The sequence below is a fragment of the Erinaceus europaeus genome, chromosome 14 (genome assembly GCF_950295315.1).
Source record: "Erinaceus europaeus chromosome 14, mEriEur2.1, whole genome shotgun sequence".
Lineage (NCBI taxonomy): Eukaryota > Metazoa > Chordata > Mammalia > Eulipotyphla > Erinaceidae > Erinaceus > Erinaceus europaeus.
In genome coordinates, this window is record NC_080175.1 from 96446994 (window position 1) to 96591172 (window position 144179).

Below are 144179 nucleotides of genomic sequence, written 5' to 3' on the forward strand. Positions count from 1 at the left end.
CGTGACAAGTAGTGCACAGGGAGAGGAGAGCTTAGGGAAAGTTTCAGCAAAAACTAAGGAGGCTGATTCAGCCTTTTCTGTTCTCTTTTTAAATAGTCTAGCTGCCTCCATGGTCCCTTTAATTACATAACTATCCACTTGGACATGTCCCCTTTAGCAAAAGAAAAATCCTAAAATTAGAGATTTCCATCTGTTTCTTCCCTGTGGACTTTTATTGGGCAGAAGTCATATCTATCCGTTCTACTTGGCCTAAGGAAAGGGGCTATTCCCCTCACTGCAAACCAATTCATTTGAAAGATACTGCATATTTGTTTCTTTCATTGCAATTTGGACATAAAATAAAAAGGATTTCAACCAGGATTTTATTTCCTGCCTTGAAGTTAGAGACAGGAAGTGGAGCTTTTCTGGGCAAACGGGAGTAGTCAAAAAAACGTTTATGTGTTCATTATATTAGAGACAGAGAGAAACAGGGAGAATGGGGAGGAGTGAGAAAGAGAGACACCTGGATTCTGCCCCAGCACTCTGAGGAGGTGGGAACTCGGGGCTCACGCCCAGGTTCTGGCCCATGAAAAGTTGTGTGCTTTGCTTGGCTACTGTTTGTTACACTGACTTCATAGTATCAGAATAAAAAACAAAATTACAGTTGAGCCCAATTGCATGCATAGAAAAGAAATGAACTTCCTCTTTATATCTTAATGCTTTTTCTGACTCCAAGTCACAGATGCTACCAGGACACCAACCCGACTCCCTGGGGCAGACGACCTCACCAATACGTCCTGGAACCCCACGTCCCCAGAGCCCTGCCCCACTAGGGAAAGACAGAGACAGGCTGGGGGTGTGGATCCACCTGCCAGCACCCATGTCCAGTGGAAAAACAATGACAGAAGCCAGACCTCCCACCTTCTGCTCTCCATAATGATCTTCGGTCCCTACTCCCAGAGGGATAAAGACTAGGAAAGGGGATGGGATATGGAACTCTGGTGGTGGGAAATGTGTGGAGTTTTACCCCTCTTATCCTATGGTTTTGTTGATATTTTCTATTTTTTATTTTGTAAGTAAAAAATTTTAAAAAAAAAGGACTTTCAGTTTCACACCAATTTAACATCTTTATTAAGCACTGGTTGATCAAGATAGTATTACTTTTCGAATACTCTTAACACCTGATGATTTGTTCCTATGGTGTCACTCTCCAAGCTCTTTAATGGGTGGATTTTCTTGTTAGGAGGCTAATTATCTTGTTTCTCTGGTTTCTTGAATTTCCACCACCATAAGAACCCAAAGTGCCTTGAGGATCTAAAATAGCCAGATGCTAATTCTAGATGCTGTCCTGGTGAGGATTTTTTAAAAAATTATATTTATTTATTTTACCTTTTGTTGTCCCTGTTGTTTTTATTGTTGTTGTTGATATCATCATTGGATAGGACAGAGAGAAATGGAGAGAGGAGGGGAAAACAGAGGGGGGAGAGAAAGATGGACACCTGCAGACCTGCTTCACCGCCTGTGAAGTGACGCCCCTGCAGGGTGGCTCGAACCGGGATCCTTACTCTGGTCCTTGCACTTTGTGCCATGTGCACTTAACCCATTGCACCCTGGTGAGGATCTTATCAAGAAGGCAGTTATAGCACATTTTCCAAAAGAGCATGCTATACCTGGGTTTAATTTTTGGATGGTTCAGGAGAAGGCTGCCCTCTGAAACATTAACATAGTCACATTTTGAGTAAAATTGTCAAAACAAAACAAAACAAAACAAAAACAAAACAAAACACCAAACTATAAATCCTTGTCTCAGGTTAGGCTTATCTCTGCAGTGGTTGTTGATATCTTTCCTGCTAAAGACAAAACTCGTACAATGTGCAGTGCTGGGCCTAGAAAGACCAAGTAATCAGGCGGTCATTGCTGGCAGTGAATTCAAGTTCCCATCCTCCTGTCAAAATGAGTTTCTGTCATCAGGAACTTCCCGGCAGAGATGGCACTTCTGCAAATTAGAAAAACCCAAGAGGAAAAATGTCTAGCTGGTTCCACTTAGATTCTGAACCTTGTATGTCCAGGTAGCCAAGCCGACCAGCACTGTTTCAGAGAAACGGAGGTGTTCCTACTTCACCCAATTTATCGGGGAAAGAGAGACCACCTTTCATTCATTCTCTGACTGAGTTTAGTAATTGCTATCTGTGTATCAGGATTTGGACTACAATCTAAAGAGATTACGAAGACACACTTCTAGAATTTAGAAGACATACGAGAGGAGATATGTTGTTAATTGTAATGAATGCAGTAAGGATTATCCAAGGTATTATGGGATTAAGAGGGCTGAACAACACACAGGGAGATCCAGAGCGAGATCCCCTTTGAGCAAGTTAGACTTGTTAACTTTTAAAAATAAATGGAAGTTTATCAGGCTGACATTGAGAGTGGAGGACAAAAGAAGGGAGCATTTTAGTTAGGACGGAAGGCAGTGGATTCTTATTGGGAAGACTTGAACACAAAGTGGTAAACAAAAAAGAAAAAGAAAAAAAAGAAAGAAACTGTACAATATTCAAGATGCATGACTTTTTCTCATTAAAAAAAAAATAAGCAAAAGAAAAATAGACCCATAATGAAATCCTTCACAGCAAGGTCCGCTAAGACTTAGCGGTGTGCTTCACAGTGAAATCTTAACCGCTCCAGATAGACTACCTTCCCTGAGGAAAGTGGTCCTGCTCTAACCTTTTTTCTTTCCTTTTCTTTTTTCTCTCTTCTTTTCCTTTCTTTTTTTGCTTTTGCTAACCACTTTCCCCCAACCCCCTACTGACTAAAGACATTCCATTCCGTGCAAGTCTACTCAGAAGTCCTCACTGCCTTGAGCCATCGATGGCCACTCCCCTCCCCCACTAAGTGTACAAATCCCTTTAGGGACCTCACTTCTACTGAGCAGAGGTCGCTCTTTTCTTGTCATGTGAAGGCATCACTCTCTTTTTAAAGGCACCTCAGGTCACCCCACTAGAGAGTGATGCTCCATCCCTTTTTGCACCTTTTGTAGAAGCCGGAACATGAATAATTACTGTCGTCCATCCTTGTATGTTATAAACTGATTTTTTTCTTTGCTAGCCTGTCTAGTGGTGTTCTCAGAGCCCGTACAGCCCCCAGAAGAATCAACAGGGGTGTGTGTGTGTGTGGGGGGGGGGCTCCCTCCTGTGCCTTAACAGTACCAACTACTTAGAGAAATTGGTACACAAATGTCAAATGATGCTAGTCAATTTCTCTATTAAGCTTTGCAAAGTACTAATGATAGACATATCTCTAAATTTTGTAGCATGGTTAATCACCAGCACTATAAACACTAGTATGGTTAATCACCAGCACTTATAAACACTAGTATGGTTAATCACCAGCACTTAAAAAAAATGTATTTCCTTCAGCCACCAGGCTCTAGATGCTACCATGACACCAGCTGACATCCCTGGGCAGACCTCACCAATGTGTCCTGGGGCCCCACCTCCCCAGAGCCTCACCCCACTAGGGAAAGATAGAAACAGGCTGGGGTATGGATCCAGCTGCCAACGCCCATGTCCAATGGAGAAGCAGTTACAGAACCTGGACCATCCACCCTCTACACCTCATAATGACGCTGGCTGGGTCCATATTCCCAGAGGAATAAACAGGAAAGCTATCAGGGGAGGGGATGGGATACAGAGCTCTGGTAGTGGGAATTGTACCCCTCTTATCAATATTTCCATTTTATAAATAACACATTTAAAAAATCTTATTTCCTAAAGAACCCCTCCAAATGGTTTTCTGTAACTGTACAAAAATGATTTTTTAAAACATTTTTATATTTTTATTTTCCCTTTTGCTGCCCTTGTTTATTGTTGTTGTATTTATTGTTGTTATTGATGTTGTTGTTGAATAGGGCAGAGAGAAATGGAGAGAGGAAGGGGAGAGAAAAAGAGACGCCTGCAGACCTGCTTCACTGCCTGTGAGGCGACTCCCCTGCAGGTGGGAGCCGGGGGCTGGAACCAGGATCCTTCTGCCGGTCCTTGAGTTTTGTGCTACCGGCGCTTAGCCCGCTGCACTGCCGCCCGACTCCCACAATTGTTTTGTGTAATATCCAAGTGGAAATTAAAAGCATTTCATTGTTATTTTCATCTTAAAAATATTTTAGTTATTTTAATAAGGGACACAAAGAGAACGATACAGAAAGACCAGAACTTAGCTCAGCTCTGGCTGTGATGCTGGGGACTGAACCTGGCACCTTGGAGCCTCAGGCATGAATGTCCTTTGCAGAGCCATTATTGCTTTCTTCCCAGCTCAAGACCTTCATTTTTAGCAAGCATAAGATAGAACTTTGCATAGTATGGGTAACCATATTCTGAGTTTATTTTTTTTATCACCACTAGAACTTAACCTGTTGGGCTTTTTTTCAGATAGGCAAGACAGTGTCACACACCCCAGAACCAAAGCATCCTTTGGTGCTGAAGCAGGGGGTTCAAACCTGGCAGCACTGCATGGCCAAACAGGGCTCCGCTAGATGGTTTTGCTGGCCTGATTTGACCTCCTTACTATCACTACTTAATGAGAGAGAGAGAAAAGCAATTTTCTCTTAATTTATTACTTCATGCAACTGTCCTGCTTTCTGACCATACCTATTAGCAAACAAAATGTAGTTGTCTACATGACTCTAGTGATGGGGGTCTGTGACTTTTAATGGAAGAACAATTGGATTTCTACTGGTTGGAATTTTTTCTAATATTCAGAAACCTGCCCTCTTAGTACACAGTTCCTTAACGATTCATTGCCTATACACATAGCATGTATGTGTATATATACATACATCCATGTATGTGTACACATATTCATTTTAGAAAGGGAAGGCCTGCTTGCATTGGAAATAAAAATGCCCATTGAAAACTGAATAGGAATGAAATTTAGAATATACTCAACTTAATTTCTGAATCCTGCATAAAGTCTTTCCCACTTAAAAACAGACACCCTGCAACCTTTCAGATACAGATCAAATATCACAAATGAAGTTATGTGCTACATACAGGTTGCTTGTCTTTTTTTTTTTTTTTCAGTAGCTATGTTTCATCTGTCCTGTCCACAGATGCACTACCCTGACTGACTCGTTGCCGTTGCCTGTACACTCAGCACGTATATACACACACACACACACCAATGTATGTGCACACATATTCATTTTGGAGAGGCCTGCTTGCATTTGAAATAAAAATGCCCATTGAAAACTGAATACTACTAAAAAAAAAAAAGCAAAGAAAGTCCACAAAATAAGTCATTTCAAACCAGAGACAATGTATTTTTTTTTCATTTATTCAAATTCACTGCAGGAAATAAACACTAAAAGATTAAAAAAACAAAAATCCACACTGCAGTATGTACAGTTTCATGACATCACATGAAGAAATTAAATTTCTAATAAAAAGGACAAATTATATTACTGATAAGATTGCATCAAAATTGGTTGTGTCAAGCCCAGAATCCACACCGTGAGTGGTGAAAAGCCTGTATCCCATAGCTGGAACACTCCTGGCATAGCGCTATGTTTCCGGTGGGATGAAAAGTTCATGGAAGTAACTGTGTGAACTCTTTATGTCGAAAAGTGGTTGACTTGGTTTTAAAAAGTTTTAAGACCCTTGGATTCAAAGCACATTCTCTCACGAAGCTTAAATCACGTAAGGTCATGTCCAGAAATGGAATGCTGTCGTGTTGGGATGGATATCTGATCTGATCTAAGACATTTTGCCAAATGCAGATAGATGCACAGGGTCCCCCATGCACTCCTCATGCAGCAGATAATCACAACTTAAATAAAAAGGTTTATTCTACACATTTGTCCAGACTTGCCGCTGTATACACACATGCACAGTTTTTAGACCTGTCTGATTATATTTACACTTATACAAGAAATATACAGAAACCAAAAGAATTCAAAGGCTTTTCTGTTGCATTAGAACAATACAAAATATGTAATTTTTTTCATTAAGGAAATCACTATTTACATCACCTTTAAAAACTGATTTTAACATCTCCATGTAACAAGTCAATATATATATATATATACACACACATTATATATATATATGTAAAATATATACTCTCACCAGCTCATTCTCTTGTAAGATGCAGTGGAGAATAAACAGCCAATACTACCTGGCTGATGTCAGTGAGTGCTGCAGTACCCTTTCAAATGACTTCATAAGGAAGAAATTGTCTAGATATCTAAGACAGTCCTTGAGGATGTGTATTCTTGCTAGCTCCATACGCATGAACAAAACTGTGTGTGTGTGTGTGTGTGTGTGTGTGTGCGCACACACTCTCTCTCTCTCTCTCTCACCACCTTTCTTTAAAAATCCTCCTAAACCCATACTCAGGGCATTCTTTAGTAAATCAGATCAGCATTCTTGGCAGCCATACTCATTTATGTAGGACATATCATTACTCCTTTAATTGCTGACAATAAAAACAACCAACAAACAACAGAAATAAAAATAACAACACTGGACTCCATGGCACTTTTTTTTTTTTTTTTAAATATGAAAACTCTTATTTTCCCTTCACCATGGGTCAATACCAACATTTGTTCTAGCACAGCTCTAGGGTTCCAAACTTTCTCAGTGACAAGAAAACAAAGTCTTTTAAAAGCTTTGTCATATATAGAATAGACGGTAAGAATGTCATAGAGTAGAAATGGGATGGAATACTCATTGGTCAGTAAAATTTTAACTTCAGAGTAAGTACATACTTTCACTCCTCCGTGACGTAACACTATATTCACTCTTGATGATTACACCTATAATCTATCTAGTATAGAAATAACTGAGGGAAAAAAATAACCATTTAGAGGTTTTAAGAAGTAACATCCAATTTCCATATAAAAATCTTAGAAACAACTTCAAATAGATTTTTTTCCCCCCTAATAGTTGTTTATATAACTTTTTGATAGGTTGGTTGCTAACCTGGCTCACAATTAAAAGTTAACTAGCTGTGGATTATAAAAAGTAAACTCAAAACCATGGGGTTGTTCTAAGATTAAAACTTGCTCAATAAAATATCAAATTCTTCCAAGATAATATCAATATTTATTTTTAATCACTATTTTTTAAATAATAGATTCCAATGGAGTGACTGTGTACAGTTCTGCTTTGGCTATGTGCCCTTAGTTGATCTGAGTGTAGTGCCTCTCTTGGGTTTGAAGTAAGTGTTTTCATCTTTGTCAGCGCTGCTCTTACTAGGACAATGGTTTTAGTAGAAGTTGAGGATGTATTCAGGAGAAGTTGCCAAACCATCCTGGAATCACCTGAGTTTGTTGGTTATGTGGCCCTGTTATTCCATCCCTAAGGCTAATAAGTGATGTTACTCCTTAGAACACATGATCAGATTTTCCTGAGATGTTCAGCCAGATAGGAAAGTTGTCCCCACCACCCAATGTTTGTGTCATAAAAAGTATTCTGAACCCGAATTCGAAAGACATAACGGTAATTATATGAACGACGATACTGCAAATTCTTGAGTTTGTATGTATGACTATATTGGGGAAGTACAGGCATCACGTAAGGTTTTATTTATTTATTTTTCTTTCTTTTCAGTTTTGTGTTATGAGAAAAGTCATGTGCAATGAGTCTGAAGCCCTAATGTGCAGAAGAAACACCTAGGGAGTGTGTTAAGACGCAGATGTCACCTGCTTAACAAAAATTCTTGTTGGGTAGGTCTGAGGTATTGCCTAGGAATCTGCATTTTCAACAAGTGCTCGCAGTGACTCTAACACAGGAGGTCTTAGTCCGGTTTTAAGAAACCCTGGTTCTATGACTGACAGGTACTACAGAAGTGGTGAGAAGCTTTTATACGAAATGGTGAAAACCATCCAAAGAGAAGCAGTTTTGCTTCTTTTAAAAACAACTTCTTAAATATTCAGCTTTTCAGGAAACCACCTAAAGATAAACATTAACTCTCTTAATTCTGTAAAAGGAGGAATATTAGTAAAGTCGATAAAATATAAAAATGGAAATTTGCCTTTTTTTTTTTTTAAAGGATTTATCAAACTTCCATTAGGTATAATCAATTTTTACCAAGTAGTACAAGGTTTGAAGAAACATTTATTGAAAAGGTCTGGGGAGGAGCAGATATATTGGAAACCACAAAACCCCTTCCAAGAATTAAAAATAAACTTAATAAACTTTTTTTTTTTTTAGCAAAAGTGAAAATTTTAGCATATTTCCCCTTAATTTATTGTTTAGTTGGATGATTAGTGAATCAGCACAAGTTTTTTTTTTTTTTTTTTTTTAAATTCAATAACTGAATCCTTGAAAGGCATTTATTGATTTGGATTTCTGAAAAATGTGTTGTGTGTGTGGTTTTCTGTGAAGCAAAATAAAGAACCCTAGTAGAGGCAGCAAAACACATTAAGCCACTTATGGATGGAGAGTGGCATTTTCATTTCTGCCTACTTGTGATCATAAAGAATTTCATTCATACGCTAACTCACAGTTGTCCAAAGCATACAGAAGTGTCAAACAACCAATAGTTAGTTCAGTAGCTTCCTCATGACATCTAACAGAAAGCGAAGAGTAGTATGCATATTTAAACATCACCAGTAACCAAGACTTTTCAAAATGAAAAAAAAAAAAAAGAAGAAAGTTTCAATTATACCATGCTCTACTCAAATCATGCTCTTATTTATACAGATCTCAAGTTCGTACTAATTAGTTTTTTCATAAAAAGAAAAAAAAAAAATCCAGAGCTGGATGGCAGGTCCACTTCATTCTGCTTCCTTTTTTATTGTGAGCATGTTGCCCAAAAGTCCATAGACCTCTCCATTCGCACCATGGGGGCGAGAGGCATTGTTTCCCAGATGGTTACTGTAAGGGGTTCTGGCGTTAAAGAAAGAAGCCTTAGTTTCTCCAGCAGGAAGTAATTCTTCTTTGACGCCCATCTGTGCTATGCTTTCAGCAGCTGAGGGTTCCCTCCAAACGTCCCTGTCCTGTGCTTCCCTGGCGGTAACAGAACTACCTCCTTTCTGGAGCATGTAATACAGTATTGGGTTTGTTTTGGTGAGTCTTGGAGAGTCTTTCTCATACTCGTTCTTATCACCATCGGTGATAACCCACTTGATGGGCCCCTTCTCGCTGGACATGGAGCACCCCTTCAAAAGCCCAGACTCGGCTCTAGAGCCCAGGCAGCCCAGGTGTTCAGAGAACTGGGGGGTCACAGGAGTTTTCACCACTCCCGGGTAGGGAAATGTCCGGTTATCCGTGCAGCCGTGGGGCTGTGTGGAACCGTACACCAGACCATTCAAAGAAGAAAGGCTGAACTCAGGTTTGCTATTGGTCACAGGATTTTTGTGCCCTTTCTTTTTATTCTCGACAGCGGAGTTACTCCTGGGCTGCGACAAATCTCTCACACAGTTTTCTGAGAGAAGCAACTGCTTTAGAACATTGAAGCTTTTGCTCTCTTTGGCCCAGCTCCTATGTTCACTCTCGTTGGCCGCGACGTGACTGGCGGGCTGTTTAAATTCAAGGTCGTTTCTGCTAACTTTCAGCTCTGGCTGGTTAAGGACAGATCCATACAGAGTCTCTGGAACACTGTGACTGCTGGCAGCATCCACTGCGTTATTTTTCATTTTTTTAAATGGATTTTCCAGTGGCTCAGTATAAAGCTTCCTTTTCTTAGGGGCCATGCAAAGGTTCTTTGATTCTAGAAGTGTCAGTTCACTATTTCTGGGGCCGGGATCCAGATCGTCGCTTAGATAACTCTCTTGATTCTGTCTCAGCAGTCGGCTCAGGAGACCATTCTTGGAGAAAGAGAAGTCCTGAGGCAAAACAGGCTCTGATTTAAAGTCCTCAGATGCCGGTAAGGCGGCTGCATTTCTCTGCACGGTGGAGGTCACACCCAGGAAGGGGGGACCCTTAGCTTCATGGCTCAAGGGCACACTCGCATTATGGGCGTGTAAGTCATCGCAAGGCTCGGCTTTTATTTTGACCATGAGGATTTGTTCACTTAGGGCTCTGTCTGCCTGTTCCTGAGGACTTTCATCTCGCAGAGGGATCTTCTCTTTCTTCTCCCCCTTCCCTTTGTTAGGGCTTCCCAGCAGTAACTGGAGAACAGTGCGTCTCTCCAGCAGATTTTCTATTTCAGAACCACCAAGTCCGGGCTCAGGGTCTGCTGCTTGAGTACTAAAGGCTTTCTTTTCTTCCACCGCATTTGTCTTGTGTGCGACCAGAGGACCATGCAATCTATCCATCCCGGCCAGGGGTTTCTCTGCGTTGACACTCAGCAGCTGTTTCCCGAGTCTCTGCTCTTCCCCTGAAGCGGCAGACTGCATCACACCGCACTGCGCTAGATTCTGTAACAGTTTGCTGGCGCTGAAAGTCGCGGAGTTTTGCGCCCCCCCTTCGTGCTGGACCGCTTTCTCTCCCGGGGGCTCTCTGCTCTTCGTCAGGTCCATCATCGGGTGACTGGGTGTGGTGTTGGCGGGTCTTTCGGCCTGAGTGCCACAGGCGTACGCAGGGGGGTTCCACCTGATGACCAGAGAGTGCTGGGAGAGGTTGATGGGAGACTCGGCACCGGCGGGCGCCGTGAGCGGTGGAGTGCTCCCCGCAGGAGTCCTGTTGGCGCTGGGGCTTTCGATCACAGAAGTCCGTGCGTGATTCTGCGGGGCACACCGCGCCGCGGGGCCGTCTCCGTGTGCTTCCTGAGGGCTGCCGTTCCTTTCGGCGTTCTCTTCGTTCTTGTGGCCGAGTAGCAGCTGGAGAAGGGTGACTTTCTGGTGTGAGTTCAGCTTAGGATTCTTCGAGGGCTCGTGATCTTCCTTGACATCCACATCAGGGATTTTCGGATCCCAGGTGTTGAGCAAGGACTGAGTGAAGTTATCCAGAGACACGGGCCGGGCAGGCTCAGGCTTTTCAACACGATGCTTGCAGGACAGGTCGATGGGGACACAGTTGGAGTAAGAGCTTTCGTCGCCGCTGCTCTCATCTGTAAAGCTCGGGTTGTTGTCTGAATACTCGTCGACGGTGGTGGGCGTACTGCTATCCTCAAAAATGCTTCCTTTCTCACTCTGATGATGTCCGTTCATCGGCTTGGGAATGGTCTGGCTTTTCAGAAGATGTAAGAGCAAACTATTACTAGCAGCTTGTTTGAGATTGTTCCTCTCCAGAGAGTTCTTATAACCTGCAGTTTTGGGGGAAGAAGGGCCCAGACCCATTGGGTTTTGAAAGGCTGCACTTTTGCCAGCCGTGGCTTTGCCTGGCGTTCTTGCCTGGCCATTGAGATGGCCGGACGGGCCTCCTTTGGAGAGCTGCGCACCGCCGGCCTCCTTCTGGCCGTTCTCCTGCAGCCTGGCCATGGCCGCCAGCCTTTCACTTGCCGCCTGGTTCGCGTTTTGGGTTTTGAAAGCGTGTTCCCGCGAATACTGCTGCAAATGGGCCTCGCTGGAAAGGAGCAGCGCTAACTGGCTGCAGGCGACACTCGGCTTGGGGGAGGTGGCGGGGCTGGCCCTCTTCTCCACCAGGCTGGCCACCGCCTGCAGCCGCGCGGCGCAAGACAGGGGTTCGCTCACCGCCTTGGCGCCGCCCTGGCCCACGTGGTGGGGCGACTCCACGAACCTGTCTCGGCCCAGGTTCTGAGCCACGTCGGGAAGATCAGGGGCAGGCTGCTGATCTTTCGTCTTACTCTTCTTCAGCAACGTCTTCAGATGGCTCGATGCCACACCGTAGCACCTTAAATCCTTCTCCACTTTTAAAGAATCGTGCCCGAGGGCATATCCCTGCTCCTTGAGGCTCTGCCTGATCTGCTGCGACAGAGCAACGGTCTGAAGCCTGGAGCTGAAGGACTGGAGCAGAGAGGCCAGTAATGTGCTGTCCTGTTTGCCTTTGGGCATACTGTCAACCATGCCAGCCAGCAAAGCCTCCTTCTTCACGTTTAAATTCACGATGGAGTCAGAGAGCCTCTTGCTGTCTGACTTTGCTGCGTTCCAGTCCTCGGAAGACTGCAGCAGCCGGGCTTTCTTGAGGTGCAGCACGCCAGAGCCCTGATACGTGCCGAGCACCGGACCATGACTCGGACAGGTGGGAAAAGCACCGTCAGAGACGTTAAAGTTCTGGGCCTCTTCATCCCTCCCAGCAGACTTGTGGTCGACGGCAGTCCCTGAGCCCTCAGCTGCCTGATGCATCAGTAATCCTTCGAGGTACGTTAGAACGACAGAACCCGGGTGCACACCAGAGCCCAGCTCTTCCCCATGAGTCATGTTCAACACAAGTGATCGCAAGGGCCTGGTGTCTAGTCACTGGGAAGAGTAGCCGCCTTCTGGGAGTGAGAGACGATTTTAATGACTGAGTGTCCGTGTGTCACCTCCCATCGTGATCAGACACAAGGGATGTGGCATTCCGATGAGGGGTTCTTGTGGCGATGACGAAGTGGAAGGCAGATGGACTGCAAATGCAGTCGGACCACAGCTGATCAACTCCCAAGCAAAAAGCAGCAGAATCCCATAGCACACGGCAACCAGAACAAGTCCTTAGTGAATGTGTTGTTTCTCCAGCTTTTGCTCTCGAATAAAAGCCAAGTATCAGTATCCTAAAAAACAGAAAAGTAAAAGACTTAAGGAGGTACAGAACTAGAATGATGTATGATGCTAAAAGTAAATATATATATATATATATATATATATATTACTTGATATACTTCTACATAACACCTATATGCATTTTAGTTCTATCTTTTATCATTTCTACTAGATTTGAAATCCCTACCTATGAAAACCTATGAATTAAACCACACTGGAAAAAGAATCAAATTTATCAGAGAAGAAAAAAAAAAAAACAAACAAAAAAAACACCTTAATGTTACATAACTGTCTTTGGACAACAGACTTACATTTGATAGCCACTTCTAAACACCTGGTATTCTGAATGCCAGTACTTTGTAGAGATCTAAGTTAGTTATTATTATTATTTTTTAGTTATTTATTTTTCTGAGAGAATGTGAGAGACAGAACGAGGCACCGCCTAGTCCCAGCATATGGAAGCTCTAGGCTTGAGTCTGTGGACTGTGGGGTTTCAGGCATCCAAGTCCTGTACTCTGACACTCTCAGGCCTGGGGAGCTCTATTTTCAAAGAACTGAAGACACTAACAAGTATGAGATTATTTCTGTATTCCTGTGTAAAGTGCAAGAGACAAAATCTTACCCATAAACATTTAAATGCAATCAGAAGCTTATTCACCCCTTTGTTTTTATCACGATTGGAGGTGGGGGGAGGAGGAGAATAAGAAGAATGGCTTAATCCTTTAGTGCTTATTTAGGTCTGTCAAAGGTTTAATATTTCTATTTCTGTTTAGTGTATATATATATATATATATATATATATTTTTTGCCTCTCACGAATCCACTGCTCCTGGAGGCTATTTTCTCCCTCTTATTGCCCTTGTTGGTATTGTTGTTTGCTGGGGAATTATGCAGATACAGTCTTTGTCCTCAGGCTTTGCCACTTCCCGAGATATTCTCGCAGTGCCCTTTTCAAGCAATCCTGTCCTGACACGTCACTCCTGGGTGTTGACCTATAAAGCCCTCCCACTTCCTCCCTCTCTTGCAGCTTTCCACTTCGGAGGTTAGAGGCAAAAAGGGTGCTGCAGGGGGCGGCCATTTTTGGCTAGCTCCACGTGGCCCGAACCTCTGTGCTCTGAGGTGCCCTCGTGAATAAATAATTGTGTTCCCTCTCCGCTTTCCTTTCTCTCTCCTCCTCGTCCCGCCGCAGCAAAGCGACACCTGGCGCCTTTCACCTGACAGGCCTTTGCCCTTTGAGGCAGGAAACTCCCCCCTCAGGCCTCCCCTTGGCATCACACTGGCTCTTGCTGCTCTCCTACTTGTTCCTCCATGTCTTGTGCCAGTTCTTTTGAAAATCCCTGTACGATACAGGTTTCTGTTCACTCCACACTCCTGATACTATGGCCATTAGTTAAAAAGAAAGGGGGAAATGTTGGCCTGCTTCTAAATTCTCCTTCTAAGACCCCTTCTGATTCATTGGTTTAACTCCCCCCCTGCTTAACACTGTATTCTATTTACATAACCACTGTTAACTAAGCACCACCCTGCCTCCAGGGCACTGGTTTAATCCTCCCTGCTTAACCCTGTATTCTACTTACATAACCACTGTTAAGTAAGCACCGCCCTGCCTCCAGGGCATTGGTTAATCCTCACTGTTTTGCATGCTTTTTCCTTCTCCCCACCCCCTATCCTAGTACATCCTCTTTCGGACCTGACACTTCTGCCTCAGGATATATAAGGACAGGACTGTGATTAGAGATAGCTTAGATTGTGCTGCGTTCCTCATGAATAAAGACTGAACTGCGTACCACTCAGCCATGAGTCCCTGGTGGTCTCTCTCTCTCTCTCTCCTGCCCGCAAAGCTAGCCCGACAGTTGTTGTTGTTATTGTTGTCACTGTTTCTGGATAGGACAAAGAGAAATGGAGAGAGGAGGAGAAGACAGGGAGGGGAAAGAAAGACAGACACCTGCAGACCTGCTTCACTGCTTGTGAAGCGACCCCCCCCCCCCCCGCAGATGGGGAGCCGGGGGCTCGAACCGCGATCCTTGTCTATCCTTACACTTCCATAAGTGTTTAGTATATTCTTAGCATGTGCAGAAGAAAGCTTACAGGTGAGCACGTAAGCCAAAGTTGTGAAGATATCCCTAATAAACTCTTTCTACTCATATTATTTCTTTTTACATGATCTTTTTAATCTGTAAGTAAAATATAACCTGAGCTGAGAAAAAGCTTTTGAAATGAAAATTACAATTATCAACAGGTATAGAGGGAGGTACTTGCACCCATTTTCAGTTGAGAACATTGGATTATAATACAAATACATATAAGCATATATCAGACTAAGCTATCACATCAGCTTACTCAAGAGTGGCAAGAAATAAATCTAGAATAGGTCTGAAAGGAAGACGAGTAAGTCCTTCCAGAAAATTCCAAGTCAAGTAGGTGATTTTAAACTGAGTTATTTTAAAAGAAATTCTAGAAACAGCACCAGTGATTACTTGAAGCATTAAAAAGAAAAGCCTTCTTATAGCAATCTGTTTTTTTGGAGGATGAATCTGTAAATCAAAGACTGAGATCCGCCAAGGAACTGGATCACGTGACAATCAGTGATGGTATTTGCCACCAGAACTCTCACAGAAAATGCCTAAGAAAGTAAAGATTCCCGAGACTTTAGGCTCTGGTTCACTCAGAACCCTTTAAAACAGCTTCATTCGGGAGTTGGGCAGTAGCAGCGGGTTAAGAGCATGTAGCGCGAAGTGCAAGGACCGGCGTAAGGATCCCCACATGGAATGAAGCAGGTCTGCAGGTGTCTATCTTTCTCTCCCCCTCTTGTCTTCCCCTCCTCTCTCCATTTCTCTCTGTCCTATCCAACAACAAGGACATCAATAACAACAATAACTACAGCTATAAAAAACAAGGGCAACAAAAGGGAATGAATAAATAAATATTTACAAAATTATAAAAAAAAAGATTGCACTGTACACTCTTTTACTCAATAAAGCTCTATTTATTTATTTATTTACATTCAGTTAACATTCTTTCCAAAAATGGAAAGGTGGGGGGGAGGGACAGAGGGATAGATGGAGGACAGGGAGTAGAGAGACTGTGTTTGATTTTTGATGTTAAATTTACATCTCCGTTCCATCCGATCTGGTAATCTTTGGGCTTCCTGAATCCCTGTACGTATTCTGCCCACCCCCGGCCCCAGACTAACGAGATAAAAAGATCTTGAGTCACTATGTCTTTGCATAAAGTTTAGGAACCTTTCTCTTCTTCCTCACCCTCCTGGAACTCCTCTGATGAATGCATTGGCCTGTTTGATAGTGTGCAATGGGCTATCTGTTTTTTACTTTTCATGATTTTTATTAGTAATTTCATATTGATTAACAAGACTGTCAGCTAACAGCGGTACAATTTCATACACTTCCCACTGACGGCCAGAGTTCTGTGTCCCATCCCCTCCACTGGAAGCTTCCCTATTCTTTACTCCTCTCTCTCTTTTTTTTGTTTTTCAAAGATGATTTAAATTATCACTTTTTTGAAGGATAAAAAAAAATCCCTTTATAAAAAGCTCTGCAGGGAACTGAATGAGTCAAGTTTCCTCAGACAGTTTTCTTTCCCAGCCTTTATTTTGTGTTTTTTTTTAAATTTCTTTATTAGGGAATCAATGTTTTACATTCAACAGTAAACACAATAGTTTGTACATGCAGAACATTTCTCAGTTTTCCACCTAACAATACAACCCCCACTCGGTCCTCTGTCATCCTTCTTGGACCTGTATTCTCCCCACCCCACCCACCCCACCCCAGAGTCTTTTACTTTGGTGCAATACGCCCAATTCCAGTTCAGGCTTTCCTAGCCTTTAAACAACTATGGTGGGAAGAATCACTAGGCATCCGTCCTTTCTTTTTCAAAGTTCTGTCTGTTCACTCCAGTAGTATGATATTTAGTTAAGAAGTGGAGAGGGAGGAGAGGAAGGCTACTAAAATTTTTTTTCATTATCTTTGCTTATTTACTGAATAGAGATACCCAGAAGTCAAGGGGGAAAGGGGAGACAGAGAGGAACAGAGACAGAGAGACACCTGCAGCCCTGCTTCACCATTCGCAAAGCTTCCCCCCCTGCAGGTGGGGGCCAGGGGATCAAACTCAGGTCCTTGCACACTGTAACTAACATGTGTGCTTAGCCAGGTGCACTTAAACAGCCTTCTTCAAGTTGAAACTTCTTTTTTGTTTAAAGTTGTTAAGTATTCGCCATCAACATTACTACAGATTTGCCAACATAATGCAGCTTCCTTATGTGCGTTTTACTCAGGAATGTAGTCAAGTCTTCAGCAAAACATGCTGTTCTATAAATCGTAAAATTAATCTCAATTTTTTTTCAAGTAACTTAATTTTAAATTCAGAATTATCATCTATAGCTCGGAAAGTGGTTTAGCAGATAGGGCACACCGTTTGCAAACCAGAGGCCCTGGATTTGATCCCCAACAACATAAAGACTGTGCTCTGGCCTTTCTCTCTATTTATCTATACTTTAAAGAAAAAAAAAAAAATAATAAAAAAACAGCCTTAAAGGGCCAAGAATAAAATCGTTCTCCTAAATAAACACCAAGCTCTTCATAATTTTAATGATTTCATTTAATTCTCAGTACGCTGAAAGTTATCACCACTTGTCATCTGTGTCCAACAACTGTATTATTAATCTGAAGACAATCCATGATTTATGAAGACGTGAAAAAAACAATTCAAAATTTTAATAACAACTTAAACACAGAAAACCCAATTCTAGAATCTATTTATTTAGCCAGAGATCAAACTCAGAGGTGTCACCTCCTCTGAGACTGAAAGAAAAAGAGAAAGAGATCTGGAAATAGCTGACCCATGAGTCAGGAAGCCCCTCTAGCCCCAAAGCAAGCAAACAAATAAAACAAAAACCAATGGAAAAATCAGGCAGTTGAGGTTGTTGTATTAAGACAATAAATAATAAGCTCAATATTAACTAGTCTACTGGGTGAAAATACTTTATTTCTTTTTTTTTTTTAGAACAATATCATTATGGTAATTATCTGGGACGATGAATGTGTTAGCCTTACAGAAACATTATTTTTGCAATGAGTATGTGTATACTAAATCAGATTGTGTCAAGGTCTCACCCAATTTTTTTTTTTTAAAGAGAATAGAACAAAAGCTACACATTTTTAAAAAAATTTTATTTATTTTATTTATTTATTCCCTTTTGTTGCCCTTGTTTGTTTTTTTTTTGTTGTTGTTGTAGTTATTATTGTTGTTGTCGTTGTTGGATAGGACAGAGAGAAATGCAGAGAGGAGGAGAGAAAGATAGACACCTGCAGACCTGCTTCACTGCCTGTGAAGCGACTCCCCTGCAGGTGGGGAGCCAGGGCTCGAACCAGGATCCTTATGCCGGTCCCTGTGCTTTGCGCCACCTGCGCTTAACCCGCTGTGCTACAGCCCGACTCCCAAGCTACACATTTTTATCTGGGAACAGAAAATACCCAGAATCACCAAAGCAATACTGAGAAAAAAGTACAGGACTGGAGGCATCATACTCTCAGATTTCAAACTATATTCTGGGGGCACTGTAATAAAAACTGCCTGGTATTGGGACAAAAATAAATATATTGACCAGTACAATAGAAATGAAGCCCAGAAATAAGCCCCCAGACTTATGGTCATTTAATTTTTGACAAAGGAGGCCAAACTATTAAATAGAGAAAGGAGTCTTTCTAACTAATGATGTTGGGAAACTTGGGTTGAGACATGCAAAAGAATCAAACTGAACCAGTGCATTTGCCAGAAACAAAAGTAAATTCCAAATGCATCAAGGATTTGGATGTTAGACCAGAAGCTATCAAATACTTAGAACTCTTGTCCATCTAAATTTTATAGGCATCTTCAATGACACAAGTCCAACTGCAAAGGGAATACAAAGACCAATGGCACTTTATCAAATTCAGAAGCTTCTGCAGAGCAAAAGAAACCACCACCCAAACAAAATGACTCCTTAAGTAATAGAAGATCTCCACCTGTCACACATCAGACAAAAGGCTAATAATAACTAAAATATACAGAGTCCACTAAATTCAGCAACAAAAAAAGAGATGGCCCCATCCTAAAATGGGGAGAGGATATGAACAGAATATTTACCAACGAAGAGATCCAAAAAGCTAACATATGAAAAAATGCTCCAAATCATTATCAGAGAAATGCAAATAAAGCCAAGAATGAGATACCACTTCACTCCTGTGAGAATGTCACACATTAGAAAAGGTAACAGCAGCAAATGCTGGAGGGGTTATGAAGGTTATGAAGGTTATGGAGGGGTTATGATCATGGAGGGGTTATGAAGGGGTTATGAACCCTCCTGCACTGCTGGTGGGAATGTCAATGGGTCCAACCTCTGTGGAGAGCAGTCTGGAGAACTCTCAGAAGGCTAGAAATGGACCTACCCTATGACCCTGCAATTCCTCTCCTGGGGATAGATCCTAAGGATCTCAACACACTCATTCAAAATGATTTGTGTGCACCTATGTACACAGCAGCACAATTTGTAATAGTCAAAACCTGGAAGCCACCCAGATGAGAGGCTGAGAAAGCTGTGGTCTCTGTATACACAATGGAATACTACTCAGCTATTAAGAATGATGAATTCACCTTTTTCATCTCATCTTGTAGTTTGAAGCAACTATGCCAAGTGAGATAAGCAAAAAAAAAAAAAAAAAAAAAGGAGGAATATGTCAGTGATCTTGCTCATTGACAGAAGTTGAGAAGTAAGAACAGAATGGGAAACACAAAGCAGAACTTAATTCAGAGGTGGGGGCCAGAAGGTGGTGACCCCAACAGAGCACACTCGGCAAAGTTCAGATCCCCAAATTCAAGCCCATAATCTCCACTTGCAGGAGAGAAGCTTCACTGAGCAGTGAAGCAGGGCTGCAAGTGTCTGTCTGTCTCTGTCTCTATCTTTTCTCCCTCTTCCCTTTTGATTTCTCTCTATGCAAGGAAAAAAAAAAGTCACAGAATGAATGTAGAAATTTTATCCTAGACCTAAAACATGATGTGGATATTGACTGTATAACATCACATTTGATGTTCTCCTCAAATGACAATATCCTACTTGAGTTGTCTCAAATTCAGAATATAGAAAGCAGTATAGATTTTCCCCCCAGCTATAGAACTTTAAAGTATCAATATGATTTATTTTATTCATCTCTTAATTAGGGGGGGACTAGCGGCTTATAGTAAATACAGTTGGTAAACATGGGTAAATTTTCTCAATTTCTGGCAAAATATTCTCACCCCCAACATGCCCCCTCCACCATCAGTCCTTTACTTGGGTGCAGTACTCCAAACCCAGTCTAAGTTCTGCTCTGTGTTCCCCCTGTAAGTGGAGATCATGGGCTTGAATTTGGGGATCGGAACTTTGCCGAGTGTGCTCCGTTGGGGTCACCACCTTCTGGCCCCCACCCTTTGAATTTTAAGTCTTTTTCCTCTGCCCTTTTCCTTAAGATATCATAAATAAAAAAGCAAACAAACAGAAAAGCAGACATACACATTGGATTTTTTCCTGTTTAGAAAACCCTAAAAACTCTTAATTAAAGATTGTAAGGACCCAGTCTTCTTTTTAAAAACCACATTTTGAGATATGAAATAGCCTGGACGGGTTATGTGATAAAACGTGGTAGAGTGATGATGAATTCCACACCCATTATTTCCCACTTTCAGTATTTCATTATTGCAGATTTTTACTTGGCACAGCTGGGAATCTATAAATTAATTCCTAGCACCACCATAAGCCAGAGTGGAGTATGGATTTGGTGAAAATAAACAAACAAAAAAACACATACAAATAAACAAAAAATGTTAAGAATTTCAAAAATAATAAAAATCCAACTAAACTATGAAATATCTCCATGAATTACTGTGCATACACACATTTTGGAAAGATCTAAGTATTAACAAACACACTCAATAAGATATTTAGCAAAATATTTGAATAGAGCATGCTTTTAAAATGACTTACATATTTAAAAATGTTACATTCTGCTATAGTGAAATTTTCTGTATAGCCTTAATTAAGGCTGTCTTAACTTAAGGTAGTTTTTAAAAAAAAACTTCTTTATTGGGGAATTAATGTTTTTACATTCAACAGTAAATACAATAGCTTATACATGCATTACATTCCCCCGTTTCCCATATAACAATACAACCTTCACTAGGTCCTCTGTCATCCTTCTTGGACCTGTATTCTCACCACCCCCCCCCCCCCCAGAGTCTTTTACTTTGGTGCAATACACCAAACTGATACTCTCTACGGCGAGACATTAAAGAAAAAATTAAAAGCTGGAAAGGAGAATCCAGGATTGTTTTATCCAGAGGATATAACACAGGTAGTTCATCCTAATGTGTGAGATTAGCTTTCTAAACCAAGGGCCAATAAAAAGCTAGACTACAAGAAGCTTAAGGACCAGCGTAAGGATCCCAGTTCGAGCTCCCAGCTCCCCACCTGCAGGGGAGTCGCTTCACAGGTGGTGAAGCAGGTCTGCAGGTGTCTGTCTTTCTCTCCGCCTGTCTGTCTTCCCCTCCTCTCTCCATTTCTCTCTGTCCCATCCAACAACAATGACATATGCAAAACTTAAGGTAGTTTTAAAGAATTCACATACTGAGTTTCCAAGTGAGTAACACACTGATTCTTTGACGTAGTTAAACTATTTGAAATAAGCTATTTGCTCCCTTTTTAAAAATACTTTTCTTCCTTTTTTTTTTCAATTCTACACCAGGACCCCATACAACTAGGTAGTGGAGTAGCTGGCTGAGCACACATATTAAAGTATATTTTTAAAGGAAATGGAAAGTTCCCAGAATTTTTAAACAACTTAAAAAATGATAAAGACCAAGTAATAAAATTTCAATTGGTTATAAAAGGATTAAGCTAGGCGGCCTACGTGCATATACTTTTTGGTTGAGAAAAAATAATAAACAAAGCCTTTCTCTACATGTTTTTTTAAGAGAATTTCATTTTTCACATGCAATCAAATTATCCATTAAAACACATTTCAATGATCAAACATCTCTGCAGTCGCGCTGTGGGCTGTTTATGGTGTGTCTAATGAACATTTGGGCTTTCAATTGCTTTTATGATTTTTTTTTTATAATTTTTTTTTCTCTTCTGATTTTTTTTCCTGCATCATCAAGGATCATCTGAGACTCAAACATAAAGGCGATCCTGCAATGAACATTTGGATTCTTGGCTCGGGGTCCTCAAAGTGCACGCTTGAAAAAAACGTTGAATGATGACATTCTACAATACTTCCTGCTGTGTAAGAGGATCTAAATCCCAGTATGAATTATTTGGGGGACGCTTTTTCTAGAAAAGGATAAGAAAATAATTAAAATGTTTCCACACAGATCAGGTGAAAAGTATGCAAGTACTAATTGGACCCCAAAGTCTGTACACCTGTATCTTTTATTTAGGTAACACAGACACCGGGAAACTGATATTCTCTACGGTGAGACATTAAAGAAAAAAATTACAAAGCTAGATTATGAGAAGCGTAAGGGCCGGCGTAAGGATCCCAGCTCGTGTCCCCGGCTCCCCACCTGCAGGGGTGTCACTTCACAGGCGGTGAAGCAGGTCTGCAGGTGTCTGTCTTTCTCTCCTCCTCTCTGTCTTCCCCTCCTCTCTCCATTTCTCTCTGTCCTATCCAACAACAACATAAATAACAACAACAATAGTAACTACAACAATAATAATAATAAAAAAAGGGCAAAAAAAGGGAAAATAAATTTAAAAAGAAAAGCTAGACTATATAAAACCCAATACTTAATTTCACAGAGCAAGAAAAGAAAACTACAATTTCAGGTGAAGTTTAATACTTTGTTTAAAAGTAATCTTCTGTTACAAATTGAAATTAGCTTTCCAGAAAAGAAAAAGAATGGAATCAAATATTTATTCATTGTTATTCACTATAAGAAATAGCAAAGACGTAGTGAAAAAGCAGGTCAGAAATTTCAATAGAAAATCTCTCTGTCTCTCTGTCTCTCTCTCTGTTTCTCTCTTTCTCCCAGAGCATCAGAGCATTGTTCGTCTCTGCTTATGGTGGTATGTTAAGTGTCCTCTAACACAACTTAAACTCTAAGATGTAACTTTCTTTGACACAGCATCTTTATCAAAGGTTGTACAATTTGATGAGTGAGAAGAAAACCAACTCGAAAGCCATTTATTGCTTAACTGTGAAGATCAACGCTTGCAATAAAAACAAAAGCTTTGTTTCCTTTCTCAGGGATCCTGCCTTCCTTTTCCTAGGGTAGGGTTTTGATAAACAAAACAAAACAAAAAACAACAACACTGTTCTTTGTGTTTTATTAGTTTGCTTTTTATCAAGTCTAACACACAATACCAGAATGTCCCAGGTACCAATTCACAGTTTAAGTCATCTCACAGAGGAGGGGGGGGTATAAGTAAACCACCACTCCCCCCCCCCCCCCCCCCCCCCGTCCTCTTCAGATCATGATAGTGTTAAGCCACCCCACAAGCAGTCCCTAAAAACTATTCTTCGGAGAAAACGTGGTAGAAATCAAGCTTTCTCGTTTCAATGGCAATATGCTTGAGAGACTGGTCCTGGAGTCAAAGACACTGTGGTGGTGCTAGGTACACGGAAGCTGTCTGGACCTCTCTCGCCTGCAGCCACAGGGACTCACAGAGTTTTGCCTGAGGCCAAATCTGCTCCTTGCTCCCAGGCCATCAGCTTTACCTCGCTGTCAGTTGCTCGCAGAGAAGCAAAAAAAAGTGTCACTCACATTCCTTATTGAAAACACTCAGGAGGAGAGCCTTGTTCTTGACACGTTCAAGTGTTCCATAGAAGGGTATATGTATCTGAGGGCCTCTTCAACTCTAAAATTCCATTTCTATGATTCCAAATGACTTATTATTGTTAACAAAAAAAAAAAAAAAAAAGACAAGCATTTTCACCAGGAAGATGATATGCTGCCAAAAAGTTGTGGAAATAGCACAGATCAATACATTTTATAGCCTTTTTCATGAATTCTAAGGGAAAGAAAATGATTCTGAAATAGCAATTCGCCCTGCCCATCAACCCCCCCAAAGCTATGTGCCTTCATCTTGCTCTTCCCGGGAGTCAGAGAACTTGAAACAGATGCTTATTTAAAAGCAAAATATGAGTTACTATTCAGCCTAGAACTTCTGCTGATCTCATTATGACTCTATATGTTGATAAATGCAAGGCCAAAGATTTAAGATACTTGAGGACTTAGATAAATGCAAGAGAAAGGTGAACTAGTCGTCCTGGAAATAAAAACAAAGAACTGTGCTGCGTTACTTTGAAAACATAGAAACTAGGAAATTATTCAATAAAATTAGTCTAACTACTTAAAAAAAAATTTATTGGGGGTCGGGAGGTGGTGCAGAGGGTTAAGCACATGTGGCGCAAAGCGCAAGGACCAGCTCAAGGATCCCGGTTCGAGCCCCCGGCTCCCCACCTGCAGGGGAGTCGTTTCACAGGCGGTGAAGCAGGTCTGCAGGCGTCTTGTCTTTCTCTCCCCCTCTCTGTCTTCCCCTCCTCTCTCCATTTCTCTCTGTCCTATCCAACAACGAACAACATCAACAATGGCAATAATAATAACCATAACAAGGGCAACAAAAGGGGGAAAAATGGCCTCCAGGAGCGGTGGATTCATGGTGCAGGCACCGAGCCCAGCAATAACCCTGGAGGAAAAAAAAAATTCATTTATTTATGTATTCCTTTTTGTTGCCCTTGTTGTTTTCTTGTTGTTGTTATTGATGTCGTCGTTGGACAGGACAGAGAGAAATGGAGAGAGATGGGGAAGGCAGAGAGGGGGAGAGAAAGACAGACACCTGCAGACCTGCTTCAGCATTTGTGAAGTGACTCCCCTGCAGGTGGGGAGCTGGGGACTCGAACTGGGATCCTTACACCTGTCCTTGTGCTTTGTGCCACCTGCACTTAACCCGCTGCGTTATCGCCCGGCTCCCTAGTCTAACTACTTTTTAAAAATAAAGAAGGGGTTACTATATGACAAAGAAGACGTGATATTTGACATCAATATTCATGTTCTCTGACAACTGCTTCTCTGAAGAAACATAATACTAAGTTAATATTAAGGTAGTATTAACAAATCTTAGTAGTACCCACAGTCTGAAAAAAATAAAAAAAGTAAGAGAAGGTATAGCTTTCTCATCTTTAGCTAAAACTCTTCTAAGTAGTTGGTAAGAGGTAGGGGTGTGTGTGTGTTACACACACACATTCTCTTTGAGACTGGAGCATACATCCTATTAAACACAACTATGGTCGTTCCATCCCCAAAATAGATTTGACACACAGAGAAAAACACAAGGTCAAGGTCACAGATCAGTAAGGAAGATCACCACCGAGCTGATGTAACAGCTGGCATTTGATCAGAGCTGCTGGGGTTTTCAGCACACTTACCAGCAGTCTACATTTACTCACAGGGTACATACTGTTTTTCAAATGTTCCCCTAACTTTAAAGACAAGAGCTTTTTATTAGAAATCACATTCTGCCAAAAAATGTTGGACTAATCGTAGAATAAGAGAAAAAAACAAGTGTGTTTCAGAACCACTGATTATCTGAGTCCATATATGTGTACTTGTCTGCTACAACTGGCTTTTCACGTATGAGAATTCTGAAACTGATTTAACTGGGAGCTTCCCAAGTCAACCAGGCTCCCTTCACATCGTCACACCTTTTTCCTAGATGAAATAAAAATTGTAAATTACTCAAAACACTGGTCTACTTTATCCCAAACACAATGGTCTTTTTTTTTTTTTCTATTATTTATTCATTTATTACTGGAGAGACACAGAGAAATTGAGAGGGGACGTCGAGAGGGAAAGAGATGAGAGAAAGAAAAAGAAAGAGAGAGAGACCTGCAGCTCAGATTCACCATTTGTGAAGCTTTTCCCCTGAAGCTGGGGACTAGGGGCTTGAACCCAAGTCCTTGTGCACTGTAGTGTGTGCACTCAACCAGATGTGCCACTGCCGCCCCCCCACCAAAGATCTTACTGCCATTATGAACTGCTTCAACCAGTAAAGTTGTAACAACATCCCCTTCCACGATAACTTCCAAGTAGCACATACAGGAAGTTTTGGCTATCATAAACAGCACCAAAAGTGATTCTTGACACAACAGTGCTTACAATCCAAATAAACATTTCACTTTAGCTGTTCAAAATAAATACTAAATTCACCTTAAATCAAATCAAGAGTCATGTGATGACTATTTTTGTTGAAGAATTCTGGTCCAGAAATAATTTTTAAGGAAGCACACTACCATTGTAATATATCTGTAATAAGAACACACTTCTGGTTAAATCAGAATTCCCTGCCACAGCTCTCTGTATCTGAAAATCATGCTACATGTATACATACATTGTCTCCACTATTAGTGCTCTGTTTTGCAAAATTATTTTTGATCACTTTAATAGGTCTGAATGAAATATTTTGATATACTGAAGACTAAGCATCACAGAAAACAAAACTTCAAGGGGCCAGGTGATGCGCACCTGGTGGAGCGCACACGTTAGCATGCACAAGGACCCAGGTCTGAGCCCCGAGTCCAGTCCAAACCTGCAGGGGGGAACTGTCGTATGCTTTACATTGGTTTGTCCTAGCCCTCCCCCTGCCAAGAGAATTGGATCAGTCCCGTTAATTTCGCGGGCCTGCTTGGCCCCGCCCCAAAGGAACCCCGGGAGAGGGTTCCTGACTTGAGAGTAAGAGAGTTCCAGAGTTTCAGAGTGCGAGAGTTCGAGAGTTCCTGAGTTCGAGAGTTTCAGGGTTTCAGAGTAAGAGAGAGTGCCAGAGAGACAGAGTTCCTGGGTTCCTGAGTTCCAGAGTAAGAGACGGCTCCTGAGTTCGAGAGTAAGGGAGAGTGCTTGTGCCGCCGCAAAGAGACAGCCGAGTTCTGTTTGGTGATTAGTTTGTCTTAGTTTGTGAATCGTTGTTCCTGAATAAAGAAATACAGCTGCCCTGCCCAGCCGTTGTCTCCGCGTCTCTGTTACCCGCCGTGAAGCAAGCCGGCCCCGCAAGAGCCTTACGAATTTTTAACAACAGGGAACGCTTTGCGAGCAGTGAAGCAGGGCTGCAGGTATCCCTGTCTACCTCTCCCCTCCTCTCCATTTCTGGCTGTCTCTATTCAATAAATCAATAAAGACAATAAAGAGGAAAAAAAAAAAAGAGAGAAAACAAGACTTTTACAAGGCAGAGTATGCCGAAATATTAGTAGACTCAAGTTCTCCATGATCGATGTCAGTACACCTCACTCTCTATCACAGTTTGCACATCAGACTTTTGATCACAAAAATCAATTAGCATTTGTAATTATTTCTAGTTTATACTACATCATTTCTACTTTGCCTTTTTCTTTAATTGAAGTATCCTTGCCCTGTAACATTGTAGAGGGTTCAGGTGCTTTTATTCATTTATTATTATTTTTTTTTTTACCAGAACACTGTTTAGTTCTGGCTTATGGTGGTGCGGGGAATTGAACCTGGGATATTGGAGCCTCAGGCATGAGAGCCTCTTTGCATAACCATTATGCTGTCTACCCTCCGTCCTAAGGTGCTTTTAATCACAACACCTTTGTCCTGATTTATAACCCCTCAGGCAGCCTCCACACAGAAACAGAATCCTTCACGTACTGTACTGTTGAATTCTAGGGAGAAGATTCCCTTATCAATGAACAGATAAGCTTTTTTGTCCATGTGCCGCCTGTGTAAAATTCTGCCTCACTGTGAATGGACCTTGAACTCTGACTTCATTTTCAGAAATGGTACCATATTGGCCTAGCACACAAAGATTTTTTTTTTTAGACTGAAAATTTCAGTCAATCGATCAGGGTCCCACCCATCCAAGTGACTAACAAACAAAAGTAAATAGATTAAAAAAAAAAAAGAACAAAAAATCCAAGACCACACTCAAAGTTATCCAAGAATTTCGATGCCTATAAGTGTTAACAACTAACATTAAACAAAGAGTTTTGCATTAGAAGATGAAGCTTCTGGGGTTGGCTACTGAGTCTACATGGCTCCATTTTTAGTGAAAAACTGTCACCCAGACTATTGTCTGACTTGTCTTTAGCCCATCTGCACATCTAATGAAATGGGGAAGGGAAGGGAAGGGGAGGGGAGGGGAGGGGAGGGGAGGGGAGGGGAGGGGAGGGGAGGGGAGGGAAGGGAAGGGGAGGGAAGGGAAGGGAAGGGAAGGGAAGGGAAGGGAAGGGAAGGTGGTAACTGCCTGGGCAGAGAAGGCTCACTTTTGCTGCTCTGGCACACTGAGATGACTGAAACAACTTCTCTCGTTCGCTATTAGTGATCCATCAGATAGGTGACACGCAAAACGGCACACAGATGATGATTCTTGTGTTTTGACAGTGACTTGTGCTCTCTGTCTACCTGAAACTAAAAAAACCAAAATATAAATAAATAAAAGCCTCTCCAGGGCAGTGAGACTGCACGTGTCTGACCATGGGCTGTCTTCCAAGGTATTTTTTATACGTTGGTAGTTTTTTGGACACAAGAGTTTTCATCATGGTTCGATTTCTGGCCCGCTCTCCAACAAACTGTTTGATCTCAGGCAAGTAAGCCAATTTTCATTGGTATTATTTGTTTATTTTAAAAGGCAATGTTTTAACACAGGAAATTACAAAAAAAGTTAAAAGATAATCATCATATGTACTTAGGGAGTCGGGGGGTAGCGCAGCGGGTTAAGCTCAGGTGGCAAAGCACAAGGACGGGCTTGTTGTGCAGATGTCCCCTCAGGCTAGTGCCAGTTCCCGCGAGAGTTAATCCGATATTCTCAGAGTGCCCTTCCCAACCAATCCTGTCCCGGCTCGTCACTCCTGGTTTTTGCCCTATAAAGCCCTTCTTCTTCCGCCCCTCTCTCTCTTGCCCGCTTTTCACTTCGGTGATTAGACGCAGGGAAGGTTGCTGTGCGAGGAGGCCATTTTGGCTACCTCCACGTGGCCCGAACTGCTGTGCTCTCACCCGACTCTGAGGTGTCCGCGCGAATAAAGAATTGTGTTCCCTCTCCACTCCGGATCTCCTCTCTCTCTCCTCCGCGTCGCAGCCGACACGGGCTAAGGATCCCGGTTCGAGCCCCGGATCCCCACCTGCAGGGGTGGGTCGCTTCACAAGTGGTGAAGCATGTTTGCAGGTGTCTATCTTTCTCTCTCCCTCTCCATCTTCCCCTCCACCCTCCATTTGTCTCTGTCCTATTCAACAACGATGACGACATCATTAACAACAACAACCAAAAAAAAAAAAAAAAAAAAACCAACAAGGGCAACAAAAGGGAAAACAAATAAATAAAAATTTAAAAAATAATAATAATCACATACTTAAACAACTTAAACGCTTTAAACTGTATGATAAAGATTAAGCTAGTCAAAGCTATTCTTAGGATGCTGTTTTTCATTTGAAACTGTACTTACTGAAGAGAATCAAGTTTGAGCTTTTGCTGTTTCATTCAATAAAAAAAATGTCCTACCAAAAAATGAGCTAACTCGAGTATGTAAAAATAATCAAAGGACTTCTTAAAGATCTCAAGATTAAAAAGCCATTCAACAAAAGAAATCTATCCAAGCACATGCTGAATGTAAGAATTCATAAGCCATGACCCTCCCTTTCCTTTATCTCATGCCATCTAGAAGCTGTAAGCTAGTATGAACATGAAAAATTAAAGAAGGGAGTCGGGCGGTGGCCTGAAGCACAAGGACCAGCAGAAGGATCCTGGTTCGAGCCCCAGGCTCCCCACCTGCAGGGGAGTCGCTTCACAGGTGGTGAAGCAGGTCTGCAGGTGTCTGTCTTTCTCTCCTCCCTCTGTCTTCCTCTCTTCTCTCCATTTCTCTCTGTCCTATCCAACGACAGCAACAATAACAACAACAATAATAACTACAGCAACAAGGGCAACAAAAGGGAAAATAATTCAGTAAATATAAAAAAATAAAAATAAAAAATAAAGAAATCCACTACTTTGACCAGAACCGAAGAGGGAGTTTCCAGTTCTTCCCTGGCTTAGTAGAATAGTATTAAAACTAAAGAATGTTTATCAGGTTTGAGTATATGCTAAGAACTCCCGTGCTGCCAGAAACTAACAACTTCAATGCAGGATAATAATTAGAAAATGCAGTTTTTAAATATGCGCATTAAATGTTCTCTACTACGTATCAAAAATAAGACAAATCTTACTGTATTTCAAAAGCTACCGAGGCATTTGTTTTAAAGATATCATACTAGCAAATCAAATTTCCTTTATGTCTATCATTATACATCTTTTTGTTTGTCTTGCAGATTTGTACTAAAAACTTACCAGAAATGTGATTTTATAGGGCTTGCATAAAATAGGCAGAGTAGTCAACTTTTATGAAGAGAAGCCCAGTCCCGACCATCTCTCTGAAGTATGCTTCAAAAGCTAAACACCCGGGAGTCGGGCGGTGGCGCAGTGGGTTAAGTGCACGTGGCGCAAAGCGCAAGGACCGGCTCAAGGATCCCGGTTCGAGCCCCCGGCTCCCCACCTGCAGGGGAGTCGCTTCACGGGTGGTGAAGCAGGTCTGCAGGTGTCTATCTTTCTCTCCCCTCTCTCTCTGTCTTCCCCTCCTCTCTCCATTTCTCTCTGTCCTAGCCAACAACAAAGCAACGTCAACAATGGCAATAATAATAATAACCGCAACAAGGCTGCAACAACTAGGGCAACAAAAAGGGGGAAAAAAAACCAAACAAAACAAAAGCTACACACCCAATAGGGTCACCACACGCGAAGGTGCTAGGGAACAGTTACAACGTCTTACCCAACCAGTCACCCCTTTCAGTGTTCATAACCTCGTATGCTGACTTCAGCTCTTTATTTCTGAAAAATCTCTCTAGTGACCACGGGTTGTCTTGCAGTGCGATATCTTTTGGAAACCAAGAGTTTCAGTCATGGTTTAATTTCTGGCCTCTCCTCATTCCAACTGTTGGATCTTGGGTTCGTAAGCTACTTTGAATAGTTTTTTTTTTTTTTAAATGCAGTATTTTAAAACCACAGGAATTGACTTTTAGTAGTTTTCTTGGGAGCCGGGAGATAGCTCACCTGGTACAGTGTACACTTTACCACGTGTCAGGACCTGGGTTCGAGTCTCAGCACACCACAGGAGCACTAGGCATAAAGAAAACTTCACAAATAGTGGAGTAAGGATGCAGCGTCTCGACTCCTCTTTCTTTGTGCTGCTGAAACGAAAGAAAAACGTGTTCAGACTGGTGGGATCACTCGGGCATATAAATCGCCCCCCTCCCACCACAGCAAAATAAAATAAAATAAGGCAAGTTTCATTTTCACTGCATACACCCCCTATACCTGTTTCAAAGAGACATTGGTGAGGTAAGTGTAACTGGCGCTGTTCAAATGTGCGAGCACACTGCCTGGGCAGAGAACACCCATCTGCTTGGCAGCGGTGAGCACGTTGAGAACCGCTCACATAGCTGCACCACTGCAGAGTCTAAGATTCTCCCCTGTACCGTCTCCCACTCAGTAGGATCACTAAAACAACCGCGGAAAACAAGGATAAGCCTTCCATTACCCGTCAGACAATAGAAATAGATGTCAGGGCTGGGTGGTCGTGCAGCACCTAGTTCAACCCACACATCACGGTGTGCAAGGACCTGGGTGTGGACCCCCTGCTCCCCACCTGCAGGAGGAAAGCGTCACAAGTGGTGAAGCAGGTTTGCAGGTATCTCGCTTTCTCTCTCCCTTCCCAATTTCTTTCTGTCCCATCGAGTACAATGGAAAGGAAAAGAAAAAGGAAAGGAAGGCGGGAAGAAAGAACAAGGCCAGTGGGAGTGGTGGATTTGTAGTGCTGGCACTGAGCCCCAGTGGAAAACCTGGTGGCGATAAATATTCAATAAAGAAAAAGAAATAAGGGGGGGGGGGATGTGGTGGCGTACCTGGTTGAGTGCAAGAACCCAGGTTCGAGCCCTCGGTTCCCACCTGCAGGGGGAAAGAAAGCTTCACAAGTGGTGAAGCAGGGCTGCAGGTGTCTCTCTCTCTCTCTCTCTCTCTCTCTCTATCCCCCCATCCTTCTCAATTTCTGACTGTCTCTATCCAACAAATAAAAATTAAAAAAAAAATTAAATTAAAAAAAAAGAAATAGGTGACATATTCCACTAAAGTTTCTTTACTTGCAACCAAAAAAATAATACAGTCTCATATCTCTGAAGAACATAGATGCTAAGATCCGAAACAAATTCCTAGTAACCAGACTATAGCAGTACATCAAAAAAGTTAAGGCACCACAACCAAGTGCGATTTCCCCTAGGGATGCAAGGCTGACTCAGTATACACATGGCAACAAATGGTGATTCACCACATCAACTCAAAGCCACATGGTCATCTCAACCGATGCAGAGAAAGCCTTTCACAGGACCTGGTATCCTTTCCTGATGGGGCCTGACAGGACATTCCTACAAATAGCAGAATCTCTACACAGCCATCTAATCGCACTTAGTGGAGAAAAACTCTTAGATCACGTGCAAGACAGGTCTGCCCTATTCAACATAGTCTTGGAAATGCTTACCCACAGCAATCAGACAAGAGAATGAGATCAAAGGGATACAGATGGGAAGAGAAGAAGTCAAACTGTCACTATTCACAGAAGATATAATGGCATAACACAGAAAATCCAAAAGAATCCAATAGGAAAGTCCTGGAAATTATCAAGCCAGATAGTAATATATCAGGTTATAAAACTCAACGTACAAAATTCAGTGGCATTCCTCCATGCAAACACCAAACCAGAAGAAAAAAAATCCACTCCATTCACTATACCAGCAAAAACAATCAAATATCTAGAGATAAACCTAACAAAGGAAGTGAAAGACCTTTTTACTAAAAACGATGAGACACTTCCCAAGGAAAGAGAGAAAGATACAAAGAAATGGAAAGTCATCCCATGCTCCTGGATTGGAAGAGTTAACATGGTCAAAATGACTATTTGGCTCTCAGTCATATAGATGTAATCAAGTCCTTCCTTATCAAGGTTCCCCCCTTCCTTATCAAGGTCCCCCCCTTCCTTATCAAGGTCCCCCCCCCCAAGTTTCTTCAAGGGAGCACAAGGAAAGATTCTGGTCTGTGTGTCCGTTTTGGGTCCAGTATCCAGCCATTTTGGTTACAGTGGCTCCGTAGCATGTTTCGAGGTCAGGAAGCATTATGCCTCTATTCTTTTTTTTTTTTTTAATTAAAAAAAAATTTTTTTTTTATGTATTCCCTTTTGTTGCCCTTGTTGTTTTATTGTTGTAGTTATTATTATTGTTGTTGTCGTCGTTGTTGGATAGGACAGAGAGAAATGGAGAGAGGAGGGGAAGACAGAGAGGGGGAGTGAAAGACAGACACCTGCAGACCTGCTTCACCGCCTGGGAAGCGACTCCCCTGCAGGTGGGGAGCCGGGGTTCGAACCGGGATCCTTACGCCGGTCCTTGTGCTTTGCGCCACCTGCGCGTAACCCGCTGCGCTACAGCCCGACTCCCTCTGCCTCTTCTTGCTCTTTTCCTTTAGGACTCCTGTGGCTATCTGCGTGTTTTCTGCGTGCAGATAATAAGTATAATGCTTAATAAAGCATAATCAAAATGGCTGGGTACTGGACCCCAAACAGTCAGACAGACCAGTAGAACAGAATCAAGAGTCTAGAGATCAGTCCCACACACCTACAGTCAACTAATTTATTTATTTATTTATTTTTGGTCAGGAGAGCCCAAAACATCAAATGGAAAAAGGAGAGCCTATTCACACCAGATGGTGTTGGGAAAATTGGGCTGTAATACGCAGAAGAATGAAACTGGACCGCCAAATTTCTATACAGAAGTTGACACTGCACGGATCAAAGATTCCGGAGACAGACTAGACACTTTCAAATATTTAGAGAAAAACACAGGCAGAACTCTCTTCCATGTACATTTCTGCAACATCACCGAGTCACATCCAATTGCAAAGGAAACAAAAGGACCACATCCAACTCAAAAGCTTCTGCACAGCAAAGGGAATCACCCCCACAACAAAGAGGGCCCCTGCGGACCCCCCACCCATGCAGTGGGAGAGAGAAGTCTTCATGTGGCAAACATCAGACAGAGGACTGATAACTAAAATAACACAATCGGCTCACCCAACTCAACAATAAACAGACAACCCCAGTGAAAAATGAGGGAAGATATGGGTAGCATCTTCAAAGGAGATGTAAAGGGCCGACAAACATACAAAAAAAAAAAAAAAAAAAAAACGCTTAAAGTCACTGATGATCAGGGAAATACAAATAAAAACAACAATGAGAATTACACCTGTGAGAATGTCATGTATCAGAAAAGACAGAACTGCCAACTGTTGAAGTGGTGGTGGGGGGAGACTCTCCTACATTGCTGGAAGAGATGTGTTAGGCCAACCCCTATGGAAACCAGTCTAGAGTCATCAGAACTCTAGAAATGGGCCTGCCATAGGGCCCAGAAATCTCTCTCCTAGGGACTTACCCAGGGAAAACAAAAACTTGTATCCAAAAAGACCCATGTCCACCAACGTTCACGGCAACCCAGTTTGTAATAGCCCAAACTTGGAAGCAACACAGTTGGCCGACCACAGATGAATGGCTAAGAAAGTTGTACATAAACACAACGGAGCACTATTTAGCCATTAAAAACGATGAGGTCAAGGCTAGGCGGTGGCACGCCTGGTTGAGCGCACATGTTATAATATGCAAGGACCCGGGTTTGAGCCCCCGGTCCCCACCTGCAGGGGGAAAGCTTTACGAGTGGTAAAGCCACACTACGGGCATCTCTCTGTCTCTCTCTTTCTTTATCTCTCCCTTCCCTCTCGATTTCTGGCTGTCACTATCAAATTAAAAAAAAAAAAAAGATAATTTAAAAAATTAAAATAACAACAGAAAATGATGAGGTAATCTCTGCAGTAGAGTGGTCAGAACCTGAAAGGCATGATGGTGAACGAGACAAGCAGAAAGAGAAAGACCAATACCAGATGATCTCGTTTACAGGTGGAAGTTAAGAACAAAGAGCAGTAAGAGTCAACATAAGCTGAGACTCGGAGAGGGTATGGGATGCATTGGATCGACCTTCTCGTGGTGCATCCCGTGAGTCCCCATTCATTGGGGAAACTGACGATCCTTCCTAGCCGACTGAATCCACATGGATCCCAGTCACTTTCAAAGCCAGCAACAAGCAGCTTTACATCAGGCTCAACCTGACGCTGTTGACTGGCTACGGAAGAAGGGCAAACGCTAGAAGAAGAAGAAGGAAAAGGAGAGGGTGTGGCATGTAGCAGATGGCACCAAAGCAAAGGACTGGGTTGGGAAGGGAAAGGACAGGATGAACAGACACTGGGGTCCTGTTGGGAAAAGAGATTGTGCTATAGTGCTATAGGTTAAAGACTACACTGTAAACCACTAACCCCCCAATTAGAAAGAAAGCAAAGGAAGGCCTTGTCTATCACTTTCAGTATAATATAATGTTTTCTAAATACTTGATTAGCATTCACATTCTCCAAGGCATATTGAATCGAGACTGATTTTGATGTCCAAATTATGGTAGTCATTTCCTCTTTCTCTAGATCTTTTTCCAAGATCCTGTTCGCTGACTCAATTAGACCAATTAACCTCTCTCGGGGTTTCCAACGCAGAGAGTGAAATTTTTCACTCTGGCAGCAGGGTGGGGTTTGCTTTAATGAGGTCACATTTCAAAGATCAGTAGAAAAAGGAGTTAGCTTGCTGAGGTAAGAGACTGAAACAGGCACAAGAGAGAAGCAGAGCTCTTGCTCAGACAGGGAGCTGCTGAATGGCTTTCCAGTTTCAAGGAGGTGTGATGCATGAACCAGTGGGTTCCTCCATGAACTGACCACACACTTCCTTGGAGCTGAGCTTTGCAGAGTGGGATTCTCTGCTATAAAATCCTAACACGTTAAGCTACCGTAGTGGCAATATATAGAACAGACCTTAATCCGTAGTTCTAAAGACTCTTGTGACTATAAACTCTGTTTCCTCCTTTTCCCTGAAAATTATGCCTCATGAATGGGTCCAAGTGTGATACAGATCACCTGTTTCTAAACAAGGAGAAGTTAGGAACAAATATGATGTCCAAGGTCATACCTAAAGAGTCTGGAGGGGCAGAGTCAGTAACTATTTCTCATGTCTTATTCCCAGGAGCCCAAACTAACCAATAAACCAGCTGCCTCCCCTGATGAAACTAAAGCATGGCAATTACCCAAACTGTGTGGGAAACATTGACCAAAACAGGGGTTAATTGGACATTGGTTGTTTTAATTCCATAATCAGCTCTTTCCCTGAGCTACCCTGGGAATGAATAACATATCTTTTGCAGGAATGGGAAGAAGGCCAGCACAGGCCATCTGGCCGAACGTGTCCCTTAGTCAAGTTATCCCTGCAGCTGTGTGAAACTGACTGCAGTTGAAGAACTTCACAGCTGACTCCATCACTGTCCGTCTACTTGAATACATTTAGGAAGTAGCCCCATCTTTAGTTTCGTATTAGCCAAGCAGTTTAATTGACACTGAAGAGATTGAACCTACATGAGCATACAGATGGGGGGAGGGGGAAGGTAAAGAAAAAGAAGCCTGATGTTTTCTGACATAAAAAAAAAAAAAAAAAATCTTGGGAGTCGGGCTGTAGCGCAGCAGGTTAAGCACATGTGGCGCCAAGCGCAAGGACCGGCTCAAGGATCCCGGTTCGAGCCCCCGGTTCCCCATCTGCAGGGGAGTCGCTTCACAGGTGGTGAAGCAGGTCTGCAGGTGTCTATCTTTCTCTCCCCCTCTGTCTTCCCCCTCCTCTCTCCATTTCTCTCTGTCCTATCCAACAATGACGACATAAAGAACTACAACAATAAAATAAGGGCAACAAAAGGGAATAAATAAATAAAATAAATATTTAAAAAAATATATTATTAAAGAGTGACTATTCCAAGACCAAGACTATTCCAAGACCAAGACTAAACCAAGACCAATAGAAAAGAAAGCTTTTTTTTTAAAAAAGTTATGCTGTAGAGTGAAACAAAATTTCGGTCTTTCAATCAAGGAAAGAAAAGAACAGTCAGTCAGTCAATTTCCTCGTCCATTCACCTTCTTCCACTTTAAAACTTTGCTAAGGTGACAAGCAGCCTGGCGATGATATTCAGGAGCACGTCCTCAGATCTGAGCTCATCCGTGATGTGGATGCGGGCTCCAGTCAAGAGTGAGCTCACAGCCGCAGGAGACAGTTAAGAGGCGCTGGAGTGCCACAGCCTGCCTTTCCTTCTCCTCCCTACTCCAGTCCTGCCTCTGTTCTCACGCTCCTCTCATACGGCTCACCCTTTTCCCATATTTTTAAATTCCTTTTTTAAATGCTATATTTATTGTTATTATGTACACAGAGGGGTGGCAGGGGGTACTGGGGGGGGGAAGAGACTAGGAGATCAAGAGAGAAAGGCCAGAGTACTTACTCAGTCCTGGCTTATGGTGGTACCAGGGATTGGACCTGGGACCTCTGGGCTTCCTGGTAGGTACTCTGTGCTGAAAGCTGACACTCTGCCTTATCTCCCCCGACTCTTTCATCCTACATCTTAAACTCCTGCTAACTTCTGTCTGTCTTATTCATGACTTCTGCTGGAATTCGGAACCATCAACTCTCCTGGCAGGAAGGGCATTCTCCATATGATGGGATCTGCGGGTCTGATTAGGGGAGATTCAGCCCTAGATGATGAATCTGGATCGAGATCTACTGCCGGACTAGCTTTGCGGGCGGGAGACAGACGACCAGGGATTCATGGCTGAGTTGGGCAGCAGTATCTCTTTATTCATGTGGAACGCAGCACAATCTAAGCCATCTCTAATCACAATCCTGTCCTTGTATATACTCGCCAAGTAGGGTGGAAACAGGATGTGACATAGTGAGGGTGGAGTGAAAAAAGACTGGTGGAAATCAGGGTGTGACTAGGAGAGGGGGCGGAGCAAAAAGACATGGGGAACCAGGGGGGATTAAACCAGTGCCCTGCAGGCAGGGCGGTGCTTAGTTAACAGTGGTTCTGTCAATAGAATACAGGGTTAAGCAGGGGGGATTAAACCAATGAAACAGAAGGGGTTTTAGAAGCAGAATTAGAAGCAGACCAACAGTCAACAGTCTACGGCCATGGTAACAACAGGATGAACAGAAAGTAAGCTTAGAGGGAATATTTTAATCTAATACTCAGTCTAGGTATTCCACTGGACTGTCAGAAAAGTCATGACACATTCCTGCATAGAAAAGCATAGAAACAAAAATACAGTATGACTTTTCCAACAACCCTGCATTAGTAAGAAGGAGGTAGGGCCCAGGGCAGTGAGCTATAATTGGAACCAGACAAGAGGTGATGAAATCCTAAAGGAGATGCTGGTATCAAGCCCATGTGTGGACCTGAAAGAGGAGATGCTAAGTGAAAGCTTGCACAAAGGGGTGAGGAGATGGGTTACGCTGACCTTGAAAGCAGACAAGATGGTTCTAGGTCAAAAACACCAGATTAGGGGGTCTTGATTCAGTTAACTTGTACCGTCTCTAGTAAAACAGGCCACCATTTCTAATGGGAAAATGGGTATGACTTCTACCAGTGAGCAGTGTGACAACTGGATAAAGTTGGGTGCGAAAGAGTTACTTATCCAGGGACAGGCAAGGCTGGCTTGAGCGAAAGGATCCGGGTGCTTCTCTTTCTTTCTTTGCTGTGGTAAACACCTGTTTCCAACTCTTTTTAAATATTGGCAGTTCCTGCTCCTGGGTTACAGTCTTAGCTCAAAATGTTTTAACAAAAATTGCCCAAAGGAGTTAAAAAAACAAAAAACAACTGTTTTATGGAGGAATAAGGAAATGAAATGAAGCAGAGGCAGAAAGCCCCACTGTCACAGTTGTGTAACAATTCCTTCCTGCCGACCATACAGAATACCTTTTCCACAGGCTGGGGGTATGGCTGAACCAGCCAACGTCCATGTCAAACACAGGAGAATTAAAGAACTCCTTCCTTCTCAACCTCCAAAATAAATAATCCTGACCCATACTTGAGGGGAAAAAGAGGAAGATGACCAGAGGGTTTTGAACACCAGGACCCAGATATTTTTGTGACCAGGTACTTTTTTTTTTTTTTTTGCACCATCACTAAGAGGAAAGAGAATCTGGAGAACACCTGAGTCAAGTAAGGCTCTGTTTCCCTTATAGGAGAGGGAAAAAGGAAAGACATGGGGTGACAGGTGTCCTTGCAACTAACAAAAGAAATGAAAGCAGGGCCTTAGAAGTGGGCGTAAAGCATCTTTGTCCTAATGGCCCACGTGCTTCTCTGCTATATGCCTCTTGTTTTCCTGATTAAAAGTTTAAAATATCAGGGCAAAAATAAGACCTCATATAGGATACTCAGGGAGAGGTGGGGTGGTGGAGGTGTAGGGGGAAGCCTTTAACAATGGCTAAAATTCACTAATTTGAGTGTTATAGAAAAAGGTCATGGGGGGGCCGGGTGGTGACGCACATGTTACAATGCACAGGGACCCAGGTTCGAGCCTCCAGTCCCCACCTGCAGGGGGAAAAGCTTCATGAGTGGCGAAGCAGTGCTGCAGGTGTCTCTCTGTCTCTCTTCCTCTCTATCCCCCCTTGACTTCTGGCTGTCTCTATCCAATAAATAAGTAAAGATAATTAAAAAAATTATAAAAAAGAAAAAAAAGTCATGGGACATATACTCAATGGAGTACTGTAACTCACCAGTTTTGTTTTGTTTTTTAAAGACAATAATGTATCCTCAGAGCGAACTGGCAGTGACTATGATTAGTGAAGTAAGTAAGGAAGCGAAGGACAACTAGGGGATGATGATACTCATAACTAGACCAGAGAATTAAAGCACAGGAACTGGAAAAAAGAATAATACACACACACGCACATTCAACCAGTATCTCTGGCCTTGGGAGAACTATGGTGATTCCTGTTGGAGGCATGGAGCTTTGGTGTTGGGAGTGGGACAGAATTATACCCCTACTACCTTATAATTTTGTAAATCAGTAATAAACATATGACTTAAAAAGGAAGAATGATTCAAAGTGGAAACCACTCTACTATATTAAAAACACCTATAGAGTTCACACACAAAAAGTCCACAAATGGGCGATACGTTTGTGCTCCATTTTTTTAATTTAAGAAGTCGAGACATTACGAAGTGGAACTGTTGGAGATCTTCTGAATAAAATGACTAGGTGGAGTTATGCATAACCAGTAATGTGGAAGAACCACATTAGACGTGAAGACAAGTGGATCGGAAAAAAAGAGCTAAGAATGTACCTTACAGCTCCTCTCTCAATGTGATCAAGACAATAGTTATAAGGTAGATGACAGAGGGAGTCAGGCTGTGGCACACCTGCTTAAGTGCTGCCATTCCAGTGTGCAAAGACGCAGGTTCAAGCCCCTGGTGTCCACCTGCAGGGGGAAGGCATCAAGAGTAGCAAAGCAGGGCTGCAGGTGTCTCTCTGTCTCTCCTCCAATTTCTCTGTCTCTGCCAATAAATACATAAATATTTTTATGATAATTAAACAATTTTTAAAAATCTATTTATTTTAAATAGAGACAGAAATTGTGAGAAGAGGGGAAGTAGCACGGGAAAGAGACAGAGAGACACCTGCAGCCCTGCTTCACCAGTCGTGAAGCTTCCCCCTGCAGGTGGGGACCAGAGGCTTGAACCCGGATCCTTGCGCACTGTTCATGTATGCGTTTAACCAGGTGCGCCACCGCATGGTCCCAATAAATAAATATTTTTAAATAATAGTTGACAGGAGTCAAAAGGCATTAACTAGATTATGGATGAGAAGAGATAAAAATCGCTAGAAGGCCCATTGCAGCTGCCTTGCCCCCACCATCATCAACCAAAGTTCATTCCAAAGAGAAGCTGCTTTTGCTGAGAGCCTATAAAATCAAGAAAGCACCCACCCCCATATAGACCACCGAGAAACAAGTCACAATAGGGAGACAGAAGATTCCCACAAATCAGCAAATACACAGGAGTGAGGCGAGGCCTCCAGAGCAGACTTTCAGTTTTCAATAAGCTCAAAACATTAAAAACATTAAATGGAACATTTAAAAAAAAACCAAAACACCATAAATAAAACAACATATGAATCAACCTCCAAAAATAAAAGGGGAAAACATATACCAGGTGAGTGAATAGCTGAAAACTTCCCCTAATTTAATGAAGGGGAAGTTTCCAACCAAAGATACTCCATCCTGTTGAACTCTTCTTTAGACTGATGGAGTTTTACAGACTAGCAAAAACTAAAAGGAATCATCACACTAAGCCTATCCTCTAAGAAGTTCGAAATGCACTCATAAAAGCAAACCAAAATGATAACAAAAACGACATAACACCTAGTACCTATATAACTATAATCATTTGTGTCTGGGTATGAGTTTACTACTACTACTACACTGGGTTTTGTTTCTAATCAGTGCACTGCTCAGCTCTGGCTTAAGGAGGTGCCAGGGATCAGACCTGGGACCTGCAAGGCTAAGGCAGGAGAGTCTGTTTGCATAACCATTATGCGATCTCCCCTGACTCTAGACTAGAAATCAAGCTGGTCTGCCTCTCTTACATTCTCTACATTACAGTCAATATGCTTGGTAAAGGATACACTCCCTAGGCTAAAACCCCATAATGCTTTCTTGTTACATTTCAAATGAAGTCTGAATTCCTCTCTTTGGCCTACATGATCTTGTATAAGCTGGTCGCAGTGAATCTCTCCAGTCTTAACTTAATTTAGCTCCTCACTCACTACCTGCTACTCAGGTGCTAGCCACCACCCCCCCAAAAGTAGTAAGAACCACAAATGTATTTTACATTTTCTGGCAATCTTATGTTTATATTATAAAAGGGTAAAATCAATATATAATCTAAGTAACATTCAAAATATATCAAGATGGATAAACATATTACGCAATGAATATAAAATCAACATAGAATTTTGAAAATATTTTACATCCTTTGAATCATACTAAGTGTTGTCAATTGTTATGTTTCTCAGTTAGCACACATCTCAGGCAGGTTTATCTCATGGTCACTTTACTGAACAGCATAACCATGATTACAGAGGCTTCCTTGATTCCCTGAATAGGATGTCTGCCTCCCTCTTCCTGAAGGCTATTACAGGTCCTTCTCAAAGTTGTTGCATGACATTCCTTAGCATGAAAGTCACCTCTTCAGATAAGATGTTCCCACTAATCTTATTCCCCCACTATTCCACAGAAGAGAATCTAGAAGATTGTAATTGTCACAGGAATTCAGATTGTAGTTTTTTGTTTTGCTTATCCTACTTAGAGCATGCCCACTGCCTGTTTTACAGCACTACACTGGAATTAACGCTCCGTGTGAACCAAGATTAATTGTATTCTATTTGCCACAGGTACACTGGTGATATTGACTGTCTCCTCTTCTCCATAATGGATACCTATATGTATTCTTAATTATTCTGACAACTGACAGCAAAGAAAATACATAATTGAAACTTTTTTTTTTCTTTTATCAGCTCTGGCATATGGTGGTACTGTGGACTGAATCTGGGACTCAAGAATCTCAGGCATGGATGTCTGTTTGCGTAACTATTATGCTCTTTCCCCAGCCCAATTCAATTATTTAAACTTATCACACAGGCCAAGTAAAGATGTTTACAAAGTATAACTTTGAGAAAATCTTCTGATTTTCAAGCAATACATTTTTATAAATATCAAAATAAATAATTTAAATTTAAATTCAATACACTATCTTGGCCTGGGAGGTGGTATACTGGATTCTTTTTAAAAATATATATCTTTATTTATCTGATAGAAACAGCCAGAAATTGAGCACAGGGGGGAGACACACACACACACACACACAGAGAGAGAGAGAGAGAGAGAGAGAGAGAGAGAAAGGGGTGCCTGCAGACCTGCTTCAGCGCTCGTAAAGTTTCTCCCCGGAAGGTTGGGGTCAGGGGCTTGAACCTGGGTCTTTGTACGTTATCACATGTGTGCTCAACCAGGTGCACCACCACCCGGCCCTGGACATTGGATTTTCAAACATGAGATTCCCAGTTGGACCCCTAGCACCTCACAAATCTGTTTTTACAAAGTCGTAAGCGTAACGGCATACCTGGCTGAACGCAGACTCCTAGGCGCAAGCATCTAGGTTCAAGTGTGTTTCCACCTGCAGGGCAGGATTACACAAAGGGTGAAATAGTGAGGCAGGTCTATCTCTTTCTCTGTCCTTCAATATTTCCTCTTCCCCTCTCAATTTCTCTCTTCCTATCAAATCAAAAAAAGAAAAAAAAAGGGGAGGGGGCGGAGACTGGCTACTGGGAATAGTGAGCTTGTTGTGTAGGCACTGAGCCCAGGTGGAAACAGAATTAAATCAAAGAAGAAAACGTTCACATACACTACTTAATAACAAAAGAACTTTATTCCGAGTCCGATCTAATCACATGACTTTTTGGTTGGCCCCCAGGACTATCACTGGGGCTCAGTGCCGGCACTACAAATCCAGGGCTCCTGGTGGCCATCTTTTCCGTTTGATTGGATAGGACAGAGAGAAACTGAGAGAGGAGGGGAAGATAGAGAGGGAGAGAGACTATGAGACATCTGCAGACCTGCTTTGCCACTAGTGAAGCGTTCCCCCTGCAGGTAGGAAGCCAGGGGCTTGAACCCTGGATGGACCCTTGTGCGGGTCCTTATGCTTCGATCATGTGCGCTGCTTAACCCAGTGGGTCACTGCCCAGTCCCCAACAAGGCATTATCAATACTCTTTTTCTTCCAGAAAAAAAAATATATATATATATGGTAATAGCTGCTCTTTATTTGGAATTCATATTGTAAACTCAGATCATCCCTGAATCCTTAAGACATTTAAAAGTCTGTAATTGCTAAGTAAATTACTATAATAGAAATGTCTAGAAACAACAAGTGACATCTGAAGAAAAGCACATTTTAGCTAAGATGTATGTAAGTTAAATATGATGCTGTCTGTGTTGGCTTCTCATTTTCCAAATTCTGCGCTGCAGTCCTAGAGTGTGATGCACGACACTCATGTACTTTACACTGTTAATAAAATGACAGGCTTGAAAATGGCGCACAGTTTGGATGGATATTTTAACAAGGTAAATCCAAATAAAAAACACACAATTGATTAAGAAAAAAGTACACTCCTGGAAGAGAACAAAATTAAAGTTATGGGGCGGAGGGTAGATAGCATAATGGTTATGCAAACAGACTCTCATGCCTGAGGCTCCAAAGTCCCAGGTTCAAACCCCCCCCACCATAAGCCAGAGGTGAACAGTGCACTGGTTAAAAAAATAATAATAATAAAGTTAATAGATATACTGCTAGACTAAAAATTCAGACTAAATTAATGGAAATAGTAATAAGAGTTGGTAGGTGCAGTCTCACCATGCTGCTTACATAAAAAAAGGAGAGGATCTATCTCTCTCCCTTTGAAACGCACACTTTCCTCTAGCATGCTGCAGTTAGCCGCCCAGCCCAGTCAGGTCCTCTTAGTGACAGCCTTGGTATAAGGAATGCATTCACGAAAGGTACGGGTGTTAGATTTAAGTAATGGCTTAGATTGAATACGTGGGTCTTACCATTTAATCATCCAGATAATCTTAGAAGGTAATAACCATTCCCATTTTGAAGATCAGCCAACTGAAGTTTAGGGAAGTTAAGTAGTTTGCTTGCAAATACTGCTCTGCTCAACAGTTGAGTCAAAAAGTTATGGGGGAGGGACACAGACCTTGGTGGTGGAGATGGGGTTCACATACACTCCTATTAAGTTACAGTCTCATAAGTCACTATTTAATTAATATGAGAGGGGGAGAAATGGATCGAGTATCTCAAACTTTTTGATGGGTAGACCACAGCTCTAAGTATATATTCCTTCAATTAAAGCACTTAACACTTCAAATTGGTAATCAGATTGAATTTTAACAGTGGGCTCAAACTGTTGATACATTCGTCATAACAATATGTTCTTTAAAATATTAAATCTCGGGAGTCGGGCTGTAGTGCAGCGGGTTAAGCGCAGGTGGCGCTAAACACAAGGACCAGCATAAGGATCCCGGTTCGAACCCCGGCTCCCCACCTGCAGGGGAGTCGCTTCATAGGCGGTGAAGCAGGTCTGCAGGTGTCTGTCTTTCTCTCCTCCTCTCTGTCTTCCCCTCCCTCTCTCCATTTCTCTCTGTCCTATCCAACAACAACAACAACAATAATAATAACTACAATAAAAAAACAAGGGCAACAAAAGGGAATAAATAAATAAAATAAATATTAAAAAAATATTAAATCTCCTAAAAGCTTAGACCAGGGAGAACAGAAGCATCTGGTGGTGTTACTTTGTAAGATACAGCTATATGTGAATAGCATAAAGGGACATAAATTATGGTGAGGTCTTGGATGTCTTGTATGATACAGCAAATGCTAACAAAGGGATTTTCAAAGTTAACCCAAGTGCCAAATAATTTGGTTATAGCAATCACTATCCATTGCCTTCTTAAACCCTAAGACAACAGGACCCTTCCCCTTCCTCTATAAAGCCCATACATCTCCCAGGCCTGAAACCTCTAGGGTGGGGCTCACTTTCCTGCATGCTTCTCTCAAGTCAGACCAACTGATCCTGCATCTAATGATCCCAACATAATCAACACAACCGGTACCACCTCAGCATGCTTCACTTCGGACTGAGTCCAGAGACGTCAGGCATGGAAGGTCAACTCTTTTTATTTTATTTTATTTTATTTAAAAATCTTCTATTTATTACTGGGTAGAGACAGAGAGAAATTGAGGGGGAGGTAGAGAGGGAGAGAAACAGAGAGACACCTACAGCCCTGCTTCACCACTTTTGAAGCTTGCCCCCTACAGGTGGGGGCCAGGGGCTTGAACCTGGGTCCTTGCGCACTGTAATGTGTGCGCTTAACCAGGTGCGCCACCACCTGGCCCCATGGAAGGTCAACTCTTTAGCTTCATTACTCAGGTGAGACCTTTCCTAGCTCATAGGACTCCTTAACTCCATTCAGGTGGAACACTTCTCAACAAAACCTGAAAACCTAGATATAGACCAGGGCCCATGAGATAGGGCATATGTACATGCATCCAGAAGTTAGGGGGCAATATATACCAGAAAAAGGGCACAGTAATCTGCAGTGAGTCAATAAATGCAGCAAGGAAGTACAAAGAGCTAAAAAGGCTACCAGAAAGTCCCTAAGGAGACGTTTCTACTTAGACCTAGATACTCCCCCTCACCTACTTCCTGTTACACTTCCCTCAATCACTCCAAAGCTAAACTTGTCAGAAAAAGTAAGGACTACAAAAGCTGAATAAGGGCAAGAGACTGGCAATTGACTCTTCAGTCTCTACACTAGTCAGGGAGTCCTGAGATTCCCACACAGACATGACAGGCCTAAACCTCTAACAGATCCCTCTCACCACTGTCACTGGTCATCTCCACCAGGAACAACACAATGCACTCCTCCGTGGGCCCCATAGGACCTTGTCCTCAATATGGCTCAACAATGGTAGGGAATGGTCCATTCTCTGAAAGGAGGTTGGACAACATACTCTAACTACTACTCGAGGAAGATGGGTCCTGAAATGAGTGCAGCCTGGAATGTTACCAGCCGTGACCACAGAATGTGAGCTCAGACCTACAGGGATGCAGAGGTTACACAGGCTCCTGTGCTGAATGTGGGCCCCAGATCAAACCGATGGGGCTTACAGTTAACAGTATTTATACACTTTCTCCATAGTTGGGAGCTACTCTCTTCCCTAATCCAGCTTTCTAGTCCTTTTTCCAACTGTGACACCATCGCCCCAGACAATAACTTAGGTCACCTGCATATTAGCTGTCAGGCTCAGGCAAAAACTAGTAAAGTCATGGGCCCCTTGGAATAGACCTAAAATAGACCTACTAGCTTTTTCCAAAACACAGACCCCAAATCTTCACCTGCAATATTCTTTGTCATAAGATTCATGATTAGTCAATAACTTGTTCTGCTTTATATCTTAACTCTTTTATCAGCCACCAGGTTCCAGATGCCACCACAAATGCCAATCTGACTCTCCTGGGCAGAGGACCCCACCAATGTGTCCTAGAACCCTGCCTCCCCGGAGCCCTGCCCCACTAGGGAAAGAGAGAGACAGGCTGGGAGTGTGGATCCACCTGTCAATGCCCATGTTCAGCGGGGAAGCAATGACAGAAGCCAGACCTTCCACCTTCTGCATCCCACAATGACCCTGGGGGTCCATAATCCCAGAGGGATAGAGAATGGGAAAGCTATCAGGGGAGGGGGTGGGATACAGAGTTCTGTGGGTGGGACTTGTGTAGAAATGTACCCCACTTATCCTATAGTCTTGTCAATATTTCCCATTTTATAAATAAAATTTTAAAAAAGTTATGGGGCCGGGTGGTAGCACAGCGGGTTAAGCACACATGGTATGAAGCACAAGGACCGACCGGTGCAAATATCCTGGTTCAAAGCCCAGGTTCCCCACCTGCTGGGGGAGGGGGGAGCTTGGGCATCGCTTCACAAGTGGTGAAGCAGGTCTGAAGGTGCCTATCTTTCTCTCCCTCCCTCGCTCCTTTCTGGATTTCTCTCTGTCCAATCCAACAACAACAGCAATAACAATAAAAACAAAGGGCAACAAAAGGGAAAAAATGGCCTCCAGGAGCAGTGGATTCACAGTGCAGGCGCCGAGCCCCAGCGATAACATTGGAGGCAAAAAGAAAAAAAAAAAAAAAAAAAAACATACATATATACACAAACACACACACATATATAGATTTTTTTCCCCCCGCCATTTAAAGAGAAAGGCTTACAGGTTCAGAGACAGCTTACTGCTCTATGCATGATTCGCGTCATATAAACTTAAATCTTGGACACTAGACATCCAACTCCCCCAATTAAACTTCACTGCCTACTTACTAGTTTCCTCACTGCCTCAGTGATTATTCAGTTCGCTTTTCTGACAGTGTCTCTATGTATGGTTTCCTTCTCCATGGGGGTGGGGGTGGGCAGTCAGTCCAGTAGAATTAGGACTGGTTTAGCCCTGACAGGCACTGACTTTTGGATGCACTTTTATTGTCTTTAACGTGGAATATCCAATCTGATATATATATATATATATATATATATATATATATATATATATATATATATATATATATTACTCAGTATCACACTCCCACACTTAATCCTTCTATCCACAATCTGCATTAGAATACTTCTTGAATTTAGTATGGTTAAATGCCTAACTTGTACCCTCCCTTGGAGATCCCTACCCAGCAGTATCAGTATTAAGTATACTATATATATATATATATTTCATATATATACATATATATGTATTATATATAGCAAATAAAGCATTCCCATAAAATAATAAGCATTTAACTGACTACAGAAGATTTTACATTATTTATAGATTTATGCTAACAGATTCACTGTAGCCTTATAAAAAGATTTTTCTTAGTTTAAATTTTACTGGCACTACCTAATTAATACACTGGTCCACACTGACCATGAATAGCAGCATGAGAAAGTTATACAACTCTATCTACGTCCCGTACGGATGCATCCAGTTTGGCTTGCCTTATATTCTATTTGACTAGGAATTAAGATTTTACTGTAGCTACATGTGGAACCCTGAGCTAGTATCAACATAATTATTATTTATTTTAGAACAGGAAAATCGGGCAGAGGGATGATACCATGTAATAAAAAGCCACTGATTATTATTTTTTTAAAGAGATATTTATTTTTATTTTAGCGAGGGGGAGGAGCCAGGACAAAAGAGAGAGAGGGCACCACCAGAGTACCTCTCCGCTCTAGCTGACAGTGGTGCTGGGAACTGAACTTGGGACCTCAGAGCCTTAGGCATGAGTCTTTTATAAAACTACTATGTGGTCTCCCCAGCCCCAAATGATCAGTTTTTCATAAGTTAGGTCATTCTGCGGTTTAGTCTAGCTCAGCTACTAAACAGTTTTATAACTGCGATAAAATGATAACCTCTCTAAAACTCAGTCTTTTCAATCTGTTGAATATATTCTTTACATCAAGTGATTTCCTAGAGCCCTAGTGCTTGAAATCGTGGCTCACTATCCGATTTGGAGAAGTGTCGCCCACTTATGTAAAGTACTCAGGAGTAACTTTCACTTTATGGCACCAACTAGTAGTCAGAATACATGCCCAGTGTTGGTTTTCTCCAGATTTTAATGCACCCAAGATTTCTTTGGCTAAAGTTAATGTGCAGCTTTTTTCAGTGTTCACAAAAATAATAACCCACCTAGAATCACAAAATGAATTTCATAAGAACTCTCACAGGTTAAAAAAAAAAAAATTCAGTTATCATGCTAGATTAGCCAGAAGAAATAGGATGGAGAGGCGAGTGAAAAGGAGGTCTCCCCAGGCTTTTCTCTGTGTGAATAAAGATATGCAGACGCTGTCACAGAGCTGAACTACTCGAACTGGAAAAAATAAATTCATAAGCAGAGTTCCTAGGCTGGTTCAAAAACACCACAGTTTTGTTCTTTCACAAAGACAAATAATCACTACCATAAGCACAGCATAAACAGACACCTTCACCAGGCCTGAGAGTACAGTTGGGATGGCTGAGTAGATTTGACTTATGGGACCTACAGAAATGTCTTGGGTGCCGGGGACAGTGCTGAGCAATATGGGTCTGCCAGGATACAAGACAATGCCCACAACAAACAAGGCACTGCCAATATACGGTGACGCTGGTCATCGATGTCATCTACTTTGGTCTAACGACTAGGTCTTCTCATGTATTCTCAACTTTTTCTTTTTTTTCTTCTTAATTTTTTAAATGTATTTTCCCTTTTGTTGCCCTTGTTGTTGTAGTTATTGTTGTTGTTATTGATGTTGTTGTTGGATAGGACAGAGAGAAATGGAGAGAGGAGGGGAAGACAGAGAGAGGGAGAGAAAGACAGACACCTGCAGACCTGCTTCACCGCCTGTGAAGCGACTCCCCTGCAGGTGGGGAGCCGGGGGCTCGAACCGGGATCCTCACGCCGGTCCTTGCGCTTTGTGCTACGTGCGCTTAACCCGCTGCGCTACCACCCGACTCCCAACTTTTTCTCTTTTTAACATCAAATACGCGTACGGCATGCATTGCTTTAGAAAGGTTCTTTAGACAGCAAAGTCTGTAAGATAATTACCAAACTGAAAACTAGAATATGTCTGGAACACATGTTACTCTGGAAAAGGACACACTCTGATTCTTTGTCCTATGCCTAATTTTTCTACTACATTTTCTCAATCTTACTTTTTCCCATAAGATAAAAGCTCTCACAAAGTGAAATGTACAGGAAGACAGCGCTGATGACTTCGATGGCTTGTGTCCAACTGGAAACAATCAAGAAGAAGGAATTATTATTTCTGCAGCCCTGTTCATTTTCATGATGCTGAAACCAGGGCTGCGTTCTCCTCTGGGACTGGAGGCAGGGGTCTTTGCTGCCTTTTCTGACTTCTGGAATCTAACTCTTTCCTGGTTTCAGACTCCTCTCTCTCCACATTTAAGGCCAACAGGCTGCAAATCTATGTGTCTCAATTAGCTGCATTAAAAAACAAACAAACAAACAAACAAAAGATTGGGAAACATTCCTTCCTTTTTTTTAATAGGTGACATGATGTCAAGTAGCTAAATTTTAATCAATACTTTTGCTATTTAACAAATGCTTTCAGAATATCTATTCACCCATTTACTATGAACGTCATCTGGGAGCACAGCTAAGCTAACCAACGTCTATGACCTCTACACCTCCAGGGACCATCCACTGCAGGATGTCTGTAGTACTTTCAGGAAAGGAAGTCCCACGTGTAAATGGATGTGTAAGACCTAAGAAATGTAAAGCTCTATACTGATCTCCTTAGTACAAACGCAGGTAACAGAAAACAACTTGAATGTCATTAGTGAACTAGTCTGTCTGTCCTCTCTCCTAAAGGAAGTACTCAGACGATCACAAAAGAACCAGGAAGGGTGGAGAGAAGGCAAAGGGACCTGTGGTTCACATGTGGCAAGAGGCTGGAACAAGAGGCAATTCTTCTCTTCCCTTGGAGGACAGAGTCACACATAACTGCCAAGTGCGGCGGAGACCACATTGCAGGAATGCAGCACAGGTCAGCAGGGGCTTAAGAACACATACTTCCAGCATATAGTAAAATATCAAAGCATCTACTTAATTTACACAAACAGCCACACTGAATTTTATAAGTCTGTCCAAGAAATACTCACAGAATTAAAAGAAAAAAAAAAAGAGGTTACAATTTCCTTTCTCACAACACAATCAAATCGTACCTAAAACTAGTAAAAGAATAAAAACATTTCTTCGAATTCTTTAATAGAATCTAAGGGGGTAAAGAGAAGACCGACCTTTCCTTTGAGCGAACAGCTCTCTTTTAAGTTCTCTGTCTTCCGTTACACAGGACTTATAGTAATGTAATGTATGGCTGAAAAATAATTAAAAATGATTTCTTAAACTAGTTAGGTCCATAAGCACCTCCGTGCCTTCATCCATTCATCTTGTGGGTGACAAATCTCACATCAGCTTGAATTTCATTTCTGTCTGACATGCTTCAAGCAGTGAAGCAGATTAGTGCCTCACAATACTTCACAGGGTCTCCTGACCAAGCAGGTATGTTCCTTTCAGCAAAAATTCCTTATTCAAATGAACTCTCCTGGACAGAAGTAAACAAAGCTGTACCCTACTGCTCTCGCACACTTCCCATTCATTTATTCCTTTTTCCCCCACTCTCTTTCTTTACTTAGACTTACAGCACGTGCCACAGAAAGCGTGCATGCTGAATATTCCTGGGGTGTCACAATAGGTAATATACAATAAAACCGATTACAACCTACCTTTCTTTCACAGCAGTGGTGCCAAGCACAGGTACACCGGAGCAATCAATTTGGTCTGCAGACAGTAAGGCTTTCATAGAATACTAATGTCAAATCTCTTCTCTCTCTCCTTTGCCTTGACTCCCCAATGCCCAGGTCCCGACCAATACAAGGAGGAGGGCGGTATGTCTTCTGCTGAGATAACCACAACTACTAATCAAGTCTACGTGTACAAGGGCACAGAAGTAAGCCTCCCGGCTTGAGTCAGGGCTTGAAAGCAGCTAAGCAAATGCAAGATACATGGTCAGAAGAAAACACACACAGGCACACAGACACACACAGGCACACTCAGGAGCACACACACACACACACACTCACAGGCACACACAGGCACAGGCACACACGGAGGCACAGGCACACACGGAGGCACAGGCACACACAGAGGCACAGGCACACACACGTACAGGCACACACACACACAGGCACACGCAACACACAGGCACACACAGGCGCACACACACACAGTCGCACACACACACACACAGGCACACACACAGGCACATGCACACAGGCACACACACACACACACACACACACAGTCGCACAATACACACAGGCACACACACAGTCGCACACACACACACAGGCACACACACAGGCACATGCACACAGGTACACACACACACACACACACACACACCAAGCACATGCCATGAAAATACAGATGTGTCAGCTTCAGTGAGTCGATTCATCACTTTTTCCTGATAGTTATATACATATTTAATATCAGGAACACAGAAAGTCTCCTGTTGAACTGAGGGTTTCGATCCAACACCACACAACAACTACGCTTTTCCAGAAATGAGAACTGCAATCAGTATTCTTTGCGCTACACTGACCATTAGTTTTTGAAACATAACATTAATCTAAATTGGATTGCCAGCACAGATTTAGATGAACTTACACTTTCAATTACTAGCATAGGGTTAATACACTCAGCAGAGGTTCTTGAGGGGTTTTTTTTTGCACTGGAAAAGGTACTCTAACAGCTGGAGTCTACCTCTTCCAGAAAAACATGCGTTATTACCAATAATGAAAGTAGCTCCAGAAACTTTTCATTTATCCTAAGTTTTTACATTAAGTGGAATCCCAAGCTTTAAAAAAAAAAAATCTTCAGAAATTTTTCAGACCTAAAAAAAAATCATTTAGAAAGCATCTTTAACACTTGATCTCATTATGGTAGTACTGTAGCTCAGAAATTCAGAAATGTGCGGTTCTTCCAATTAAAGATTTCTCAGTTGGCTCAGGTTTTTTAAAATTCAAAATAACACACACACACACACACACACAACCACACACCAAAACAATGGGTCAAGTAGGGTAATAACAGAAGTTGTTAAATGCTGTCTAGCAGTCCACATCACTAATTCTTCTTTGCCTGTCTTTTGAAATAACTCTTGAAAGGTGCTGCTGGCCAAGGGACTGCGAAGTAAACAATAGTTTAGAACAAAATATTCCAGATAACTAACTGGGTAGCCAGAGAAACTTATGTGGAAGTTTCCTAAACACATTCTATTTTCCTGTTTGAAACAAACAAACAAAAGCAACCTGCCTTACAGTTGCAAAATCCCATGTACCTTATTCCTGCACTTCTCAAAAAAAAAAAAAAAAATCAGCAGGAATTATTAAGAAACAGGGTTTTAAATAAAGTATTGCAATAATGCTTGATCGATAGTGATGCATTTGTCCTTGACACTCTGACCGCGTCCTCAAGCTACTGTCATGGGATATCATGTCATTTCCCCACCTGGCTCATGACCTTGTCCTCTAAATGACCTAGAGCTTCTCTCAAGTAGCAGGAGGCCCCTCCCTGCCGGCTCAGCAAGGTCGAATGGGTCAGCGTGTCCTCATCTGTAATCCACCACCATTTGTCAGCAGGGAGGCTGGAGGAGGCAGGCTTGCTACAAGGAGAGAATGCCCAATTAGGCAGCTGTCACACAAAGCAGAGGCTGCAAAATTATCCCCTGTCAAAAGAAAGAGCAGCTGCGGGTGCCAATTACAGCAACCTTCCAACCCTTTAGGTACTGGAAACTACACAGAAGTAAATGAAGAACAATTAGTGATAACAAATCGATGAATTAGGACAGTAAATTAGAAATTACTAGCAGGTGAGCTTGGGTCAGACATGACAGAAGGGCGAACTAGACTCCCGGCAAGGGCAGGGGTGCTCACAACCACTTCCTTGCACAGAAATTTCACCTCCAGCATTTACTTTTTTGCAAACCTAAAAATCTTTGAGGATACCCATACCTCAAATTAGGAGGCCTGTGTTAGTTTCACGGGCTAATCAAGTGATTTCTTGAGAGGAGGAAGAGTTTTTGAAATATTAGTAAGTTTAGTTAATTCTAACTTGCTCTTCCTATAAAATTCATAGGAATTATCCAACTTAAAAAGTGTGGATCACAAAATCTAAAGTATCAATCGAAATAACCCCAGTTAAAATATACCCAGCTCCTTCCCTGATTCTCCTTAACTCACGACTACAAGAAAACACGGCAAGAAAGCAACCGTGTTTGAGTTCAGTTCCTCTAGAGTGACTGCAATGTGCAGGTCTTCAATGTGTGTTTCAACTACAGTCATTTTCACCTTGAGGGTTCTGCTCTAATCTCATCAAGGTGATAGGCATTGAAGTCTCAAGGATAGAAAGTCAAATGGCTTGCACCCTTATCCAGCCAACAAAAAAGGACAAAATGGGGAACTAAACCCCACACAAGAAAGGTAACTAAATATATGCCCAATATTTACAGATACATTTTTCTGTGACTTACAAAAACTATATACACCCACACACAACTTTCCGTAGTTCCCTGTAAACTTTTTTTTTGTTTTTTTTAAAGAAAAAGTACTTGTCTTTCTACATCAATTCTTGGAAAGGTAAGAAACCTGAATGGGACTCTTACTTTGAAGAAAAAAAATTAAGTGTGAATTATTCAATCAGGATTCCAAACCACAAATAGGTAAAAACAAGGATGAAAATAAGGCAATCAACGCTAATAAATAAAGAAGTGTTTGCCAGAAAGTTTCTAGGTCTTACTTCATAAGTCATTTGACAAAATTTCCAAGGAGATAAAATGTCACAGTGAGAAAATATCTCCATTAAAAGCTCATCCTAGGCTGAAGGGAGGTAGCTCACAGTTTCAGAGAACAGAATTTGCATGCCTGAGGCCCTGGATGTTCTAAATTTAATCCTTGAACCACAAACTGGAGTTGAGTGGGGCTCTCATTTCTTCTCTCTTAAAAAAAAAAAAAAAGGCAAATAACCTTTAAAAGTTCATTTAAGAAACTGACTTAGAAGTTACATTCCACCTTTTTACAAAAGAGGTTAGTTAGAACTTTTCTCCAGCTTAGAATGAAACCCTCTAAAGTCTGATATCAGGAACTTGAAGAAAGGGCAAGTGGACAGGAATGAAGGAGTTAATGCCTTTAGAATTCAGCTTCCATCATACATGGGTGACTATCTCTTTAAATAATTCAAATCCTCTCCATCAACTACAAAGCTGTTTTGAAGCCATTTAGCTTTGTTCTTTACATGTGTTCTAATTAAGAAATGACCTTGTCATCACACACACCAGAAATCCGGGATTATTTCCTACAGCACAAATTCACAGAGCCCCCAAAAAGAAGAAAAAGGGGGTGGGGGGGTCCTTCCTTAGTTCCTCACTAACGGAAGTTGTTGGTTGGCTGAATGCTGAAGCAGTTTTACCGCATCATTTTTTTTGTTGTTGTTGTGAATGTCACGGGGCGGGTTAGTGTGACCTTGAGCTGCACCAGAAGCACAGCAAGGGTCGGGATGCCTGCAGGCACCCTTGTACTGGATTTGCAAGACAAAAACCTTCAAACTGGCTGAAGGACATCTTAAATCTCTTCAAAGGTTTTCCGAACTAATCTGGGCTGCTCTTAGCAGGATCTGTGCCAATGTGAGAAGCAAAATTAAAAACAAGGTCTTTGACAGGATGTTGTCTCTTCTTAACCCTTCCCAAGCAGAACAGAACAAATCGCAAGCATTCTGGAGAGATAGATGGTTTACCCAGAAGCATTCTTTCATAACAAATTATATAAGCTAGCATTCCCACTGCACTTATGGGGAAAAAAAAAAATACAGCACCATCCTTTTTTCTTGACCATATTTTAAGTGTGGTGAATGAAAAAAGCTCTATTTGTATGTTTAAGGCTTGCAGCACAATGATAGGTTAAGAACAGGGATATGTCATATTTACATCCATCAGTATAATCTCCAAAATTTTCTTATAAAAAATAAGCTTCTAGTTGGTTAAGTCAAACTTCATGCTATATACAATCACTGATGAAAATCAAAACAGGTAAAGAAAACTAGATCATTTATTTATTAAATTCCTTATTCTTTGCATGACAGATACACTGTTCAGAAGGGAAAATCAAATTAGTGAATGTGGGCATAGGTAAAACAATATCTCAGCTTTGTTAAAAACAAACAAACAAACAAAAACACCACTACTAACACTTTGTTGTGGTGGTATAGTATTTCCAAGGCATGAGCTGAAAGAAATGTATTAATGGCAGCACAGGGTATGAGTCTTCCCTGGAAATGCCCTGAAAGTTGAATTTAGTAGTTAAAGCTCTCAAGAAATAGTCGAGGGGGGTGGGTGGCGGCACACCGGGTTAAATGCACATGGCACACAGCGCAAGGACAGGAGCAAAGATCCCAGTTCGAGCCCCTGGCTCCCCACCTGCAGGGGGGTCGCCTCACAGATGGTGAAGCAGGTCCGCAGGTGTCTGTCTTTCTCTCCCCCTCTCTGTCTTCCCCTCCTCTCGCCATTTCTCTCTGTCCTATCCAACAACAGCAATAACAAATGAACAACAGCAAATGGAAAAAAGATGGTATTCGGAACAGAGGATTCCTAGTGCAGGCACAGAGCCCCAGCGATAACCCTGGAGGCAAAAACAAACACACAAAAAAGCCAACTTTAAAATGCAGTATTTAAAGATGTCTGTTATCACACATACTTATTAGCATCTGCTAGACTGATTTAGTGTAAAATAGTGTAAGGTCACACTACATTCGATACAGTGTATTTATTAAGGTTCAATGAGTTGTCGATTCAGGATTTTGCTGAATCTACTCACTTGAATCCAAATATGTTTTTCCAAATGGGACAGGAAAGGACAAAGCACTAACTTCATAAGTAGGTAAGAGTAGACTGAACTATACGTGTCAATTGCTTCTTTGGTCTCTGAGCAAAAAGAGCCACAGCATACACGACTAAATGCTAAAGGATAAAGTTTTCCAAGATGTCTAGAACTAACCTTGACATGTAGAGCTAAGGTCAACGGAGGCCCCGGAGGCTTTCTGAGAAGTGGAGAGCTGTTCCTATTGCCTTAAAGAGTGAGATTTAGGGCATCTCCAGAGGAGGATAAAAGGATCTTTTCATCAAAGAAACCTGGGTGTCAGGGTGAGTGTCTACAGCATCTGGCTTTCTCCTGAGTCATCCTCTCCTGGTCATGTGCTTGCTGCCCTCACCTCTCTCCTTGATGCCTCAGGCTCTTAAAACCATTTCTCAGGTCAAGATAGAAAAAACCCTCTCATTCTAGAATTGACAGTCATGTAAATTCTCTAAACTCATGTAATATGCCTTGTGCCTTAGAAGAATACAAAGGACTAGGAGAAAACCCCTCCCCACTCTGTCAATACTTAGGCTGAAATCTGTTTCAAGAAAGAGGTGGTCTGGGCGGTGGTGCAGTGGATAAAGCACTGGACTCTCAGGCACGAGGTCCTGAGTTCCAATCCCAGAAGCACATGTACCAGAGCGATGTCTGGTTCTTTCTCTTCTCCTGTATTTCTCACTCATAAGTAAAGTCTTTTTTAAAAAAGGGGAAAAACTGGGGAGTGAGGGAACTCTAGGATAAAACATAGCCTGGGCAGCAACTCAGTTTTCAGTTCACATGTGGATGGGCAGTGATGATCTAAAAAAAATTAACGAGTAAAGACTGACCAGGCAGAAGAGACTGGTAACCACCAGAGGTTACAATAACAGCAAAGGGAGGTACGGGCTGAGTAGGCAGATATGAGAAGGGATGACCTAATGGGACTGAACATCGGACTACAAATTCAATTAGTACCATGGGATGTTGAAGAGCGGAGTGCACTAGTGTGGAGAGGCATTGGAAGACTCAACGGGCCTGAGTCAGTAAGACAGCTCACCAGAGAGCAGGCCTGCTTTGCCAGCCCAGGTTGGAGCCTGGCCCCTTCTGAAATGAGTGAAGTTTCAGTGCTATGTCTCTGTCTCTCTCTCCCTCCCCCCCCTTGTATGTATGTGTGTGTGTGTATGAAAAAAATTAGATCAGAGTGCTGAAGCCCCAGAAGAAAAATTTAAATAATATAGCCAATTAATTAAGTTTAAAAAAACAACAAACTACTGCCATCTCAAGTGAAGTGTGCAACACTCTGCTACGTGATTTGTAATAACTTTCAAGAATCCAACAGAGGCATTTAACAAAGCTGGCATCAAAACTCGCTGCAGATTTAAGTTCTGTACACTTCACATAACAATTTTTGTAAGTATCTGATAAGGTACTATTAAAATAGCAGTGTGGGGAGTCAGGCAGTTAGCGCAAAAGGGTAAGCGCAAGGACAGGCCTAAGGATCCTGGGTTCGAGCCCCTGCAGGGGAGTCGCTTCACAGGTGGTGACAGGTGTCTGTCTTTCCCTCCCCCTCTCTGTCTTCCCCTCCTCTCTCCATTTCTCTCTGTCCTATATAACAATGAGCACATCAACAACAACAACAACAATCAAACAACAAGGGCAACAAAAGGGAAAATAAATAATAATTTTAAAAAGACAGTGTGGCCCTTTTCTGAACAGAGTTCAGGACACATGCCCATTGGCTGTTCAGAGAGAGATCTGGGGCTGGCAAAGCCGCTTACCTGGACAGTGTGCCTACCTGGGCAGGCGCACCAGCCAGGTTCCAGCCCAGTCCACATCACACTGTGCTTGGCTGTCTTTTCCTCCATCTGTCTGTCTTTCTATCTGAAAAGTTGGCCAGGAGTGGTGAAGGCCAGGGATGGAGGTGGGGAGAAACAAGATGAAAATGAAAAAAAAAAAAAAAAAAAAAAAAAGAATGAAAAGATGACTGGCTTAAATTTCACGCAGCTGCTGGAATGAATACTAAGAAGGGAGTAAACCAAGCGGCGTTCACCAGGGGCCTACGAGTTTCGGGGGACACTGGCAGAAAAGAAAACGTCTTGGGACATTTTAAGAACTTTCCGCGTTCAGTTTATCACTTATCGAGGAAGTTCCTCAAGCATAGCTTACACTAGGGCACCACGACACAGTGAAAAGCCAGTGAGTGAAGCAAGAACAGTGAGCTCTCAGTCAATAAACAGCCTGAACGAACGAGTAGCATCTTGGTACTCCCATGCAGCTGACTGGTACACGATGCAATCCCAGAACTCTCTGGAAAGGCCCAAGTACCCACATAATCTAAAGAGTCGTCAAATACTCTAGAGACTGACTGTCCTGCTAAGACCTCGGGAAGAATTTAACAGAGTATCAGCCAAGGTAAGAGTGTAGACAGGGAAAAAGAACGGGAGTCAGTAGGGCCAAGTGCCTATTTGCCAGAGAGCAGACTGTACTCTCAGGAAAGGAGAGCCAGTGTCAGGGATCATGTTGAGGCAAGTAGAGGGGAAGGTCAGACAAAGGAGAGGAGGAAAGATTTAAAGCAAGAGTTCTTAAATCACCCAAAGGATAAGTAACTTGCGTGAAATCATCACAAAATAGCCAGACATCCAAATCCGCTCAAGGAACAATCATCACAGGAGAAGTAGCTGGAGGTTCACAAATCAAAAATAAATAAATAAATAAATTAATTAATTAATTTTAAAAAAAAAAGGTCTAGCTCTTGAAAGCCAAGGTACTGACAGGACACAGCTAGGAATGACCTTACAGAGTAACCACAAATAAAATGACTTCTCCTTGAGTAAGCATCTCTGTCCTACAACTGCCAAGCCAACCCTGGGAATTAGTTCCAGCACATTCTATGTCTAGACGTTAATAGAAGGGGTAGGTAATATGATAAGCCCTGCAGATACTAAACACGCACACACACACATTTACCAATTCACAAACACAAGAGATAAGCCGCAACCTTATTGAAACACAACTATGAGATGTTCTGGTGGTCATCAGACAAGGAAATAGTTGCCAAGTATCAGTCTTCAGAGTAGGATCATCAAGGGTCCTCACAGTCCACTGAGGACACACATAGAGACTACTGGCCCAACTCTCAACTATAACCTGCTTTTCTGCCTTCTTCCAAGAGTCTGCAGTGGCCTTGTTACTGCATGCTGAATGGCTAGTGGAATGTCTCCTTGTATATTGTTCTGTTTTTTAATTTTTTTTATTATCTATACATTTATTGGATAGAGACCGTCAGAAATGGTGAGAGGAGGGGGTGATGGGGGAGACAGAGAGACAGACCTGCAGTCCTGCTTCACCACTGGCAAAATTTTCTCCCTACAGGTGGGGACTGGTGGCTCTAACCCAGGTCCTTGAGCATTGTGACATGTGTGCTCAACCAGGCGCGCCTCCACAGGGCCCCAATATCTTTATGTTTCAATCTTTCCTCAATTTAAAATTCTAGTCTGGTAAATACTGATCTTTATAAACAAAGTTTCTTTTGGGCCCTCTCTCTATAAAAAGCTCTAAGAGGATCTGAGACCTTTTAAAAAGCTAAAGAATGACGGATTATCTGATGAATTAAAGTCTAAGTACAATCTCAACTTTCATCTTCAAATAAAAAAAAAACTGTTTTAACTAGAGCACTGCTCAGCCACAAATAAAGTTCTACTTTCAAAATTTCAAGAATTTATACTAAGCCAATGCCAGCTATATACTATTTTAGAATAGGAAGAAACACCTTAATGACCTGAGTGGAGAAAGAAAAGAAAGGGAGGGCTGGGGAGACAGCATAATGGTTAAGCAAAAGCCTTTCAAGTCTGAGGCTCTGAGGTCCCAGGTTCAATCCCCAGCACCACTATAAACTATGTTTGGGTCCCTATCTATCTATCTATCTATCTATCTATCTATCTATCTATCTATCTATCTTTCCTTATGTATCTACTCTTTCTCATTAAAATAAAATAAATATTTAAAAAAACAAAGACATCTTAGAGGATAGTCCTACTAGACTGAAGAAGACTAAACGCCATTCCTTCTAGCCGCTATTATTTTGGATTTCCTAGACAACTAACAAATATTTATAAAGAAGTTATACAACATATTAAATACTAAAGACAGAAGGATGGCCAAAGAATACATCAGTCCTCAGTGGGTTCTCAATCCAGTCAGGAGAGAAACACAGTAGCAGCGACACTATGAGATAGCACTGTGTGAGGGAAAGGCGTGAACAAAACGGAAAGAGCACAAGAGGGCAAGTTATTGGGAAGAAGATGAGCTTTTTAAAACACAGCCTGAGTCTTCTTAATATACAGGCTGTGTATTTGATATGCGGACTCTCTCAAAAGCCTAGACCAAGTAGATCAGAGGCAACCAGTCGCACAGCTATTTACAAGATACTGGGTATTATACAGCAAACCCTAACAAAAGGACTTTTCAAAGTTAACCCAATTACCAAATAATGTGATAACATTAACTATCGATTGTCTTTCTGAACCCTAAGACAGCAGGAACCTCACATCTCCACTATAGAGCCTATATTTCTCCCAGTCCTGGAACCTTAGGATAAGGCCCACTTTCCCGCATGCCTCTCCCAATCCATATCAAATAATATTGCATCTGTGGATCGCAACCTCATCAACGCAACGATTGCCACCTCAACATGCTTCAGCTCAGATTGTGTCCAGAGACTTCAGGTGTGGAATGACAACCCTTCAGCTTCATTACTCAGGTGAGACCTTTCCTTTCATAGCATTCTCTAATTCCATCCCAGGTGGGTCACTTTCTAACAAAGTCCCAAAACCTAGATATACACCAGGTTCTGAGAGAGAGCTTATGTTCACGTGTATCCATAAACAAGTGCAAAATATAGAACTGAAAGCAGAAGTACACTAGAGGTTGCAGTGAGTACCCCCCCAACACTTCCTCTCCACTATTCCAAGCTTTGGGTCCATGATTGCTCAACAACTTGTTTGGCTTCGTATGTTAACTCTCTTTTCAGCCAACAGGCTCCAGATGCCATCAGGATGCCGGCCAGGCTTCCCTGGACTGAAGACCCCACCAATGTGTCCTGGAGCTCAGCTTCCCCAGAGACCCACCCTACTAGGGAAAGAGAGAGGCAGACTGGGAGTATGGATCAACCAGTCGATGACCATGTTCAGCAGTGGGGAAGCAATTACAGAAGCCAGACCTTCCACCTTCTGCAACCCACAAGAACCCTGGGTACACGCTCCTAGAGAATGGGAAAGCTATTGGGGAGGGGATGGGATATGGAGATTGGGTGGTGGGAATTGTATGGAGTTGTACCCCTTCTACCCTATGGTTTTGTTAATGTATCCTTTCTTAAATAAAAAAATAAATTTATAAAAAAAAAAAAGATGAGTTGGAGAAGTGAGAAGACAACACTGGTCATGCACAGAGGTGGCACCAGCCAGGACTCTGCCAGTGGACAAAGAAGATACACACACCCTTAGGGCAGTGGAAGGACTATCAATCCCAGCAGGAACGTACGGAACTACAGAGCTCCTTCCAGAAACTTTAATTAACTACAACAAGCAAACAAACAGAAATTATGTGTATATCATACGATCTGACAAGGTAGTGTGACACCTGTTGAATCTGAATTTGGACTAATGAGTTTGAATGTCTGTGTCTTAATTTCCAATGTGTCACAGACAGAACCATTTAAAGATTCAATTTACTAAAGTAAAGGAAAACAAACAAACAACAACTGAGCATTCAATACAGACAGCTGAATCTGTAATCCTCTTAAGAGGATAGATAGTAGGGAAGATGGCTATGTCAAGAGGTAATAAAAGTGGGCGGTGTTAGATAGCATAATGCTCCAAAGTCCCAGGCTCAGTCCCCTTCACCACCATAAGCTAGAGCTGAGCAATGCTCTGCTTAAAAAAAATAAGCAAACAAACAAATAAATATCAAGAGATGAAAGCTTAAAACCAGAAGACTGAGGCTCTACATGTCTGGTCTATGAAAAGCCTAAGAAGTGTGAAGTTCAATCCCAGATACCACTTCATGTGTGAACTGAACAGTGCTCTGGTTCTCTTTTGCTTGCCTCTCTGATAAAGAAACAAATCAATTAGTTAATAAACACAGACATAAATTAGGGCTAGGTAGTTGTATACCTGATTGAGGGCACATAGCCAGGCTTTAAGCCCCTCGTCCTCACCAGCAGGGGGAAAACTGGACAAGTGAAGCAGGGCTTCAGTGTCACTACCACCCCCACTCTCTCCTCCTCCAAAATAAATACATTTTGAGAAATAATTTTTAAAAATCAGTAAAGCTTTTTAAAAGCCAGACTTTACATTTAGGATAGTTCTAAGTCCTATTTCTATAAATGAATGTAAACAAAATGAAACAGATGGAGCTGTGAAAACTACTAGTATATCCTTGAATCCAGAAGAGGGGAATTCTAGTCACCTAAATAAAGCGCATAATGGGCTCTACTATCAGCATCACACCAACTGCAGAGATGCAAAACACGGGCCACAGGGTTGAAGGGAAAAGTCCGCCATACCAGACCATAGTGAACAAAACAAAGCAGGGTCTGTGAAGGAAGAGGAAGTTAATTGATTCCTCGACCAATATTTTTTAAAATAATTTTAATTATTTCATTTGAAACTTTTCTTGGCATTTTTGGTAGGTCGGGCAGTGGTGCCACTGTACTAAGCTCAAGGACCCTCACAAGGATCCCCGTTGAGCCCCCGGCTCCCCACCTGCAGGGGAGTCACTTCACAAGCAGCGAAGCAGGTCTGCAGGTGTCTGTCTTTCTCTCCCCCTCTCTGTCTTCCCCTCCTCTCTCCATTTCTCTCTGTCTAGAAAAAAATATGGCTGCCAGGAGCAGTGGATTCGTACTGCCTGCACCAAGCCCCCAGAGATAACTCTGGAGGCAAAAAAAAAAAAAAAAGAAAATCATTTTTAAAAAAGAGACCAAATTCAAAGTTTACTGTTACTCATCAAAGGCAAGTTTGGCTTGATTAAGGAAGGCTTGTTATGTTTCTTTTCTTTTTTTTTAAATAGTTATTTATTTTCTTTCTGATGCCCTTGTTGTAGTAGTTATTATTGTTGTTGTAGTCGTTGTTGGATAGGACAGAGAGAAATGGAGAGAGGAGGGGAAGACAGAGAGGGGGAGAGAAAGACAGACACCTGCAGACCTGCTTCACCGCCTGTGAAGCGACTCCCCTGCAGGTGGGGAGACGGGGGCTCGAACCGGGATCCTCACGCGGGTCCTTGCGCTTTGCGCCACGTGCGCTTAACCCACTGCGCTACCGCCCGAACTCCCTGCTTGTTATTTTTCTATGGGTATGAGGCTTATGGACTTACTGAATTATTTTGATCAGAGAAGTAAACACAAGCAAACTGGTGTGATAGAAATATCTGGTAGCGCCTTTCAGTCACCAAGTAGCAAACATTACCATGATGCCAACCTGACTCCCTGGACAGATGACCTCACCAATGTGCCCTGGAACCTCACCTCTCCAGAGCCCAGCCCCACTAAGGAAAGAGAAAAACAGGTTGGGGGTGTGGATCCACCTGCCAATCTCTGCCACTAGCAGAGAAGCAATTACAGAAGCCAGACCTCCCACCTTCTGCACCCGATAATGATCCTGGGTCCTTAATCCCAGAGGGTTAAAGAATAGGAAAACTTCCAATGGAGGGGATGGGATGCAGATCTCTGGTGGTGGGGACTGTGTGGAATTGTACCCATGTGGTCTTACAATCTTGTTAATCATTATAAAGTCACATAATAATAATAATGATAATGATAATGATAATAGACAGGTCTGGTTAGAGGATTTTTCAGCACAGGAGTTTGAGACGAGAAATAAAAGTTCTAAAGCAAGATACTGGTCATGGAAATTTTAAAAAAAGATTTAAGAGAGGGTGAAAACAATGTTGGAAAATAAGAATGTTTCACTGTAGCTGAGCAAACTGCCTGTGATTTCGAACATCTGTGAAATAGTCGAGTGAGTTCAGGGCTATCAGCCCCAGCTAACAGGTCTCACCAACCGTCTGGACTCATCTTGGTCTCACCCAGTGCCATGTTCTCACTGGAAAACTGTAGGCGCAGAAGCAACTTCCCAGCGTGTTATTTCTTTCATATAGAAGCATTAGTCTGTATTTACCAGGTCTGAAGGAACCTGCTAGAACCATGGACATCACCAGATATCTTCATCTCTGTATACAGAAACCTCTGTTATCTAAGTTTTTGATGGTTTCAGACAGAAGAGAGGCACAGAGTATGAACTCACGAGATACCATGGCCCCAAAGTTCCCGTCTGCCAATGCAGTGTGGGCCTGGCTGCCTGGCTTGTACCTTGTCCTGTGCACGGAAAAGCAGGCAAGCTGTCAAAATGACCTACTTCACCGATGCTTCATTGCAAAGTTGTAGCATTGGGGCCGGACGGTGACACACGTGTCACAAATGCCCAAGGACCCAGGTTCCAGCCCCCGGTCCCCATCTGCAGGGGCAAAGCTTCACTAGTGGTGAAGCAGGGCTGCAGGTCTCTCTGTCTCTCTCCCACCCTATCTCCCCTTTCCTCCTCAATTTTTGGCTGCCTCTATCCAATAAATAAATTGGGATAAAAAAAAAAAAGTCTTAAAATCAAAGATAACTGCTGAAATAGTCAACAACTTGATTGAACTAGAAAAAAAAAGTGCAAAACCTTCTGAGGGAGAACTCCTATTACATAAAGAAAACTCCAGTGAGTGAGAAAACTAGACTATTTATTTTATTTTATTTTTACCAGAGCACTGCTCAGCTCTGGCTTCTGGTGCTGGGGGAGGGAGGGAGACTGACCTGGGACTTGGGAGCCTCAGGCCTACGAGTCTCTTTGCATAAGTAATATGCTATCTACCCCTTACCCCAAAACAAGAATGTTCAAATGTTTAAGCTAAACTGTTTATAGTCAGTCGACTGTGTGGTCCTACCCTAAATATTTTCTTTTCTGTATTACTGGTTGATAAAATGAGCTAATACATGTAACTTTTCTTTTTTCCAAGACAGAAACAAGAGAAGGATAAAGAGAGGGAGAGAGGAAAAGACACCACAGCACTGAAGCTTCTTTCAATGCAGGTGGGGCCGTGAACCTGGCAAAGAAGCCAACACCTAAGTGAGCTATTTCACTCTCACAAGTGTCCCATTTTCCAATGGCAACTTACTGACCACATACCGCAACCACCTGGCCACCTAATATTCTTTTTCCAGCTTACAGCCGTTGTTCATTAACTGAGAAGACACGTACATTCACAAAATAAGGACAAGTTAATTAAACCCTGAGTGACATAAGAGCATTCAGTATGGGGAGTCGGTGGTAGTGCAGCAGCTTAAGCATACGTGGTGCAAAATGCAAGGACCGGCGTGGGGGTCCCGGTTCGAGTCCCCCGGCTCCCCACCTGCAGGGGAGCCGCTTCACAGGCGGTGAAGCAGGTCTGCAGGTGTCTGTCTGTCTTTTTTCCCCTCTCTGTCTTCCCCTCCTCTCTCCATTGCTTTCTGTCCTATCTAACAATGACAACATCAATAATAATTACAACAATAAAAACAAGGGCAACAAAAAGGAAATAAATATTGAAAAAAAAAAAAGAATATTCAGTAAGGGGAGTCAGGTGGTAGCATAACGGGTTAATCAGAAGGACCGGCGTAAATGGATCCTGGTTCAGTGCCCGGCTCCCCACCTGCAGGGGAGTCGCTTCACAGGCGGTGAAGCAGGTCTGCAGGGGTCTGTCTTTCTCTCCCCCTCTCTGTCTTTCCTTCCTCTCTCCATTTCTCTCTGTCCTATCCAACAACAACAATATCAATAATAACAATAATAATAACTACAGCAATGGGACAACAAGGACAACAAAAGGGAATAAATAAGTAAATATTTAAAAAAAAGAATATTCAGTATTGGTGGGAGTAGATACCATAATGGTTATGCAAAGAGACACTCATGCCTGAGGCTCCAAAGTCCCAGGTTCAACCCCCTCTGCACACACCACCACCATAAGCCAGAGCTGAGTAGTCCTCTGGTAAAAAAAAAAAAAAAAAGAAAAAAGAAAAAAGAAAAAGAGAATATTCAGTATGTAATTTCATTTTAATAAAATTCTAAGCTGTAAATGAGTTCAATATCAACTATACCCCATTGAATGCAAAAGTATATTTCAGACTATCAAAGAGTCATTAACATATAATTAAAATTAAATGAAAGTATAAAGAATAAGCCTGGCTGAAAATTGCCACCTCCCATTTTGAAACATCTGTGCCCATTAAAACACTATGTATGGCTTCTTAGGATCTTCACCTGTCACCTCTCTTCTGACCAGAGTTTTGGTATAGCACACCAAAAAGCACAATTTTCACAACTAACCAAGAATACAATAATCATAATCAACCACTATGTCTTTTCGCAGTTTGCATGGAGTACAACCAACAGAAAGTCCGAGAGTTTAAGCCACGACCAATTCATTTAGATTGTAGATTTACTGGAAAACGGTAATGCTGATCCAAGTAGAATTAACCTCGCACTCATCTCTTTCTGTCGTACTTTCCACTTACTTGTGTTAATTTAATAAGATTATCTTCACATTTTCTCAGATATATTTGCATACTCTGCCTTGTAAGAAAAAGCAATTATTTTATATACTTCCAAAAATAACCACTGACAGATCATGATAAACCCACAAAGCCAAGCATATTTCTCCTTCTCCTCAAAATAATACACTTTGTATCTAAATCAGATCGCTATTTTTAGGTTTTTCTTCTTTCTTTCTTTCTTACTTTCTTCCTTTTGATACTATTTTTAGTTCCAACGTCTTAATCAGATTTTTCCCTCTAGAAGAAATTCACATCTTTGAATTCTCAAGACTTTTTTCTTGGTGTGTTTTTCTCATGACAGTTAATCTCTTTTTACTATCTGATGTGTTTCCTTGTTAATATTTCTTCTTTTTTCTGTAAATGCCTTAAGTAAACGGTTGTATTTTAATTCTTTATAACACCATACAACCTACTGAAATAATTTTCACAGATAAAAGAACGAAATTCAAATCTGGTAATTACAAACTAATTTATACCTAGGAAAATGTTGTTCAAGGTACACAGAAGTCGTAACGATCAAACCTTAGCTCTCAGAGAAATTATTCTCACCGTTGGCTCCAAGGTTTGAGCCTCTGCTTTCTGAGAAAGACTGAGGAGCTGGTGAAAAGCAGCTCTTATGTCACCAGACTCTCCACAGTCCCCACTTCTTCAGCGCAGTGCGCATCTTGAAAGGGAAAAGATAGTTTGGCATTTTTACAGATCAGATCCTGGAATACTGTCTGTCAAGTTCTGACAACTTTCTCATTACCTTTTTGTGTCACAATTCAATACTAAAACACTTATGTGATTGGGGGGAAAATATGTTGTGAATTATGAACTAACTGGTCATTAACCTATAGCAACAACCAGGTTCTTGCTTTCTAGACGATGCATTTACTTAACTTAAAAAAAAAGTAAAGGGCTTGCTAAATAATTCACTTGGATAGTGCAGGGATGAGACTCAGGTGAAAGAAGAAAGGGAAGGAAGGAAGGAAGGAAGGAAGGAAGGAAGGAAGGAAGGAAGGAAGGAAGGAAGGAAGGGAGGGAGGGAGGGAGGGAGGGAGGGGAGGGAGGGAGGGAGGGAGGGAGGGAAGGGAGGGAGGGAGGGAGGGAGGGAGGGAAAGGGAGGGAGAGAGAGGAAGGGAGGGAGGGAGGGAGGGAGAGAGAGGAAGGGAGGGAGGGAGGGAGAGAGAGGAAGGGAGGGAGGGAGGGAGGAATAGAGGGGTCAGAAAGACTGGAAAGTAGCTCAGTTGGTGGAGTATAAGGCTTGAATGTGTGAGATCCCCAAGTTCAATTCCTAGCACTACATGCCAGAGATGCTTTTTTTTTCCTCTCATAAAAAAATAATAAACCTTTAAAAAATAAAAATGTAAATGCTTCATGAAAATAAGCTGGGAAAAATAACACCACTGCTAGAGTATGCTTAAAATACCTTACTAATTTCAAATTTCTTAATTCTGTCCAATCAATTCCACTGACATCTAAACATCTAGATTACCCCGAAGATATATGACCAGGAGATAAAAAAGAAAGGAAGGGGAAAAGGAAGGAAAACATAGCTTTCACTGAAAGAATCTTTTCATGACAGAATCTTCCTCTGTTTCAAGCACATAATCGAGTAATAAAAACTAAATGTTTTATCTTCATAGAATAAAATGCAGGGTAAAAAAATTTCCTAAGTGGTTTTTTTAAATTGTATTAAATTAAAACAACTATTTTATTTTTCATGGTTTCAGCATTGTTTTTGAAACATTACAATAATTTAGGATTAGTTATACACACATAGAAACAACATACTGGGGAGTCGGGCGGTAGGGCAGTGGGTTAAGCGTGCATGGCGCAAAGCGCAAGGACCGGCATAAGGATCCCGGTTCGAGCCCCCGGCTCCCCACCTGCAGGGGAGTCGCTTCACAGGCGGCGAAGCAGGTCTGCAGGTGTCTTTCTCTCCTCCTCTCTATCTTCCCCTTCCTCTCTCCATTTCTCTCTGTCCTATCCCACAACAACGACATCAATAACAACAACAATAAAAACAAAAAACAAGGACAACAAAAGGGAAAATAAATAAATTCCTTATTTAAAAAAAAAGAAACAACATACTGGCCACTGAAGTTCCAAAACACTCATTTTTTTTTCTTCATTCTTGCTATCAATAAGAAATTTATATTTTTTAAATGATCCAAATGCTGGCATACCCAGAAAATTTTAACAGATTTATTGATAATTATTATAAAATTGAACTGCTGAAACTTGTTGACCAAAATATGTTGATGTGTAGTAATGGACTGTTTTATTTTTATTAGTCAAAACTTAAGAATCAACTCAAATGCTTACCTATAGGTAAATAAACTATGGGCTATTAAGTGTAGAGGAACAGAAAGTAGCCAGCTAAAACCGTGTGTCTTTGGCATGATGATTACAGACAGGCTCTGGAGACGGCCCTTTTGTGAGACATGTACTGATACAGAACAAGGGCATCACTTCATAAGGGTGTTTCCTTTCCTATGAGAATACCTAATCTCTTAGGTATTGTAGAGAAAGCAGCTAGTCAGTCAACAGTCATGCCCTTGCTGGCTCTCTCTAGCTTCCAGATGACCTCCACTGACTGGCCTGCTCACTCCCCAAGATCTGTCTCTAGCTGAAGACATTTAAGGTGGTGACTTGAGCCAGTTCACCTCACTTCTCCACTGGTAAGTAGATACTTGCTATCATCCAAAGTCACTGTTTTCCTTATCAATCTAGCAAACTTTTCTTCTCTCTTCCTTCCTTCCTCCCTCCCTCTCTTCTTTCTTTCTTTGTCTTGTCTGCCTGGTGAATATTTGATTATTTACTAGCTTAGAAAAAAACTAGAGACAGGAGTGGGGAAAAGTTCCCCTTCACCCTGACATTACACAATAAAATATTTGCCAGTCATCAACAATAAAGGTTACCCCACTAATATAAACAGTAGTTGAAGGATTTCAAAATAATCCTACTGAGTGCAAGAAGCTAGAAAGAAAGGGATACAGAGTAAGTGACCTCCATCTGCATAAAACTGTAGAAATGCAAATTAATATATATACAGGGAAAACAGATTAGCGGTTGTGGGCAGGTTGAAGAGTTGTTAAACTAAAAAAGGCCATTATTTTAATTGTAATGATGGTTTTACAAGTGTATACCTATGTCAAAATTTATCAAACTTTACAACTTGAAAAAATGCAGTTAATTATATCAGACCTCAAGAAAGCTATAAAAATCAGCTATGTTAAAATGCTATATGACTCTTGGTTGGTAAGAGTAATTCCAGTCCAAGATTTATCACTAGGGAATAAAGACTGAGGATATATACACATTTGTCCGTGATGAAGTGATTATACGCATCTTTTATGACAGAAGAAAATGGCTGCTGCATTTCAAAATAATATCTGGGGCTAATTAAATTAGTTATGGTATAATACATGATGAGACTCATACAGCCTTTAAGTAGTGTATAAGAAAACTATAATATAGTAGTCTATGTAACTCAGTGTTTATGAAATTAAGAAAACAGATGTGCTGGGAGTCAGGCGGTAGTGCAGCAGGATAAGCACAGGTGGCGCAAAGCACAAGGACCGGTGTAAGGACCCCGGTTCGAGCCCCCGGCTCCCCACCTGCAGGAGAGTCGCTTTACAGGCGGTGAAGCAGGTCCGCAGGTGTCTGTCTTTCTCTCCCCCTCTCTGTCTTCCCCTCAACTCTCCATTTCTCTCTGTCCTATCCAACAACAAGGACATCAATCACAACAACAACAATAATAAAAAAAAACAAGGGCAACAAAAAGGGAAAATACATAAATAAGCATAAAAAAAGAAAACAGAAGTGCTCAGTATTATGAATTTTTATTTTAAAAGTATATAAGAATAAATATAATTGCCTCTTCATTTAGAATCTTTATTTTTCCGTTTGGGTTGATCTAGATTTTTCGAATTTCTTTACAATATACATGTGTCACTTTTATGACGAATGAAACAAACTGAAGAATTCAAATTAACAACAGCCTACAACTGTCCACTCCTCAGTATAGGTATAAAGTAAACACCCCTAAGAGATGGTGGCGAATGAGCGTTCTGGCCTGCGTGTGTCATTCCCACCAAATGGAAGTGAAAAAATGGCAGGTCTGATAGGACGAGCTGGAGAAATACTCAGTCAGCTACACACTTTGCCAGTGGCAGAAGGACTTTCATGACCTAATATGATCTCTGTATCTCAGTGAAACAAGCGGGGAAGTCATCATCCCAGTAACCAAAGGGAAAATACACTAAGTACTAGGCCTCAAACTCTAACTGGGGCTTGTCTACAAATTCTAACAGGAACCCAGGGCCTGGTGGTGGACCACTCGGCTGAGCGCAAATGTTATACCGTGTGCAAAGATGCAGGTTCAAGCCCCCAGTCTCCACCTGCAGGGGAAAAGCTTCACGAGTGGTGAAGCAGGGCTGCAGGTGACTCTCTCTCTCTCCCTCTCTACCTCTCCCTCCCTATTGGCTTCTATTCTCGCTGTCTCTCCCCAGTAGAGATAATAAAAAAATAACTCTTTAAAAAATTCTAACAGGAACTCAAATAGTAGGAGGTAACAATTTTTCTGATTATTAATTACTGAAAGGCAGCAATTCACAGGTGAAGTTAAAAATAAGTCCATGTACAAGCATGCTAATACCACTGTTCGATTATAGATAATAAACATAAAAGTCAAGGAGATTAAAAAGTTCTAGGCAGAGAAGGTGATTTTTCAATATTTTTAAGGTAAGGTGTTATCTTCAAGAACTAGACTAAATCTTCCTAAGACACAGAAAGGATTAAATATAAAAATTAATGATTAATAAGTCCAACTGCATTATAATGAAAAAAATCCCACTTATCAACAAAGGAAAAATGGGAATCCTAACTACACCATCACGAAGAACACTGCCAAAAACATTTCCGTGTCCGGAAAGTGTGTGTGTCTACATACACACCAGAACCTTTTATTAAGAAATGAGCAAAATACAAAGGCGGTATCCCTAAAAGAGGCGTCAGTCTTAGCAGATGAGGCAGGTGCCCACAACAGAGGAGAGGTAAGAGCGTGTGAATCAAGAGGCTGGCACTTGTGAAACGGCAGTTTGGAGTAAGCCCCCTGCACTGCAGTGGTCCAATGATAATGTCCTAGCAGTGGTAAAGAGAGGCTCACAAAAAAGAAAAAAGAAAAAAGTTCCACTGTCAGGCAGTGTCGGAAATCAAGCAGGTTCTGTAAGACTTACATTTGAAAACTCTTTAAAAAGGTCTCAGCTGAACTGACAGAAGAGAGGGGGCAACTGAAATGAGACTGATTACTAAATGGGACACTGATGAAATCATTAAATGAACTTTGGTTAATGGTAGGTTAAGTATCTCAACGTTAAGAAAGGAAATGTGTGTATATATATATGGTTCCAGTAAATGTATTCTAACAGTATAACACCTGGATGAAGTTGGAGGTGGTAAAAGAATTGATGAAAAAGACTCTTCGTGAAGCCAAGTTGAGGGAAATCTTACTAGCTAAATCCAGGAAAGATGAGAATCAAGAATAAATAAGGATGGCGATAGACTGACAATAGCTGGCTGAATGAAATGCAGAACCATGAACTATTATCGATGCAAATTGACTAATTAAATAAAAAGTTTTATTAGCAAGGAGATATTTACATAGTTTTACAGCACCTCCACACAGATTGATGATTAATTACAGAAGGAAAATGAGCAATTTCACAGTGGAGGAGCCCAGCAGACACCATTTCGATCAAGCAATCCAGGTGAATGTCCACAGTAATGAATGGGTCAAAATGCAAACTGAACTCCACAGCAAGATACAAAGAGGCGACAGACACAACGTGATGTCTACAATGTCTCTACCGAATAATCATCAGTCTGCACGACTTGCGAGGAAGCAACAGACAAACCTAAAGAGATGTTCTCCAAAACCACTAGTCTATGCAGTCTTCAACAGTGCCCAGGTTTTGAAAGTGCAATAAAAATGGGAGAAGTCTTCCAGACAGAAGGAAACTGCAGAGGCCTAAAAAAACCAAGTGCAAACGGTGTGATTATAAGCTGGATTCTTTGGTTAAACAGAGCTTAACTGGGAAGACTTGTGAAACTGAAAAAGATCACGAGGACAGAGCAGAAATACATCAGTGCTGATTCTGATGGTTTTACAAGACAACGACCTTGTTTGTCGAAACATTCCTTCAGTCAGGAGTGATGGGGTATCATCAATTCTTCAAGGGAACAAGGTTTGTTTGTTGTAGCTGTAACCTTTCCATGTGTTGTCTTACAATGTAAAATCATAAAAATGCATCTAACACAATTGTTTTAAGTACACCATGAATAAAAGACATTTTTATTTTGTAAAATTAAAAATACTAATAAGTAACCCCATGAAAAGTGGTCCAACCTGTCTAGCAATCAGAAAAGCAAACTGAGATTACACTAAGATAATGTAACAGCCATTTGAAAAGTTAAAAGGTCAGACATTTCCAGTTTTGAGATACATCACGGTTCAAGGGGAGCTTCTGCTATATTACTGCTGGCTCGATGACTTTGTACAAGGACCCAGGTTCAAGCCCCTGGTCCCCACCTACAGGGGGAAAACTTCACAAGCGGTGAAGCAGGTGTCTCTCTCTTTCCTCCTCTATCTCCCCTCCTCTCTCTTCCCCTCCCTGTCTCTATCCAATAATAAAGATTTAAAAAACAAAAGAAAACAAGGACAGATGTAGATAGCATAATGGTTATGCAAAGAGACTCATGCCTGAGGTTTCCACGTCCCAGGTTCAAGCCCCTGCACCACCATAAGCTAGAGCTGATTATTGCTCTGGTAAAAAAATAATGAATTTAAAAAATATCTATGGCACTGTTTCATATAACCGAGTATTCTGCTCTCAGGTATTTATATCCTATAATCTCCTACATGTGCAGCAGAACACACAAAGAAAGCAAACATTAGCAATGTTTGTAAAAGACACACACACAGTCACATAAATATAGCCACATTCATAAAGATGGCCATTTTGCAAAAGAACACTTAGCAAAAGACACTGGAGTGATTCTATAGACTTCAGATTCTGGACCAACTATTTCCCATCTATATAAACTTTTTCTTTCTTTCTTTTTCATTTATTTATCTATTTTTCCCTTTTGTTGCCCTTGTTGTTTATCATCGTTGCTATCATTGTTGTTGTTACTGCTGTCACTGCTGTTGGATAGGACAGAGTGAAACGGAGAGAGGAAGGGAAGACCGAGAGGGGGAGAGAAAGACAGACACCTGCAGACCTGCTTCACCACTTATGGAGTGGGGAGCCGGGGGACTCAAACCAGGATCCTGCTAAGCCACCGCCCAGCTCCCTAAACTTTTTCCTTCACTGATCACTTAGTCCTGTGATCATACATTCATTATGACAGGACAAAGTGTGAATAGAAAAGCCTAGCCTATCTTAAGGAGCAAAATTTCTTGTCCCGGGAAGGAATTCCTCGTCCAGCAAGACAGCTTACTTAGTGTGCTTACTCTGTGGTGCACAACACCACTCTGGTTTGAGCCCGACATCCACCATACTGAAGGAAGCTTTGGCGCTATGGGGTTTCTCTCCCACTCCCCAGCTTAAAAAATAGTGATGAACGGGGGTCGGGCGGTAGCGCAGCGGGTTAAGCGCAGGTGGCGCAAAGCACAAGGACAGGTTCGAGCCCCCGGCTCCCCACCTGCAGGGGAGTCACTTCACAGAAGTGAAGCAAGTCTGCAGGTGTCTCTCTTTCTCTCCCCTCTGTCTTCCTCTCCTTTCTCTATTTCTCTGTCCTATCCAACAACAAACAACATCAACAATAACAATAATAACCACAACAATGGCAACAAAAGGGGGAAAAATGGCCTCCAGGAGCAGTGGATTCATGGTGCAGGCACTGAGCCCCAGCACTAACCCTGGAGGCAAAAGAAAAAAAAAGAAAAAAACAGTAATAAATAATTAAGTAAAAGCTGTTCTGGAGCAATGAAGCCCTAGCGACAAATACTGTTTATTTTTTTCCCTTTAAAAATCATGATAGACACAGAAATAAGGCGAGAGAGAGAGAAAAAGAGAGAGACAGACAGACAGACAGACAGACAAGAGTGAGAGATACCTGCAACTTGTGAAGACTCCCTCCTGCAGGTGGGGACTGGAGCTGTGAACCTGGGCTCTCTTGCACTTTACCTGCTGTATCATCTCCCAGGCTCCATTTTTTACACTTACTAGATCCTATTTGGATTCTCTCTCTCCTACTCTGTGCAGCTCTGACTTACGGTAGTGCTGGGGATTGAATCCAGGCCTTTTAACCTCAGGAATGAAAATGTTTTTGCATAACTATTCTGCTTTTTCCCCAGTTTTAATATATAGTAATTTTAACTGACAAAACAATTATAAATTAATTTTTAATTTTCTCCCCAACCTTGCACTGTATCTACAATAAACATTAAGTGGTCCAGGAGATGGTGCACTGCATAAAGTATTGGACTCTCAGGCAGGAGGTCACAAGTTCAATCCCTGGCAGCACATGTACCAAAGTGATGTCTAGTTCTTTCTCTCTCTCCTCCTATCTTTCTCATTAATAAATAAATGAAATATTTTTAAAAACATTATTAATACTAATATATCATACAGCATAACAGTTTAAGATTTTCTAAAATGAGTTAGAATTGTTAACGGTGCACCCCAATCAAATTTTCTAATCATTCTGGAGTAACCACTACTATATAAAAGGCACTTCTACAATATGCTTCTCAGATTACATGGCCACCCACAACTGAAAAGCTTGGTTATGCATTACATCTTGTTAAATGCAAATAAGCAAGGGAATACAGTTAAAAAAATTATGAACTAATTCTTCAAAAGTAAAGTCACGCAGGATATCCTGACTGCTCATTCTTTTCTTGGCTTGGCTGGCTAACTGTAGAGCTGGATTCTGGATGCCAACTATGTAAAGACTGTAAAATATTGAAGACATTGAGGTGGGGCAAGAGGACCTCTTTGTCTACACACATGTCCTTTAGAACATCACTGCATCGTGCCCCAAAAGGAACTGACAACTGAAATCACACCAACGACGTCTGTCCCTTAGGAGCACTTCATTTTTTTAAGATTTTATTTCTCATTGACATGGGAGGGGAGAGAGAAACTATCAGAGTGCCGCTATGATATACATCCTACAGGAGACGACGGTACCTGGGACCTCGCAGATCACCCACAGCACCATCTGCCGGACCACAGATATTTCCTTCACGAAAAGGTTCGGCCTTTCTAAATTTTTTTTAAATTTTCATTTCATGTATTTATTATTGGATAGAGACAGAGAGAAATTGAGAGGGGAGGGGGAGGCGGAGCGGGAGAGAAACAGAGAGACACCTGCAGCCCTGCTTCACCATTTGTGAAGCTTTCCCCCTGCAGATGGGGAACGGGGACTTGAACCTCGGTCCTGGCGCACTGTAATGTGTGCGCTTAACCAGGTGTGCCACCGCCTGGCCCTGGTTCGGCGTTTCTAAAATGCAGCACTGGCTCAAAGAGTTAAGTATGATTTAATGAGCAATTTTTGAAGCTATCATAGAATCGTGTAGATGATAAATTTTTGGTGTACAAATATGTCTTTGAGTATTTTTAAATTCATTTCCAGAGTTTGTCAATGGATATAAGATATTCCTCCACCCCCCCCCCAAAAAAAAAACAGTATCTCTCTATCTCTTATCATTCTCTCAAAATTTTTCATACATTTATATTCTTTTAAAAACTATTTATTATTAATGTCAAATATCATTCTTTTAAAAGATGCACTGATCTGTCTTTAAGAACTACTTGTCAACGTCCATGTTCAGCGGGGAAGCAGTTACAGAAGCCAGACCTTCCACCTTCTGCATTCCCACAATGATCCTGGGTCCATGCTCCCAGAGGGACAAAGAATAGGAAAGCTATCAGGGGGAGGGGATGGGATATGGAGCTCTGGTGGTGGGAACTATGCCCCTCTTATCCTATGTTCTTGTTAGTGTTTCCATTTTATAAATAAATAAATTTAAAAAAATATTTATATACAACTGTTTACTTAACATCAATGAATTGCTTGTTTGACAACTGAACACGTCAAGAGCTCAGTCCCTGTCCTTTCTAATTTTAGATCACCTCAACTCCTTTTTTCTAATAGCTCAGGTCCAAAACCTGGCTGCCACCCTTGATGTCTTTCCTCCTCTCAAGATCCATATTCAATCTGTCAGCAAATCCTATGGGCTTTGCTTTGGAAATACCCGGAATCCAGCTACTTACTGCCCCTACTCATCTCCCTGGATTATACTGACAGGCTCATATCTGATTTTCTTCTTTCTGTTTTTAATGCCTCTGGACTATTTAACACAGAAGCCGCAGTAGCTGGCCGGCAGTGCTCTAAGCCCACTCTTCTCGGCTCGGCGCTGTCTCTCGGCTTCTCTGAAGTCACCGTGGCTAGCTAGCCCTTCCTTATTCAGCCACCAGACTTCTCATTAGGAAACTTTTTCCTTTTTCCTTCCTAGATGGCTGCATTACCAGTTCCCAGAAACTCAGCATTTATTCATTTTGCATTTAGTTATTTATTACTGGGTTGTCAGAAAATTCATGGTGCTTTTTTTTGCATAGGAAAAAACAAAACAAAACATGACTTTTCCAAGAACGCAATAGGAAGATAGCATTAAATTATTTTATCATGTGTAACGGACTTGCATTTATCTTACCAATAAAACCGAAGTTTTCCAGGGGCAGTTTTGTTTGTTTGCTTGTTGTCTTTTTTGTTTACTGCTCTCCAGCTCAGGGCCTCATCCCGGGAATACAGGAAGAATCAATAAGCACACAATTCTTCTTCTAGCGTTTGCCCTTCTTCCGTAGCCAGTCAACAGCATCAGGTTGAGCCTGATGTCAAGTTTCGAGACCTCCTTTGAATCTGGAGAGGTGGCAGTCGATGAATGAAGGAACATCGCCACGCTCTGTGATCCCTCAACAAAATCTGCAGAAATCAGCAATATTGTGATCTTCCTAAGCTGTGACAGCTATGGTGGCTGTCCTCTCAGACAAACTTGCCTCTTCCTCGTAGGAAGTAAATCTTGACTTAGGCCAAACCATTTCTGACAAGGACATTGCCTCTGCCAGCAAGGCACGGGAACAAGATACGATTATGGTCAACGAAGCTTCCTTGGTAAGCTTCTCCTCACTTCCAAAACACAAGTCACTTGGTAAAACAGCCATCTGGCAATTATGAAGAGTGACACTGCCCAAACACTTAAGGCGGCAAAAACAGAAAACCAGAAAACACATGTGGGTCTTGAATGTCGTGATTATGATGACCACCTACAGGCTTTCTGTTGGGCGTGATGATAGAGCCCTTGTTGTTCGAGCTATTTTAACAAGGTCTTCTTCTATTTGGTGTTAATTACCCCCCAAAAATGCTACAAGCATCTAGTTTCCTTCGCAGTGTTCAATCAAACTAAAATGAAAATGTGAGGTGTTTTTCAAATACTAGAAAATATGGCAGTGACAATCCACGAGACCTCTCAATGAGACATTTTCTCGCAGCAATAATTTCATCAACCATGTGTTTGCTCTTCATTATAAACTGAAAATAAATATGACTGAATTAATTAGAATTTTAAAAAATATACAGCTTTTTTTTTTTTCTCAGTTACCGGAAGACACGCTCAGGTGCAGATGGGCACACACAGCCAACATATTTGTATGTGAACTCTCTTTTCAGCCACCAGGCTCCAGATGCTAGCAGGATGCCGACCAGACTTCCCTGGACAGACAACCCCACCAATGTGTCCTGGAGCCCTGATTCCCCAAAGCCCCACCCCACTAGGGAAAGAGAGAGACAGGCTGGGAGTGTGGATCCACCTGCCAACGTCCATGTTCAGCGGGGAAGCAATTCCAGAAGCCAGACCTTCCACCTTCTGCATCCCATACAGATGCTGAGTCCATGCTCCCAGAAGGATAAAGAATAGGAAAGCTCTCAGGGGAGGGGATGGGATATGGAGTTCTGGTGGTGGGAACTGTGTGGAGTTGTACCCCTCTTATCCTACGGTTTTATCAGTGTTTCCTTTTTATAAATAAATAATAATAAAAAAATAAAGAATCATGGAAATTGCAAATTATGTGCTAAGGAAGAAAAGGAAAAAAGCCAGGTGGGGAAAGAGTCAAGTGGTAAAAAAAAAAAAAAATGAGCTAAGAAGGCTGTCAGGCCAAAGGAAATCAAAATCAGTGTTTTCAGGCTGGGTGTGGAGAACAACAGAAGGAAAGCTGGTCCTGATTAGTAAGGAGAGGTGGCCCCTTCACTCCTCAGTCAACCCTGGGTCAACTGGGGGAACAGGGAGTCATATGTCAGTGACGCGACGACTTGAACTAAGGGCTAGCGGCTATCAAGACTTGACCAAACCATCAAGACCAACAGCAAAACAGTGATCATGCAAAACTCCCAACTCTTCAGTTACTCAGTGAGAGAACCTCATGAACCAGAAAGTATCACCGACTGGGAAAATTCCCACCCGAGTGATGTTCCTACATCAGTTAAGATGACTGGATTATATAGGCAAAATGATTCTAAAATAAAACTGGTGTGGGGTAAACAACTCTATACTTCAGATAATGCAGGCTAGTCATTTAGTTACCAATCTTTTACTAGCTGCTCCATTTTGAAAATTCTTGGATGAATTATGGTTCCCAAATACTGAAACAAACAAACAAAACCACAAAGTGGTGACTTTCTTTAACATCTTCACAAGGGGGCCAGGTGGTGGTGCACCTGGTTGAGCACACGCATTAACGTGCACAAAACCCAGGTTCAAGCCCCTGCTCCCACCTGCAGGGGGAAAGCTTCACGAGTGGTGAAGCAGGGCTGCAGGTGGCTCTCTCCCTCTCTCCACCCCCAGCCCCTTCCTTTCATTTTCTGGCTGTCTCTAGAAAACAGATAAAAAAAAATAATAATAATAATAAATTGGGGAGTCAGGCAGTAGCACAGCAGGTGAAGTGCAAGCACCGGCATAAGGATCCCGGTTTGAGCCCCTGGCTCCCCACCTGCAGGGGAGTCACTTCACAGGTGGTGAAGCAGGTCTGCAGGTGTCTGTCTTTCTCTCCCCCTCTCTGACTTCCCCTCCTCTCTCCATTTCTCTCTGTCCTATCCAACCACAACATTACATAACAACAATAATAACACCAATTAAAAAAGCAAGGGCAACAAAAGGGAATAAATAAAATATTTTTAAAAATCTTCACATGATATTTTACAATAGTAAGTAAAAGCAACACAAATTGTTGTTAGTCAAAAGGGCTAGTTCAAAAGGGTAGTCCGTCATGAATCAACTGAGGAGTTTTGTCCAGGAAATACACCTGATATTTGAAAAACTGACTCTACAGTCCTCAGGTAGAGTTCCTCAACTCCACTTGTTCTCCTCAGCTCATCCTTTAAGTTACTTTATTCACAGGAAAGGAAGCAGAAGAAAAGCACAGACACAAACAAAGACTGAACACTGACACTGTGAAAACACAGAATGGCTATAAAAAGTAAATAAAGAGAGTTTCTGTAGTCTGTCAGGATGGCTGAGACAGAATGCCCTGGCCTGGTGGCTCACACACATTTAGCTCTGAAGGGTGGGTGTGTAAAAACCCAAGGTGCTGGCAGATATGGGTCTGGTGAGACTTCAGCTTGCTGGTCTACAAGCAGTCATCTTTTTAGTATATGTTACAAGGCAGAATGAGAAAGGGGTATATATTCTTTTCCTCATAAGAGTACCTGTTTTCTCTATTAGAATTCCCTTTTCAATATCCACTATAGTCCTTAATCCCATCAAATTGAAGAGTAGTGTCTGACATCAATATCTAACCCACAGAAGATGCCATGCAAACATTTATTTTTATACAGGATAAATAATGGTGCTGTTCACCAAAGATTCAGAATATTTTAGCAACATTCTAAATCTAGAAAATATAAGTATTATACAAGCAGAAAGAAAAATATTCAACCTCAAGCTTTACAGAGGAAAAAAAAAATAAAACAAAACCTCTAAAATGCATTTCCCACAAGTACTCAGGATCTTACCCAACAGGGAATCGATCGAGTAACTAAAAATGCCTGTGTACCTTGTATCAGGAACTGCATCAAGAGATCTCTATGGATTAATTCATTTAATCCTCAAAACAACCCTATGAAATTATTCCCGTTTTAGAGATAAGAACAGAGAGAGAATCTCAGGTAAAAAAGGATTAGCTCAAAGTGAAGAGTCTCTAAGAGACAGAATTAAACCTAATTTTATTCATTACATTTGACAGAGTTTCACACGAGGCAGAGACAGAGAGAGAAGCCCGAGCACCGCGCTGATGGGTTCATGTGTCATGGGAATCAAACCAGGAACCTCAGGCCTGAAAGTCTGCTGCTCTTCCCGACAGGCTATCTCTCCACAGCTAAGATGCAGAACTGGAGTCGATTCAAAACCAACCCATCTGAGCCACGATTCATGTGCCTGGACACAGACACACTGTGCTGACACACCTGTAGTTTCCTCAAGATTTTAAGAAGCTTCAAATGTATTTCTCTCTTTGTGTGTGTGTGCAAATTGTGTGTGTGTGTGTGTGTGTGTGTGTGTGTGTGTGTGTGTGTGTGTGTGTAGAAATGGACTTCAATATCTACTTTGGATTTGGAGGGAAAGTTGTCCAGACATTTTTGTTCCACATCCACTTTATATTAAGGGACAAAGGGGAGTCGGGCGGTAGCGCAGCGGGTTAAGCGCACGTGTTGCTAAGCACAGGGACCGGCATAAGGATCCCGGCTCCCCACCTGCAGGGGAGTCGCTTCACAGGCGGTGAAGCAGGTCTGCAGGTATCTGTCTTTCTCTCCCCCTCCTCTGTCTTCCCCTCCTCTCTCCATTTCTCTCTGTCCTATCTAACGATGACAACATCAATAACAACAACAATAACTACAACAATAAAAACAACAAGGGCTACAAAAGGGAAAATAGAAAATAATAATAATCAAAAAAAAACGGGACGAAGGCTGATACAGAATGATACACGTCTAGGCCGGCCACACCACCCTGGACACACCAGATCTCGTCTGATCAGAATGCAGATGGTTCTGGAAGCTCAGCTACTTCCATCTTGGTGACAGTCAGCAAAGAACTGAAGATGGATGGACACACAGAAGTTGGAGCGAAGGGTTACTTGCTGTGTAAGTCGGCAAGGTAACTCTCACAGAACGAGAGGGCTCACTCCTCAGAAAGAAATAGGAGCCCGACCTCCAGGACCAAATGTGTTTTCAAGTAAAAATTTGGGAGGAGTCTGAATTTATCTATCTTAAAGAATCTTAACATGGAATGTATGTTTTTAAAGCAGTGCCTGGGAGAATTTCTAACTGCTCTCCTTAACTTGTATTAATGGGATAATCATGATGTATAGCGAGGGCATCTAGCTTTGCCAAGTGAAGAAATTAAGGCTCATAGCAGTGAAATGACATGGTCAGAGTCACAGAACAAGTCTGCCCAGAATTCAAATTCTGGTCAGTATGCTTCTTCCTCTAACCCATTTCACCAGCCGATAACCAACGGAGTCCCCAACAGTGTCACCCAGCTGGCAAGGTCAACCTGTCTCCTGATCATTTATTTCATGAGAGACTCACAGTCTAAACCACAGGGCAAGTTTTCTGTGCCTGGGGGGGCTATACCTAACACGAAAACATGAACTACTAACTCGGAGTCTCTTTAAGATCCATCATACTGTAGTCTAGCTTCTGGTAATTGCTAATACATTCAGCAAATACATTAATTCTGTTACTATCATTATATAAACACCCTTGATGTTACTTAGTCGTTTAAGCGTATTTTTCTTTTTTTTTTTTTTTTTGGAAAAAAAAATCTCTAGGGCTTCTTTTTTTAAGTATCGAGAAGTTGAGAGAATGTTGATACTTTAAAATAAATTTTGACCCAGCAAGAACTGGCAGTAGGCCTTCCATTTTCACCCAGTCAGCAAAACTACAAACCTCTGAAAATTCAGACAGTAGTTAGGAGCGTGGATATTGAGGTAGCTGCATATGTGGTGAGTCCTTCACAAACTTACACTGTACACAGACAACTTTTTAAAGCTGTATATGTGAAGAGAAATACCTTTAGTGTCCCCGGCAGAAAAAAATATGTGCATCACTGATGACTCCTATGTACCTGGCTTTATAATCTATTCAAATACAATCAGAAGCTGCTTTCTGATCCAGTAGTAAGTTAGATCTCTGAAAGAATAAAAAAAAAAAACAGTTTAATCACCCAACAAAAATAGTGTTATTACTCTTGAAAATAAGCAAGTGTGTAGCAAGGAGCAGAGCTGGAGGGAGAAGAGCACTGGGTCAGGAGGTGGCAGATGTTAACTAGTTTCCACATGAAAGGAGTTCAGTAGTAATGGCTGGGGACTGAGAAAACTGGAAGAGTGTAAGCAAAGGAAGGAACATGGAAAACGGAGGAAGGACATGTTCTGATTTAGAAGGGTCTGCTGTGGAGCAAAACAGAGGTTGTCCGGAAACGTTCCCCCTTTCTTTTGGAAAGCGTATCAGAATTGAAACTGTCAATAACGGTATCTTTCTAGAACGTTGTACCGGTGCCCGTGAATTTTTTTACTTTGCGTAATATTTCTATAAGGTGGGTCATAATGTCACTTTACAGATCAGGAAACTAAGAGGCAGCTCTAACCATTTGCTAATAGTTTGTGTAGCGCTCTGGCTCTGATAGAAATTTTTTTAAGACCCAGCATTTTCCCACTCTAATAAATTTAAAATCTGCCTCTGTGATGTTGAGTGCTCTCATTGTCTACGTAAGCAGAGGAGAAACATCTTTAACCCCATGGGAAATATATTCTTTGGGTTAAGTGTTTCCTTACAAAACAACTACTTCTACCTGCTCCCAAGACAAAACAGCAACCTTTCTATACCTAATGAAGGTATTTTTCTTGCTCTGCACTGAATCTGGGGGTCTCTGGTGTCTCAAGTATGAAAATGCTTACGAATAGCCATTATGCGCCCTCTCTCTCTCTCTCTCTCTCTCCAGCCCAAGGGTTTCTAAGTTTAGAAGTTCTAGATGCTTGAGCTTGAACGCTTTCAATAGTGAAATCTCTTTCTTTCACAAAATTTTGGTGCAGAACATGTCGGCCTGGTAAGGCAACCAATATGGCCAGGGGTGGCACTGCTGTAAAAAAGAGTCAGGAAAGTTTTCTGCGGTCAGCAGACTAGGGCTTTAATCTTGACTTTCCAATTGATAAGGCAGTGATGTGATTTATCCTTCAAAGAGATCCAGAGGAGTGCCGGAAATAAAAATGGTATCCTTTTCTTATTTGCTGAAATCATTGTGAAAGTGACCAATCGGTGACATGATGTCTCGGTGATAACAGAAACTGCGAGCTCTTACTTTTAAATATACTTGACGTAACCAATAACATGAACTGTCAGGTTACGTACATTTCTACAAACACTTCAGAATTTTTGTCTCTAACATAACATAAAAGAAAACAAAAGGATCATATTACAGCCAAGCATGTAAGACAGGCAACCTTCTCTCTCACTTGATGTCCTAGGTGGTAGAATGGTTTCTCTGTGCTCTAGGAAGCCAGTTAGGGTAACTTTTCAAGCCTATTTGCCAAAAAGACAGTATCCAAACTGCACATCATTTTTAGTTACAAGGCAAATTTAGAAACCACAGTCATGGTCTCCTACGAAGAAACACGGTTTCTGCTACCACTGTGTCATCAATATCTAAGTACTTCAACACTCCCTGCAAGTGTAAGAACAATATTCATGGCTTAAGATGTTGGTTCTACAAAGTTTCTTTCCTCCCTGAATCTCAACTTGCTTTCTCTTTCTTTGAACAAATTAGCAACACCCATCCAAATATACACAATACTCGTATTTTGTTTTTAAGGAGGAAAAAAAAAAAATCTCTGAAAACCTGAAATGTATTCCACTTCTCCATAATGTCCTCAGCATCAGAACTATTATCCCAATCGAATAAAGTGATTTTATCATTGCAAATTCAGGCCTGCTTACAATGTCCACAAGCCAGTATGTTTAGTTGTAAATATTCACAGGAAACAGAAATGACAGGGCTTGGGTCACCTTCATGAAATAATGGAAATCTGTACAGTAATGTCCACCAAGATGTATTTTACTGTAACTTAATTAAACATAAAGAATTACACATCAATTTTTAAAAAATATTTACTATTATTTGTTCACTTATTGGATAACCCAGAGGGAAACTGAGAAGGAAAAGGGGGAGAGAGACAGAGAAACACATGCAACATTGCTTCCCTGTTTGTGAGGGATTCACCCTGCAAATGCAGACCGGGGTCTTGAACCTGGGTCCTTGCACACTGCAGTGCATGCTGGTACATCACCGCAGGACCCTACAGATCAACTCTGAAGCATTAATGAATTTTGAAATTCACTTAACTCTGAAATAATTTCTAGTCCAAATGGGAAATTATCACTAAAGGTCTCCATATATTTTTTTTTCTTATTTCAGACAATAATAAAAGGCTAATTATCAGATAAACACTCAGTTAATATACTACATCAATTCTGCTAGTATTTAGGTAAGAAACATTAAAACCTGCCATATACTTCATAGCAAGCCAAGTCAAAGACAATTTGAATATTCAACAAAATAATGCTGGACCACTATTACAAAACTTTTACCACACTTTAGAACCAGCAGAACTCCAAATACACATGCTATCACCTTATCTGCATACACGCCACATGGAAAAAGTTGCTGTATGGTAGGTTCAAGTAACCTGTATAATACTGCACAGAACAGTAGATCTGTTTTCAACTGTGTTTCAAACTTTAAAATGGTAGCGGGGTCAGTGAAATAGTTCACTACACAGTGTACTGCTGTGTCACGGGCACACCACTAAGTCAAGCCTGGCCCCTGCAGCACGAAAGGGGGCTTCAGTACTGTGGGCCTCTCTCTCTCCCCCTCCCTCTCCTTCTCTCTCTCCCTCGTGTGTGTGTGCGTGTGCGCGTGTGCACATGTGCGTGTGTCTTTGGATGGAAAGGAGAAGGGAGGGAGGGAGAAAGGAAACAAAAATAAAGAAAAAAATAATAAAGGAAGGAAGGGAGGAAGGAATAGGACATGAAGAGAAAATAAATGTAAAATGCTACCCGAATATGCCTGAGGGCTGAACTGTTTCAATGAATCACTGTATGTGCAGGCATATAAAGCAAAAAACTTTCTAAATCACAGCTTACAAAAGCTATGGTTCCTTTCCTGTGCATGTGTACAATCTTGCTGAGGAGTTGAGTAAGAGAAGTGTGAGTGAGTTTCAGCAGCTACGATGGAAGAATGGGAGAGGGCACTCCATTTTTTTCAGGTGATCATACAAATCCCAGTATGGGCAGCATCCTGGTAGACTAGCTGGGATCCCAAGACATCTGAGATGAACACAGTAAAAACAGTGGGAATGCATCTGTACTTAACACATGTAAGGGTGAGGAAGCAGAATATGATGCTGGGGATAAAAAGACTCATAGAAATAGGACTTGGTCTCGTGGCCTAAACTGTAATCATACTTACTTCAGAAAGTTTTATTGTATGTGGAATGTACTGGACAATAAAAAAAAAAGTGTAAGGTCGAAAAGCTATTACAGTAGTTGTCTAACAGTTACGAAGTACTAGCACTTGAATTTACAAGATAGCAGTGGAGAGAGAGATAGGAAATAAAACAAAACCTGTCTCTTTTGTTCTAATGAAAATTATTCAAACAGTGGTAGATGGTTTGCCTGCCTTCATTGTTTAATAGATAAAGGCAGATGCTATAAAACCCAGCTCTTACAAACAGACTTGCAAGAAGGACTACGTTCAAATCATTCATAAGTTTATCTAAAGTAAAGCGAGCACTCAGAACATCTCCCTTGACTGCACTGTAGGGTAGTACATGCATTTTCTTAATACAAAATTTCGGTTACACTTATACTACGATATTTTTAAATGTGTTGACGGTTGCCTAAAAACAGTATTTTTAAAGACTGTAACTAGGCTATGCAAGTTGTCGTCTATCTACCTAATGGAATACTACTCGGCGATTAAAAGTGGCGATTTCACCTTCTTCACCCCATCTTGGATGGAGCTTTACAGAACCACGGTAAGTGAGATAGGTGATGGGTAAGTCAGAGAGAGAAGGCTGGATATGGGAGGATCTCACTCACAGGCAGAAGCTGCAAAACAAGATCAGAAGGGAAAGCACTCAGCAGAACTTGCACTGGAGTTGGGGTATTGCACCAAACGAAAAGACACTGAGGAGAGAAGAAGGTTCAGGTGGTGAAAACATGATGATGGCAGAGGAGGCCTAGTGGGGGCTGTACTGATATGGGGAAAACTGGGAAATATCACACATGTACAAGCTACTGTATTTTACGGTCAACTGTAAACCACTAATTCCCCAACAGAGAAAGTTAAAGAGAGAAAAATGTATATATAAAATGGAAGATAAGTCGTTTCTACTTTGCACGTTCACAAGGCAAGGACTGGTTTCAGTGCGAAGATGCCACGATCTTAGGAGCTAATCAGGAGAAGAATTGGGTTTGACTGCGACTGAGATGAAGGAGAGGAATTTTCTTACCCCCCCCCCCCGCCTTGACTACCCATTATGATATGCCACTAACATTTGATATTAAAAAGGAAAACTGGGGAACAACAGTTGACATACCCTGTAGAACAAGGATCCAGCCCACGTCCTCATCTAAAGAGGGGAGGCTTCCTAGGTGGTGAAGCAGGTCTACAGGCTTTCTCCACCCTTAGCCCATTTCCCTCTCTCCTCTGTTCCTATCTCCATAAAGAGGAAGAGAGAGGGGAAAGGAGGGAGGTGTAGAGAAAGAAAATGACATTAGAAGCACTGGCATCATCATGCAGGTAAACCAAGTCCCAGTCATAAATAACCCTGGTGGTAGTAAAAGTTAAAAAAAAGGAAAAAAGTAAAGGTAAGGGGCTAGTGAGGCAGTTCACCAGTGTGGTTCAAGCAAAGCTCCCACTTTCACCTGTCAAAGGTTCAGTGATGCTTTTCCATGTGTTATATATCTGAAAAGGTCTGCCTGGAAGGGCAAAGCCCCAATAATAATTTAAAAAAAAAAAAAAAGAAGTAAAAGAAACATTAAAAAATACAGTTGGTTTCATTTAGAAGAAGTAATACTCATTAAAAAAAAAAATGTTCATAGAGATAGTTGTAAAGGTGCACCTGGTTGAGCACACGCACATTGTTACACTGCACAGGGACCCAAGTTCAAGCCCCTGGTCCCCACCTGCAGGGGGGAAAGCTTTACAAGTGGTGAAGCAGCGCTGCAGGTGTCTCTCTGTCTTTCTAGCTCCCCGTTCTTCTCAATTTCTGGCTGTCTCTATCCAATAAATAAATAAAGATAATTTTTTAAAAAATAAAAAAAATGCTTGTAAAACAATTACTTTTGATCTGGAAGCGGTGACCCTACTGGGAAAAAAAAAAAAAAAAACCAGCTAATTTGCAATTATGTCAAGAATGATTGCACCAGAGCAAAGAACTCTGGGGGAAAGGGAGGGGTTTCCAGCCCTGGTGCATGATGGTACCAAGAAAGAGGACCGAGGTTGGGGGTGCGAGTGTTTGATGAACACTGAGAAACTTGACACATATAGCAAAGACTTGCACTTAAAGCATCAGTCCCCTCAACGCAAAAAAAAGAATGGCACAAAGGACTTTACTCTTTTAGACAACCCTCTAAATGTTACCATTTTGCATGAGCCAACAGCTCCTCACTCACGTACTTACTCTCCTGTTCTGAACACTCGCAAGCTTAAGCCAAACCAATTTGTTCCCCAAATCTCGAACCCAATTTCACATGAGAACGCATACAGTTTTTGATTTATTCCACTTGGTAAATATATACATGAAGAAGTCTTCATCCTCATAATCTAGGTAATCTTGAAGTGATCTAATGAATAGAAAGTCAGAGCGCTCATCTCTATGAATATGTACAACTGTTTCTTTGCTGGTGCTGTTTTGAGAAGATTGTAGAATTGCATCCTAAATTCAACTTATCATATCACAATGAAAAGAGCTATACTTTTTTAGACAATGAAAAGAGAAACCAACAGAAAAATATGAAATTCTTTGTATTGTTATCATCTAGAGACTGAAGATATGAATCCGCTGTTACAGATTTTGATTTTACAGTTTAATAACGTGTATTTTCAATACAGCATGCCCTCTAGACACTGGATACGTGTCTCGTCTAGTGTTCAATCAAAGGAAATGTTATCTATGCCAATACTAAATGTCAAACTGTACTTCAGATTGACTAAAAGATTGTATGGAATTGTAGCCCTCTGATCCTATGGTCTTGTCGATATTTCCATTTGATAAATAAACTAAAAAACAAAAAAGATGGTATATTAGCATCAGCTATGGTATCTTCCTCTTGGATTTTTTAAGAATCATTTAAACGAGGAATCTGACTAAGTGTTTATAAATGAGTTTGACTAGAGATTGCCTTTAAAGATACGAAGAAAGGTAAGGCAGCCAGGGAAAGGGCTCGGTGGGTGAAAGACAGGATTTGCATGCTTACGGACTTTCCTTCAATCTTTAGCACCACAAGTGCCAGCAGGTGCTCTGGTCTCTCTTTCCTAAAATAAACCACCAAAATCTAACTCTAGAGTTGCACTGTCTCATATGGTAGTCACTAGACCTGTCTCCAGTGATACGCACTGCAACTGAAGAAAAAAAAAAAAACAAAAAACACTGAGCAGTAATTCAATATGAGAAGACGAATGTAAACTATCTCATCTTACATTAGCTACACAATGAGACGATAGTATTTTGCAGGTGCTGGAGCAAAGTACTTTTGTTAAGTTCACCAGTTTCATTTTCCTTTAATGTGACTCACAGAAATTAAAAAATTACTTCCATAGCTCACATTATAGTTCTACAGAGCAGTGCTGCTTTACAGCAAAGACTAAGAAAAAGATTGGTATAAAATGTGTCAAATGCTTATGTTCTAGAATGAATAATTTCACTTTAAATCAGAGCAATACAAGACATATTTTATAACAAGTACCTGTATTTTAGATACATAAAGAACTATAAAAAACTCAACAGCAGAAGACTAACCTATCTTTCAAAATTCGTATTTATTATTTACCAGTTTTAAGAACATACAGGAGATTTTTTATGTTCTATTTTCCTTCATAGGTACTAAGATAAATCAAAACTTCATAAACCAAATACTTACAATGGAATCAAAAGAGGCAATTTACTTTTAATAGATGGAAAATTTTTATAATGCTTAAAAAAACTATAAAGTTAATGAGTTTTTATAGTTATAGAAAAATAAATCTGCCTCAAAATATTAGTAATAGATATACTGATTGACATTTTCTAAATATCCTTAAAAGCACTCCAAATATTTATACTCATCAGAAATGAATGCATGTTTCTACCAAAAGACACAGAAAAATTCACAGTAGCCCACTGATAAGCCCAAAGAGGAAAGATCCTCAGTATCCACTTAAGTAGAGGTATGATCATATAGTGGAATGTGGTGATATATATGGTGCAAAGAAGAAATGATACTTACCCGAAATGACTCTCACTAACATTATAATAATTAAAAAAAAAAAAAAATCAGAGTGGCAACCCTTCCGCTTCATCACTCAGGTGAGACCTTTCCTTTCATAGTATTCTCTAATTCCATCCCAGGTGGTTCACTTTCTAACAAAGTCCCAAACCTAGATATAGACCAGGTTCCAGGAGATAGAGCATATGTTCACAGGTATCCATAAACCAGGGAAAAATATATACCTGAAAGCAGTAGTACACTAGAGTTTACAGTGAGTACCCCCCAACACTTCCTCTCCACTATTCCAAGCTTTGCGTCCATGATTGCTCAACAATTTGTTTGGCTTGGTATGTTAACTCTCTTTTCAGTCACCAGGTTCCAGAAGCCATCAGGATGCCGGCCAGGCTTCCCTGGATTGAAGACCCCACCAATGTGTCCTGGAGCTCAGCTTCCCCAGAGACCCACCCTACTAGGGAAAGAGAGAGGCAGACTGGGCCCGTGTTCAGCGGGGAAGCGATTACAGAAGCCAGACCTTCCACCTTCTGCATCCCACAATGACCCTGGGTCCATGCTCCCAGAGGCATAGAGAATGGGAAAGCTATCAGGGGAGGGGGTGGGATATGGAGATTGGGTGGTGGGAATTGTGTGGAGTTGTACCCCTCCTACCCTATGGTTTTGTTAATATCTTTCTTAAATAAATAAATAAATTTAAAAATAAAATAATGAAGGAAAGAAAAGAAATGTGAAATTATCTTTGTAAACATGACACGGCTGGCTAGTATATTTATAAGAGCACTAGCTCATTTGAGACACTAATCATGGAAGTCAAATCTGTCATCAAGCATACATATTTCCAAACAACAACAACAAAATCAGAGTGAAAGAGTACATACTACATAATTCCAGTTACAACACTTTCAAAAACAGATGAACACTAATCTCCGCTAGAAGACGCCAAAATGAGCTTCTATAGGGCAGAGGCTGTAGAGTCTAGCAAAGACTGTAGTAATGGGGGAGGGTATGTATTAACTACGTGGGGTCACAAGTAGGAGTGCCTATGTGGCTACATAATGTTGTACTTCAGTAAAATTATTTTTAAGTAAGTTTTTGAAAAGCGGCCTGCCGCATGAGCTGTTTTCAAAAGAATCACCTAGCCCCACTCCTGTGAGGAGCATACCTGAGGATTACCTCTTATCCCTGAAGCTACCTCAGTACTTTTTTAAAATTTATCTATTAATGTTTTACATTCAACAGCAAATACAATAGTTTGTACATGTGGAACATTCCTCAGTTTTCCACATGACAATACAGCTATGATACTATGATCTCACTCTCAGGAAGAAGTTGAAAAACAAGATCAGAAGAGAAAACCCAAGTAGAACCTGAACTGGAGTTGGTGCATTGCGCCAAAGTAAAAGACTCTGGGGTGGGAAGAGTACAGGTCCAAAAAGGATGGCAGAGGACCTAGCAGGGGTTGTGTTGCTACCGCAGTATTTTACAAGACTGATTGACTGATTTCATGAGAAACAGAGAGCAAGCCCGGAATACAGCTCCTGTAAATTTGGGTATTGAACCCAGGGCCTCATGCATAGTAAGTCCTACATTGTAACCTCTAAGCCACCTTTCTGATCTAAACTTAATTTGTTTGTGGTATTTTTTTTTTCTTTTTAATAAAAATCCAGTAACCAGTTAAACTTTATCCTGGGCCAGAAGACAGCTTATCGAGTAGGGTCCATTTTCACATGCACAAAGATCCCAGCTGACTCGCCTGGTTACCACAGGGAAGCAGATACACAGAGTAAGTGTTCCAAGCAGTAGGGCAGTGCTGTGGGATGGAATGCAGAAGACAAAAACACACCGAACAGATCAATTCCTTCCCTGATGATCTTCCTAGCATTCTTTTCAAGTACTGTTTTCAAGCCCTAAGAGTCCAAAAGATCTACAGACAGATGAAACGGGATGCCATGCCAGTCTAAATAGAGAAGGCAGCACAAAAGGGAATTCCAGTGACTGTTGAGAGGTAGTCAGGCAGTCAGGTGACCTAGTTGGCTATAGCCATGAACCCTGATAAAAGATCGATCAATGAAAACGCAAATGGCAGCTGGTTCCTACATGAAGAGACAGAACTGACAAGTGGCAGAGCTTTTAAAGCTGGCCAAGGCTTATTTACGCGAAATACGATTAACTATAAAAATGTGTATTATACTGTGTGGAATTATACCCCTCTAACCCTATGGTCTTGTCAGTGTTTCTATTTTATAAATAAAAAAATTTTTTAAAATGTGTATTATAACAGCTACAGCTAAGCACATTTCTATATACATATATACACCTTGGTTACTTCTGCTTCTGGAAGACTTCACCACAGTACCCAGTACCAGAGCCATTTTCTCTCCTTTCTGATTGAGGGTGACGGACAGAGATAGTGAGGAGAGAAAGGGAGAGAGAGATGGAGAAACGGAAAGACACCTGCAGAACTTACTCACTCACTATACATGAAGCTTCCCCCCCCACACACACACACAGGTGGAGATCAGAGGCTTGAATGTATTACCACCTGCCCCTATTGCCTTTTTTTTTTTTCTGGAACCGGGGCCTCTTGTATACACAGTCTGACTGTTCTAGGTCACTTTTCCTTCAGTTAGAGACAGAGAGAGAGAGAGAGAGAGAGAGAGAGAGAGATGGAGATATCAAGCACTGAAGCTTCCTCCACTGCCATGGCTGCTCCCATGAAGGTGCTCGACTTGGACAGGGAAAGCTCTCTCTTTTTGGGCCTCTGATGTGTAATGTTTTTGCTTGGGTATATATCCATACATACACACACACACACACACACACACACACACACACACATTGAAAACGGTCATCACTGTGTTAGTTAGGTTTTTACATCTCATTTAATAAAAACATTCTTTAAAATGTCCTACCCTTAAAAGGTACAATGCAAATATTTCTGACATTTATTTTTTATTGATGTTATTTAAAATAGTCAAAACCGGTTACAACTTGATCAGGCTTTTCATTCGCACAGAGTTCAGAATTCACCACGACTGAACTATAGTCTTCAGTCACAGCTATCAAACAATTTGTTTATCAGTATCTGAAACTTAAAAAAAAAAAAAATGGCAGAATTCCCCACTGGGAAGGCTTAACTAAGTCTTAAATAATGAAGCAATGAGACAAAATACAATACCTTCTGGACGTGTCTCTCCCAAATGTTAAAATAATGGATCCTAGGAGCAGAGAATTCTGAAACAGCTCGTAATCCAAACACTCTCTGAAAAGTAAGAGAAATAAGTGTTACCTGAGGTACACCTGAGCTCAAAGAATTTCAACAGCATGTTCTACAATGGACTTCTGGCTACAAACTCAAGTAAAACCCCTTGAAAGCCAAAAGCACTGAAAGATAAAAATATTCTGCATCATCCATGATTCCCTTCACCATGGCTACTGACCGCATCTGATGAAACATCTGCATCATAAGATCATTTGCCATTACATGCTACCATCTGTCTCTACACTTAAAAAGGATTATCTCATATTCTCAAGGGTGTGAGGAACATGAGGAGTTAATGACAATGATAAAGAATTCTCAGCAGCAATACTAAGTGAAAAGTTTTAGAAGTATTTGATAAGAGAATACAAAATTTCAAACACTTTTTTTTTGTCCCTAGGCCATTAAGAACAACAACAACAACAACAAAACTCAGAGTCACCCAACATATGAAGTGGCCTCGTCATACTGTGTGAGGCACTTCATACATTCAGTTCCAAAAGAGTAAGAGACACGGCTTACCCAGTGCCACTGAGATGGCTGAGAAAACACATGAGTCAGTGAAGGAGTGGCCAGAGAAGCTAGCTGGCGGAGATAAAGCTTTGAAGCGAACTGATTCTCCGACTCCTGTTAAGTGAGCCACCACACTTCTATCTGGCTTATATCTCTATGATTTTCAACTCTAGCAAATTTTATCCAATAGCTTATCATCAATCCTTAAGGCTTCATAACTTAGGTCAAAGATAATTCCATAAACTAGGATGTCAAGCTCTAAAATAGCTTTTCTTTTTAATTGTCACTTTTTATTTAGTTTAACAGTGCCACCACGGGCTGCTTCAAACCACATCAGGTACCAAATTTCTGTGAGGCATGCTTCCTCAACATCCCAGCAACTAGGTTCCCTTCTCAGTGTCTGTCTGACTGCTGTCCTTCCTGCGTTGTGAAGTCCCACATCCACTGTTGAATCTCCAGCACACAGTATGGTGCACGGCGGGCAGCTGGCAGGCAGTGAACACCTGCTCCAGGAGTGAACGGCTTTACAGACTTTATCAGCCAGTCTATCAGGCAGAAGTAAAATCTATACCGCTACAGGAGCCAAGCACAGAAGAATACTTGCCTGCATTATGATCACTTCCTAACACACACACACACACACACACACACACACGTGTACTCACTCTCAACAAGACTACTGTCAACAGTGCTCTGCCAACCCGTACAAATAGCCAGCCTGGCTAGCTGGCAAGTCTCTTTCTGCTCAGACGAATTAAGACACTAGTCCTGATGCCTAAGGTGCTGCACCAGGTAGTATGATACCTCGACAGGAACACAAATCCTCTAAAGACCGACCACATACCAGCAAGTCTCAGACTTTTCTCCATCAGCAGTAGGGGATGTCACATGTTTATGTCAAAGATAGCTCTAAGCATGATCTAGATAAAATGTTGCCCCAATATTAGATGTTGATAAAAAGCAGGGGTCCGGTGGTAGCGCAGCTGGTTAAGCACATGTGGCGCAAAGCGCAAGGACAGAGGAAGGATCCCGGTTCGAGCCCCCGGCTCCCCACCTGCAGGGGAGTTGCTCTGTGAAGCAGGTCTGCAGGTGTCTGTCTTTCTCTCCCCCTCTCTGTCTTCCCCTCCTCTCTCCATTTCTCTCTGTCCTAGCCAACAATGAACAACATCAACAATAACAATAATAGCCACAACAAGGCTACAACAAGGGCAACAAAAGGGGGAAAAATGGCCTCCAAGAGCAGTGGATTCATGGTGCCGGCACTGAGCCCAGCAATAACCCTGGAGGCAAAAAAAAAAACAAAACAAAAAAAAAACGCACAGAACTGTAACTATGAAGCAAAAGACGAGGTCCGGGAAGTGGCTCGGTGCATGCAGCATTGTACTCTCAAGCATGAGGTCCCGAGTTCAATCCCTGGTAGCACATGTACCAGAGTGATGTCTGGTTCTTTCTCTCTCTTTTTCTATCTTTCTCATCAATAAATAAATTCTTAAAAAAAAGAAAGAAAAAGAGAACAAAAAACAAAACAATACCTAGAGACCTAGTAGTCTAAAAAACACTGAGACTCCTTTGAGGAACATTCCCTTTCCAGCAGCTAAATCAAAGCTTTAACAAGTCATTTTAGGTAATAAGATTTACCCTTACTTTGACCTTCCTCATAAAGCAAATGCATCTCTCTGGCCAATAAGGTTCCATCTGAACTCTGTGCAAGGAGAAGCAACACCTTAATTGCATTCATTTACATGACTTTGAAAAGACTGTGGGCTAAAGTAACCGACTGCAAGGTCAGAGAATACAAAAAAGTAAAATGCATGCAGTTTAGGGAGGGAGAATGATCCGATCGTGACAGTACCTCCGACCTCCTTCCTTAAGAAGAGACAGAAAGGTAGGGAGACAGGAGGTGGTTATGCAAAAAGACTTTTATGCATGAGACTCTGAGGTCCCAGGTTCAGTCCCCAGTACAATCATAAACCAGAGCTGAACAGTGCTCTGAAAAAAAGAGGAAAAAAGGTGAGGGGAAGAGATAGTGTAATCAACACATGCAGAGATCTCCATTTGAAAGAATACCACCCAAAGTTTGATTTTTATAAACATATATAAAATAAAGTTCATTATGTATTATAGCTTTTTCATAAAAATCTATTAGCCTTGATAGAAGCAAGGAACAATTCTATATGAAAAAATTGCATAGCAACAGAAATCAAAACAAGAGGAGCCAGAGGGTGGGGCACCGGGGTTGAAAGCACAAACTACAATAAGGACCTAGGTTCAAGGCCCCAGTCCCCACCTGCAAGGGGAGAGTTTCACAAGCAGTGAAGCAGGGCTGCAGGTGTCTTGTTTCTCTCCTTCTGTATCTCCCTCATCCCTCTCAATTGCTGTCTTTACCCAGTAGGTAAAAAAATTAAAATAAATAAAAAATAATATTGTGAAATGTGGCTAATATGTTTTACTATCTCACAAAAACTTCTGTAAATTAGACTGCAAAGCTGTCATAATTTTTAAGACAAGAACTGCAAACACCAGATACTAAGTATGTTGAATTCCTGCTTGCTTGCTTTCTTTTCTGCTTTCTTTTTTTTACAGTCTACACAATGTATGTTCAATGAATTTGTTTAGAGACTCTGGCTTCACAGATCTCAAGTCAATAATGCAACATTAGTAAGAGAAAGCACAGAAAACAAACTGACCATCATGGATTGCAAGGGATGATGTGATTCTTCAAACAAAACCTTAGAATAGATTTTAAAAAAAAAATGAACTCTACAAAATATTTCCCTTTCATTTAATAAAGTTCTAACACAAGTAGATGGTACTGGCTCTTGAATTTATTGGAGAAAAAGAGAAAGGACCACAAAAAACAGGACCTACAGTACTTAAAAAATGTTTATCAAGGGGCCAGTTGGTTGAGCACTGAGCACTTGTTACCATGCACAAGGACCGAAGTTCACACCCTAGGTCCCTCGCCCACCGGGGAAGTCTCACTAGTGGTGAAGCAGTGCTGTATGTACATGTCTATCCTTCTCTTCCTATCTATCTACCTGTCTATCCGGCTACCTATCTATCCATCCATCCATCCACCCACCCATCCATCCATCCATCCATCCATCCATCCATCCATCCATCCATCCATCCATCCATCCATCCACCTATCTGCTGCCAGGAGCCTTAGATCAGCTGTGCAGGCACCAAGCTCCAGCAATAACCCTCGTTACTATTAAAAATAATAAATAGTCGGGTGGTAGCATGGGTTAAGCGCAGGTGGCACAAAGCGCAAGGACGGGAGTAAGGATCCCGGTTCGAGCCCCTGGATCCCCAATTGCAGGGGAGTCGCTTCACAAGTGGTGAAGCAGGTCTGCAGGTGTCTGTCTTTCTCTCCCCTCTCTGTCTTCCCCATCTCCCTCCATTTCTCTCCGTCCTATCCAACAATAACGACAACAAAAGCAATAATAACTACAACAATAAAAAAGGGAATAAACATAAAACAATTAAAAAATGTTTAATAAATAAATAATTTTAAAACGTTTGTGAGAGTGTCAAATACTTGTTTTAGGTTAAATAAAACATCACCAGGAGATTCATTTAAGAAGCGTGTGCCCATGAAATTAGATAAATCACTCACATTTAATTTACTACACAGGATTTGTACTACTCTTGCCAATCTAGTGCAATTTAAAAATGATTTAATGAATGAGACACAATGCTATAAAATGTGTTTCCTACCCTCTACCAGCATAGGCGTGTTAGACGTTTTTCATGTAATTCTGCATTAGAGCCAAATCACTTCGACTGATGCTAATTCAAAATAAGCACGTTTAATACTATGTTCCTAGATAGTCAGTATCATGATGTCACTCTGTCGCTTCTGAGTGAAAACTAAAATATTTCAACTTAAGTATATGTATGTTAAGTCAATTCAGGTGAATAGAAGTAAAATATACACACATTTTAAAAATATCAGTTACTACTAAGTTCCACATAACTAAATTTCAGTGGCTTTTTAGATATTTAACTGTTCTCCTATAGAAGAAATTCAGGATCTAGTGTAATATATGTAATCTTTATAAATATTTAACAGTAGGGAGTCAGACGGTAGCACAGCAGGTTAAGCGCAGGTGGCTCAAAGCGCAGGGACCGGCATAAGGATCCCGGTTCGAGCCCCCGGCTCCCCACCTGCAGGGGAGTCGCTTCACAGGCGGTGAAGCAGGTCTGCAGGTGTCTGTCTTTCTCTCTCCCTCTCTGTCTTCCCCTCCTCTCTCCATTTCTCTCTGTCCTATCCAACATCAATAACTACAACAATAAAACAACAAGGGTAACAAAAAGGAATAAATAAATAACCTAAAAAAATTAAAAAATTAAAATGACTAAATAAATATTTCACAGTAATTCTTGATTCACATTCTTTGACAGGAATAAAAGTATGGGGACAAACTTTGTATACTGCCTCTAGTGTTCCTGGTCACATTCTCATTTAAATTAATATCTCACAGTGAAGATGGTATTTTGATAGAGATGAGAAGAAGGAATGGGAGATAGCACAATGGTTATTCAAAAAAAAAAAAAGTTTTTCATGCCTGAAGCACCAAAAGTTTCAGGTTCAATCCCCAGAACCACCATAAGTCAGAGCTAAGCAGTGCTCTGAGAAAAAATAAACTTTAAAAACATCTAAGATGAGAATAAGTCATTTTTCAGCTTCCTTTTACCTGCAAAGGACTGAACGCTGTATATTCCTAAAGTGTGTCACACTGTCTAGTCTTCCGTTCCCTGGATCCAGACTACCCCAAATCCCAGCTTCTCACCAATCTAGCTGTTGTGTATCCGTCAGTGGGTCACAGCCTTAAAATGAAAAAAGAAATAGTAATGACGACACTCTTAGAGCTCTCAAGTTGAAGAAATCCAAATCAAATCTAAGTCCTGACATCTTTCATTTTTTGAACATTCTTCTTTAATCTCGGGTGAGTGCAGTCCATCAACGCCACTCTTAAAGTGTACATTCACACCTCTTTCCTCTTAAGTCTTTCATTTTCCCTAGGAGATCAATAAACAAAACACATGTTCAAGCATATACACTCCAACAATGGAACCAAAAGAGAAGAGTCATTTCTCTAAAAAAGAGGTAACTAAATACAAAAAAAAAAAAAAAAAAAGGTCATTGTATATGTAGAATGAAATTCTAGACAGGCAGAAGCTGTTCTGATAACTCCCATAAAAGACAAACACAACTGTAAGGAACAAGTCAAAACCCCCCACGGAATCCACAAGGTTTCTAGAGCCTGCTCCATCTCCATGGGAAACACCTGCTAGAGAATTTGCTAAATCATAATTCCATGGAGGAAAGGTTTGTCTTCCTCTCTCACCTGTTCCCCCACCCATGTTCATTCAACTCCATAAAGAGCAGTTATCCCCCATTATAAAACAGTTGACGGTTAAAACAATGAGCCAAGGAAGAAAGTACAATATTCTGTAACTGACATTTACTGCGTTGGCCTTGGACTTCTAATCTTTACCAGACGAGCACACAAATCAATCCATCAGCTCATGAAGGTGTGCTTTTTTAACCTCTAAAACAGATGGGATTGGCCAGAAGTGCCTGGTATGTCAAACTGCTAATCACTACTGCCCTTTGCACAAAATAACCCACTTAAGTTGAGGCATGGTTGCACTGTAACCGACATTAGTCTGTGGGAAACCCATTTAACTGTCACACACTCCTGTCACTCATGCCCTCCCTTAATTAAGCCTAATGCCTTATGCTTTGACCTTTTGTTCTAGCCTATTAACCCTATCTAGTACAAGTTCAATTATGTTAAACTAAAAACTTTGCTGTAAAATATTAAATGCCAAGCTCAAAAAAAAAAAAAATCTTAAGGAACATCCTTCCAACCCTTGTCATTATGTACCCTGTTCTCCAGTTGCAGAAGGCAGTTAAGGCCTCTCTTCTGACGTGATGCTGATCCTTACAGTGCAGAGAAGAACCCAGTTCTCATTCTAGTCCATCCCTTAATTTTCAACGGATAACTGAGGCCAGAAGGCATTAAATGACCCACTCATTCCATAGCTTCAGCAAAACCACACTGAAACACAGAGAATCTCTCCATCTAATCCTCCATAGGTGTCTCTGACCAATAGTTAAGCCACCAGGCAGTATGTTCAGGATACAAATATTTTCTCCACAAATACACTGCACGAATAGGGAGAAAACAAAACAGACAGGCATGTGAACAGAGTTAAGTACTAATTTTCTTTTCCTCCTCACAACAAAACTTCCTGGCCCTTTCCTACAATTTTTCCTTTGGTAAGTGACAATTTTTCTCGTCGGGGACTGCTAAAATTTGCAAAACTCACAAGGTAATGTGACGTATCTAAGGTTTTCCTTGTTCCTGGTGCTTCTTTTAAGTATCTGATAAGACAACAAACAATAAGCTACCTAAAGCCACAACAGCTTGCTACTGATCCCCAATGGGTAAATTCACACACAGCTTTTATTATTTATTATTATTATTATTTAGTATATTTATTTATTGGATAGAGACAGCCAGAAATCAAGAGGGAAGGGGATGAGAGAGAAAGAGACAAGAGAGACACCTGTGCAGCCCTGCTTCACCACTCATAAAGCTTTCCCCCTGCAGGTGGGGACGGGGGTCTCAAACCCGGGTCCTCGCGCACTGTAATACAGGCACTTAACCAGGTGCGCCACCACCCGGCCCCTCACACACAGCTTTTAAAGTTATTTTGTATACCTCTATATATATGGATTGAGGGTCACCTCTAACAAACTCTTTATAGAGCCCAAAAACCTTTAATATTTACTGTGATATAAAATCAAAGGTCATCCAAACTAGACAGTATTATCACAGGAGTACTTTACGATTAGCATAGTAATGTGTGTTATTCTTTCTCCTTCCATTTACATTCCACACACCAGGGAGGAGAGAAAGAAGAAAAAAAAAAGGGTTATTATTTTCACTGTAGTGAAACTTAAACATCAGTAACAAAACAAAATTTGGATTTCTATGATTCATATTTAGTATTTTCAAAAGATATTAAGTCAGACTTTAGTACTAGTGTAAACCAAGGTAAACAGATAAAACATTAGTAAGATTTTATCATTTTTCTTGATTTCCTAAAGACTCATTCTTACCTATTTCAACTGTTAACTGATCTTGTTGCTTTTATTTATTTTTTTTTACTTTTTTATTATCTTTATTTATTGGATAGAGACAGCCAGAAATTGAGAGGGAAGGGGTTCATAGAGAAGTAGAGAGATAAAGGAGGAGAGAGAAAGAGAGACACCTGCAGCCCTGCTTCACCACTTGCAAAGCTTTCCCCCTTTGGATGGGGACCTGGGGCTCAAACTTGGGTCCTCTGTAACATGTGCACTCAACCAGGTGCGCCACCACCCAGCCCTTTTTTATCGTTAGCAACCTGGGACTTTCAAGTTAAGGTGACATGTCACTACATGGAACATGAAATAATTTTCAAGTAAAATACCAGAGTTGTGTTCAGATAATGAATAACTCCAAAAACAGAATTTATTACTTTTTAGAGGTGAAAGACGATGTGATAGGCGAGTTTAAACTCAAGGGGTAACCTCTTTACACGGTCAGCATGAGCATACAAAGTGATGTGTGTAAAGTAACATGGATTAGCAGTAGTCAAAGCGAAAGCAACCAGAGCAAGGACAGCTACTAACAAACTCAACATTCAGAGCATCACTCAGACATCCTGGGCAAGTGTGGATAAACGCACAAAAACGAACGTATAGGGAGACGGGCGGAGTCAGGCGGTGGCAGCGGGTTAAGCGCAGGTGGCGCAAAGCAAAAGGACCCGCATTAGGATCTTGGTTCGAGCCCCCAGCTCCCCACCTGCAGGGCAGTCACTTCACAGGCGGTGAAACAGGTCTGCAGGTGTCTGTCTTTCTCTCCCTTTCTCTGTCTTTCCCTCCTCTCTCCATTTTTCTCTGTCCTATCTAACAACAACGACATCAATAACCACAACAATGGCAGCAAAAGGGAAAATAAATAAATGTAAAAAAAAAAAAAGAATATATCACAAAAAATAGGTGTGATAACGTGTCTAGTCTACTTGGTTAAATGTCTTCTGTTTCTTGGTTCCTTTATTTTAGAGAGAGAGAGAGAGAGAGAATGAAAGAGATCACAGGATAGGCGTTTCCTTCAATGTGCTGTGGAGAACAGCCTCAGGTAGACCTGGGTCAAATGAGCTGCCCAGCTGAGTTATTTCACAAGCTCCTGAATACCTGTTGTCATGATATAAGCAGGTGAACACACAGAAAAAAAAAAAAAAAAAAGCAGGCCATGAGAAAGGTCTATCCTGTTTACAAAAAAAAAACACAAAAAAACAAAACATTTCCACATATGCATAGATAGTAAACAAAACAAAAGAAAGCAAAAGCTGTCTTCACAAAGCACAAAACTGAGATCAAATTATTCTAAAAGCATTCATTAAATTCAGTATTACAGGTTTACATTCAAAATAATCTACGTATCTCCTTTATCATTTGAATATGAATTACTGGTATAGACATTTCTGGGGCCAGGTGGTGTCACGCTTGGTTAAGCGTAACTGCTACCATCAAAGGACCTGGTCCAAGCCCTTTGTCCCCACTTGCAGTACTGAGGCAATGCTCATAGCTGTGTCTCTTTCTCTCTCTCCTCTCTACATCAACTTCCCCTCTCAATTTCTCTAGGTCCTATCAAATAAAAAATAAATTATTAAAAAAAAAGAAATTTATGACCTCCATTTAAAAATATTATTCCTTAGGTCTTAGTATATTTAAGTCCTGTAACTTACTATGTTTTAATCAAGCCATTCTCAATATTCTCTAACCTTAAGATTATTGAAAATCAAAATTAGCTTTAAATATGAGATGCTGAGATAGTTCCACCTTCTGCAGCAATCAAATCCAATATGATTAAAAGAGCGGACTAGTTTCATTCCCTTCAGAAAAACAAAAAGTAACATGGATTTTGCTGAGTATGCTTTATACATTCTAATTCATATATTTTTTGAACACACTTAACATGACAAAACAAATTCAAGGGTCAAATAATTAGGTCAGCATGTTTCATTTTTCCTTAATAATAAATATGCCTGAAAAGATGATACCAATTTAATGAAGAACTATTATTGCATTTGAAAAAAAAAAGGTCCTAGTTTAAATAGGCTGAATAAAATGTAAAACAACTATTCTGCACGCATACACTTAATATAGACAGGCACATTCATTCCTGACCATCACCGCCGCCCCCCCCCCCCCAGTATTTTACCAGCAGTGAGATTGGTACAATTCAGTTTAACAGATGTTTATAATAGCCCTCTATGTGCCAGGCACTGACAGCACTGGTAATGCATTGATGAATAAGATCCTACTTGTGAAGCTTACTAGTTACTGCAGGAGACAGACATGCAAGACTATTATCATCAGGAAAGAGGAGGAGGAGGAGGAAAAAGAAGAAATAAAAAACCCTCCTGATCCCAAATAAACATGTACACTCATTTCCCTACTGTCCATGAGTGACAACAGTCCTTTCCAATCTGTTTCTCCAAGATCAGAAATATGGTCAGATACAATTACTCTTAGCTCCCTGCCCCCGTGTCTGTCTGTCTATCTGTCTGTCTGTCTCTCTCTCTCTCCCTCTCTCTCTCCTGTAGGGAATGAGTCTAGATGGATGTGGTACAGGTCACATTACCATCATGGGTCTAGACAGTAGCCTCTCATCAAGCTAGGTGTTCAAACTACTGAAACTTTCACTGATGGTTTCAAACTGCATTTCTCAGAAATGAGCAGAGCTTGCCTGCCACTGTTCTAGTCACATAAGTCCACTAAAGATTTCTGTTAATATACAAATAAGTTACTCTGCTAAGTTACCTTTGGACTCATTTATTCATCTTTACCAGAGCACTGGTTCAGATCTAGCATTTGGTGGCACTGGGAACTAAAACTGTCAACCCAAAGAGTCTCAGGATGGAAGTCACTTGCAATATTATTATGCAATATTACAATAACTATTATGCGGTCTCTCAAGCCCTCCACTCCTATATATATATATATATATTTTTTTTTTAATTGTCACCAGGGTTATCACTGGGGCTGGGTGCCTGCACAATCTACCCGCCACAACCAGTGATCTTTTTTCATTTTAATAGAGATAGAAAGAGAGAGAGAAGGGGAAGGTAGAGGGAGAAAGAGACACCGCCAACATTGTTTCTCCATGCAGGAAGCTTCTCTTCTTCAGGTGAGGAGCTGAGGGTGAGTATGGTAACCTATACCAGGTACCCCACTGCCTGTCCCCAGGCCCTACGCAGAAGCAAAGCTGCGACCTGAGCGCAGGCATACATACAGATTTGTACTGCAAAACATCTTTTTTAATCCTTGGACTAGAAAAAGCATCCCAAACACTAGAATATCAAATGAGTCAAAAGCCTTTTCTGAAGACTGTGTAATAAATAGCAACGGAAGAAAACAAACAGTAAAAATAAGGTGATGCCGTTGGCCCTTTCTTGTCCTACTTCTCAAGAACCAGTCCTAGTACTGCCATCCTTGAGGTCACCTTGAAATTCACTGTTGAGTCTAACATCCAAGATTATAACCTCGCCCTGAAAGAAGGCCTCTTTCTGAGGGCACCTGAGTGAAAACAAACAAACAAAAGGATAATTAAGTAAGTTAAGACGTGTTTTCTCACAGTGAGCCTACACAAACACTAGCTGTATGAATTTTTTTTTAAACTCATTTAAAATCTTATGGGTCTCATTTCTTTCTCTGTAAAGTGCAAGCGATAAATGATTTAGAACTTCAACAAACTATGAGTTTTTTCATTAAGCTAAGATGACTCTTGTTTACAGATGGGCAAGTTGGATTTATCACACTTAAATTCAGAGCATCCATTGTTTTATAAAATTATCTTCCTACCTGAAAATTTAAGTAATCTATGAAATTACTTCAGTTTGGACAGTCCAAGCAAAAGAAACGCAAGTTTAAAAAAAAAAAAAAAGCCCAGAAGAAAATGTGACTTTTCACGTCAATTAAAGATTACCTGGAGAGGTGAGGGCAGCGTTTTATTAACAAAGCTAACAATATACTGCTCTGACTTTGCTTTACTCATAACTGATATTCAGCTATTAGAAGACAAGCAGATAGTAAATAAAAGGCTTCTAATTTAAATCCTTGTCTTCATAATAGATTGTGTCTGTTTCAAATCACTTCTTTACATGTGGGTTAGGGAAATAATTATATATATATATATATATATGTATATATATATATATATATACACACACACACACAACAAACTCAACAAATATATATAATATATAAATATATATACACACTGTATCTAGACTTTAGAAAAATGTTTTCTCAGTGGTTATTCACTTAGACAGTTTCTCTTGTAGAAGAAAAATTGGGTGAACAAGAAAAAGGTCACAGGTTTCCCTTTCAGCCTTAGGAAAATAACTAATTTCCTTTGAGCTGATCTAGGAAGTCCTGTTAAAATACTTTTTTCCATTTACTTCCTCTCGAAACCTATTGCAACAGCCTTTTTTTTTTTTTTTCTCAATCTGCATTTCCTCTCACTTAGAGGTATGGCAGCAAGGAGTAAAAGCATTCACATGAACAAGTACTTTGCTGTTGCTCTTAAGTGCTATTCATTCATTCCTGGGATAGGAGGCATCTCCTCTTGAGGTAGTGCACCGGGCTAAGTACACAAGGCGCAGAGCGCAAGGACCTGGCCATAAGGATCCCGGTTTGAGCCCCTGGCTCCCCACCTGCAGGGGAGTCGCTTCACAGGCGGTGAAGCAGCTCTGCAGGTGTCTGTCTATCTCTCCCCCTGTCTGTCTTCCCCTCCTCTCTCCATGTCTCTCTGTCCTATCCAACAATAACAACATCAATAACTACAACAATGTTAAACAAGGGCAACAAAAGGGAAAATTAAAAAAAAAAAGAAGAAATCCTATGACACTAACTTCCCCTTTAAGTCAAAAATCTCTTCTCTTTTCCACAGTCTGCCTCCATAATGGGACAGATTCCCAAAGTGGGACTTGCAAAAAGTGCTCATCTACTTCCCTTCCCTCGCAATAAAGTCACAAATATGCTGTCGATTCCATCTGTGTAATCCAGAGTCTAGTTCAATCGCACAAGACAGTCTTTACACTTACTGGGGAGTGGAGACAGGGCAACACACACACACACACACACACACACACACAAAATCATATTAACAATCCTTTTCTTTTTAAATTTTTTATTATCTTTATTTATTGGATGGAGACAGCCAGAAATTGAAAGAGGAAAGGTGACAGAGAGGGAGAGAGAGATACCTGCAGCTCTGCTTTACCAATGCAAAGCTTTCCCCCACACCCCTGGCAGGTGGGGACCAGGGCCTTGAACCAGGGTCCTTGAGCACTGTAACATGTGTGCTAACCGTGTGTGCCAAAACCCAGCCACTTAAAAATCCTCAGTAGTCAAGAGTTGTACACTTTTCAAGCAGGAAGAGTTGTGACTTTGACTCTGCCACAACTACTTCTTGAAGTGGACAAACATAATCAGTCTTGGGAAGATATACTGGATTAAGATCATGAGAGGAGATGCTGTGAATTACAGCAAGAAACTGAGTTGCTTTCTCTGCCTCAGAGAACACTGCAGCACAGGAATACTTCACAAGAACCAGGTAGCATTTGAGGGTGAGAGACTCCACTTCCCTCTGGAGAGCAGAGCGGGCAGAATTTCAGCTTTCTGAACTAGATGGAACTACGGCAGAATCATCATGTAGAAGCAATAGCCGGGTTGGTCTTGAGTCTCCTGAAGGTTCCTGTAGGAGAGTAGAGGTTCTGTAGAGGTGAGGTTGAGAGTAGGACTTTTTAGGGTGAGTTTCGAAGCATCAGAGGGAGGAGACAGCTTTCCTCTTCAAAATAAAATAAAATAAAGCTTGTTCTCAAGGCTAAGCAAATTATATTATCAAATGAAATCAGCCGTGTGATCTCCGACAAATTCCTCGGGTATCTCTAAGAACAGGTTTCTTTATTTGCAAAAATAGAGGGGGGGGGGATGACACCTACACGTCACAGAGGAACTGTCAAATAAACGACCCTTTCACTGTTGTTCTAAGGATGGCGACTCAATACCTTGGTGGTGGCTAGACCCCTCTAACGCCTTTGAAAAGCAAGGTTTGAAATCTTTACTGTGTGCTGTCAACAACAGTGTGTAGGGATGGAGAACACCGCAATTTCAGATTTAGCAATCAGATCGTCCTCTCGTCTAAAGGGCTGACAAATGTTCTCTAAGGAGATCAAAGAGCTTGCTTCTTACCTGCACCGTATATGACACAGCTGAAGCAGCAACACCTGACTTAGAAACATGCAAAACAAATTCGCTTTCGAGTAAGCTCCCCCCCCCCGAAAAAAAAAAAATCAAACCTGAGCCTCCATGACCTACTGTGTAAATATTCTCCTTAAGGAAAAACTGCAACTAGGACTAATTCATTGAGGTTATTTCTTTTATCTCACTTTGAGTATCTCATAGGTTTTCGGACTTTTTCCTGCCTTTTTTTTTTTTTTTTACTATCTTTATTTATTGGATAGAGACTGCTACAAATTGAGAGGAAGGGGAAGACAGAGAGGAAAAGAGACTCTCACAACACTGCTTCACCACTTGTGAAGCTTTGCCCCTGCACATGAGGACCTGAACTCAGGTCCTTGGCGCGGCTCAGTACCTGTGCTCAACCAGGTGCGCCACCGCCTGGCCTCTCTGGTGTTCAGCACCTTCTTTCCTCTCTTTCCTGAACTGGATACCTTTCCAGAGGCAAAACCCACCAGTCTATCTTCTATGAAGTTGTACTGTACCCTGCCACACTTCAGGCTCTCCTAGAGACATTTTAAGACTGTAAAATATATAGATGATTCCCTATCTTACTGTCTCATCTGACTCTTTAAATGCAGTTAACACATTTAACACTGCACAGCTTACATTCAACAGTCAGACGCACACAACTGTCAGAGGCTAGATTAACCACCAGGTGACCTATGTTCTCTTTTTAAATACCTAAAGTTATGATCACCTGGCCTCTACCTGATACCCTCACATTCACCGGTAAAAGTAAAATAATCAAAGTGGACTACCAACAACACAAGTTTCGAAATCCTTGTCTTCAATCCATTAGCAAACTGTAGGAGTGAAAATAAGGAGTAGGCAGCCCTATCTCTACAGGTTACTAAAAAGTGACTTTTTTTTTTTATCAGCCCAAGGGTGAGACTCCTTTCCGCCAAAGCTCTGAACAAACACCAACATCAGGTCAACCAGAGTGTCTGGTCCCAGTGGTATCTTAAGCTGATGACTCAAATTTCCAGCAAGCTCCTAGTTTAATATTTCTTGAAACTCTAGGCTTAGTCACACAGTGACCTGAAATTTAAGGCAAATAAGGGTATCTTCCTTCCATTCTTAAAGATACTTTTGCTAAATGACACAAAGGGGCAAGCTGGGCTTTTTAAGTAATATTTGTATTCCCTGATGTGTCAGAACTTATGAAACCTTGTTAGCTTTGCATTTCAACAGCAACTATTAACCCTGTCAGAGAAGCGACCTCCAGCCCTGCTTCACCACTTGTGAAGTTTCCCTCCTGCACGTGGGGAGCAGGGGCTTGAACCTAGGTCCCTGAGCACTTAACCAAATGTTGCACCACCACCTGGCCCCTGAGAAGCAATTCTATTTCCAAGTTTCTTCTTCTTCTTTTAAAACTACCTAGCTTCAATACTAGTACCACAATTTTTTAAATTTTTTATATATATTTTTAAATATTTATTTTATTTATTTATTCCCTTTTTGTTGCCCTTGTTTTTTTTTTATTGTTGTAGTTATTATTGTTGTTGTCGTTGTTGGATAGGACAGAGAGAAATGGAGAGAGGAGGGGAAGACAGAGAGGAGGAGAGAAAGACAGACACCTGCAGACCTGCTTCACCGCCTGTGAAGTGACTCCCCTGCAGGTGGGGAGCCGGGGTTCGAACCAGGATCCTTATGCTGGTCCTTCTGCTTTGCGCCACCTGCGCTTAACCCGCTGCGCTACAGCCCGACTCCCACTAGTACCACAATTTTTTAAAATCTTACCACTAAGTAGATATAGTGCGACTCTTTTCATCACACAAAAAGCAACATTTTGCTACACATTTTTGATCTGTCAGATCTCTTAATTCTTCATATCTATTTCTGACAACAGCCTTCCTAGAGTGCCAGGCTACCTGCTATTCCTAGCATGGTTCTTGGTTATTAATTTTAACAGAATTCCAACACAACAGTAAAATGTTAACACATTTATCTGCTTCCTTACTCCTGTTCTTCTGAGCATTTTGTGAATTTAAGAAAAAATGTATTTTTTAATGTCTTTACTGGGGGATTAATGGTTTGCAGTCGACAGTACAATACAATAGTTTGTACATGCATAACATTTCCACATGACAATACAACCCCCACTAGGTCCTCCTCTGCCATCATGTTCCAGGATCTGAACCCTCACCCCCACCCCAGATTTTTTTACTGGTGCAGTACACCAAGAAAAGTGTATTTTACTTCAAGTGTACTGATAACCTAAAATACTAGTTTTGTAATGCTTTATTAGTGGGATTCATGCAAAACAGCAGAAGTCATACTGAATTACGAGGCTCACAGTGCAGTATGCACTTTAGAACACACAGCACAATGTCCTGCCTATCTCGGTATCTATATTCCACATGGGAAATAAACGCTACCCTTTGAGCCTGTAGCAAAAAAAAAGGGAATGTTCTAACTTCGCATTTTAAAACATCTAAATACTCAATCTACCGAATTAAAAATTAAATTTCAAGGAACAAAAACTCCAACAGATACGCATCTATACGGTAGTCTCCAAATAAAGCCTGATAATACTTCAAAGGTTTCTATAGTCCCAATATTCCCCTACCTAGAAATCATACAACAATCCGTTTAAAGAAAACAGTCTGTAGTTGTTACTGCACCAACCTATCTTTATCAGCAAGTCTATGAAAGACTGTTTCGGTTCAACACCCAAACTTCAGCATTTTGATGTTCACATTCTATAAGTCTATTTATAGACTGGGAGGCTGGAGACTGCTCTGCGGATGCAAGGGCTGACCACACTGCGCTGGACAGCGCTCAGGTACTGTGGTATCTTCCACTCTCTCCCTCTGTCCCTCCTCCCAACACACACACACACACACACACACACACACACACACACACACACACACACACACACACCCTGTCCCTGGAATATGAAGTTCCAGCAATGACAAAGAGAAAGAGAGCGAGAGAGACCCTGATGGAAAACAGAAACTTAATAGATATTAAAAAAAAAAAATCAAACATTAACTTATTTTCATCTAAATAAATTATAACTCTTGGTTTTACTTCAATAACCAATTCTGATAAATTTAAGATTCAAAAGCAAAGCCTACATGCATCAAATGGAGAACTTGTCACCTCTTCCCCCTCAAACAGCCACTATTTACATAACAGCGCTGCCCTCAGAAAAGGAAATCCATTACCATCAGCAATTCACACTCCAGCTTCAGCATCAGCTGCAAACAGGATACTGAAACCAGATCTTTCTCCTCTCCTCCATTAACTTTTTGTTTCATTGCAACCTCTGGACTTAATCCCCAGTTCCATCCCCATTGGCCTGTTTCATCATTTGACAGGCTTGATTTGTACCTGCTCAAGTCTTGGAGATCATCTGGTATTATTCTTTCTCTCTCCTCCTATCTCTCTCATAAATAAAATCTTTAAAAAAAAAAAAACATTTCTCTAATTAGTATGTTATTTAAGTACTACAGGATGAGTTTCCTCACTTCCTCACAGAGTTCCCTAAGAAAACTTAAGGAAAAGCATCTTAAACAACTTAATTCACATTCACATCCATAATGCTAAAAAGTCTCCCACTCCTCATGTTCTGCTGAAAATGTTTAATTTTTTCAATAGTCATCAAAAGTTGGTTTTCATAATTTTTTCTTCCAGTTTGAGACAAGGATCTTTGTTCCAACACTAAATGCCTTCCCACCCACGTAACAGTAAATCACGATTAAAACAAAATCCCACCCGTTACGTATCAGCCACATGAAGGAGCATATGGAAAAAGCACAAGAGGAAAGAAACTCCAGCCCAGCAGTCAAGAAAGAGAAAAACCACAGCTGAAGTTGATTTTTACAGAGAAAAGCATCCAGAGATGTAGCTACAACGTTGTTTTTTTTTTCTCTTAAAGGAGAGAACCATAGGCGCAGTGTAGACAGATAAACTAGAGTTCTCCTCAGTTAATCCACACTTCTAATAACTGTATCCAGCAATCTACTGTTCAATAAAACAAAACTGAGCCAATCATCATTTATTTATTGAGGAAATCCAGGACCGAACCCTTAATCTCAATATGCAAAACGTGTGCTCTACCACTGAATTACACTCCAATTAATCACAATTTAAAGTGAATGATTGGTTAGTTTTCGGAAAAGGAAATATTTTTGAACACATCTGAGGCAGAATTATCTTTTAACCTGAGGTAAGACTAGTAAAGATCAGTATTATTTTTTTCCAGAAAAGCACTTAAAATAATGAGCTTCTAAGTTTTCTGATGTCTTATTCCCTGAATATCATATTCTAAGGCAGTCTGGTTTAAAGTTATCACTATAACATCATCTTCTAGTATTAGTTTGCTATAGAACTGGTGCCATCTCCTTCCCTCTAATCTTTCCAGACAGTCAAGGATGACTTTTCTCATCTTTCTATTTGTCCCAATAGACTGACATATTTTGCCTCACCTGTCACCTCCCATAAATGTCTGCCTTCAGATATGAATTAATTCATTTTGGGTTGTCCTTGATGTTCTACAATAATAATGTTTGATAAAATTAATACAGTGCTCTAGTTCTTTCTGTTCAACTGGTACTTAAAGTTCTTGGAGGCCATCTTTTCTCTCAGATTACACCATCTAAAGGAGGAACTTCCTCCATGGACAATATGATAAGCCACATGGCAACAAAGCTACCTTGCTAAGGCTCCCATGTAAAGACTACTTTCCTTTGCATGAAAGGCCAGTAAAAGGGATTCCATTCTTTAGCTTAGTTACTTCCCACATCTCTGAATCAAACTCTGCAACAGTTTACATTCTTTCTCATCTTTTGAGTTTACAGAACTTCTGCAGTGGTAACACTCTTACATTTTTAACATTTCTGTAGCTGCACCTGGGCTTCAAAAAGTCCTAGTAGGAGGTATTTAATTTGTAAGATTTCTTGAATCTACTGGCAACAACCCAGAAAGTCTTCAAGCAGTCAGTCAGCCATACCCTGGGGATCAAGCCGAAAATGCCGTTTAAAATTTCTTTTGTATTAGGACTACCTTTTGGAGAATAGCCCACTAATAATTTTCAATTTGTAACGGTTAGCATAGATAATTTAAATTTGCTACTAATTATACCAATAACTATTCTCAAAAGGCCTTTGAAATGCCAACACTTCCTAGCTGTGTTCCTGCTGTATGTATCAAAACCACAAGAGCCTTGTCAATTTAAGCAAACTTCAGGAGCAATAAACTAACAAACAGACTCTAGGTGGTGGTATAGGTTATTTTTTATCACCATGTTTTTTGCTCTTAAAACGGCAAGAGTCACTAGAGTCTTTAGCCTCATGTACAGACACCTGTCTAGAGCTAATTTACGATCTTTAGGGTATTTAAATTAGCGAAACCCTAGTTCTATAAAACTTGGAAATGTATGAACAAAGTCAAATCTCATCATAGGTATTAAACATGGTTCTCGACGACTTCAACAGCACCCATTTTCTTTCAGTGTGTGTATATACATATATCTACATGTATGTACACATATCACAGGTACACACACACACAACATATATATGTTCACAATCCTAACGTGTTTCCAGGGGTAAGGAAAAAAGTATTTCCCCACCAAAAATGCATGAAACAGACTAAAATGACAAGTCTACAGATTCCACCTACAAACTACTCCACTAACCCTTTTTTGTCTCAAAGAACTCTTTCCACGCAGTGAAGTCACTCAAGGTAATGATCTAATTAAACCCAATTAACATTACCAAACTACTAGACAAAAACCAAAGCAACTGACTTGGAAGTTGGAAAACATTTTAACAATCTCCAGGCAGCAAACCACACTTGGGCGCCCGGTAGAGGAAGCACCATTTGTTTATCAAGTCCACTTATTTCAGTCTCACGTTAACAGTAGTGGCAAACTGGCAATTAGACATTGAATAATCACATCACGAAGATGCCACCCACTCGCTAAACCCCATGACTCATTAATAATAAGCAGGTGAGCACAATTCCACAACTTAGAGAGAAAAAAAAAAAAAAGAATTTCCAAAGCTCTTTCATTCCTAACTCCCCTCCCCAACCCAAAGCCAGCCAAGAAACCATTCTTAACTTTGGGACCTCCGAGAGACAGTTTCTTTCACTTTAAGGACTATTTCCCCGCAGAGCTTCAACACTGGATCATGTCCATTCCCAGAGATAAAACTCCAACTCAGTTGCACCAAAGGAGTGAGAGAAGGGGGGGGGGGGGGGTTTCTTTTTAAATGTGAAAGAATTCATCCTGAGGTTCATTTTGCTATCTTCTGAACCCATTTAAATCATCAAGGCCAGAGAAGATATAGAAACTCCCGGAAGGCTCCAGAGATCAACATGTGTCACAGACTCCCAGCCTGCTCACTTATGACCCAGTGGATCCTTTGTTCTTTCAGACTGGCACCAACTCCTGATTGCGAGGGGGGGGGGGGCGAAAAAAAAAGGAACCCACTCTGGAAAGGCTGGAAAATGGGTTTGCAACACGGCTCCAGGTAACCCTTCGGAGGACATCAACAGTCCCTGGTGTTCGCGGCGGTGGGGAGGGACGCAGGGAAGGAAAGCACAGGCTCCCAGGGCCACCCAGCGCCTCCGCGGGCTCACCCTTCAGGAGAGCTCGGGTTGTTTGGGTGGGGGGCGGGGGTTCAGGAGTCGAGGATGAGGAGGGTCTGAGGCCTCCAGTCCAAGGGGTCCCTCCCTCGGGAGGAGGAGACCGGCAGACCCGCGAGGTCGGGGGGATCCGATGGGCAGCGGGGGCGGCCTGGGTCACCGGCCCTTTTGCTTGGCACTTTTTCTGGCTCGGGAGCCCGCAGGCACCGAGCAGGGAGGCTCCGGGGCGAGAGGCGGGGAGCTGAAACCCGGCGCCGCCCCGGGTGCCCCGGGCAGCACGGCCGCGAGCAGCGCCCCGGAGTCGGCCGAGCGGGAGGCGCCCCCCGGCGCCCCGGGGCCCCGCACCGCCCCCCGCCAACTCCACAACTTGTCCGCCCCGCCGGCGCTGCGGGGAACGGGACGCAAGGCGGCGGGGTCCCCGGCGATGAGCCCTGCCCGCCCCGCTCCGCCCCCGGCGCCTCCGCGGCCCTGCCCGCCCGCCGCGCTCCCAGGGCCGCTTCCGCCGGCGCCGCCCGCCGCTCCCCGAGCCCCCGGCCCGCACTCACCGCAGGCCGCCGCCGCTCCGTCCCGCCGGGGCTCCGAGGACGCGCCGCCACCCGCGCCGCCACCCGCGCCGCCTCCGCCGGGGCCCCGGAGGCGCCTCCTCCCCGGGCGGCAACGTCGGCCGAGGCCACGGGCGGGAGCGCACAGGGATCGGGGCGCGGGGCTGGGGCGCGGGGCCGGGGCGCGGGGCGCGGGGCTGGGGCGCTGCTCTGCCTGGGCCGCCGCCTCCCGGTTCCGGGCTCTGCAGCAATGTCTGCGCGGCGGACCTGAAGCGCCCGGCTCGCTCTCCGCCCTCCCGCCCGGCCGCGCTCCGCCCTCCGCCCGGTCCCGCCTCCCCCGCCGCCCGGTCCCGCCCCTCGCCGCGCGCCCCGCGCCATTCAGCCCTTCGGCCAAGTTGCTTAACCCTTTTCTCCCCCCGCGCTCCCATTGTCACCGGGGCGGGAGGCGGCGCGGCCGCCTGGATGTTCACCCGGCCCGCCCGCGACACTGGGGTGGGTGGGAGTGGGGGATGGAGAGCCGGACCCCGGGCAGCCCCCTCCCCTGCCGGGGGGTCGGCAGCCAAGAGGTGGGTGCTGCTGGTTCCCGAGCTGTCCCCCCCCCCACCTTGGACTCCTAGATCTGCCCAGCAGTAGCCCCCAGACACCCAGGTCGCCTGGACAAGCCCCCTCTGGAGCGTGTGTGTGTGTGTGTGTGTGTGTGTGTGTGTGTGTGGGAGAGAGAGAGTGTGTGTGTGTGAGTGTGTGTGTGTGTGAGTGTGTGTGTGTGTGAGTGTGTGTGTGTGTGAGTGTGTGTGTGAGAGTGTGTGTGTGTGAGTGTGTGTGTGAGAGTGTGTGTGTGTGTGAGTGTGTGTGTGTGAGTGTGTGTGTGTGTGAGTGTGTGTGTGTGTGTGTGTGAGTGTGTGTGTGAGAGTGTGTGTGTGTGAGTGTGTGTGTGAGAGTGTGTGTGTGTGTGAGTGTGTGTGTGTGAGAGTGTGTGTGTTTGTGTGAGAGTGTGTGCGTGTGTGAGTGTGTGTGTGGGTGTGAGTGTTTGTGTGAGAGAGTGTGTGTGTGTGAGTGCGTGTGTGTGAGTGTGTGTGTGTGTGTGTATGGGAGGGCTGTTGCCGGGGGTGCTGTTGGGACCGTGGCTGGGTGGGTGGGTGGCCCCCTTGGACTCCCAGCTCTGCTCAGCACCAGCCCCGAGACACCCAGCTCGCCAGGAGCCACTCGGCGGAGTTGGGGGCCAGGGAGGGGCCTTCTAGGGTCCCCAGCCAAAGGACTCAAGTTTGGAGCACAGCCTGGGGGGGGGGGGGCGGCAGGGAGCCCCAGGGTGCTGGCCCCCAAACGCATCTCCTCCTCCCATTTCATCCCACGCCCACCCCCAGGGAGCAGCACCTTGCCGTCTGGGTCCTGCTTTCATCCTGGCGGGGTGCAGAGGTGGGGTGGGGGACGGCCACTAACTACTCAGGGTCACTTCCATCCCAGGAGGTTCCGGGGACGGCGGGTGAGGGACTCCAGCTGGGAAACTGAGCGGGAGACCTGAGAGTCTCTCTCTCTGTCTCTCTCTCTCTCTCTCTCTCTCTCTCTCACACATACACACACACACACACACACACACGCACACACACACCCCAATGCAGTTCCTGGGGCGCACTTGGGGCGCTCAGGCCGGGCTGGTCTTCAGTTGCTTTGTCACCGCCAAGCCCCCTCCGCCCAGGGCCCTCATCATCATCCTCGGGAAGAACTGGAGCCCAGGACCAGAGGCCAAAGGCCCAGGGCTGGCTGCCACTGTTTCTTCTTCGCAGCGTCCCTGGGTTCAGCCTCCGAGTGAGAAATGACAATGACATCACGGGGCCGGCCGGGCGCTGCGCGGTGGAGTCGCGGGTGGCCTGCGGCCCCGGCCCTGAACCCGCCTCCACCCTGGAGGGAGGGCGGCGCAGTGAGCGGAGAGCAGAGGCTGGAGAGTCCTAGCAAGCCAACCAAGCCCCTCTCCACAGGTCTCTGGGCCATCTCAGAGCATCTAACTTCAACTATGGACTCCCCACCCACCCACCCACACACACAGCCCAGATGTCAAGTTTCTTTCTGGCCCTAGCATCTAGTAATTTAGTAACTCGTCCTTAAAAAAAAGAGAGAAGGAAAAGGAGAGGAAGAAAGAAGAAGGAAAAAGGGAAGGGGGAGGGAGGGGAGGGAAAGGAAGGGGAGGGGAGAGGAGGGGAGGGAAGGAGAGGGAGGGGAGGGGAAGAGAGGGAGGGGAGGAGAAGGAGGGGAGGGAAATGAAGGGGAGAGGAGGGAAGGGAAGGAGAGGGAGGGGGGAGGGAAGGAGAGGGAGGGGGGAGGGAAGGAGGGGAGGGGAGGAAGGGGAGGGGAGGGAAAGGAAGGGAAGGGAAGGAAGGGAAGGGAAAGGAAGGGGAGAGGAGAGGAGGGGAGGGAAGGAGAGGGAGGGGAGAGGAGGGGAGGGGAGGGAAGGAGAAGGAGGGGAGGGGAGGAAGGGGAGGGGAGGGAAAGGAAGGGAAGGGGAAGGAAAAAAAAGAAGGGAAGGGAAGGGAAGGGAAGGGAAGGGAAGGGAAGGGAAGGGAAGGGAAGGGGAGGGAAGGGAAGGGAAGGGGCCAAGGAAAATGATCTAAACTTGCTCAGATCTGTTTTGGTTATTGTCGCCGTTTGATTGGTTGGTTTTTGTTTGTTTTTGCTTCATGAAACAATAAAGTACAGCTCACTATTACACAAAACAACTGAGTGGATTCCATCGTGTTTGAACAGACTTGGGAGAGCATTTAAAAATTAAGTTGTCAGTCATAAAGGGATATTCTGTGTCTTTTATGTAATTAATGGTTGTTGTACATTTTTTTTAAAGTTTAATTTCACCTTTAAAAATATGAATGAGAAGTTTGGAATAGCTTCACAATCTTAAAAGTGAAATGTATTTTTGTTAATTTATTTACTGGGGGATTAGTGGTTTACAGTTGACAGTAAAATACAATAGTTTGTACATGTGTAACATTTCTGTTTTCCACATAACAATTTGACCCCCACTAGGTCCTCTTCTGTCATCATGTTCCAGGACCTGAACCTTCCCCCTCACCCCAGAGTCTTTTACTTTGGTGCAATACACCAAGAGGAATCTCTTTTTCAGTTAATGTGTAGTAAGTTCAGCGCCTAGCACAGTGCTGAACATATAGCAGAAATAATATATATATACATATATATATTTACTTAATGATAACAGCACATTTTCAAACAATTTATAATACCCTACCAATTCAAGCTTGCAATGTGCTATCATTTTTAGACAGTTGAAGTCTCCTACAGTAGCTTGTTTGCATATACCACAGTTTGAAATCTGCTGAAGACACCTTAGTAAAGTGAACTGGTAAATCTTGCGTTATCAATCTGAGATTGACACAAAACAAACTGTTCCAATTAAGTGATGATCATAATTTGAGCTTAGCCCATTAAGGAACTGAATTTCTTTAAAGTAAAAAAGACAAAACAAAAACAAACTGATTTTTGTTGTGACTTACATCCATTTCATGTGCTTGTGAAAATATCCCCCCCCCCAGTTTTATAGTTGTATTTATTTTTTTTAACATAGTTAGAAATAGACAGACACCACAACAGACACTGAAGCTTCCTCCAAAGTGGAAGAGATCAGACTCCAACCTGTTGGCAAAGTAACATTTATTTATAGTTCCAAGTGAGCTATAAATCTTAAAATTGTATGAAACGTTGCTAAGTCACTACTGAAAAGGGAGACAGCGCTTGTTTTTAACTGTTAGGCAAAGTTTTTTTCTAAAACGTGTCTGGCTTGAGTTTATTAGACTTCATTTGGCTTTTTTTTTCGAAAACTTAGCAATAATTTTACGTTTTAAAATTTTTTTTTATCAAAGTTATCACAGTAGCAGGCTGTAATGTACTCACAAACATACCCAGTTCTCATTCACTATCAGGCTACTTTCTGAGTGCTAGGGATATACCCAGGAGGTAGATGAGCTATCATTTCCAGCTCCTAGACTCCACGATGCTGTGACAGACTGATAGCCTCTGCCTTCTGTAGTTTCCCTGCCAACCCCCTCACTGACTGACAACCTATTTCTTTCTGGTGCCTACATGCTTGCTTCTAATATTCTCGTCATCCTAAGAACAACCTCGAGACTCTAGTGCCAGCTGGAAATCCGAGACACCTCACTTCTCACAGTTCTGAAATGAGGTAGGTCCCCTGTAAGACTGATGATCCTCCTTTGATCTACTTGCAGACAGCATTCCCTCTCTTTACAGAGAGGAGGAGGTGTTTTCAGGTCCCGGTACAAGATAGTGGAGGCTAGGACCTAGGGAAGGAGAGATATTGCAGAGATCTGAGAAATTTCGCACATGTACTAAGGGCTGTATTTACTATAAACTATTCATCCCCCATTAAAAGAAGAAGAAGAAGAAGAAGAAGAAGAAGAAGAAGAAGGAGAAGGAGAAGGAGAAGGAGAAGGAGAAGGAGAAGGAGAAGGAGAAGGAGAAGGAGAAGAAGAAGAAGAAGAAGAAGAAGAAGAAGAAGAAGAAGAAGAAGAAGAGGAAGAGGGTGTAGAATGGTATTTCAGGATCACAAGGAAAAAAAACCAAAAGATAGAACTGAACATAAGGTTCAAGGAGTAAAGTATATAAACTCTGAAGAATGATATAGGCTATTCAAATGTTGGTTTGGAAATCATTCTTTTTGCTTAATTTGATTTTGAATCACTCAGGTCAGTAGATAAACAACCTTTTAAGGGGCCAGGCAAGAGGCACGCCTGGTTAAACATACACATTACAGTGCACGAGGACCCGGGTTCAAACCCCTGGTCCCCACTTGCAGAGGGATGCTTTATGCGTGGTGAAGCAGGTCTGCAGGTGTCTCTGTGTCTCCTTCCCTCTGTATCTCCCTCTCTCCTCTCAATTTTTTTTCCTGTCTTTATCCAATAATTATTTTTATATTTATTTATTCCATTTTGTTGCCCTTGTTTCATCATTGTAGTTATTATTGTTGTTGTTGGATAGGACTGAGAGAAATGGAGAGAGGAGGGGAAGACAGAGAGGGGGAGAGAAAGACAGACACCTGCAGACCTGCTTCACCGCCTGTGAAGCGACTCCCCTGCAGGTGGGGAGCCGGGGTTCGAACCGGGATCCTTACGCCGGTCCTTGTGCTTTGTGCCACGTGCGCTTAACCCGCTGCGCTACAGCCCGACTCCTTCACGTGTTTTCGGACTAGGTGTCTATTTCTCTGCATCCCACTCCGTGCATGGCTAGCTGGCACGAGGTGTACACTCCTGTCCTTCATGTTGGGATGCCCACAACAGCCACCCCTGTGCTCAGCACATAAACATTTTGTAGACATTGTCTATGATGCTGTCTTAGTCCAAGGGATGGAACGTTTGCTTCTATTTCTGGGTTTGTGACAAGACAGTTAAGAAGACAGTAAATGAATGAATGAATGAATGAATGAATGAATGAATGAATGAATGAATGAGTGAATGAATAAATAAATAAACAGAACTCACAGAGAAAATGGTACTCCAGCTGGCTATTCAGAGGTAAAGAGAGTTTGCCAGATAAAGTGAGGATTCAGTTCTCATAGGAAAAAAAACAAAACAAACAAACAAAAAACTGTCTAGCCCTAAAAAGTGTATGAAGAAAATGAAATAAATGTTGAGAAGTGAGGAGCCTACATCATGCACTTTGAACTGGTGACTACTGCAGAAAGACCTCTGAGAAGAAATTCAGACAGATGGAATGCCAATGTAGCGCAATTGTTAGTCCTATCACCCCCTAGCCTGGAGAGAAATGGTCCAACACAAACACAAAGTGAACCACAAATGTGCGTTGAATCTTTTTTGTAGCCACAGTAAAAAAAAAAACAAAAAAAAACCAAGTAACCAACAAATGTAATTTTGATTAACTCTTTAGTCCAACAGACTATGGAACACATTTCATTTCAATGTGTATACAGTGTAAAAAAAAAATCATTCTCTGGCTATTTTACATTCTTTTATTCACACAAAATTTGCAAAATCCGTCCTGGCTTTTATATTCCTACAATATCTCAGTTGAGAATCACTCAGTTGGGAAGTGCTGATGAAACACACCTAACTGACGGCTATGGTGTTAGAGCAGAGGGACACAGCTTTACAGGAAGTGCAAAGACGAAGGTCTCTTGTAACCTAAGGTCTCATTTGCGCTGATCATTGTTGTCCAACTATCTGTTATTATAAAGGCCACTTGTTATTATTATTATTATTTTAATCATATATTTGCTTTCTTTGTAAATTTCTTTCCTACAGAAACCAGAATATCTTGGAAAAGATGTATGTGTTTTCCTTTTTTAAATTTACTTTTTTTAAATTTTTCTATTTTTGTCCTTTTTGTCATCACTGGCCTCTCATCATTTTTCATATAAAGACAGAGACAAAGAGGCAGAGAGAGAGACAGGCAGACAGAGAGAGAGAGAGAGAAAAACAGAAGTGTTCTTCAGAGTGTTGGCTGTCTGGCCTAAACCTGCGTTGGGTACATGGTGCACATGGCAAATCAGAGGGACCTTTTTGCCAACTTAATGGGCTTTGCTTAAGTTGAAGTTATCTGAGTAAAATATATACACATCAACATTATCATTATACAATTGGCCTGTTACACAGATGTATGTTTATGAAACATGGAAAGTAAATTTTGCATACTTATTTACAATAGGATTGATAAAATTTGCATAATTCATTTTTATCTAAAAAGTTAATTTGTGTAGAATGTAATTGCAATCATTTGGATGTACTAAACTAGCACATCATCAAAACTGACAGGTTTTCCATAGTTGTGGTATAATTCCTTGGCCTTTTCGATACCTTACCTATACTAGACATTTTCTTGTTCAGGGAAGGGAAAGGTACGGCTCATTTGCAATTCACTGAAGTTCCTGCAATTGTGCTAGACCTTGGCATTCAGACCCCACTGAAAGTAGAAATGCTCTAATCCCTGCCAGTCCCTGTTCAGGGTGCCATTCTGCCGGGTTAGCTTCGCGGGTGGGAGAGAGAGATGACCAGGGACTCATGACTGAGTGGTACGCAGTTCAGTCTTTATTCATGTGGAACGCAGCGCAATCTAAGCTATCTCTAATCACAGTCCTGTCTTATATATCCTGAGGCAGAAGTGTCAGGTCCGAAGAGAATGTACGTAGCATAGGGGGTGGGGAGAAGGAAAAAGTGTGCAAAACAGTGAGGATTAAACCAATGCCCTGGAGGCAGGGCGGTGCTTAGTTAACAGTGGTTATGTAAGTAGAATACAGGGTTAAGCAGGGAGGATTAAACCAATGAAACAGAAGGGGTCTTAGAAGCAGGATTTAGAAGCAGAACAACAATCCCATGAGAGAAAATAGCAAAGTCACCAGCAGACATCTTCATTTTAGTTCTTTCAACCTTTCCCAGTACTCGTGGAGCTGCTGAACTCTGAGTAGGTCACCGCTTCAAAGAATAGTGTGGATTTCATAGTCTCTAGCTAATTGAGAATGGAAGACTTGAGGGATGTAAACGCTCTGGCTTTCAAATGGCAGGAAAATGCTTGATGATAACTAGCATAGAGGGACTTCCGCATTCCCAGGAACACTTCTAAATGCTTATTCAAGGGGCTGGCTGGTGGTGCACCTGGTTGAGTGCATATGTTACAATGCTCAAGGACCTGGGTTCAAGCCCCTGGTCCCACCTGCAGAGGGAAAGTTTTGCAAGTGGCGAAACAGGGCTGCAGGTGTCTCTGTGTCTCTCTCCCTCTCTCCCTCTCTCCCCCTGCCCTCTCAATTTCTGGCTGTCTCTATCCAATAAATAAAGACAATAAATAAATAAACGCTTATTCAAGCTCCAATTTAGTGTTCGTTGACTCTGACTGGCATACAGGTCGAGACATAAGAAAGTGGCCTTTATTTTGCAGACCCCTATAATGCTGAGATTCGGAGTAATACCTATGTGCCAACACCTGTACTGTGAACCATTAATCTTCCAATAAAAAAACTTTAGTGCAAGACTTATTCTACTGAAAAAAAATCACCTCAGCCCCCAAACAAAGATTTTTTAATGAACAGATATAAAACAGGTAACTCAAGAACCTTTGCTTATTTCTTCCGAGAGTAAATTTAATTGCATGGAGGTAATCTCTCTCTCTCTCTCTGTCTCTCTCTCACTCTGTCTCTCTCTCTCTCTCTGCCTCTTTCTGTCTTTATATGAAAAATGATGAGAGGCCAGTGATGATAAAAAGAAAAAAAAATAGAAAAATAAAAAGAAAGTAAATTTAAAAAAGGAAAACATATACATCTTTTCCAAGATATTCTGGTTTCTGTAGGAAATAAATTTACAAAGAAAGCAAATGTATGATTACCTCCAGGCAATTGAATTTACTCTCAGAAGAAATAAGCATAGGTTCTTGAGTAACCTGTTTTACATCTGTTCAGAAGAAATAAATTTTGTAGTCTACCTTTTCACAAAACCAAACCAAAATTTAATGGGCAAAGTTTATTATTATTATTTTTTAATTTTTAGACGGTATAAGGGCAACTGGATATTCACACAGAGAGAACAAAATTTAACTCCTAGGGGGTAGGGAGGTAGCGCAGTGGGTTAAGCGCAGATGGCGCAAAGCGCAAGGACCAGCATAAGGATCCCGGTTCGAGTCCCCGTCCCCTTACCTACAGGGGAGTCGCTTCACAGGCTGTGAAGCAAATCTGCAGGTGTCTGTCTTTCTGTCCCCCTCTCTGTCTTCCCCTCCTCTCTCCATTTCTCTCTGTCCTATCCAACAACAAGGACATCAATGGCAACAATAATAATAACCATAACAATGGTAAAAAAAAAAAAACCAGGGTAAGGAAAGGGAAAAAATAGCCTCCAGAAGCAGTGGATTCGTGGTGCAGGCACTGAACCCCGGCAATAACCGTGGAGACAAATAAAAAAAATTAACTCCTTTACAACACAAATAAGTACAATATGATGTAAAGATCTGGTGGTGGGAATTGTGTGGAGTTGTACCCCTCTTATCCTATGGTTTAGTCAATGTTTCCTTTTTATAAATAAAAAATTAAAAAAATAAACAACTCTGAAATCTTCCCAATAGTGCACTTACTTGCCTATAGGTAAGTGTGTCCAAGCAGAGACAATAATCTCTGATCTAGCTGGAGAATAACCTCCTCCAACTCTAAATTCAGTGGTGACTTTGGTAGGTACTCTGAGAAGATATGAACGAGCAACAAGCTTTCAAGGGCCCTGAAACACTGACAAGATGGTTTTAGAGCAAGAATGAAGTGATCAGAAAAGAAAGAATGGATATTAAGATTCCCTGTGCAGACAACAGTCCTAACACTTCAGTCCCATGCAGCAGTGGCCTCCGCATGTCCTCAATTTCAGTGCTGATATTCAGGCCACTAGAGAAATTCTGAAGAAAACCATCCCTTCCTTGGAAGAGACCCTGCAGTGGCCATCACTCAGTCTGCTCCGTCATCTTCTTCTCAAATCCAGTGAGGTGAAATGCTTAAACTGCCAACACTATAGGAGAAGTATCTTCAACTGTGAGTTGAGACTTGATTCATCAGAGTCCACAAGGGAGAATTATTGGGAACAAAGGCGTTAAAATCAAAGATCTCTGAGAGGACACTCGGACAGCAATCACATATAATTAAAGTGTTTGATAACCAACCACCCTGTGATATCCATTGGGTTTCCCCAGGTGGAGAGGATGTGCTTTTTTGATGGAATGTCTCCGGATAGAGTCCTATGTCTCCACTGAGAACAAATTGAGAAAACACGGAGGTCTTTCTCCTTTCCCTGGAATGGGTTGGAGTGATAGCAGAATACAAACTTTTCCCTTACTCCACCATCACCATCTAGAGAAAGACATTTAATGACACAAAGAGTAAGACTGGAAGACCTTGCTCCTGGGTAAATAGCTGGCTTCGGTCCTAAGGAGGTCTGCAATAGGTGGATGGGGTCCATCAGAATGGCAGATGGTTTATGAAACACAGGGTAGTTCCAGATAGAACTGGGCCTATGCAGGGGATCATGGCTCACACGATGATCTTGGTGAACCTCTTATTAGCACACAAAGACATATTTGCCTAAATTTGGCAAGATTTGCAGTTGGCAAAGGTGGTCGGTGGATTAAAAAAAATTTGTTGCAAGTTGGGAACTTTCATCAAAATTGATGAGCCTTGAAAAAGGTCTAGCGATCAGGTCTTTGCCATTATAAGAACATAGGGGGTGAACTCAGAAGTATAGCATCAGCTACAGACTAGTGGGAAGCAGTATTCAGATGTTGAAGGATGCCACCTGACAATAGGCTTTTCTACCTCTCTCTCTCTCTCTTTTATAGTCTGAAGAGGATTCTGGAAGAAGTTGCATCATATTTATAATAAGCGGGGACTTTTATGTTTACAAATGCTTTTCCCTGCTTTGTCATCATTTTCTGTCCTAGTAATTGTGAAGGAGAACCAAAGTTCGGAGCAATATTAAAAACTGATTAATGGTGGAAGTGTATATTCAGAAGCCAACTGGCAGTGAGTTATATGAGTCAGAAGAGATACTTGGTCAGAGGAATTACTGGCGCTCCATCAGTTCTGATAATCCATTTCATTTTTAGAAGATCTATTTATTTTGTGTGATAAGAAAGCAGTGCATTACTCTAGCGTATGCAGTATTGGGGACAGTGGGAAAGGGGACCTCAAGACTGCACATTTTAAGCCTGAGCTGCAGAACTACCTTCTCACAGCTCATGATTTTTTTAGTAGGTAAATTCTCACCTACACATGTAAACTGTAGAACTGTTCATATCTATTAATTAAATTTTGCAAAATGTATGCATTTTAATTTTTCCATCGTATTCAGACAGGAAGAAAAGAATCACGCTTTCTCAGTTGTATATCTGAATCATGCAGAACATGTCTGTGTACAGTTAAAAAAGGACAAACGCACTTTCTATGCATGCTTTGTGCAGTGTCTTGGCACTGTTTGAGAGTTAAGAGCTTACTTACAGACAAACATGACAGTGCTAGATTTTATGTGTAATGAATTTGAGCAAGGGTTAATCGACAGCTGTAAAACATGACATTGGTCTTGCTAAGAAACACAGTAATGTGGAACTAAAATTTAGCTTTTTTTTAATGCTTTGTGGAAAGTAATGTACATATCTATAAGACCAGAAAACTACATGTTGTAAATTAACTGCAGTATGTTTGCTTCTTAAATAATATCGTATAGTAATAGTAAAGGGTGGTTTCATTAGATCACTCCAAGTGTTAATTATTGTATATGCACTGTGTGTGTATGTGTGTGTGTGTGTGTGTGTGTGAGAGAGAGAGAGAGAGAGAGAGAGAGAGAGGAAGAGAAAGAGAATATCAACAAAGTTTATAGGAAATTCATATTATCGAGTCTTGGATAAAAAACATATACTATTCAAACCCCACAATACTGACTTATATCAGATATATAACATACTAATTTTAATAGTCACTACTCCTAAGATGCTAAGTGATTACTTCCTGGCTAGGAACAGTGGGTCCATCACACAACCACTGAACCCCAGCAATAACCCTAGTGACAAAAAAAAAAGTCAGGTAGTCAGAATATTTAACTTCTGTTTCTACCAGATAATCACATTTGGTTGCTAATAACAAAGACAAGAATTAAGAATGGTGACTTAAACAAGATAGAAGTGCTTTTTTTTTTTTTCTTTCTTCCTGATGTAAAAGAAATTCAGAAATGCATTTCTGGGTCTGTTTGGTCATCATCATTAGGCTTGATTGTTTCTTGTTTCTTTCTTTCCTTTTTTTATTATTATTTTTAAATATCCAGGGTTATTGCTGGGGCTCGCTGCCCGCACTATGAATTCACTGCTCCTGGAGGCCATTTGTTCCCCATTTTGTTGCCCTTATTGTTGCTGTTATTGTTGCCATTGATGTCGTTGTTGGATAGGACGGAGAGGAATGGAGAGAGGAAGGGAGACAGAAAGGAGGAGAGAAAGACACCTGCAGACCTGCTTCACCACCTGTAAAGCGACTCCCGGGGGCTGGAACCGGGATCCTTATGCCGGTCCTTGTGCTTCATGCCATGTGCGCTTAATCCGCTGAACTACCGCCGGTCCTGGCGTGATTGTTTCTTAGTCATTGTTAGCTCTTGACTATCATTCTTTAAAAAAAAAGCTTCAGTTATGGTTTGCTGTACAGTATCCAGTATCTTGTATATAGCTGTGCTATTGGATGCTTCTCAAAGTTAACCCAATTAACAAATAATGTGATGACAACATTAACTATCGATTGTCTTTTTGAACCCTAAGACAGCAGGAACCTCACATCTCCACTATAGAGCCCCTCCTTCCCCCAGTCCTGGAACCCTTGGATAGGGCCCACTTTCCTGTATGCCTCTCCCAATCCAAACCAAATAATATTGCATCCGCTGATCACAACCTAACCAACGCAACGATTGCCACCTCAACATGCTTCACCTCAGACTGTGTCCAGAGACTTCAGGTGTGGAATGATAACCCTTCAGCTTCATTACTCGGGTGAGACCTTTCCTTTTATAGTACACTCTAATTTCATCTCAGGTAGTTCACTTTCTAACAAAGTCCCATACACCAGTTTCTGTGAGAGAGAGCTTATGTTCACACGTACCCATAAACTAGTGCAAAATATATACCTGAAAGCAGAAGTACACTAGAGTTTGCAGTGAGTACCTCCCTAACACTTCCTCTCCACTATTCCAAGCTTGGGATCCATGATTGCTCAACAAATTGTTTGGCTTCGTATGTTAACTCTCTTTTCAATCACCAGGTTCCAGATGCCACCAGGATGCTGGCCAGGCTTCCCTGGACTCCACCAATGTGTCCTGGAGCTCAGTTTCCCCAGAGACCCACCCTACTAGGGAAAGAGAGAGGCAGACTGGGAGTATGGACCGACCAGTCAACGCCCATGTTCAGCGGGGAAGCAATTACAGAAGCCAGACCTTCTACCTTCTGCAACCCTCAATGACCCTGGGTCCATGCTCCCAGAGGGATAGAGAATGGGAAAGCTATCGGGGGAGGGGGTGGGTTATGGAGATTGGGTGGTGGGAATTGTGTGGAGTTGTACCCCTCCTACCTTATGTTTTTGTTCATTAATCCTTTCTTAAATAAAATTTTTTTTTTTAAAAAAAAAAAAGCTTCATATGTATTGGCTGCTGGAGTGCCATTCTTCACACCTGAATTCCAAGAAAGAAGAATGTCGGTGTCCCGCCACATTTTTAAGGAGTTTTCCTGAAAATACAAGTCCAAGGACTTCGGTTTACCGTGTCATTGGCTCTATCCACAGGGACTGTGAGTTTATTGATTTTTAGCTATAAACAATACTCAAAACCAAGATTCTGTTTCTAAGGTAAAGATCACATTTGAAACCAGTGAGTATACTCATTATCTCAGGATACGTAACAAATCATAAAACTCGGTAGTCTGAAGTGAGAAATACTGTTATCTCACCACCTCTGAGCTGTAAAGAATTTAATGACAGGGCACTGGATTGTTCTCACACCAGGTCTCTCAGGTGATTGCCGTCTAGTTATCAATAGGGTCAACATTCATTATCAATAGGGTCAGCATTCATTTAAACGTGTGTGTGGAGTTGGAGGGTCCAGATTCTAAGAGCCCCTCACATTCCTGTTAGCAAGAAACCAGCCTCTCCACTGGTTGCTTGTATATCCAATGTGAATGTTAACTCCCAGTACTGTAAGCTTGCCAGGAAAAAAGAAATAAGGAAGTCAGTGTCCTCGTCTTCTAACTCACAAAGAAAATATGTCATTCCACTCACTGGAAGTGAAATCACTCAAGTAATTCGACTCGTAAGATTATCGCCTACCTTGCACGTGTTGTTTAAGCCACCATAGTAAGCTGTTGGTGTTTTCTCGTGATGTGTGTGTAGCTTTGATTTCTCAAATCAATACACACATTATTATTATCCTTGTTTTCATATATAGGATAACAGCCTCACTCTTTTTCAAGAGATTAAGACTCAAGTCTCTTGTCACAACATCAAGTCTACTAACACTCTTTAAGAAGCTCAGATGAGGGGAGTCGGGCGGTAGCGCAGCGGGTTAAGCACAAGGACCAGAATAAGGATCCTGGTTCAAGCCCCCGGGTCCCCACCTGCAGGGGAGTCACTTCACAGGAGGTGAAGCAGGTCTGCAGGTGTCTAACTTTCTCTCCCCCTCTCTGTCTTCCCCTCCTCTCTCCATTTCTCTCTGTCCTATCCAATAACAGCGACATCAATAATAACTACAACAATAAAACAACAAGGACAACAAAGGGGAATAAAGGAATAAATATTAAAAAAATTGTTTTAAAAGAAGCTCAGATGAAGTTCTTGTAGACTAGCAACAAACAAACAAGAGTCATTAAATATGCTGCCATCAGCACACTTAAGTTGTCAGTGGTAGAGAAGGTAGGGATTGTTGCAGTAAACTTGTCTGTTTGGGAAAGGGAAGATGAGAAACACGTATTAATCATCATCCTCATGATAATTATTAAAACCTACTAAGCAGGAATAGCCAGGACTCCCTGCTCTTTACTGTATTAAGTTCCCCGTGAATGTCCTTCCTGTCTTGCCTTCTGTTGCTCTTTGGAGAAATCCTCTTTGTTAATTTTCATCAGCAAATACAGCTGAGCTGGGCCCTGGGGGAGATGTCATTTTTCGGTAACTTTGCAGATTTTGAAATATTGGTACAAAGGGAGTTATTTTAAAGTTTTACTGATGACAGACAGTTGCAAGCCAAGTGCGGAATTTGTTGGGCAAGCTATACCACCATAGATTCAGTAGATATGACTTATTTCCATTTTATTCCATGTGAAAACCACCAGAGCCAAAAGTCTTGCCCAGGCATGGTTTTCAAGCCTGCAGATTCTCATCTTTTATTTACTGGCCTCTGAGCTCTGCCCATCCTTCTGGCCCTTAAATTAATGGTGGCTACCTTGAGAGAGAGCATCTGAAATAATAGACTTCGATGGGGAAGCAATATCATTCATTATCTCTTGCCAGCAATATCACTGCTGCATTATGACACAGCAAGAGTCTTATCTCCTACTTTGAGTGTAGTGTCAATGCCACAGCTTAAGACTTGCTCAGGCTCAGGTACAGAAGCTGATGACTTGTTCAGCACTCCAGGGTCTGAATTTCTGGGCTCTCCATCAGTGTGACTTGGAGCTACAGGCAGTGAATGCCACCCTTAGCAAATCGCTTCTTCCCCCCCCCTTTTTTTTTTTAAATCTTCACACGCTTTTGTTCTCATCTGGGTTTATCTAAGATTTTTCATAAAAATAGACAAGATCAGCTATCACCAAACAATATTATGAATTTTGTTATACCATTTTCCTGAATATTATAGAAAATAGTCTGCTTTTCATATTTTCTTCCCATCTCCTCTTTGTTTAGCCTGATTTTTAAGGGGGAGCAAATAACATTATAACTAAGTATTTGGCTACCACATTAAAACCTGACCCTCATCAGACACTATCCAGTTACTTCTATTAGACCAACGTGATTTCCACTGTGCGGTCACTTGTTTCTGGAACTAATTACTATGCAGATTATGATGCCTGGTTATAAAAAACAAAATTCACATTTGCTAGTTTAGGCATACCATGGTTTATTATAATGCAAAAGTTTATAAAAAAAATTTCTGGCATCCAGGAACCAGGCTTGGATGATGCATGGGAGAAAGGTCCAGCTGTCCAATAGGACAGCCAAATGGGAACTCCACCCACCATCTGCCACTTATAATGCATGAGGACAGAACAGATACTGCAGTATTTACTATACTGGTCAAAGGGATACCTAGTAGGATGCCCAACATTTTCTGAAGCACACGGTCTATTTTTTACTCTAAAGTGAATGATAATTCATCCCAGGATCATGTCATTTGGGTACATTTTACTTCTCATATTCCATTATATTCTAGCTCTGGGAAAAGCTAGCCAATGGTTATTACCCAATATGATCTTCACAGGATAAAAAAAATTCTTTCCTTGTAGATATTTGGTATTTGGATTTAAGGAAGAGAGACCCTATGCCAACTCAACTGAGAAACAATGAGCTTTTAGAATGTGAAAAAGGCTGGAATCAAAGATAATGCTTGCTTACTAGTCTTTAGGTGAACACAATCCTTCACCCAATAAGGGCACTCCCCTTTCATAATGTGCTTTTTCTTCCACACTTATTCAGATTGCTTACTAGTGAATCTTCCAAAGAGAACATTTGACAGATGAATGACCAGTCAAAGGACTACATTTTTTATGGGCAAGAATTCACTACGATTTCATCAGTCATGAGGAGAGGTGAGGGAAAGTTCATTTTTAGTGTTGGCGGTTGAGAGTTTCAAGCCTGTGAATAGAACTGGTGAAATTAGAAGATGCTCACTGTAGATCAATAAATTCATATTTTCAGTAGTCCTTATTTTTTTTAAAAAATATTTATTGGGAGTCGGGCTGTAGCGCAGAGGGTTAAGCGCAGGTGGCGCAAAGCACAAGGACCGGCATAAGGATCCCGGTTCGAACCCTGGCTCCCCACCTGCAGGGGAGTCGCTTCACAGGCGGTGAAGCAGGTCTGCAGGTGTCTGTCTTTCTCTCCTCCTCTCTGTCTTCCCCTCCTCTCTCCATTTCTCTCTGTCCTATCCAACAATGACAACAACAATAATAACTACAACAATAAAACAACAAGGGCAACAAAAGGGAATAAATAAAATAAATACTTAAAAATATATATTTATTTATGTATTCCCTTTTGTTGCCCTTGTTGTTTTATTGTTGTAGTTATTATTGTCATTGTTATTGTTGTCATTGTTGTTGGATAGGACAGAGAGAAATGGAGAGAGGAGGGGAAGACAGAGAGGGGGAGAGAAAGACAGACACCTGCAGACCTGCTTCACCGCCTGTGAAGCGACTCCCCTGCAGGTGGGGAGCCGGGGGCTCGAACCGGGATCCTTATGATGGTCCTTGAGCTTCACTCCATGTGCGCTTAACCCACTGTGCTACCGCCAGACTCCTCGTAGTCCTTATTTTTTATACCACATAAATTAAGATGTGTAGTCATGTGACACTATCATTAATCTTATTTATACAATGTCTACCTATAAATTAATTCTTGATAAGTCTAACATACAAAAGACATTCGCCATGCTTCTTATTTCACCAATTACTTATTGATTGCCTACTAAGTGTGCTGTGGCGTATTATTAAGGCACAGTCTCTAGAGACCAAGTGGACTTGATGCAAAATGGACATATGCTGTCTTGCTTTGTGGTACACACAAGAAGAGACAGCTGATACTTAGTTTGATATGTTCATTAATAATGATATAGTTAAGACTATTATTTAGAAAAGTGTTATAAGGAAAGAGGTATTGGTTCATTTAGAGGGTTTCAAGGAAAGTTTTCCCCTTTGAAGAGCTGACTATTCAACTTGATCATAAATGGATTTACAATATGCTTTTTTCCCCTCTTGATCCTCACAAATTAGTTTTTATAAAAATCACTCACTACTACATCCTGTCATGTAATCACATTTTGCAGGTGTTAGTATTCTTCCAGGAAGTGCAAGTGACTGTTAACATGTGACTAGCTAAGGCTAACACGGCACTGCACATGTTGTGAATGCGTTTAGATTCCTCCCACTGGGTTAAAATCTGTTTTCCTAGTGGTCACATGGTTTCTGCACACATCAGAAATTTTCAGGTCTTTTTCGTAACAGTAAATGTCACCATTACCATAATCTTTTTCTTGGCATTGAGGGGAATCTGAAGCAAATGTGGAATGTATCAAACGTATCCTTGGTACCAAATACATTCCTTTTTCTACTCCCTTTTGTGGGCTTTCATGGTGATATTGGATGTCTACATACCAGTTTTCTTGTTTCTTTCAACTTTAATATCATTTTGTAGAAGAAATGTTGATCTACAGGATCGTCATTGCAGAGTACCCAAGAATTTTGTTTTACAAAATATCCTGACTGCTCCCCCACCCCCAATCTTCTGGTCAACTAGGAAAAGAAAAAAAAAATTACCTGAAATACAGCTGTGTGTTTGGTTTTTTTTTTGTTTTTTTTGCATCTTTTTCCAGAAATTCAGTAAGCCACATGAAAATGGAATCCCCCCGCCACCTTTTTTTTTTCCCCCTCCAGAGGCTGGAGGTATAGCAGGGAAGTCCTATATTGACATCACAGATAGTAAACCTACCTGGTGACACAGGATAAACTCTCTTCTCTCCCACAAAGACTACAAACAGGAAAATCCAACATCTTAGCCACAGTGCCTTCTGCTAGGACAACAATAAAAGTCACACTAAATGTAGAAACTAAGAAATATACAGAAATGCCAAATGACCAGACGGACACAGGTTTGGGGAAAAAAATGACAGCAATAGGGTTCAGAAAATTCATTATGAAATCAATAAAAAATATATTTACTTGACATACTGACAGAAATTCAAGACCTCAGAGACATTTTTACCAAAGAATTTCAAAATAAAGAAAAAAAAAAATGCTCCAGACTGAGTTGCAAGTTGTGAAGGATACTGTGAATGCTGTTCAGGCTGCGGTACGAGGCCTAGGAGTAGACCAAGGAGATCATATCAAGGAGAAAATGTCAAGGACAGAAGACACAACCATCATACTTTGTGAATTAAGAGCTGTTGTAGAGGAAAGGTTTATAAAAAATAAAATAAATCTCTGTGAAATAGCAGACTCCATCAGAAAGATGAACAGGACAGTTACTGGGATCCTTGAGGAAGAAGAAGAAGAAAAGGGAGCAGAGAACATATTCAAATAAATTAGAGTAGAATATTTTCCATACCTTAGCAATATCCAAAACATAGCAATATAGGAAATTGAAAGCACACCTAAATTTTGGAATCCAAAAGAACACACACCAAGATACATAGAATTTATTATTTTACAAATAGTAAAATTATCCAGTACCAAGAACAAGGAAAACAAATTGCAGGCTGCTGGAGAAAGGAAGAAACTCACATACAGAGACAGAACCATCAGACTTTCATTAGATTTCTCATAAAAAAACCCTAGAGGCAAGGAGGGAGTGGAATGGCATACTCAAAGTATTAAAAGATAAGAATTGCCAGCCACAGATTCTGTATTCTGCTAAATTATCTTTCAGATATGAGGGAGGAATAAAGATCTTTTCAAACATTCAGAAACTGAAGGAATTTGCTACTTTAAAAAAAATATGTATTTATTTATTCCCTTTTGTTGCCTTTGTTGTTTTATTGTTGTAGTTATTGTTGTTACTGATGTCGTTGTTGTTGTATAGGACAGAGAGAAACGGAGAGAGAAGGGGGAGACAGAGAGGGGGAGACAAAGACAGACACCTGCAGACCTGCTTCACCCGTCTGTGAAGCGACCCCCCTATCTCTATCTCATTTTTTAGGGGGAAAGGTCATTACCCAGACTTTACCACTCCAGGATAGAGACAGACAAAAAGATAGAGATAGGGGAAGATACCACAGCTTGCCTCAGTGTGGTGGAGTCTGAGTTCCAGATTAATAAAGTGAATAGTTACTATGTTGTACACCTAAGGAAAAAAAAAATAGAAACTCCACCTGAATTGCAGTAATGGCAAAGCAGTCACCCTCCCAGTGAACTACATTTGCACATAGATTTCACAAAATCATTGTATCACTTATAAATAAATATAAATAAAAGTAAAATATGCTTCTTATCGCATGTTCACTCTGAATCTGTCTCCCAAGGATCACTTTGCAGTTCAGTCACTGGTCATTGGTGTCCATCTTTTGTTCTTTTCAATAACAATTCAATTTTTTATGCCATCAATCAACACTGATAATACATTTGTCAAGAGGGTTGTTATTGTTTCTGAGTTTCTATTTTCTCCTAAGCAGCTAACTTCCACTAGGTAATCTTTAACGTGGATGTGCTGGAAAATGACAGCCACAAGCAGTGATTATAAAATTTCTTCAGAGATATTAAAATAGAAAGTGATGAACCAATGCCATATGGTATAAAATCAAAGACATACGATATTATTTGTTAAATCCCAAAGTGTTATCGCCTGCATTGTGTCTTTTGAGTTTCTTCAGCATTATCTAAGTCAAGGCAGATAGGCATTCTCACTTGATGAATCAAACACCGAATGTTAAATATCAAATTAAATATCCTGTTGCCAATGACAGAAAGCTAATAAGGACTAGAGCTGGCACTGTTTGGTCCAATTGGACATTATATGCAAACTGCAAGTTCTTTGTTATTCTTGCTACTTCTCCTTCCTGGATGTTCACAGACCTACACAGTGACATTCAAATTTTTACTGCTGAGGTTTCACGATATTCTGGTTTTCAAACACTGTGATGATCTTTATCCAACTTTCATGAAAAGAGTCCATCATCAGTTTTAAAATTAAATGAAAAAAACTTTTCTCAAATTTTTCTTTAAATACAGTTTCTGCTACCATTTTATCACATAAAACTCTTCATTTATTATGAAGTTTGCACAAAATAAATAGTCATTTTTCATTTTCTATAATAAGTTGTAGTGCTATGAAAAAAAACAAACTTGGCCACAAGTGCTTTTAAATTTGTAACTTGCTAAGGATTGATAAGGCTATAAGATTACAAGGTGTATAACTCCAGACTCCTTCCACTACCAAAGTTCTGTGTCTTTCCCCAGACAGCCACGATGACCTCCATAGTCCTCACAGGATCTTAGAGACAGCTTAGCTACTTCTTATTTTATTTCTTTATTTTTGAAAGTTCATATATTTTAATGATCTACTGGGCTGTCAGAAAACTCCTGATACATTTTTACACAGAAAAATAGGGGCCAGGCGGTGGTGCACCTGGTTAAGTGCACCCATTACAATGTGCAAGGTTCCATGTTCAAGCCCCTGGTCCCCACCTGCACGGGGAAAGCTTCACTAGTGGTGAAGCAGGGCTGTGGGTGTCTCTCTGTCTCTTTCTTTCTCTATCTCTCTCCCTCCTTCCTCAATTTCTTTGTCTCTATCCAATAATAAATAAATACAAATATATAAAAAAGGAAAATAGAAAAATATATCATGAGTTTTCTGACAACTCAATATTTTCTATAAGTTAGTGGAACTATCAGGTCATTTTCTTTCACCTCCTTACTTCACTGAGCATACTCAACTACACCTTTCTTTGTCCGTTTGCAGAGTAATAATTCCTTGCATAGATACCCCATATATATATAAATATTTTTAACTTCCCATAACTTCCTTACCCAGTTATTTGCCAACTGGCATTTAGGTCACTTCTACCTCTCAGTTATTCTGAATAATTCAGCTATGCACATAGGGGGCATTTGTTTCTTCAAAATTAGAACACAAACACATTTGATTTAGTTTGTTTCAGAAACTTGGACTTTTCTATAAACACACACACACACACACACACACTACATAGATCAGATTAATAAGGTGAGTAGTTATTATGTTGAACTCCTAAGGAAAAAAAAACTTAGAAACGCCACAAGGAATGAATTGAGAAAGAATTTGAGATATTCCATAGGTCAAGGAAGGAGTACTTATTATTATTATTATTTTCATTTCTTGGTCTATCAGACGTTTCTGAATTTCTTCAGTTGCATAATGTGAATAAGAAGACATTCTAATTTTAGGATAACCCTACCTGTGATTAACACTTCTTTTCCAGCCAGGTTTTTTTTTTCTTTTGGTGTGTGTGGGGGTGCATAGTTGAATCCTCCATCGAAGAACTAAATGCACAGGTTCTTTCTACACAGAAAGGAGCTGATGCCCTTAATTAATCATTTCAGGAAGCCAGTCTGACCCTCACTACTTCAACACATTGTATGTTTAAAGTATGTATAATTCAATCCTGTTTGAACAATGTGTGAAAGAGAATTGTCATAAAATAAGCCGAAAGCTCTAAAGTGAACTGAGCTATCTAATTTGGGCATACGAATTCTTAATAACACCTTTGAAGGAACTTGAAATGTATTTGATGGGGGAAGAAATGTTAGTCTAGGTTTGGACATTATTAAAACGCACCTGCTGCTTCCTCCATTTTGATTAAAAGGTGCTTACAGGGTTTGTTTAGTGGTTTATCTGGTTAAGTCAAACGCTAATGAAACATTTGCTAAGATAATCTCTTTAGTTTGAACAACATTTAGCAGTAAAGAGCATCCACTGGATCATTTGCCTGTGTGTGGAGCCTTCAGACTTAACGGAGCACAGCAAAGTCTAATAAGGTAATGGACTCTTTGTTCAAACCTCGCCATATGTATTTCTCATGCTCTGTTGTGTTCTATTCTGGTAAAGAGAGATAAGAATGTTATTGTGATGGCATTAAAGGTTTCTCATTGACATAGCTAAGTATTGTGAGCCTGAACTACCTCATTTAGTCCTCTACTGTTTCTGTATAACTTATGGCTCAAAGACACCGTGACTACGAGGTTCAGGAGCGTAGCGTAATAAGGATTAGTGATACAAATCAACTCATGACAAAAAACACAGTAATTCATGTTTAAATACAGTTTAAATAATGCATTTTGAATTTACCTTGGCTAGCTAAAAGGAAAACACGTTGTGTAAAACAAAGTCAACCCAGTAACTAGTACCAGTGAGGAAACAGAAATAATTGATAAGGGTGGGGGTGCATTGGATCGACCTTCTCGTGGTGCATCCCGTGAGTGCCCATTCATTGGGGAGACTGACGATCCTTCCTAGCCGACTGAATCCACATGGATCCCAGTCACTTTCAAAGCCAGCAACAAGCAGCTCCTGACAGCTTTCAAACTGACCTGTTGACTGGCTACAGAAGAAGGGCAAACGCTAGAAGAAGAAGAAAGGGTAAGAGAACATTGTGGTTATGCAACAAGAGTCTCATGCTTGAGGCTCCAAAGTCCCAAGTTCAATCCCCCACACCACCATCAGCCAGAACCGAGCAGTGTTCTGGTAAAATAAATAAATAATAATAATTGATATTATCATTATATGTCATTTTATTATAGAAATTAGACCAATCACATTACAATTCAAAATTGGCTCCTGTTTCTATAAATTCCTGTCTTAAATTGCATCTATAGATGTATCTGTCATCACCCCTCCCCTCAGAATAATGGACTTTGTGTTTATATCCCATGTAACTATATAAGAAATAATGAGGGGGCCGGGCGGTAGCACAGCAGGTTGAGCACATGTGGTGCAAAGCACAAGGACAGGTATAAGGATCCCAGTTCGAGCCCCCGGCTCCCCACCTGCAGGGGAGTCACTTCACAGGAGTCGAAGCAGGTCTGCAGGTGTCTGTCTTTCTCTCCCCCTCTCTGTCTTCCCCTCCCCTCTCCATTTCTCTCAGTCCTATCCAACAACAAGGACTACGATGACAGTAACTACAACATCGTTAAACAACAAGGAGGGACAACAAAAGGGAAGAGGTGGCCTCCAGGAGCAGTGGATTCGTGGTGCAGGCACTGAGGCCCAGCAAAAACCTTGGAGGCAAAAAGAAGAAGAAGAAGAAGAAGAAGAAGGAGGAGGAGGAGAAGGAGGAGGAGGAAGAAGGTGAAGAAGAAGAAGAAGAAGAAGAAGAAGAAGAAGAAGAAGGAGAAGGAGAAGGAGAAGGAGAAGGAGAAGGAGAAGGAGAAGGAGAAGAAAGAGAGAATGAAATGAAAGCCATCCTCGGAGGGGCTGGGCAATGGCACACCAGCTGAGCATACACATCTTATCATATGCAAGGACCAGGGTTCAAGCCTGGTTCCCACCTGCAGTAACGGACAGGTGTGTGTGTGTGTGTGTGTGGGGGTGCTTCATGAGCAGTGAAGCAGGGCTGCTGGTCTCTCTCTCTCTCTCTCTCTTCCATTCCTCTTCCTTTCTCCCCCACTTTTCTTTCAGTTTCTCTGTTCTATCAAATAAAAGAAAGGGGGGAAATGCACATTGGAAGTGGTAGATTTATCCTGCAGGCATCAAGCCCCATTGATAACCCTGGTGTCCAAAAAGAACTCCCCCCACCCCCCAAAAAAAAAAAAAACCTTCATTGGTTTTGGGTTTTTGTACTTGGAGAAGAACAGCCAATGGGATGACATTTTCTTTAGATGCTTCTGCCTTTTCCATGTTTCTTACACTTTGTCACCGATATTTTCTGAATCTAGATCCGAATGTGGTCGGATTTGCAGATACTCTGTGCTTTGCCAGACTGCGGGCCCATGGAAGACAGCGATTCTGTTAGACCTGGGAGCAAGCAATCTGAGGATGCGACCGCGGATTTGGGCTTTGAGGTGACTGAGTGGAGATGATGAAACAGAAGACAGGGGGGACCCAAGGAGTGGCAGAGGAACAGTGGTGAGCAGAGGAGAAGTGATAGGAGGCGAGAGCCGGGCGGGGCGGGGGACACTGGACAGTAACGTAACCTGCGAAGCGTGGAGGTGGCCAAGTGCTTGGCCCCAGGCCCCACCTTCAGGGGGCAGCTTCATGAGCTGTGGAGCAGACTGCAAGTGTTACTCTTTCTCCCCCCTCTCTTGACCAAGTTCTCTTTGTCTTTATCATAGTAATAAAATAATAATGATAATAACAACAATAGCAGCTTAGAAAAAAGTAGGGGCAGAGAAGTCCGTGAGATTGGTCTCAGCTCCCCCCAACAGAAGCTGACTCGAATATTGACATATTTTCAGATTCCTCTTCCACATCCACATTATCATCTACAAGTTTATTTCTGATCTTTGAGTTTATTTATCTATTTTTAGAACATACTTTAAAAAATGCTTAACAAGAGAGTCGGGCGGTGGCGCAGCAGATTAAGCAAACGTGGCGCAAAGCGCAAGGACCAGTTTAAGGATCCAGGTTCGAGCCCCCAGCTCCCCACCTGCAGGGGAGTCGCTTCACATGCGGTGAAGCAGGTCTGCAGGTGTCTGTCTTTCCTCCTCTCTGTCTTCCTCTTCTCTCTCTCTGTCCTATCCAACAATGACGACATCAATAACAACAATAACTACAACAATAAAAAGGGAAAAAATACAATTTAAAAAATTTTAATGCATAACATATATTATAATTTTAATTTTATTCTTCTGTAGTTATCATTCATTTATGGTAATTCAGATCTCTGCTTCTCTAAGACACCTGTCCTTTATGGTTCATTTTCTTTCTTTCTTTCTTTCTTTCTTTCTTTCTTTCTTTCTTTCTTTCCTTCTTTCTTCCTTTTTTTATTGGTGCTTTACAAAATAACAGGGGAAAAAACACCTTTTAAAATAGAGGCATTGCTACACCTTCCCACTTACTATTGTTTGGATGGAATCCTTTCTAATCTGTTCTTCTTCTTCTAGCATTTGCCCTTCTTCCATAGCCAGTCAACAGCATCAGGTTGAGCCTGATGTAAAGTTTCGAGACCTCCTTTGAATCTGGAGAGGTGGCAGTCGTTGACTGTGTGGGTCATAGTCTGTCTGGAGCCGCAGGGGCAGTTCGGGTCGTCTCTGGCTCCCCGGCGATGGAACATAGCGGCGCACCGGCCATGGCCTGTTCGATAGCGATTGAGGAGGGCCCGATCATAACGTGCCAGGTCAAAGCCGGGTTGACGCTCGCAGGGGTCTGGGATGAGGTGTTTATTCTTGACCTCAGCTGACTGCCAACTCTGTTTCCAAGAGAGTGGAACAGAGAAGTTCAGTGTAGGCGTAGGGGACCAGATTGGGTGACGAGACGTCAAGCGTTGGACACTGTCTGAACTGGAAGACGCTTTGAAGAGGGTTAAACCGGGAACAGCTGCTGGCTACGATAACATCACCCCAGAACTCATTCTTAACCTGGGTCCTGCGGCAAAGAAGTGGCTCGCTTCATTCCTGTCCCACATCTTGGAATCTGAGTCTATGCCCAAAGTTTGGCGTCGTTCGAAGATTATAGCGGTTTTGAAACCAAAGAAAGACCCAACACTGGCCGCCAGCTATAGACCAATTTCTCTCCTCTCCATGTGTTACAAACTCCTTGAGAGGCTGCTTCTGTCACGAATTTCTCCTCTTACAGAGAAATTCCTATCACCCGCCCAAGCTGGTTTCTGCCCAGGAAGATCTACCTGCAAACAAGCACTGGCCCTCTCAACTTACATTGAAAATGGATTCCAGAAGAATTTAAAGACGTGTGCTGTCTTTGTTGATCTCACAGCAGCCTATGACACGGTCTGGCACCGTGGTCTCCTAGTCAAGATCTCAAGATGCCTGCCTCCATGGGTGGCCAACACTATATGGTTTCTTCTCCAAAACAGAAGATTCCGGGTGCATCTGGTTGACAAGTCTAGCAGATGGAGACTTGTCTCAAGTGGCCTCCCCCAGGGCTCTGTTCTGGCTAATACGCTATTTAATATTTACATCAATGACCTCCCAGAAAGTTCTTCAAGGAAGTTCATCTACGCCGATGACATCTGCTGTGCAACTCAGGCATCCAAGTTCGACATCCTCGAGGAAACACTCACGAAAGACATGTCTCTGATATCTGATGACTGTAAAAAATGGCAACTAATCCCTAGCACTGCAAAAACGGTATCATCTGTTTTCCATCGACACCATGCCTCGGCCTCGCGTGAGCTTAATGTGCAGCTTGGCGATACGAGAATCCGGCACGAAGCCCAGCCAGTCTATCTTGGCGTTACTCTCGATCGCACCCTGTCATTTCACGAACATCTCATAAAAACTGCAGCAAAGGTGGGCGCGAGGAATCACATCATTGCAAGACTGGCCAGCTCCTCATGGGGCGCGAGCGCTTCCACACTGCGATCATCCTCTCTGGCATTATGCTATTCCACTGCAGAATACTGTGCCCCAGGATGGTTCCGTAGCCCCCATGTCCACTTGGTCGATTCCAAATTATATTCCTCCATGAGGATCTTTTCTGGAACCATCCTTCCACCCCGGTTCCATGGCTGCCAGTTCTCAGCAACATCGCCCCGCCAGATATTCGTCGGGATGCGGCATCATCTAAGTTCATTTCCCACGTCTGCGCTCGACCGGACCTGCCAATATACGCGGAGATCTTCGCCCACCCTGTCCAACGCTTGACGTCTCGTCACCCAATCTGGTCCCCTACGCCTACACTGAACTTCTCTGTTCCACTCTCTTGGAAACAGAGTTGGCAGTCAGCTGAGGTCAAGAACAAACACCTCATCACAGACCACTGCAAGCGTCAACCCGGCTTTGACCTGGCACGTTATGATCGGGCCCTCCTCAATCGCTATCGCACAGGCCATGGCCGGTGTGCCGCTATGTTCCATCGCTGGGGAGCCAGAGACGACCCGAACTGCCCCTGCGGCTCTAGACAGACTATGACCCACACAGTCAACGACTGCCACCTCTCCAGATTCAAAGGAGGTCTCGAAACTTTACATCAGGCTCAACCTGACGCTGTTGACTGGCTATGGAAGAAGGGCAAACGCTAGAAGAAGAAGGACAGGGTGGGTGAAGATATCCGAAGATATTGGCAAGTCCTGTAGATGCCAACATCTGGCGGGGTGATGTTGCTAAGAACTGGCAGCCATGGAACCAGGGTGGAACGGATGGTTCCAGAAATTATCCTCATGGAGGAATATAATTTGGAATCGACCAAGTGGACATGGGGGCTACGGAACCATCCTGGGGCACAGTATTCTGCAGTGGAATAGCATAATGCCAGAGAGGATGATCGCAGTGTGGAAGCGCTCGCGCCCCATGAGGAGCTGGCCAGTCTTGCAATGATGTGATTCCTCGCGCCCACCTTTGCTGCAGTTTTTATGAGATGTTCGTGAAATGACAGGGTGCGATCGAGAGTAACGCCAAGATAGACTGGCTGGGCTTCGTGCCGGATTCTCGTATCGCCAAGCTGCACATTAAGCTCATGCGAGGCCAGGCATGGTGTAGATGGAAAACAGATGATACCGTTTTTGCAGTGCTAGGGATTAGTCGCCATTTTTTACAGTCATCAGATATCAGAGACATGTCTTTCGTGAGTGTTTCCTCGAGGATGTCGAACTTGGATGCCTGAGTTGCACAGCAGATGTCATCGGCGTAGATGAACTTCCTTGAAGAAGTTTCTGGAAGGTCATTAATCTGTAATACTGACTATCAGAAATAGAGTTTCCCATTTAAGTTAAGGGTCAGGGACTGGGGCAGAGTGATATTAGGTCATTCAAATATCAGAGATGATCCCTACAGGCAAGCATGGTGAACAACTGGTTCTCTTCTCTTGGTCCTGGGTGCCCAGGGATTAGCACAGTGCCTGGCACATAAGTATAGCTCTATCAGTGTTTTCTGAGGAATAATAAATAATATTTATTTGAGGCTTATCTATGCCAGACAGGGTACAAAACTCTGCAAATAGTGTCACTAAATATAGTTACTACTTTCCCTATTTTATTAGGAATAAACTGTAATTTGGGAGATTATTTAATTTGCTCAGCTTCAGCTAGTCAGTGTTAAAAGTAGATTTGCAAAACAACCACAAAAAGGGGCAGCTAATATATTACCTCTCTATCATGAAAGATGAACCAAGAGTAGAAAATTGTTCAATCTGCAACTGTGACTTTACAGGGTACCATCTATCCTTAGGAAAGAGCTCATTTAAATAGTAATTAAATTCTGCTTATTTCTCTAATTTGAAGTTTGGTGGAATATATTCTATGAGAGTTTTCTAACTTTATTTTTATACTTAACACATCTACATGATAGAAAGAAACTTAAGATGACGACTACTTCAGCAAAGAATGATAAGTGAAAGACCAGATGCTGCATATTTTCAACTGCAAAAATATCACGGGAAGCCAGCTGTATCTTCTAAAATTTCATGATGTCATCATATGGCTTCAGGATCTATTTAGTTGGTTCATAATCTCGTTAGCTTATCTCTGCTTCCAGTCGAGGCTTTCATTGCATAGGTTTGTTTATGACATTGTTAGAATTCTAGTCTCACATTTCATGCAAGAAGCATATTGCAGGAGAGGGTGCAAAATCTGGCTGCTCGGCACACTACCTAGTGACCCGTGGCAGACTGATGTCACTGTACCATTTTTTAAAAATTTTTCAAAGAGGTCATCACTTCCTGGCATT

General features: G+C 41.7%; 1 protein-coding gene across 9 annotated transcripts; it reads right to left on the reverse strand.

Annotated features, from left to right (window-relative positions):
• Positions 1 to 5281: 5281 nt before the first annotated feature.
• NRIP1 (nuclear receptor interacting protein 1) lies at positions 5282 to 115340 on the reverse strand. 9 transcript variants are annotated; one of them, XM_060172148.1, is made up of 5 exons: positions 115158 to 115340; positions 94047 to 94130; positions 53288 to 53441; positions 30666 to 30799; positions 5282 to 12564 (listed from the first exon to the last, which is right to left on the reverse strand). In XM_060172148.1, exon 5 carries the CDS (start codon positions 12233 to 12235, stop codon positions 8750 to 8752), a length of 3486 nt encoding a protein of 1161 aa, XP_060028131.1. In that variant the 5' UTR covers positions 12236 to 12564; positions 30666 to 30799; positions 53288 to 53441; positions 94047 to 94130; positions 115158 to 115340; the 3' UTR covers positions 5282 to 8749. The 9 variants fall into 9 exon arrangements, with proteins under 9 accessions (XP_060028131.1, XP_060028132.1, XP_060028129.1 ...); XM_060172149.1 differs by having other exon boundaries at positions 30666 to 30802; XM_060172146.1 differs by lacking the exon at positions 53288 to 53441.
• Between the last annotated feature and the right edge of the window lie 28839 nt (positions 115341 to 144179).

What these genes read in the sequence shown, in the direction of transcription:
- NRIP1 (XM_060172150.1), bottom strand. Translation starts at nt 12,235, where the DNA reads ATGACTCATGGGGAAGAGCTGGGCTCTGGTGTGCACCCGGGTTCTGTC.